The sequence below is a fragment of the Cornus florida genome, unplaced genomic scaffold, assembly GCF_030987335.1.
Source record: "Cornus florida cultivar Cherokee Brave unplaced genomic scaffold, ASM3098733v1 CherokeeBrave_3.0.0_Hap2_Chr02, whole genome shotgun sequence".
In the NCBI taxonomy this organism is placed as follows: Eukaryota; Viridiplantae; Streptophyta; class Magnoliopsida; order Cornales; family Cornaceae; genus Cornus; species Cornus florida.
In genome coordinates, this window is record NW_026775572.1 from 58,455,168 (window position 1) to 58,599,346 (window position 144,179).

At 35.6% G+C, this 144,179-nt stretch overlaps 3 protein-coding genes and 1 pseudogene across 3 annotated transcripts; 2 read left to right on the forward strand and 2 right to left on the reverse strand.

Moving 5' to 3' along the window:
* Positions 1–34,339: 34,339 nt before the first annotated feature.
* LOC132295081 (probable LRR receptor-like serine/threonine-protein kinase At3g47570) lies at positions 34,340–40,111 on the forward strand. Its single transcript, XM_059793157.1, has 4 exons — positions 34,340–35,373; positions 36,326–36,616; positions 37,386–39,368; positions 39,553–40,111. Exons 1-4 carry the CDS (start codon positions 34,572–34,574, stop codon positions 39,909–39,911), a joined length of 3,435 nt encoding a protein of 1,144 aa, XP_059649140.1. The 5' UTR covers positions 34,340–34,571; the 3' UTR covers positions 39,912–40,111.
* A 17,781-nt stretch (positions 40,112–57,892) lies between these two features.
* Positions 57,893–62,710, reverse strand: LOC132296282 (monooxygenase 1-like). The gene is made up of 6 exons (XM_059794492.1): positions 62,631–62,710; positions 62,035–62,181; positions 61,633–61,683; positions 60,847–61,015; positions 59,340–59,568; positions 57,893–58,428 (listed from the first exon to the last, which is right to left on the reverse strand). The coding sequence occupies exons 1-6, from the start codon at positions 62,708–62,710 to the stop codon at positions 57,893–57,895; spliced, it is 1,212 nt and encodes a 403-aa protein (XP_059650475.1).
* Positions 62,711–83,463: 20,753 nt separating this feature from the next.
* On the forward strand, positions 83,464–88,260 carry LOC132287121 (beta-glucosidase 12-like). The gene is made up of 13 exons (XM_059789630.1): positions 83,464–83,535; positions 83,646–83,715; positions 85,055–85,113; positions 85,443–85,518; positions 85,629–85,706; positions 85,813–85,900; positions 86,180–86,435; positions 86,538–86,653; positions 87,121–87,338; positions 87,423–87,454; positions 87,557–87,656; positions 87,792–87,900; positions 88,092–88,260. The coding sequence occupies exons 4-13, from the start codon at positions 85,458–85,460 to the stop codon at positions 88,258–88,260; spliced, it is 1,227 nt and encodes a 408-aa protein (XP_059645613.1). The 5' UTR covers positions 83,464–83,535; positions 83,646–83,715; positions 85,055–85,113; positions 85,443–85,457.
* A 52,633-nt stretch (positions 88,261–140,893) lies between these two features.
* LOC132296283 (cytosolic sulfotransferase 15-like) lies at positions 140,894–141,918 on the reverse strand (annotated as a pseudogene).
* Between the last annotated feature and the right edge of the window lie 2,261 nt (positions 141,919–144,179).

Sequence of the window (144,179 nt, forward strand, 5' to 3'; positions counted from 1 at the left end):
AAATAAATTATATACATTCCATTATTTATTAATGGATTATCCAATAATACTTAAGTTATCATAATATTATAAAGTAACTTAAAACATAACACGTATCAAATCTTTGTATATTTTTATTATTTAAATATAAAACATATACATCAGATTAAATATTACTACCCAAGTTACCATAAAAATAATTAATAAATTACTTTCCTTTTTATATATGTATATAATATATCTATATATATACATACATTATCCATGGGTAATAATCCATACATATCCAACCTCCTATCCAAGTAGTCCATGGGACCCAATTGGTTGGCCCATTACTACTAACCATAACCATAAAAGAAAAATAAAATAAAATAATAAAAGAAAAGAAAACATTTAATTTACAATTAATCAAAACACCATTTAAGCACATAATCTAATTAAACAATTAACACATAGACAAATACAAATAATACATAGACACATAATCAAATAATCAAGTAATACCTAATTCAATTAAACACATAAACAATTAGTCAAATAATTAATTAAATAATTAAAAAATACAATTAAAATAAATAAATAAATACTGAGACTATCCTTTTAAAATTAGGGGTATTACATTGTTCCCCCCTAATAAAAGGAATTCCGTCCTCGGAATTCGCCCTTACTTTCTTCCATTATGCTTGGAAACTGTGAGCGAAAAATATCCTCATATTCCCAAATAGACGCAACCTCACTATAAAGGCTGCACTTAACTCCAATATACCCTGTGGTATACAGAGTTCCTATATTTTAAGAAACACAATAATCATACAATGCGTAGGTTGTATCAAATAACAACGTAATTCTCCTATGTTGACAAGGGAATGATCTACATACCTCCAAGTGCCATAGAATATACGCACAAACTCCTATGCACCCAGCGCTAATAATTTGGTAACGCTAATTCAGAAGTGACTGCCTCAATTGCGAAACACAATCGTCTAAAAGTCAATGTAATAAGTAAAATTGACCTTTCTCCAAAAATCGCCTTTCTTCCTACATAGAAAACAGAACGAGCAAACTACTCCCTGATAGAAAAATTCTAGTATACGAGTTCAACTATTTACAACATCCTACTGTTGCCTCCCAACCGCGCGCAGTTCAATATAAAGGGAAGTATCTATTTTCGACATATTTTTAAATGAAGTCGAGGTCTGATTGTACAACCCTTACTTCCATTTCCAACCAACAAATGAGAGGTATGCATTGTGAAAGATACAAAACCTCCAAAGTTGTCACACTAACCTCCTTGTGCCAACAATATCACAGACAAAATTCCGACAAGTGAAGTAAACACTTCCAACAGTCCATGAAAATCTAGGATATACGCCTCAAACATATCCTTTATGGTCTAATTTAATCTCTCGATTAATTCCTCCGTCTATATATATGAAGTAGAGCTGCTGCTCCAAAATCTTCATAAAGCTCCTTCGAAATAGCACTTTGCATCCACTAATATGGACATCCACATGCTATAACACCACTATCACTGAACTATATAATTACTATGAAGTTCTAAAATAAGCATCACTCAAATTTATGTCCTCAAGCGATCTTTCTCAATCCACCACTCGGATTCCATATGGAAAATTGAAATTCCAAATCAATGTCGATCCTTCCCATCGATCGTCACTCCTATTTAATTCAACTTCCATATTTGTTATAGGAAGTGGCTAAAGATTTCTACGATATCCGATGATCAACTTTCCACCTTTGTAGCAGGTTTTACACTTAAGGCAGTTAAATACACGTCCCTATCCGTACCTATTCACCAAAACTGACATTTGATGTCGTGATGTACCTTCTAACCATCTGGGTGTACCAAGAAAAATTATAAATTTCCATCTTAGTCGCCCGACAGTCATATCACTATTTATAGAAACTACTAACTCCTCCTCCAGTACCTTAAACTCCATCTGAGTAAGGTAACACCTTCTCTAGGGTCAGCTCCGATATTCAAAATTGACCTCCTGAACTACCTTGGTAATAACAAGTGTTATTATTCACACTTTGCATCCATCTAAGCCATCTCGTGATCCGTTATATTTGTATGAACTGATATCTTACCAGCTCGATCAAAATTGATAAAATGAAACTGATTTAATTTTATCAGTCAACCAATATCCCATCTAGAATCCTGACCCTTGCATCAAATTAGCAATCCCTCAACTAAATCCATGAAAATGCTCTGTCATTTCCACTTCAGTATAGAAAATAGTTACAAGAATCCAGTGATCTCTGATGGTCCATCTCTACTATTTAATAAATATTAGACTTAGAGAAAAAACACTATATTCCTCTTCCTGCCTGTCCTCCAAACATCTGCTTCATACTGTGAAGCATCATGTTTCTACTAGGGTGAATAAAGAACTAAGAGTTGTGAAACTCAATCCTTGCATCCTCCATCAAATTTGTCTACAGAAAGTACCGTTAGTCCGGTTCCACCAGCTTTCGTCTGTACCCATTGTTTAAATTGGAGCATCTTCAAAAGCGAATTCTGTAACTAAATCTATCCACCACTGATCCGTGAAAAACTTGCCGATATTAAAAATCAATCGGTAATTCAATTTATCAATAGTTAACTATGACTTTAACTTAACAAAAGTCAACAAACTACGACCTTTCCATACATACCATGCACCTCATCTTTATATAAGTATTTGGTCTCACCATCTTGTCTTTGACACACCCTACTTCTTTAAGACAAGTTAATGACAATCCGACTTCTTTATCTAACTTCAAAAGAATATGAAATCTTCCCATCCTCTACATAAGTTATCAATTTCCTTGCAACAGCTAATTGTTGCAAATTGTGACTAAAAAATAATTCCATATTATTTATGGAAATGAAGAGACTTAGTTTCCTCCTCCATGTGCAACACCGGCAAATTCCTCCCAATGACACACCCTCTTGAATAAATTCTTGATTAAGAATTTACTGATGAATATTTATTCAGTCTCCTATCCTCACTCGGTGTCATTCCAATAAGTACTTAATCCAGTACTAAATCCTCCTTCTGACTTGGTAACAACTTCTGAAATTTTCAAGAAGATATTTAGCAAATCCAGCACCTCTGATATATCATCATGGTGTTTTAGTGATCTTTATTTACCACTACCTCAAGCATGCTGAAACATTAACAATCACCAATATCATGGCGTTGTAATATGATACGAATCCATACCTAACGTAAAGTATATCAAATTAATCGTTCTAGATTGTTTGACTCGTAGTGATGGTTTAATTATCTCATCCCAAAACACACCATAATGACACATGTCCAGGTCCAATAGATTGGTTAGATTTATGTGTATCTACCAAATTCTATGACCGTATGCTCACAAATTTAGCGTAAATAGCACTATGACTCCATGTTATTAAAACAATAATTAGTTGATCACACACTTATGTCCCCAACTAAACCACATATCAAATCCCGAGTAATTAACAAAAAATAAAATAAAACACGTATGATAAACACAATAGAACAAAATATACTCCTACTTAGGACATCGTTCTTTCTAAAAAAGAAAGTCTCCTTTGAAATCAACCTTACTAGATTGTTTCAAAATTTTCTTTTATAGTTTCGTAAATAATCATTCAACCTCGAAACATATCCTTTAAAACATCGCTTAAAAGCACAAATGTTTTCCTAAGCAAATACCAAGGGCTTAACCCTCATCCTCCTTATATGCGGAATGTAAACTGTCTTACTTGACTTTATAAATCGAATTAGAATGTCACAACATAATACCAATGCCTTTTTGTATATGATTTAAAAATTATGTATTTCGTTCTGATAAGAACACATCCGATCCCCAAACTTCTGAACAATACTTCTTATATACCTCTTTTAGAGATGATAAGAAATATTTAATTATTTGTAGATTGATCAACCCCAATTCTACTAATAACAGTCGCTATACTACTAGCAATTTAGATCACCTTGCGCAATCATCCCTCTTCAAGATTTAGTACCCTCTCTATTGGATACACATAAATCTTCTCCATTAGGATCTTCTTCGGCTCATACTCCTTGCTTGTCTCCTTTTTGAGATCAACTGAAGTCGTGTTGGTCCTGATATGCGGTGATCTATCATGTACACCTAAATCTTTCATTGGCTTATACTTTTAAAGTAACGCCAAACGAACCTAAACCGTCAATCCTTAACTCTGCCTTCTGGCAATGAAATCGATAACATACTCCTCTACTCCTTTGGGTGTTTATTGCTTTCGCCTTGAACCCATCCTTTTTCTAGTGCCAACCATTCTATGACTATAGAATATAATTGACATCAGCTCCTCCTAACAAACCGTAAATAAAGTACAACAAATCCTAATATGGGCTCTAAGTTTTAAGAGACGCAACGCGGAAGTCACATAACGAAAGACACTCCTAAGGACACTTGAACCTGGAGTGCACTGATACCAACTGTGATACCCCCGAATTTCCGAATGTGGGTTGGCCAGGCCCACGCCCGAATACCCGAGAATATCAAAACAAATTAATAATAAACGAACACAGAGTACAAAAGAATAAAGAAGAATAAATAAAATGCTGACAAGAAACTAAAATGATAATCTAATAATAAACCTCATAATATATTTCCATTAATTAATAAACTTTTCTGATACAACTGATCCTCAAAAATACGTGTGGACCCCTAGAAAATCCAAACTAAACAAATGACAGTAATCTAAAACAGGAAACTAAATCATAAAGGAACTCCTATGTAGCATCGGAAGAATGAAGTAGACTGATCCCCGCTCAGCACGAACAACCTCTACTCGTGACGAACACCTGAAAAATAATGGTGGTTTAGGCCCACAAACAAGTTCTACTCTACTATAGTCCAAGCAGAGATCCGATACACGTATACATCCTAATCAATTCAACAGTAACTAGTAGTCCGTATATATATATATATATATACACACTAAAAGAACCTCACTAGACTATAGGGTTGTCTCAACCTGAATAGTAGGCAACATGCAAAACGCACATATAGTAGGCATGAGTACCTAGACCTACCAGGGTACACAACTACACTATATCTAGCTACACATCCCTGGCGATATACGCGCCCTAACCATTGATCCTGAGACTCGAGCTCATATCATGGCACCATACTTATATATATATAATCTAGTAACCATCCTATCCAGTATAAATTAATCCTCCATAAGTCATTTAACTTGTTCAGCTGACCTGACTTGAATATAAGTAGGACTTAACATTTTAGTTAATCCATTCCCTTATATAATAAATTAATTCTCCATAAGTCATTCAACTTGTTCAGCTGACCTGACTTAAATATAAGTAGGACTTAACATTTTAGTTAATCCATTCCCTTATATAAAATAGGTAGGACTTAACTGATAAGTTAATCCATCCCTAGAATGCCACCGTCCCATACCGGTGCATTAAACCACACAATCCAACAATTGATGTAACAATTAAGGAAATACATTAAACATTCCATAAATCACTATGATAAATATGATATTAAGTTATCACATAATAGGAATGACTTATTATTTCTTTAAACTTCCTATATCATATGTCCTACACAAACTGAATCTTATACATGATGATATTTTATTATACCGTTAAATAAGGATTCTCTATATCCAATTCATCCTACACATTTAATCTCAATTGCTAAAATATTTTAAAAGATTAAATCCATTCGTTTGTTTAAAACATTCAAATAGCAAGCATCATTATGATTGAGTCTATTTAAATTTATTAAAACACAAACCTAGTCCCTATTTAATGTTCAGGAATCCTAGGCATGTTTCTACGTTCTATCATTCTACAGATATGAAAAATACATAATTTAAACATGTAAAAATTCACATAAGAAATCAAATCAAAATCATGCATTTTATCAATTCATAACACAAGAACAGATATGAACCAATTTCATAAAACCTATGTTCTAACCCAATTAAACATGCATAATTATTTAATTTTATGTGTTTAATAAATTCTGGAATTTCCTAGGCATGTACAGAAACACGAATCAAAGGGAAAGAGATAGAAGAAGAACTTGCCTTAAACTTTCGGATCGAAAGTTAAACTTCTTCTTCCTTGATCTTCTCTCTACAGGATTTTTCTCCTCATTCCTTCATTTTCCTCCTTCCCTCTCTAACACTATCTCTCTAGTATATATCACGTGAATATTTCTAACCCCTTTTTATAACCTATAACTATATATTTATAGGCTAAATAAAATAACCCTAACCCTTTTCCCAATCCAAGTCAACTCAAAAAAAAAAAAAAAACAAAAAAAATATTAAAAAGGTAAGTAAAATATGTTACGTATATAATTTATGTATATGTTTATTAAATAAATAAATTATACACATTCCATTATTTATTAATGGATTATCCAATAATACTTAAGTTACCATAATATTATAAAGTAACTTAAAACATAACACGTATCAAATCTATGTATATTTTTATTATTTAAATATAAAACATATACATTAGATTAAATATTACTACCCAAGTTACCATAAAAATAATTAATAAATTACTTTCCTTTTTATATATGTATATAATATATCTATATATATACATACATTATCCATGGGTAATAATCCATACACATCCAACCTCCTATCCAAGTAGTCCATGGGACCCAATTGGTTGACCCATTACTACTAACCATAACTATAAAAGAAAAATAAAATAAAATAATAAAAGAAAAGAAAACATTTAATTTATAATTAATCAAAACACCATTTAAGCACATAATCTAATTAAACAATTAACACATAGACAAATACAAATAATACATAGACACATAATCAAATAATCAAGTAATATCTAATTCAATTAAACACATAAACAATTAGTCAAATAATTAATTAAATAATTAAAAAATACAATTAAAACAAATAAATAAATACTGAGACTATCCTTTTAAAATTAGGGGTATTACATCTCGAAGCACTTCAACTTTAATTATTCTTCTACTTTGCAAGAATCAGACGGGAATCCAAACCTATGCTGAAGGGCACGAACTATCTTGTCGTCACTTTGAGGATTTTCTTCTTGGTTTGCTTAACTTAATGCCCCTTGTGATTTTGTACTTTCGGTTGAAGTCGTTGTTATAGCATGGCATGTTTCTTGATGCAAGTCTTTCGAGATAATGCTTATAATGAAAGTTGAAGCTACTTCATCATCCAAGTTATGAAGTATATTGTTTTCTTCTTTGGACTCACTTCCCTCATCTTTTTGAGTCATTCTTATCTGATTGTACCCGGAGTAACAATCCATAAATGAGAGAGCTTCATGCCCCGTGGTTGCATCTACAGTGAGCTCGGGGATGGGAAAAGGAAAATCATCTTTTAGGCATGCCTTATTCAAATCCCGAAAGTCTACACAGATTCAAATTTGTCCATTTTTCTTCTTTACTGGAACAATGCTCAAAATCCATGTCGGATATTTGACCTAATGGATGAACCCTACTTCAATTAATTTGTTGAGTTCTTCCTCTATCCTCGGAACTAGCTCTGCACAGAAGAAACGTTGAGATTATTTAATCGAATATGTCCTATGTTTGACAGCAAGATTGTGCACTGCAATTTTAGGGTTAAGACCGGGCATCTCTTTGTATGTCCAAGCAAAGACATCCTTGTACTCAGACAATAATTGAAAGTAATCAATTTTTTTGAGGAGTTTAGGAATGCACTAACGAAAACTGGTTTGGGTTGATCATTAGTCCCTAAGTTAATTTCCTTGAGTTGATCAACAGTAGCCTGCCCCCTGTCTTCTAGTGTTGGTGGAGCTTTCTCAATTTCATCTGGTTATTCAGAGTCAAGTTCTTTTTCAACAGTGATATGGTATGAAGTAACACAAGATAATTCGCCAGTGTCTTCTGTTTTATCTACTTCTTTTGCTTGATTAGTGAATACAACGGTTCGCCTTCGAGTTTTTAGTGTAACATCATTGGTGACATCTACCTCTGTCTTACGTTTCATTTGCGAGGGCACTAGGCTCCGAACATCACTATTGTTCACCACGTCAATGTTAGCTTCCTCTGACTTTCCATTCTTGCTGTTTCTTAGCGGTGCATCATTAATAGTACCAATTCGAAAAAATACTGACATTCGAAATTGAGGTTGTGGAGATTTTCTTCCTTGGTCATGAAAGCTCATTCTGTTAAAAACAGAGGTACGAGGCAAACTGTTGACTTGAGAATTTAAAACATTTGACCTTTGGCTTGACAACCTGTTGAATACAGATATTCGATCACATGGAGGTCCTCTACGGTCGAAGACTGATTTTTGATGCATAGTCTGTTGGTCTTATTTATCCTTAACTTCTTCAAACCCAATGTAAAAAGTGTTTGACTTCTTATCCTTTTTTGTGATTTGAATTTGAAGCGGCTCAAAAGCTACGAAACTGAGACCGGACTTGGGTGGAATGATCTTATGCCCTTATTCTTTCAACTTCTTCTGTATCTCATTGAGGCCATGCACTTTTTCACCGGTGACCTCAGAATTCAGTTTTCCAAGGCTTGCAAGATTTGTAAAATCATACCCCGACTTAGCCATGAGTTGGTATGCTTTAGGATCGAATCCTTCATCAGTCCTTTGTTTTGGAAATGATCCGTGATCGACCAGATATTGAGAAAGCCGCATGAACCCTTTTAACAGAGGCTTGGAAGGTGAAGACTTTTGAATCTTAGTGAGAGGAAGAGTTAACTCTCCTTGCAGCTTTTGCATATCTTTTTTTTCTTTGGTTTATGACATCTTCAATTTAAATTCTTTGATTTCAAGTATCTCGATGACAGGGGACTGCCCTTCTTATCGTTGAGATTTTGGAACGTACTTTAAAATAGGTTTCATCCGATGTGCTTTTAGCGAGACCCCTCGCGTTTTAGCTACCTTTACAATGTCTGTCACTGAAACATCTAATGGGTCACTTAAAACTTCTTTTGCTTTTGTAGATTGAACCTCTTGTGTAGATGGATGGCTTGGGATGAACACTTTCGAAGGTGTATCGGGATCGATATAGAACTTGGCATTGGCAAAATGAGACTCTACTTCTGTAAATAGTTTATGGTCCACCACAATCGTTTGTACGCCATTCTTGTAGAATTTGAAGCACTGATGAAGAGTCAATGGAATGACACCATTACTATGTATCCAAGGACTTCCCAATAACAAATTGTAGAATGTTTTTGCATCAATAACATGGAATAAGGTTTCAGCTTGGAGCTAGCCAATAGTTAGTTTTGCCTGAATCATGCCAATAGCTCTTTGTCCTCCTTGGTTAAAACCTTGAATAATAAGATGGCTACGAGATAACTCGTCGACTGTGATGCCGAGATTTTTCATCATAAATTTTGGCATGAGATTCACCACTGATCCACCATCAATAAGAATCCGAGTAAATTTTTGTTCTTTTATGTAACCAGAAACGAAGAGAGGACAATTATGCGGCTTCGAGCCCAACTGAAGATCCTCGTCAGTGAAAAGAATTGGTGCATAACATGAATCAAGCGTACCTCTAGCTACTTCATCATCATCGGACTTTTCAATGATGGTTGCATCCTTTGCATAGTTCTCTATAGTCTAGGCTTCATCTTGATCCTCGCTATTCTCATCATCAGGGCTCGTTTTCTCAGTTGAAACCATGTAAGCTGTCACAACTTCGTGATCTAGATATCCTTCTGGAAAGAATTCTTGTAAAGTAATGGGCTTCTGGATCCCTTTGCTCATAGAGGCGTGTTTAGATGACTGTGTCTTCTTGACCCATTATCTATTATGGCCATATTGTCTATAGCGGTATTAAGGTTTTTTCTTCCTTTGCCCCTTGTCAGAATAACTAGTCTAAAAAATGTTAGCTAGTTGACTCCGTGGTTTCTTTCTTGTCACCAGAGTCCATCCTTCTTCATCATCCTGAGGAAAAACTCTTCCAAATGTTGAAACGTCAATTACACTTACTTGGCCAAGATAGATGGGGATTGGTTCGAAGGAGCCAAACTGGATGGTTTCGCAATATATCTCAGAATTTGAAGGTTGAGAACGAGCACTCCCCATAATAGAGGTTGTCAAAGTAGCAGTAGTATGATTTGAAGTTACAACTTCGTCTGTGTCCAACAAGATTTTTCCTTGTTTTGCCAGATTCATCACCACCTCCTTGAAGATAAAACACTTCTCAATTAGATGATTGACAATACGATGATATTTGTAGTATTTTGGGTTGTTAACACGTCCCATCTCTTGAAGGCATTTGCACTCAGGGAGTTCTATAACTTTACTTTTAAGTAAGCATTCCAATCTGCCAGGGACATCGGAATTGGGGAAGGGATATTCCTTCTTCTCTAATTCCTTTAGCGTAGGATGTTGTCTTTCCCTCTCTTGAAACTGGCGAGGCTTTTTATCATCCTTCTTCTTATCTTTAACAGATATCTTAATCGGGGTAGTTGAGATAGCCATGGAATCTTTAGCAGCGGTCTTTGACGACTTATCGCCCTTCTTCCAGTCCTTCTTATCTTTGCGTGGTTCTGTGGTCACCAGACCTTTGTCGTCATGGGATTTTTGTAATAACCCTAATATTTAAAAGGATATAGTTGGAATTTAAATTAAATTTTCTTTGAATTTTTTTTTCATTTTTATTTAATTATTTGGATTTTGTGTTTGGTGTGAGTATTTGGCTATATGTTTAATTAGCATTATTTTTGTGTTAAATTAATTGCTTATTTGTTTTAATTTAATTGGATGATTAATTGGTATTTTAAAGTAATTGATTATTTGTTTTAATTTAATTGATTGATTAATTGGTTTGAACTGACGTGTGTTGTATATGGCTTATATGGTTTATAAATTAAGTTTAGGGTTTATGTGGTATAGCCGTCATATAATGAGTCATGGAAATTAGGATTTGGGTTTTAATGGAACCTATATATATATATAAGTTGTAGGTCTGGCAAGGGTAAAAAAAAAAAAACAAACTATGTTCCCGTAACTAGAGAAAAAGAGAAACAGAGAGGCTGAGGGGTAAAACATGAATGGAAAACTAGGGAAAGGCTTTCAGCAATGTAACTGAAGGTCGTATCAAGGAGGAAGGAATGGTTTACTGTGAGATTGAACTGGAGCAGTGATTAGAGGAATGAACAGTCTTGGAGAAGCTCTGAAACTTAAAGACGACGATGAAGATTTCAAACCGGAATCTTAAGGCAAGTTTCAGTCTATTCCTCTCCTGTAAACTTGTGTTCTATGCATCTTATATAGGCTCCAGGAACGTAATTAAACTTTTAAAAACGGACTTTATGCATGCTAGATGTTTTTCTGTAATCTGTTCTGCGTTTTTTTTAAGTTTAAACTTATTGTTGCATAAACTGTTCTGTTGTGAGTTTACTTTCTGTCGATTGATTTACACTGCAGTATGAGGGGTTCTAGGACTGTAAGAAAGTTAAATAGAGTTCTAAAGATGCTACAAAGGTTTGGGGATAGGATGGGAAGCTTTGCCGGAAGCACAGAAAGCAACCGAACAAAGCAGAGGTGAGTTTGGAGCAGAGGAGAAGGCTCAAAGTGAGAGAGAGAGGGCTCCAAATTGTGGGAGCCATCTCCCCCTTCTTAGAGCCGGCTCCAAGGGGTTAGGGAGCTGGCTCTAGGTAGAATAGAGCCTGCTCTTTTATTTTAGAGCAGGCTCCCTTGGTTAAGACACGTTTGGATGCATTTTGGAGCTGTTTGGGCTAAGTTTGAAATTCTAAATGGTTTTAGGGACTGGAATGAGAATTCTAAAAGTATTTTCAAGGGTTTTTAATTCCTCTAATTGCATATTTTGGTTCATAGGGCAAATGGAATAAACAGTGTTAAAATAAGCGACTTTGTACGTTGCTAACGGATAGGAAGGACTAGTGCGCTAAGTTTTGTTTTAAAAATTTAACGGACTATTGCATGGAACCTAAATATGATATTATGCTATATTAGAACTCATCATGAATAATTTATCCTAATATGCTAAGGGTTTTCACAGTGTGGGAGTTTTAAGTAATGACGTACATTGTTGGCGATTGTAAAGTATCTAGTTGTGTAAATTTAATTTAGCAACTTAGATGACTGGAGGATGGTTCTAAAATCTATGTTAGATACAAAATAGGGTCATGTATTTATTAGACCTTATTTGTGCATAGGTTGGATTTTAATTAAGGAACTAATAAATTAGGTTCCATTAATTAAATGGAGATTGTTATTTTAATGGTTAAACTGTTCTTTATGTTTCAGCAACTATTGGTTAGTACTGTGGATTTTTCTGAGTTATAGTTTGGCATTCTCAGCTTTATAATTGACTCTTATTATTGTTAATATTGTCAACTGCTGGACTGTACTATGGGTTAGTTGAAATTTAATTAAATGAATTAAATTGTCAATGACATCGATGGATACTGGATCGTAACTTGATGAATTATTAAACTTTGTCTCGTTAATTACATGGATGGATTCTGGATTGGAAGTTGATGAACTGTTTAAACTCTATATATCAACTATTTGGATTACGTGGGTATGATTTGATGAACTGTTGAAAATGTTGCATCATTCAAGGATCATTTGCATTATATGTACCGGTATGGGACGGTGACATATCAGGGATGGATTAGATCAAAAAGCTAAATCCTACCCCTTCATACATAAGGAATGGATTAACTAAAACAGTTAAATCCTACATGAATGCATGTCCTGTCAACTAAAACAGTTGAACGACATAATGGATATTTGTTTTATCTTTCTGCACTAGGAAGGAATTTATATATATATTTATGGTACCGTGATAGGAGCTTGAGTCTCCTGATCACGGTTAGGGTGCGTATATCGCAAAGGTTGAGTAGCTGGATATAGCTAATGTTCCCTGGTAGGTCTAAGTACTTGGCCGCTGGAAAGCGTGTTTTATATGTCACCTTCTACCTAGGCTGAACTATGTTATAGGCTAGTGAGCATCCTATAGTGTGTATTTATATATCTATGGACTATTGTTGATATTGCCGAGTTATCTAAGATGTATCTGCGTATCGGGTTTATGTACGGATTGTAGTAGATTGGAACTTGCATGTGGGCCTGACCCATTCCTATTTTTCAGATATTCGCCAGTTCCAGCTTAGAGTTTGATTGTGTTGATGCAGATACAGACACTCACTCTACCGGTTACATATGATTTCCTTCCTATTATGGTTTTGGATTTTAATTCTGTAAATTTATCTAAAGATTTGTATTTAGGGGTCCACCAGGTGGATTCCCGAGTTGTACGGATTTAAATTATATTAAATTATTATTTAAGGTTTGAGGGTTTTCATATTAGTTTTCTTTCTGTTTATTATTAATTAAATCTTACTTTAGTTTTATTCCTACTTGTTTACATATTGATTGTTTGGTATCCCTCGAATCTGTGCTCGGACTTGATTATCCGTGGCTCTAGGAACGAGGGGTATCACAGTTGGTATCAGAGCACTCCAGGTTCTAGTGTCCTTAAGAGTGTCTTTCATTAGAAGTCTTCCGCGTTGCGTCTCTTAAAAACTTAGAGCTATATCAGGATTCGTTGTACTCTATTACGGTTCGTTAGGAAGAGCAGCTGATGTCAATTATATTCTATAATTATGGAATGGTTGACACTAGAAGGAGGATGGGGTCGAAGGCGATAGCGAATCAGACCCGACGGAGTAGAGGAGTACATTATCGAGTTCTCTATCAGAAGCAGAACTTGGGATTGAAGGTTTAGTTTTGGTTAGCGCTACTTTTCGAAGTATAAGCCAATGAGGGATATAGAAGTGTGTTTTAGGTCACCGTATAAAGGGACTAACACGATTTCAGTTGTTCTCATAAAGGAGACAACCAAGGAATAGGAGTCCAAAGAGGATTCTAGTGGAGGAGATTTCAACATACCCAAGAAAGAGGGTATTGAATGTTGAAAATCAAGGATCATGTGAAAGTGATCTTGTTCGCTAATAGTATAGTGAACAATACTCATAAAGTTTGGGTGGATAGCTAACCTTGTGTATTACCTTTAAACGATGTAGATAAAGGGAACTCTTTAGGGGTTTAGGAATCGGATGGAGTTTTTCTCAGAATGAAACAAAGATTATATAGCATGTTCCGGGAAGTAGGGGGATTAGGTTTTGACGATCTAAGTTGCTTTATACAGCTACGTTAGACGGTTTGTATTCTGTGTATAAGGAGGATGAAGGTTAAGCCTTTGGCATTTGCTGAAGCAAATGGAGTTTGTTTTGAGCTATGTTTCGAGGTTAGATGATTACCTCCGAAACTGTAGAAAGGAGATTGTGAACCAATTGGGTAAAGTTGATTTCTAAAAGAGATTTTCTTTGCTAGGAGGAACGATGTTTTACGTAGGGGTTTATTGTGTTTTATTGTGTGTGCTTTATGTGTTTCTTTTTCGTCAAGTATTCAGGATTGGGAATACGATTTAGTTGGGGACATAAGTGAGTGATCAGTTAACTACCGTTTTGGAGGAATAGCGTTAATTAAGCTAGGATTTTAGGCATGTGATCATAGGATTTGGTAAGTATATCTAACTTTAGCCAATCTAATGAACCTAGACATGCGTGGTTATAGTATGTGTTCAGGATGGGATAAGAAAACCAGCAATTTGAGTCAAATGATATAGATTCATTTGATAAGCTGTAACGTCATGCTGGTTTATCGGAGGAACTAGCTTAGCTGAATATCTTCTAGGAAAATTTTAAACAGGTGTTCCTAAGTCAGTAGGAGGATTTTGGTACTGGTTTAAGTACTTGTTGGAATGACACCGACTGAGGATAGTAGACGGATTTACTAGTCATCAGTCAATTCTTAAACAAGAATTTTTTTTCATCAGGGAGTGTCATTAGGAGGAGGTGCTGGAGATGCATATCAAAGAGAAGGCAGAGTCACTCATTTACACAAATAATATGGAAATTTTTTTTTTTTTGGTTACCGTTCGCAACAAGTAGTTGTTGCTCGGAAATTGTTAACTATTTGGAGGATGAAAAGATTTCCATATACGGTTGCAGTTAGATGGGATGTCTAATAGACTCTTACTTGTGTTAGAAAGATAAGATGAAAAAGACTTGAAGATCAGACCGAACATCTAATATCTGTCTCAAAGTCTGATGTCTGGTAAATAATCTAGATGGACCGTCAGAGATTATTATATCCTTATGGCCACTTCTCATGCTAGAGCGGGACTGACAGAGTAGTTTCCATGGATCTGGGTGAGAGATTTCTGATTCTACACAAGGGTCAGGATTCAGGTTGGGATATCGGTTGACTGATAAAATTAAATCAGCTTCACTTTGTCTATTTTGGGAACTAGTAAGATATCAGTTCCTACGAATGGCACAAATTACGAAACGGCTTGGATGGATAGATGTGGTGATTCACACTTTGTATTAAGCTTCATCTGGTGAAAGTAATAGGGAGGAGGATGATCTTATTAGCCGCGAAGGTAATTGAGTTTTAGCATATGGAAATATTAACGCTTGTTATTACCAGGGAAAGGGAGGCGGTCAACTTAGAATATTTGAGCTGACCCCACAGGAAGTCGTACTTTACTCAGAGGAGTTTAAGGTACTGAAGGAGGCTTGGTAGATGTCTTACTGATTCCTGGACGGTCGGAGTGACTAAGATGTAAAATTCATAAATTTTACGGTGCAGTTAAATGGATAAGAGTTACAGCACGACTTGGTAGATGTCTTGGTGAGACGGTACGAATAGAGACATGAACATCACTGTCTCAAAGTGTATCACCTGCTAACAAGGTGGAAAATTGAGGCTCGAATATCATTGGAGGTTTTAGCCACTTCCTATATCAACAAGGAAGTAGGACTAATCAGGAGGTAGATGGTTGGTGGAAAGTACCGACATTGTTTGGAATTTTAATTCCATATGGATTAAGAGTTGTGGATAAGCAAGTTCGATGGTGGATATCATTGTGAGTGGTGTTGTTTTGGCGGGTTATGTCAGTTCTACATTGCACTAATAACGGAGTTATAGTAGGTGGTTATCTCTTATAAGATTAAACACTGCTATGGCAATAGAGTCTTTGAACGTGTTGGAGCAACAACTATGCTTCGCACCTCTAAATGGGAGATTTAATTGCACTATAATATTGGATCATGGCAAATATGCTTAGGATATATATCCTAGGTTGGCATGGGTCATTGAAAGCGTTACTTAGCTTTTCAGTTATTATCTGTGATGTTGTTGGTACAAGGGGGTTAGTGCGACAATGTTTGGGATTTTGGGATAGTATGTTGTACAGACCTCTCACTGGTTGGTCTGACGTGAAGCGAGGGTATATAATAAGACCTTGTGATCTTTAAGGATACATCGGAGAGACGTACTCTCTTTTGTAGGGGATTGCGAGTGGTTTGAAGGCGGTAGTCGAATTTAGTAAATGGTTGAACTCGTATCTTTGAGTTCCTATCTGGAAATGGTTGGTTGGGATGTCTTCCATATAGAAAGCAATGTGGTTTGTGGAGGAAAGTCAGTTTTACGTATTAAATTGACTTTTCATCGATTTTGTGTATCTATTTAGGCAATAGCCTATAGTTCAACATAACCAACATGTTCAGCGTTGCATGTGTAGGAATTTTATGTGTACTCTATGGCACTTAAAGGATTATGAACTTAGTATCCTGATGTGAATATTGAGTAAGGATAATTTGTTGCGTAATACAACATAATGATAGTTTTTGGTATTTCTTAAATAACGGTACCATAAAATTTTCTCTAAGGATATGGAATTCAGTGGAGCCCGTACATAGCGGCAGAATCTACAACGGAATGGAACTGAATTTAAAATAAAAGAATTCAGAGATTCGTGAATTCCGAGGACGGAATTCATTTTGTTAGGGGGGAAGAATGTAATACCCCTAATATTTAAAAGGATATAGTTGGAATTTAAATTAAATTTTCTTTGAATTTTGTTTTCATTTTTATTTAATTATTTGGATTTTGTGTTTGGTGTGAGTATTTGGCTATATGTTTAATTAGCATTGTTTTTGTGTTAAATTAATTACTTATTTGTTTTAATTTAATTAGATGATTAATTGGTATTTTAAAGTAATTGATTATTTGTTTTAATTTAATTGATTGATTAATTGGTTTGAACTGACGTGTGTTGTATATGGCTTATATGGTTTATAAATTAAGTTTAGGGTTTATGTGGTATAGCCGTCATATAATGAGTCATGGAAATTAGGATTTGGGTTTTGATGGAGCCTATATATATATATAAGTTGTAGGTCTGGCAAGGGTAAAAAGAAAAACAAACTATGTTCCCGTAACTAGAGAAAAAGAGAAACAGAGAGGCTGAGGGGTAAAACATGAAAGGAAACCTGGGGAAAGGCTTTCAGCAATGTAACTGAAGGTCGTATCAAAGAGGAAGGAATGGCTTTCTGTGAGATTGAACTGGAGCAGTGATTAGAGGAATGAACAGTCTTGGAGAAGCTCTGAAACTTAGAGACGACGATGAAGATTTCAAACCGGAATCTTAAGGCAAGTTTCAGTCTATTCCTCTCCTGTAAACTTGTGTTCTGTGCATCTTATATAGACTCCAGGAAAGTAATTAAACTTTTAAAAACGGACTTTATGCATGCTAGATGTTTTTCTGTAATATGTTTTGCGTTTTTTTAAAGTTTAAACTTATTGTTGCATAAACTGTTCTGTTGTGAGTTTACTTTCTGTCGATTGATTTACACTAGAGTATGAGGGGTTCTAGGACTGTAAGAAAGTTAAATAGAGTTCTAAAGATGCTACAAAGGTTTGGGGATAGGATGGGAAGCTTTGCCGGAAGCACAGAGGGCAACCAAACGAAGCAGAGATGAGTTTGGAGCAGAGGAGAAGGCTCAAAGTGAGAGAGAGAGAGGGCTCCAAATTGTGGGAGCCATCTCCCCCTTCTTAGAGCCGGCTCCAAGGGGTTAGGGAGCCAGCTCTAGGTAGAATAGAGCCTGCTCTTTTATTTTAGAGTAGGCTCCCTTGGTTAAGACACGTTTGGATGCATTTTGGAGCTGTTTGGGCTAAGTTTGAAATTCTAAATGGTTTTAGGGACTGGAATGAGAATTCTAAAAGTATTTTCAAGGATTTTTAATTCCTCTAATTGTTTATTTTGGTTCATAAGGCAAATGGAATAAACAGTGTAAAAATAAGCGACTTTGTACGCTGCTAACGGATAGGAAGGACTAGTGCGCTAAGTTTTGTTTTAAAAATTTAACGGACTATTGCATGGAATCTAAATATGATATTATGCTATATTAGAACTAATCATGAATAATTTATCCTAATATGCTAAGGGTTTTCACAGTGTGGGAGTTTTAAGTAGTGACGTACATTGTTGGCGATTGTAAAGTATCTAGTTGTGTAAATTTAATTTAGCAACTTAGATGACTGGAGGATGGTTCTAAAATCTATGTTAGATACAGAATAGGGTCATGTATTTATTAGACCTTATTTGTGTATAGGTTAGATTTTAATTAAGGAACTAATAAATTAGGTTCCATTAATTAAATGGAGATTGTTATTTTAATGGTTAAACTGTTCTTTATGTTTCAGCAACTATTGGTTAGTACTGTGGATTTTTCTGAGTTATAGTTTGGCATTCTCAGCTTTATAATTGACTCTTGCTATTGTTAATATTGTCAACTGCTGGACTGTACTATGGGTTAGTTGAAATTTAATTAAATGAATTAAATTGTCAATGACATCGATGGATACTGGATCGTAACTTGATGAATTATTAAACTTTGTCTCGTTAATTACATGGATGGATTCTGGATTGGAAGTTGATGAACTGTTTAAACTCTATATATCAACTATTTGGATTACGTGGGTATGATTTGATGAACTGTTGAAAATGTTGCATCATTCAAGGATCATTTGCATTATATGTACCGGTATGGGACGGTGACATATCAGGGATGGATTAGATCAAAAAGCTAAATCCTACCCCTTCATACATAAGGAATGGATTAACTAAAACAGTTAAATCCTACATGGATGCATGTCCTGTCAACTAAAACAGTTGAACGACATAATGGATATTTGTTTTATCTTTCTGCACTAGGAAGGAATTTATATATATATTTATGGTACCGTGATAGGAGCTTGAGTCTCCTGATCACGGTTAGGGTGCGTATATCGCAAAGGTTGAGTAGTTGGATATAGCTAATGTTCCCTGGTAGGTCTAAGTACTTGGCCGCTGGAAAGCGTGTTTTATATGTCACCTTCTACCTAGGCTGAACTATGTTATAGGCTAGTAAGCATCCTATAGTGTGTATTTATATATCTATGGACTATTATTGATATTGCCGAGTTATCTAGGATGTATCTGCGTATCGGGTTTATGTACTGATTGTAGTAGATTGGAACTTGCATGTGGGCCTGACCCATTCCTATTTTTCAGGTATTCGCCAGTTCCAGCTTAGAGTTTGATTGTGTTGATGCAGATACAGACACTCACTCTACCGGTTACATATGATTTCCTTCCTATTATGGTTTTGGATTTTAATTCTGTAAATTTATCTAAAGATTTGTATTTAGGGGTCCACCAGGTGGATTCCCGAGTTGTACGGATTTAAATTAAATTAAATTATTATTTAAGGTTTGAGGGTTTTCATATTAGTTTTCTTTCTATTTATTATTAATTAAATCTTACTTTAGTTTTATTCCTACTTGTTTACATATTGATTGTTTGGTATCCCTCGAATCTGTTCTCGAACTTGATCACCCGTGGCTCTAGGAACGAGGGGTATCATAGTTGGTATCAGAGCACTCCAGGTTCTAGTGTCCTTAAGAGTGTCTTTCATTAGAAGTCTTCCGCGTTGCATCTCTTAAAAACTTACAGCTATATCAGGATTCGTTGTACTCTATTACGGTTCGTTAGGAAGAGCAGCTGATGTCAATTATATTCTATAATTATGGAATGGTTGACACTAGAAGGAGGATGGGGTCGAAGGGGATAGCGAATCAGACCCGACGGAGTAGAGGAGTACATTATCGAGTTCTCTATCAGAAGCAGAACTTGGGATTGAAGGTTTAGTTTCGGTTGGCGCTACTTTTCGAAGTATAAGCCAATGAGGGATATAGAAGTGTGTTTTAGGTCGCCGTATAAAGGGACTAACATGATTTCAGTTGTTCTCATAAAGGAGACAACCAAGGAATAGGAGTCCAAAGAGGATTCTAGTGGATGAGATTTCAACATACCCAAGAAAGAGGGTATTGAATGTTGAAAATCAAGGATCACGTGAAAGTGATCTTGTTCGCTAATAGTATAGTGAACAATTGATCGGTTGGTCAATTAACATCAACCTTCGCAATAGCACGAATCATTGTAAAATAGGGCTATTGGTCGGGTAAGTCGAACCACTGGGACTGCGCTAGTCTTACGGCAACCTTAGTGTCTAGAATCTTTCTAGAATGATGAAGGGTTTATAAAGGTTTTGTTGTTTGTCACTTAAGCTAAGAATATTGAAATTGCATAAATTAGAAACTTGCAAGAATTAAAAAGAAATGAAATACAAGTAGAGAAAAACTAGGGAAATGAATCCGCTCCAACCCTATAAAAATTCTAGATTGAGATTAAATTGGGAAAATCAACATAAATGATGGTCATGACACATAACAACCCTTGGTTGCTATACTATCCTCAAGAGGTTCATTAAATCAAAAACAAGAATAATCCATCAAAGATTCACATGCTTGAACTACCTAAACTAGGGTGTAGTCTTCAACATGCTCCCTAAGCCAAAGATTATCAAGCCCTTAATTAAATGATGAGAGCACACAAAGTTAAGAATCAAGTATAAACCATCAAAGGGCATCCTAAGCAATGATTTATCAAAGTTCTCAAACTCCATGCCATTAAAACCATTCTATGATCTAACTTCCATTGTCACTATGGAAATGCAAGCAATATGATTAGGAAGAGAAACCATCTAAGATAAGATGAATAGCTCAAAATAATCATGTATAGACATTAGAATTCATTACAACACATATGATGCTCTAGATCATAAAATCACCAACAATAATACATTGAAATTCCAAAAGTAAAATCTACACTAGAACATGCTTACAAGGGAGGGGCTTCATCACCTCCCTAGAGAAGATTTAGTTACCCATAGGAGCAATGGAAGAAGGAAGAAGCTTGAAGACCTCCTCCATTTTCGTGCTCCCTTCTTCAAGCTTGAAGAACTCTATCTCCTTGCTCTCTTCTCTCTCTTCTAATCTTGTAGAATATGGGCTAATGATATGTGTGGCCTTCCTTGCCTTATCTACCACCAAAAGGTCACCAACCAACATCTCCAACCACTTCATTAAAGAGGAAAGCAAAGTGAAGAAACCAAGGTGCAAGTGGGCTGCAATGAGCCATTTCCGAAGGGCATTCTGCCCAAAATTCGAGCACTCTAAGCAAGGCCTCGAGCACTCGAATTTAGTGTAAAAATGCCCATGCTTCACTTGCTCCGCCCAGACCTACTTTGGTTAAACAGCCATAACTTTGCACTCCGAACTCCGAATGATGAAATGTTTGAAGATTTAGAAAGCTAATTCAGAGCTCTAAATATTTCATGTTTTGGTGGAGATCCAATTCTCAAGGATGATTGGTCGAAAATGAAGATCAAGGCAGAATTTCATTGCTGCCAGGCAGTTCTGCGCGCCTCTGGTAACAAGGCCATAACTCTCTGCTCCGAGCTCCGAATGACAAACCGTTTGAAGATTTGGAAAGCTGATTCAGAGCTCTAAATCTTTCATGTTATGAGGGAAGTCCAGTTCTCGAGTTTGGAAGGTCAAAATGGCGAGCAAAGCCCAGGTTCTACTGCTGCCAGAATTCAGCATTGGCACCTTTTGTTGCTCAAGATTCCACAAGGCCTTATTCTTGTTCCATTTTGGCCAATGAACCTGAAAATGCATAAAAACATAGAAATGAAGATAATCTACATAAATTAACATACAACGGACTTTACTAATGCAATTTAGGGCGCTTGAATATACAATATTCGGCGCTTATCAACAATACTCATAAAGTTGGGGTGGATAGCTAACCTTGTGTATTACCTTTAAACGAGGTAGATAAAGGGAACTCTTTAGGGGTTTAGGAATCGGATGGAGTTCTTCTCAAAATGAAGCAAAGATTATATAGCACGTTCCGGGAAGTAGGGGGATTAGGTTTTGACGATCTAAGTTGTTTTATACAACTACATTAGACGGTTTGTATTCTGTGTATAAGGAGGATGAAGGTTAAGCCTTTGGCATTTGCTGAGGCAAATGGAGTTTGTTTTGAGCTATGTTTCGAGGTTGGATGATTACCTCCGAAACTGTAGAAAGGAGATTGTGAACCAATTGGGTAAAGTTGATTTCTAAAAGAGATTTTCTTTGCTAGGAGGAACGATGTTTTACGTAGGGATTTATTGTGTTTTATTGTGTGTGCTTTATGTGTTTCTTTTTCGTCAAGTATTCAGGATTGGGAATACGGTTTAGTTGGGGACATAAGTGAGTGATCAGTTAACTACCGTTTTGGAGGAATAGCGTTAATTAAGCTAGGATTTTAGGCATGTGATCATAGGATTTGGTAAGTATATCTAACTTTAGCCAATCTAATGAACCTAGACATGCGTGGTTATAGTATGTGTTTAGGATGGGATAGGAAAACCAGCAATTTGAGTCAAATGATATAGATTCATTTGATAAGCTGTAACGTCATGCTGGTTTATCGGAGGAACTGGCTTAGCTGAATATCTTCTAGGAAAATTTTAAACAGGTGTTCCTAAGTCAGTAGGAGGATTTTGGTACTGGTTTAAGTACTTGTTGGAATGACACCGACTGAGGATAGTAGACGGATTTACTAGTCATCAGTCAATTCCTAAGTCAGTAGGAGGATTTTGGTACTGGTTTAAGGAACTGGCTTAGCTGAATACTTGGCCGCTGGAAAGCGTGTTTTATATGTCACCTTCTACCTAGGCTGAACTATGTTATAGGTTAATGAGCATCCTATAGTGTGTATTTATATATCTATGGACTATTGTAGATATTGCCGAGTTATCTAGGATGTATCTGCGTATCGGGTTTATGTACGGATTGTTGTAGATTGGAACTTGCATGTGGGCCTGACCCACTCCTATTTTTCAGGTATTCGCCAGTTCCAGCTTAGAGTTTGATCGTGTTGATGCAGATACAGACACTCACTCTACCGGTTACATAGGATTTCCTTCCTATTATGGTTTTGGATTTTAATTTTGTAAATTTATCTAAAGATTTGTATTTAGGGGTCCACCAGGTGGATTCCCGAGTTGTACGGATTTAAATTATATTAAATTATTATTCAAGGTTTGAGGGTTTTCATATTAGTTTTTTTCTGTTTATTATTATTTAAATCTTACTTCAGTTTTATTCCTGTTTGTTTACATATTGATTGTTTGGTATCTCTCGGATCTGTGCTCGAACTTGATCACCCGTGGCTCTAGAAACGAGGGGTATCACAATTTTATACTGATCTCCATGTTATGGGCACGCGTAGCCAATTCTTTAAATGTGCGAGGTTTTTTGTCTTGGAAAATGTAAAGAAGACCCCAATGCATTCCCTGCATACACATTTCTACAGCAGAGATTTATGACAATCTGTCCTTGCAGTCAAGACTGAGTGCTCGCCACTGATTAATGTAGTCGATTACAGGCTCATCCTTCCATTGCTTCGTGTTAGTCAATTCTATCATACTAACAGTACGACGAATGTTATATGTGAGACGCCTTCGTATTGGGCTCGGATTATATTCGTTATCATATCTTGTAATTGTTTGACAGATAATGAAGAGACTGAAGAAGCATGATTGGTTTGACCAGTCGCCTATTCTGTCACCGGCATCTGTTTGGGATCTTCTGTACGAGTACCTTGTGCTGTAGAATTAGGATTCCCAGACGGTGGTGGTGTGGAAGTTGCAAGATTCCCAGATGGTGCTGCTGTAGAAGATGTAGGATTCCCAGACTGTATTGGTGATTCACCGAAGGTCTGAACTTCCAATTTGTTCATTAGTGTAGCGATTTGCAAGTCCTTCTCTTCAACAGTCTTTGTGAGGTTCTTTATAGCACGAGACATAGTTGCTAGTTGTTCCTCCACCATGGAAGCTTCAGTCATCATAGCAATGACCACATCTAAGTATGATAGGCCTTGAGAGTCAACGTTCCTTGAAGTGATTGATTGCTTCGAAGTCTGACGTGGTGACTCTGGGGGTGAACTGACACTAGAGTGAGCATCATAAACGGAATGAGGTAAATCTGGTGGCGGAATCTGCTCTGGAACAACGTCAGGGTTCTTAACATGTTGAGTTTTCACATTCACTGGCTTTGCAGGATTGGTTTTCACCAAGTCTTGCTGATGTTTGGATGACGCGATTGCCTGGGACTTGCTACGTGTTACAGGGCCCGCTAAGGTACTTCCATCACTTGATTTGGCCTTTGTGCCACTTTTCATGGTGGCTTTAGAGTCGACTTTTGCAGTAGCGATGTTCTTTTAGGCTTTCTTGTCTGTCTGAGTCTTAGTGGGAGCCATAGAATCTAATAGAGAAGAAACTTGATGGTAGGAGAAAGAGATGAGAGCAAAGGATGTCCCACCAGGCGTGCCAGAAATTTGTACACATAAATTTTGTAATCTGCAATAAAAACAAAATAGGGAGCAAAGTAATATTTTTTACAAAGAATAAGGTCCTCTAATTCGATCTTCTTTTTTTTGGTTGGTTGGATCCAAGGGCTGCACGAGCTTGATCTTGAATCACCGTGGAATTTGGATGAAGACGGCATGATTTGATGTGCTTGTTGTTGATCACCATGGAATTTGGATGAAAAATGGCACGATTTGATGTGCTTGTTGTTAATCACCGTGGAATTTGGATGAAGAACGGCACGATTTGATGTGCTTGGTGTTCTTCGCTTTGGGGCAGAGTCTCTGGATTTCTGTACCTTCTGGATTTCTGAGTCTCTGGATTTCTGGACTTTGAATTTGTGTACCCTTTCTTTCTTCCTTCAAGCCTCTATTTATAGGCTTTTTGGATTAATAGGATGATGACACGTGTTATCTCCTGATAAGGATAAAATAATAACTGGGCCGGGCCGGTTATATTATAATAATTATCTTTAAAAATAATTATTCCAAATATATTTTATTAGGAATAATTATCTTTTTATTTAACCATCTGGGCTGAGCTAATTAAATAATTTAAGTGGACCAAGTTTGGACCAATTAAATAACTTAATTAAACATTAGGCCTATATTTAATGGGACCATTTGTCAAAACCAAAGCTCGCTAAAATTTTAGTGTTTACAAATGTGTCATAAGGTTTTTATTTGCATACTTCTGAAACTTGAGAAGGTTTAGTGAAAATGAGGAGTATATGCTCTCTATATTGATACTAAAGGGGTGTTTTGTGCCCTTTACCCTTTCTAGAATATATCAATACCCCAACGAGGATTTGAAACCGGTATTTATATCTATATCTATTATTAAATGTACAAAGTGTTTCAGTGTTTCGGTATTTCTCAGTATTTCAGTATTTATTTATTAATATAATAAAAGAGTTTTTATAAACAAAAACTTACCTAAAAGTTATTTAAAGAGTTTGATTCAAATTACCTAATAAAATTCATTTTTCTTGTCCCACGTTGGTTTAAGTAAAAAGGATTACATGGAAGCCTCTTATAAAACTATAGGACTACAGAAATAATAATCACATATTTCTCGACATTTTGGCTAAGATTAAGTATAGTACTAAATTTTTTTGGGTCGGCCTTCTAGCTAACCTTTCTTGGTCTTTTGCCTAAGATCAAGTGTAGTACTACTTTTTCGGCCTTTAGGCTTTTAGTATTTATTTATTAATATAAAAAAGAGTTTTTTTAAACAAAAAATTACTTAAAAATTATTTAAAGAGTTTAATTCAAATTACAAATTACCTAATAAAATTTATAAAAATTAATTTAAAGAGTTTAATTCAAATTATAAATTACCTAATAAAATTTTATTTTTCTTATTCCACATTGGCTTTAAGTAAAAAAGATTACATGGAAGGCTCTTATAAAGATATAGACCTAACAAAATAATAATCACACATTTCTCAGCCTTTTGGCTAAGATCAAGTGTAGCACTGAATTTTTTTGTGTCGGCCTTTTGGCTAACATTTCTTGGTTTTTGGATAAGATCAAGTGTAATACTATTTTCTTGGCCTTTAGGCTTTTAGTATTTATTTATTAATATAAAAAAAAGAGTCTTTATAAACAAAAAATTACCTAAAAATTATTTTAAAAGGTTTAATTCAAATTACAAATTACCTAATAAAATTTATAAAAATTAATTTAAAGAGTTTGATTCAAATTATAAATTACCTAATAAAATTCATTTTTCTTGTCCTACATTGGTTTTAAGTAAAAAAGATTACATGGAAGCCTCTTATAAAACTATAGATCTAAAGAATTAATAATCACGCATTTTTCGGTCTTTAGGCTAAGATCAAGTGTAGTACTACTTTCTTAGTCTTTTGGTTTTCAGTATTTATTTATTAATATATAAAAAAAGAGTTTTTATAAACAAAAAATTACCTAAAAATTATTTAAAGAGTTTAATTCAAATTACAAATTACCTAATAAAATTTATAAAAATTAATTTAAAGTGTTTAATTCAAATTACAAATTACATAATAAAATTTCGTTTTTCTTGTCCCACTTTGGTTTTAAGTAAAAATGATTACATGGAAACTTCTTATAAAACTATAGATCTAAAAAAAATAATAATCACACCTTTATCAGTCTTTTGGCTAAGATCAAGTGTAATACTAAATTTTTTTGGGTTGGCCTTTTGGCTAACCATTTTTGGTTTTTGGGCTAAGATCAAGTGTAATATTACTTTCTTGGTCTTTTGGCTTTCATTATTTATTTATTAATATAAAAAAGAGTCTTTATAAACAAAAAATTACCAAAAAATTATTTTAAAAGTTTTAATTCAAATTAAAAATTACCTAATAAAATTTATAAAAATTAATTTAAAGAGTTTAATTCAAATTACAAATTACCTAATAAAATTCATTTTTCTTGTCCCACATTGGTTTTAAGTAAAAAAAGATTACATGAAAGTCTCTTATAAAACTATAGAGTTAAAGAAATAATAATCACGCATTTTTCAACCTTTTGGCTCAGATCAAGTGTAGTACTACTTTCTCGACCTTTTGGCTTTTAGTATTTATTTATTAATATAAAAAAAAAGAGTTTTTATAAATAAAAAATTACCTAAAAATTACTTAAAGGGTTTAATTTAAATTACAAATTATTTAATAAAATTTATAAAAATTAATTTAAAGAGTTTAATTCAAATTACAAATTACATAATAAAATTCATTTTTCTTGTCCCACATTGGTCTTAAGTAAAAAGGATTACATAAATACCTCTTATAAAACTTTAGACCTAAGAAATAATGATCACACATTTCTCGGCCTTTTGCATAAGATCAAGTGTAGTACTACTTTCTCGACCTAAAAAAATATATTAAAAAAAAAAAAAACAGAACACTACTGCATATATATATATATAACTTCTCTGTTACTCTTTTTCTATTAATGAACTCTTTGATTACTACTATTTTAGTATTTTGAGGATTAAACTTTGTTTTTCTGGTAGTGATTTTAGAGAGAGAAAGAGCGAAGACTTGCACTGATATAGAGAGAAAGTAATCTATAAAAGAAGAGGGAGATAGAGAGAGAAAAAGGAAAAGAATTTGCCAGAATATCTCGCGAGTTCATGGTGGTGTCGTTGGCAGGAATATGTCCAAGTTTGTGTCGTTGACCAGGAAAAATAATGGTCGGAAAGAGGGGATTGATAAATAGAGGAGAGACAAAATATTTGCTTATCCATTATTATTTTTTAATTTCTTTTATGTAGTATTTTAGACATTTCAATTGATAAATTGGCAAAATGTCCTTATTTGCACAAATTGAAACATCAGAGTGTTTTTTTGCACATCTTGTATATAGTGAGGGGTTTTTTTGCACTTTACCCTAAAAAAATAGGCAAAAGTGTAAAAAAACAAAAATAAATAAATAATCTGAAATGTCACCAAATGAGTACAATACCACCCCTTTTGGTATAAAGGTTGCTCCACTGTATTTCAGCTACTATGTCATTGCATATTTATCAAACTATTCCTTATAATTAACTTTTAAAAAATATATATAAAGTAAAATATCTTTTTTATTATTATTGTTTTCTTAGAGTATGTGTATCGGCCCCACGACATACGCACCATTTAAGTCAGGAGTGTGATAGTCTTCGTCAGGAGTGTGATAGCCTTCTATAATAAACATGCATTATATGAGTCCTAAATTGACTACTCATATGGTTCTTAAATGAAACTTGACAGAACTTTCAACCAAGTGTCCAATTTTTTTTTTTTTGTTATTTTATTTTATGTCTTATGTTTTTCTGAAGGTCTATTTTCTTGCAATTTTTTTTGTTATACAGATGATGATAGATCAAAGTATCCGTTTGGAATAGATTAGACATATTGTAAACATATGTCATCAAGTACACTAAACAAAAAATCATTCCCTATGAGATTTTGTTTTTTCTATTGTAAAATGACATTTTGGATTTTATTTTATCTTTGTCACTTTAATTTAATAATTTTCCTGTCTTTTCTTATTGTCTGTATCAGGTCTTTTAATTTGCAGGATGGTCCACACTGATTATATATTGAAGTAACAAAAACCAAATTAAATAGGCATTTTTAGATTTCTTGTTATTTTATTGACAAAACGTTTGCCAATTTGAGAATTTCACACGGAGAGTGTCCAATTTGGTCATTTTAAATTTGGATATTTTCTTAAATAATTTAAGAAATTTGTTATAAGGGTGTGTTCGGTTACATGGAATTGGAGAATTCAAATTGAAATTAGAATTGGTGGAATTTGATAAAACCAATTAAGAAAATTGAACTAAAATTTTCTCAAATTTCACCAGTTCCAATTCAAATGCTTCAATTTTATGGAGTCGAACACATGATTGCTTGGAATTGGAGTCTTAGAATTGGTATTGATGGAATTGAGGAAAAACAACTCACAAAATTGAACTATATTTTTTTTCCAATTCTACCAATTCCAATTCCAAAGTTTCAAATTAAACTAAGAGTTTTTAGGTCTTTGCAAGAAGTTAATGTATCATAAGGTTTTTATTTGCATACTTCTTAAACTTGAGAAGGTTCAGTGCCCCAACGAGGATTTCAACATTTGAAACCCACTATATAAGTCTCTCGAGTCGATCTATACATGTTGTAGAACTTAAAATCCAAATCTTTAAATTTAATTTCAAGTTACACTCATCAAATAATTAGACCTAATTACAAGTTTACCCCGTTCCTACCCATAGATACACTTACCTAGTTACTGTGTAGAGATTACTTGATCACCACTTATCTACTCCCAAATATTCTCATATATATAGGATCGTTTTGTACTTTTCATTATGCAATACAATATAATATTTTCATTCTACCAATTCCAATTCCAAAGTTTCAAATTAAACTAAGAGTTTTTAGGTCTTTGCAAGAAGTTAATGTATCATAAGGTTTTTATTTGCATACTTCTTAAACTTGAGAAGGTTCAGTGCCCCAACGAGGATTTCAACATTTGAAACCCACTATATAAGTCTCTCGAGTCGATCTATACATGTTGTAGAACTTAAAATCCAAATCTTTAAATTTAATTTCAAGTTACACTCATCAAATAATTAGACCTAATTACAAGTTTACCCCGTTCCTACCCATAAATACACTTACCTAGTTACTGTGTAGAGATTACTTGATCACCACTTATCTACTCCCAAATATTCTCATATATATAGGATCGTTTTGTACTTTTCATTATGCAATACAATATAATATTTTCATTCATTTATTTTCACCTAGTATCAGAGCAATCCACTCTCCTTTCTTCCTTTCTATTTTTTATTCTTTGAATACTTGGTGGGGTTCCAATAAGCCCATAAGGAACACATATTTTTTCTACTATCCGAAACAGGTCCTTCACAAGTTCTTTCACCATTCTGAACATATGAGACAAAAGTACAGATTTTGACCATTCCGACACCAGCAAAAAACAGGCCAGAAAGAATCCTGCAGGCACCCCCACGCATCGCCCGAAGGTTTTTACCGCCAGCACGCCTCTACGCGCTCACCCCACTGCCACGCACCATTAGTGGTCATCACGCACCTCCACATGTTAAATTTTCACAACTCCATCACTACGACATCAGGCGCCATCAATGATCATCTTACTCGCATCCACTTGCCTCAAGTAGCTAGTCTCCACCTTGTTCATGATCTCGTCTCCCAATTCAATCTGGTTTCATTTAACACACGTTGAGTTTTGAGAAGAGTGTTAGATTACAAATTTACCCCTACATCGACCCGTTACCTTATATACCTACACCTACCTACTTACCATGTATAAATGATTTGATTATCACTCACCTATTCCCCAATCTTTTCTTATATATGTTAGAAGTTTTTTGAATGAAAATTGTTTCAATAGTAATCAATAAATGCCTTTGATTGAATAGGTGTGATCACTAGTTGGTTGTGGAATGAAAAAATGTAACTCACAACCAATAGACATAACCTATTTAATGTGAACCATTGTAACCTATTATAATGGTTGTGTCTAGTGATGAATAAACACATATAAATAGTTGTGTCCAGTATGAAGAGACACATATAAATGGTTGTGTCTAGTGATGAAATGGTTTTGTCCATTGATAAAGAGATATATATGAATGGTTGTGTCTAATGATGAAGAGACGCACCCAATCCGAAAAGGCATTTCTATTTCTATAAATACCCCATTGGGCTGCCATTTGCAAATCATTTAATTCAATTTTTCTTTCTCCCTCTCTAAACTTGAACCCAACCCAAGTGAGTTCAAACCATAGGTCAAGTGGTCTGAACCACTTAGACCCTAATCCAATTTCATCGAACTATATTAAGATTGATCTGAACCATTTGGTTCGGAATGTAATCAATTTATCATTTATATAGTATAGATGCATTTTTAAGTCAGAGAGTGTATTACACAGAGGAAATTTGTCGTATCCACGAGTTTGTAGTGCTGGTGGATGTAAACCGTTGTATCTTGTGAAATAGATGCCACTGAGTCCGTTGGCACCATAGCGGTACGAATTTGTCTTAAGGATATAGTATCTAATACTAGCCTCGTCCAGATTCTTTATTTAGTAATTATTATTTTATTACTTTAATTTGTATTTTAATTAAATATCTAGTTGAATATTTAATTATTTATTTTTTAGCATATTATTAATTACCTCATGACATATTAGTATAAAGCTAGTTATATATTAAATGTCACATGAAGCGTATATTTACAAACAATATATAGGACCTTTTTGAACTCTTCATTATGCAATACAATATAATATTTTCATTCCTTTATTTCAACAAACCAAAATCCATTGATTTCAAATACATTGATCCTGATGGAGCGTAGTTGATCTTGGGTTTGTCCTGTTTAGTCCACCTATCCTTGTACACTTGAACCCTTAACTTTTCACTTTACAATATATGCTAGGAAGCACCGCTATGCTACTGCATTTAGTTAAACTTGACTTGGTTATCAAAATTGGCTTAGAGGCTGGAAAGGAGAGATAATTCCCTTTTCTTTCAGATCTTCAAAGAGTAAATTTTTTTCTTCTTGCTCATATCTTAAATCATCTTGTAAATCCATTGCCTTTCTGATTTGGAATACTTATATTTTTGCTGTAATTGAAAGGAATCTTTCAGAGGGCTAGAAGAGGAGATTGGATAATGGAGCTGACAAATAATTAAACGTTATTTATTTTACATTTGGGATAGTTTAAAATTTAAATTAAATTTATCAGATTATAAATCCAAACTGCATATTCAATTCTTCTGAACATACCTTTAGGGATATTGACTGAAATTTATGAACCCCTTTGAGTTAGGGAAGCGGGTGGAGAAGACTTAATATTACTCTCTAGTAATAATAATATTTATACCTTCCAAAAAAAAAAAAATAATAATAATAATAATAATAATAATAATAATGATATGCGAGCTTATTTCAAGTGGCCTTGGGTCAACTATCCTTGATATCCGGTCTGCGGACACCTTATTTTCTTCCAATGAAACAATAGACTCAAATTGGTCATTTAGCGGGTCATTCACTCTATGGACGTTCACATGGAAAAGCGCGCCACAGAAAAATTACTTGTGGAGACGTGTGTGGCTAAATATGCATTGGTCAGTCCTGTTGATGCTTATAATTAACTATGAACCCCACCTTATTGTTCCACCCTTTTTTTACACTTCCCATCTCTTTCTTTCCATTCAATATTGGAAATTCTTGTAAGATGCTGAAGTCAATCTCGTGTAATAAGCGAAAATATACAATGTGTTTGGTGCACCATATTCTCGTAAGTTAAATGCGTTTGTATGTGGCTCGAGCGTACAATATACTTTGTTTAAGCATGAGGTATATCTAAACAATGTATGCCTGTTTTTCTACAAGTGGGTGATCACTGTACAAAGACTAAAATGTGGACATTTTGTCCACCACTTTTTTTGAAGAAATCAAAAGCTTTAAAGTGGTTTAAAGGTGAAACATCATGGTTATTACACAGAACACCGTGCATTAGATACATATCGAGTTGTACACGTATAAACGTATATAACTTACAAAAAATATGATGCACCAAACACATTGTATATTTTCTCGTGATTGACATCAGCATCTTACAGGAATTTCTAATATTGAATGGAAAAAAAACAAAAGATGGGAAGTGTAAAAAAGGGTGGAACAATAGAATGTGGTGGGGTTCATAGTTAGTTGTAAGCATATATTCTAATTTTGTTGATTATGGTTTTCTAGACTTAGCTAGTCAATATCAATGTGGTCTACCTACACTCATTTTATGTTTGTTACTTTTTTCTTTATTTTTCATTTTTCATTTTTGATATGATAAAAATCACTAATCTCTTCTTACGGTCATGCATCACCCATTAATGAGTAAAGAGCTAGTACTTCATCATCAAGTGTCACAACGCACGAGTTAATTAACTTGTGTACGAGTAGTAATAAAAATAAAAATGAAAATACAACAATAGTTGTATATAAGTATTTTGCATTAACGTGTATATAATTATGTTGACAAGAAATGGTACGTTATTTAAATTTTTATATATGTAGATTGGTGTTTATATATGTACTATGCTTATGGAAAAACAGTATATATGCCTTTTTTGATAATACGAGTTTCAAATTTTAATCGTTCAATTGCACCTATAGATTTCCAATTTATTAAATTATTGTTCTTTTGGTTTTTCCCCTGGGAGGTATATACATAAATCGCTCTTTTCAATTTGTCAATAGTGTTGGTAATTAAACAACTATTTTTAGAAGATAAGAAACTAATAATATTACTAATATATATATATATATATATATATGTGTGTGTATTGTCTCGTGAAGGAAAAAGAACAAACGAGAGAGAAGTCCTCAAAAAGAACTAATTAGTGACGATGATGGAACTTAAATGGCATGAAGAAAAGTTTACAGGGTCAGTCAACGTTGACTCAAGTCAATGTTACGTGTTAAACCATCTTTGGCAATTGGCTTTGGTGTTTTTTTTTTTTTTTTTTCATATGCACTTCAAAAAAAAATTTTGTTCTGAAATTCTATTTAATATATAGCATTAACCTTTTTTTATTTTTATTTTTTTAATGAAATTGTTAATATAGACAAGGTGTTTCGGTTTTTCTCGTTTTATATACAATATATCTAATTATCTATTTATAGATATATATATAGAGTCCGCTTTGATTCCCATCTCACTCATCCGATTTACACAAAAATGAATCTTATATTTCCGAATACAGATCAAGTTAAGAGTACTAATTCTTATTGGAAGAACTTCAATATAGTTATTTTTGCAATTAATTAAGCAAGAAACTTTTGATTGATTTTCCAAATTATTGCCAAAGAGACATTACCATTATAGTGTGAATTCTTGACTTTCATTATAAAGAAAGTGTGAGTGGTGCAAATTGAAAGAAAAAGGTGAAATCATGACATTTTCCAAAATTTCCACAAAATTGACAAAAAGCAAAAGCATCTTTCTTGTTGGAAGACTTTGACTTGACTAAGGTGGATTCGGTAGAGATCGCACTGATGATACTGATAGTCTCGTGAATTGATACAAGGTTTAAGACTCGAGTATTTATCAACTACTCTGGAGTAGAAGTTCTTGTATCTGATTCCGTAAAACATAGTGAAATTTCTTCATCTTAGCCTAAATTTTGGTGAACTAGGTAAATCTTGTGCCTCTAAGTAATAACTTTATTCTATTCAGTCTTTCGTTGGATCTCAATGTTTTGTTATGGCCCCCAACAGGAATAGTAAACTAGACTAAATTCATCCCATATTAATACCACACTAGGCCTTCCTCTTTTAATTCACCAAAACCTGTATTCCCTTTTCATGATGGAGCAAACTTTCTCCCTTGTATCTGTTACATTTATATTGTTGGTGCACTACTACTCCTCCTCTCTAATGGCTAATTGCTTGGCTGTGAGTACTAAGAGTATTGCACCCAACATCACCACTGATCAATCTGCGCTTCTTGCCCTAAAATCCCACATCACCTACGACCCTCACGAGATGTTGGCCAACAATTGGACCATCTCAACCTCCCCTTGCAACTGGATTGGTGTCCGTTGCAGCACTCGCCACCACCGAGTTGCAGCCTTGGACCTTTCTAACATGGGCCTAAGAGGCACCATCCCTCCACACATAGGAAACCTCTCATTTCTAACCTTCCTATACCTCAGACAAAACAGTTTCCATGGTGATATCCCTAAAGAGATAGGTCATTTGCATAGACTAAAAGTCCTCCGATTCTCTTCCAACGACTTTACAGGAAACCTTCCTACAGAAATTGGCAAGCTTGTTAACCTAGTGGATTTGGTCGTGCAGTCCAACCGGCTTTCAGGCTCGATACCTAACTCCATCTTCAACATCTCCTCGCTGGAAAATATTGCTTTCACCAATAATAACCTGTCGGGTAATATTCCGGAGGATATGTGCTACCGTGTTCCAAAACTCTATGGGCTTTATTTGTCCAGTAACCAGTTTGATGGCCAAATTCCTTCCACTTTATATGAATGCTCTGAACTTCAAATCTTGTCATTGTCATCTAACAAATTCAGTGGAGCAATATCAAGCGAGATTGGGAACTTAACCATGTTGAAAGAGTTATATGTTGGCGTAAACAACTTGAAAGGTATGGTGAATTCTACTTTTGTTATCCTTTACTATATCCATGTTAGCTTGCATTGCATATATAAGCAAGGACTTTAATTGTCTTATACAGTGACTATGAACAAAATTTTGCATACCAAAAAAGTTTGGAAATTTGTGATATATTAATGTTGTATATTAATTAATTAGATGAATAGATGTGTATAATATTTAGTTTGCTAATATCCCATTGAAATATTTTAAATAGACTATTTGCCACGTAGTTACAACACTATGTATATTAATTTAGAACTTAATTATATGCCCCCTCACTCTCCCAAAGGCCATTTTGATTTAGTTTTGGTTTGGTATATATGATGTACGGAGTACTATTTTTTAAAGCAATCTAATAGTAATTAAAATTTTCAATTGTCCGTCTCGCTTCACTCAGGCGAGCACCTCGCCTTGCGCTTAGGCTCCAAACGACCTCTAGCGCAACAAAATTATTCATCAAAAGTCGAAAAAAATATACAATTTGAAAGGAAGGAGGAGGCAAGGGAATGGAAAAGATACTACTATTCTTTTGACATTGGGTTAATTAAACAACATTTTTTTGTCTTTTAATAAGGATAAATTTAGAAATTCACTCTCATCAACACAATAAAAAAGAAGAATGATATTTGCACCGATTTGTTGTAATGAATTGCCAGACCTAATTCTTTTAATTGGTCCATCTATGCATCAAATAAAGAAGTGGAGTCCTCCACTTACGTGTATTATGCATAAATAACCAATTAGAAATATTTGGTTAAGTAATTCCCAATAACAAATTGGTGCAAACTATCATTACTCATAAAAAAAAAAAGTATTAAAAACTCACTACCATAAAAAGTTAAATTTCCAAAACACCCCAAGAAATTTGGAACTAAGAGACTATTTATTGCACGCTTGAAAAAGAGGTTTGTTGACAATTTTGTAATACTGTGTCTGTATAGGTAAAATTCCACAACAGCTGGGAAATCTTCGTAATTTGGAGGTACTTGTTATTGTGAGCGCTGGCCTTACTGGTACCATACCATCGGGTATCTTTAACCTTTCATCTTTGAAAGTGCTTGATCTCCAAAGAAATAACTTTATTGGTAGTCTACCAAGGGGGATGAGCTGGCATCTTCCTATGCTTGAGGAAGTTTATCTTCAAGAAAATGAACTGTATGGAAGCATTCCCAGAGAAATTGGAAACTTTACTACATTGGTTATATTATCTCTAAGCCAGAACAGTTTCACAGGTACCCTCTTAATTATCTACTTTATTTGTTGATTTGATTTTTAGTAATGGCATGGAGTATTTTGGAATACCAAGCTTATTCAACTTTCTTTTACGGATTATTACATATACATGGGATTAGGGACCCATATTTATCATTTGATAGAGTTAAAGTTCTAATCTTTCAAAAAAATGAAATTACAGTTACTATATCTAGGTGCCACAATTGTACATGTAAGTACTACTCTTGTGTACATAGAGGTACTACTTTTTATGCACGAATGTACCATTTTTTGTGCAGACCGTGTTTGCATGCACAAAAAAGGTAGTACCTGATGACATGATCTGCACAAAAAAATGGTACTTGCATGCATAAAAGTGGTACGTTAGTGCATAAAAGAAGTACTTACACAAACAAAAGTGGTACATGAAAATAGTAAAGGGTAGTTTGAGAAAATGAACATTGTTTTTCTATATCTACATCAGCATTTTCATTAATTTTAGTTTATCGAAACATCATGATCTTTAACTCCATCAAATGATAATAAGGAGCCATAACACCATGTATTTGTAATAATCCTTTTCTTTTAAATGACTGCACAACTACTTCTTTCTTTCTAATTTCTTTTTTATTTTTTTATTTTTGTTCTCATAAACTTTGCTATGTAAAGAACGCTAACACAAAAAACGATGATGTGCTTTCTAAAATGTAAATAGGATTGGTAATCATAGCAATCTGTAGATGCCAACAGTTAACTTGTTTGTGCGTGCTGCAATACGTTTTTTTGCAGGTGCAATACCACAAGAGATTGGAAACCTTTGGGACCTAGAGTTTTTAGGTTTACATTTGAATAACTTAAAAGGTCCAATTCCAGAAACAATTTTCAATATGTCGAAACTACGAATCATTGGATATGCGAAAAATCAACTTTCAGGCAAACTTCCTTCAAGTATTAGGTTAGCCAATCTTGAAGAATTTTACCTTGGTGGAAATAACCTCAACGGAATTATCCCTCACTCAATTTCAAATCTTTCCAAACTTGTTGTTTTAGAACTTGCCGCCAACAATTTTGGTCATTCAATTCCAAACTCACTTGGTAACTTGAGACAACTCGAAATTCTAAACCTACAAGAAAACAATTTCATCAGTGAATCTTCAAACCAAGAATTGAGCTTTATTACTGCCTTGACAAATTGCAAACACTTGCGAATATTGTGGATAAATAAGAATCCTCTTCATGGCATCCTTCCAATTACCATTGGGAATCTATCCTCGCTTCAAGATTTTTGGGCAAGTGATTGTGAAATTAAGGGCAACATTCCCAACCATATTGGTAACTTGAGCAATTTGGCTGTATTGCGTCTATATGGTAATGGCTTCAATGGGTCTATTCCAACGACAATGAAAGAGTTGCGAAGACTTCAAGTTTTACGTCTTGGAATCAACATGATACACGGGCTAATTCCAAATGATCTCTGCCACTTACATAACTTGGGTTCATTAGCTCTGAATGAAAATGAACTTTTTGGTCCAATTCCAACTTGCTTAGGGAATGTTACATCTCTAAGAGAACTTTTTCTGGGTTCCAACAAATTAACCTCCACAATACCCAAAAATCTGTTCACCCTCAAAGATATTTTGTATTTGAACTTGTCCTCAAATTCTTTAAGTGGCTATCTTCCCTCGGAGATAGAAACTTTAAAGGTCGTAATACAAATAGATCTATCATTGAACGGATTCTCAGGTAATATCCCTAACACAATTGGAAATTTGCAAAGCTTAATCAGTCTTTCTTTGGCACATAATAGACTACAAGGACCTATTTCTGAGTCATTTAGACACTTGATAAGCTTGGAATCTTTAGATCTATCTTACAACAATCTCTCAGGTGTAATTCCAAAGTCAATGGAATCACTCGTGCATCTTCGACATTTCAATGCATCTTTTAATAGATTAAGAGGAGAAATTCCCGGAGGACCATTTTCAAACTTCACAAATCAATCCTTTATGTCAAATGAAGCACTATGTGGTGCTCCGCAATTGCAAATCCCACCATGCCCTTCAAGCTCTCTTCATGGATCAAGGACAAAAAGAGTGCTTCTATTTGTTTACATTTTGTTGCCAATTGCTCTAATTGCCTTGACCTTCACATTTGTTTCAAGAAGATGCCGAACGAGAAATAGAACTTCAATTGAAACGGAGTTGTTACCCACTATAGCACATAGAAGATTTTCATACCAAGAACTTCTACGTGCTACTAATGGTTTTAGTGACAGTAACTTGCTTGGAACAGGATGTTTTGGTTTTGTTTATAAAGGGACAATTACAGATGGGACCATTTTGGCGATCAAGGTATTCAATTTGCAACTAGAAGGTGCATCCACGAGTTTTGATACGGAATGTGAAATGTTGCGCAACATTCGTCATAGAAATCTCATCAAAGTTATCAGTAGTTGCTCCAACCTAGATTTCAGAGCCTTGGTACTCCAATACATGCCTAATGGGAGTCTTGAAAAGTGGTTGTATTCTCATAACTATTTCTTAGATATCTTGCAGAGATTAAACATAATGATAGATATAGCGAGTGCGTTGGACTATCTCCACCATGGTAATTCAATACCATTGGTTCATTGTGATTTGAAGCCAAATAATGTCCTGCTCGATGAAGATATGGTCGCACATGTTAGTGATTTTGGAATTGCAAAGTTCTTGAATGAGAGGGAGAGTATTGAGCACACCAACACCCTAGCTACTTTGGGATATATAGCACCAGGTGAAGCTTTTAACTTCAGCTTTCATTCAAATCTTACTTCAAGTTTTTTTGTTTTTTTTTTATTTTATTTTTTTGGGGCAAGTCCTTTAGGTTTTTTTTTTAGGGTAAGTACAAAACTTTTAATTGGGCTTTTTCTTTCTTTCCATATGTTAATTTTTTTGATTAATTTTGATGTTGGATGTAGAGTATGGATTGGAAGGACTAGTATCCACAAGGTCCGATGTTTACAGTTACGGTATTATGTTAATGGAGATGTTTACAAGGACTAAGCCCACTAATGATGTGTTTGCTGGAGATTTGAGCTTGAAGTTATGGGTAAGTGAATCACTACCTAATGCAATAATTCAAGTTGTAGATGCTAACTTGCTCAAGCCAGAGGAAGGACAAATCAATGCAAAGGTGCATTGTGTATCAGCCATTATGCAATTGGCTCTGAATTGTTGTGCAGAATTACCACGGGAGAGGATCAACATGGAAGAAGCCCTTGCAGCACTAAAGAATATTAGACATAATTTTCTTGCAAGCCGTGAAATGCAAGAATGATGAAGGATATGTTTTATGTTATTTCTAGTGGTGTATATGAAATTGAGACAATTATAAGTTTGTAGCATGATTTTATAGCAACAGATATCATTCCTTTGAAAGATGGAACTAGTTGTAGCTCGTATTGCTCCATGATATTGGAATTATATCTCAAAGGAACATATATGTTGTATATATATATATAAAGGGATATATATTATGTGTGCCAAAACTCTTAATAGTTTTAGGTTACCAATTTGCAATGCAATTCAGTAGAAGTGTGTGTAGGTCTGCAATCTAGCATAGTCGAGTAATGGCCTATTCGAGCTCGGCTCAACTGCATAGTAAGGGCGCTTGAGCTCGAGCTTGACTCGAGCTTTCATTTTAGTGTTCAAACTCAGCTTGAAGCCATTCGCGATAAGCTCGAGCTCTGCTCGAAGCTTGTTACCGAGGAGGGTTAGGGATTGTTTATATATATTCTCATAGGTATTAATTTAATGGGCCTAAGTTGGTCCTGGTCACTTGGATTTGTAATGGGCTTAGTCACTTAAAATAGATAAAAGGCTTGGGCTAAAATCTAAAGAGTATATATATTATATAAGGGAAAAATCACATAACTCCCTTGTACAAACGTTTTCGTCCAAAATGTCCCTACTAAAATTAAACGCTCTCCTGAACTATAAATCGTCATCACATTCTCTCATTTTCCTTCAAATCGGTTAAGTGTATGTGAAATTACAAATATACCCCCTATAATATAATATGAAATATAAATACGAAATAAATTTTATTTATCCAATTACTGTAGTAAAGAAAATGAAAAAAAAAAAAAAGAAAAAGAAAAGAAGGAAATTTAGTACTAAACAGTCCAAAATGTGTGTGACTGCTTGGAAGATGGCCGGTCAACAAAAGACAATACCTGATCACATCCTTCATTCTTTCCTGCATCATGTCATCACCGAGAACCTCGTTGGATTGATCTTCCAACACCTGGAAAGCTTCAGCCGCCTTGGTTGCAGCCTTCTGGATGTCCTTGGCATTAGCCGTTGCTGGAACCGGCTGTCGCCATGCAGAGTCAGCAAAATTGAGGCAAGCTAACTGGCGGCCCCTCAACGCTAGCGCAGCCACATTGTGGGCCTGTGCTATCATCTCCGCTGTGGGAAACGTCCCCAACCATATTCTCGACTTCTTATTCAGCTCCCGGACCTCACACACCCATTTCTTGCCGTTTCTTCACTTTACTCCTCAGTACACCTGGTGCCGAGTCTCCCGAAACTTCTTCCGCCCGACTCTCTTCTTGGGATGACTCGAAGCCAAGTTAGCCAACATAACCTCCTCGTAAGAGTAATTGGCAAGGATGGTGCAGCAGCCATCAAACACCACATATGACCCATATGGAAATGGGTTTGAAAAATTAGAAAGGAATTCCATTAGGGAGCAATAGCAGTAGAAGTGTTAGTTGAAATTTAGTAGTGTGTCTGATTTGAATAGTGTGTCCTCCTCATCAGAACATAGCTACGCTGGTGGTGTTGAAGATGAGTCTTTGTATTTCCTTTTTTTTTTTCCAACAGTATTTACATGACTATAAAAAAAAAACTCAGATTTTATAAGTTTATATATATATATATATATATATATATATATATATATATATAGAACACAGAGGACAGGGGAAGGGGCATTTTAGGATTTATTTAATTTTTTTTTTTATAAGCACGTGTTGGTCATGCGCTACAACCCAAACGACAGGTTAACGGATTTAAACAGAAATGAGGCAATGTGATGACGGTTTATAGCTCAGGAGGGAGTTTTATTTTAGTGGGGGAATTTTGGTCAAAAATGTTTTTGCAAAGGGGTTATGTAACGACCCGAACCCGTGGGTCCGAACTATTAACCGGGTCCTTACCCGAACCCAAGGTTACCTAAGTCAATCCCCATCATGTCTAGTGTCTATACATCATCCTTACGTCCTAAATATGCTTCAAGAAGGTTCTAAACAACATTCCAAGACTCGGGGTTAATCGTATCAAGAGGAGGAACAAAATGCCACAAACAGTAGCTAATTGGTCAAGCGAATTGGAGCTCCAACCGGTTGAAATAACTACTGTACCAGTCGACCGAAATGGCCATTCCGGTCAGCTGGTTGTGGCCCAAACAGTTTCTGGTGCTACTGGAATGATCGGCCAATCGCAGTGCCCATTTCTTCTAGCTGAGAAATCTGCTACTGAGTTTACTGTAATGTAGAAACGAATAACCATATTCCATTCAATTGAAAAACAAGTTTTACATATCCATTACATGATCCCAAAATGATCTACATGAGTTGTATCAACATTGTATCATGTTTACAACGAGTATTATCATGGAGTTATATTTACAACCCACAAGCTACAAAAAAAATATATACATGCTTCACAAGACTTTACAAAATGGGATCCAATTACAACGGTAACCAAAAGTAGTCTTCTAATCCAAGCTAATGTTGTGGTGGATTGTCGTCCGCCACTTCTTTCCCATGTCTTGAAAAATGTTAAGGTGAAGGGGTGAGCATAAGCTCAGTAGGAGGTGCGTAAGGCACACCTTTTGAGACTCCGCGAATCCACATAATGAATAGGAATAAAGTAATTGGGATCATGCTATGCCAGGAAGAAAATAACCACAATATTACATCATTAATCTAATGCCACAAATTAATATGCCGTGAAATGAGATGCGATGTCATGCAATATCACTCCCTATTTCCAAAACCTTTTTCTGTCATCATTTCCAAACCGTTAGTGAAACCCGTCCCATGGCAACTCCATGGCGGCACGAGAGGAGGATTGGCTAACTGTCCCTAACCCATGGCAACTCCATGGCATCATTTGGGGCCAGGTAACTCAACCACGCTAAGGCAATCTCTCTAGTTCCCTCTAGGTCCTACTAATGCCACGAACCCTAGGTAACTCCTAGGCGACCAGGTTTTTCATAAAACCTTTTTAAAACTTTTCTCCAAAAATCCATTTTTATTTCTTTTCAAATATCATTCCCTATTTCCTTCTCAATGAGTGCGTGAGTGTTTCATACATTTCAATGCCATGCTAATGAAGAAATTCATACCTTGCAAGTCAAACGTTTACACTTTACATGCCTTATAGAAAATTCATAGAAATATACATTATGCTTCTAAATCACCAAATTCAACACTTAATACACAATAGACATGGAATATAATCATTTAAACATGCTTTCTCATACAACATTAACTAGCACACATAATCATATACTTTATGTAGAACAATTTAATCAATTTAAAAGGAAATCAACACAAATAAGCATGCTAGACAACAAATTAATCAAGTAGAATAATTCACTAAAGTGCAAGAAATTGTACATTAGAAACCCTACCTCAAGCTAGATGAAAAACCCCAAAATCCCTAGAATTTCGAAAATCCTATGGTTGGCCAAATGGTGAATTGCTTGCATCCATGCGTAAATATCGCTGAGCTCTCCAATTTGTTGCAAACAGCACAACCAAACTCCAAAGGATTGAGGAGTAATCAAAGTTTGAAGCTTTGAAGGAAAAAGAAAAGAAAAATGAAAAGAAATGAGGGAGAGAGAGCTAGTGTTAGGGAGAAAGAAAAAGTAAGGCCAAGGTTGGCCTCTTGGCCACTAAGTGCATTAGTGGTGGGACCACTAAAATCCCACATTTTTTTACTTTTAATATGCACCACAAACATATATATGCACACTAACCATATATAACTACATAAAACGCATTAAATAAAATAAATGAGATGCAATTGGACCCAAACAAAAATCTCCGTACGCAACAATTCCGATAGCGGGTCCCACCCAGGATTTTTCGACCCGAAAAATGGAAAAATGCTGAAATGGCCACCGTTGCATTTCTAAGAGTCCTGAACTCAAATAAATGCCCCAATTAACTCTCGGCCACACCTGGCACACCCCACGATATCCAACACGCAAAATGAGAAAAGATGAAAATATCCTTGAAAAAAGAAAATTCCTAGAAAATAAAAAATGAAAAAATTTAGAAACATTACATTCTCCCCAACTTAAAAAGACTTCGCCTCCGAAATCAATCCGTACCTGAGGAAGGAAATAACGTTGGATACTTGGAGCGAATCTCCTGTTCAAGCTCCCCAAGTAGGCTCCTCAACTTTGTGATATCTCCAAAGAACTTTCACCAGTGGTATCGTCTTGTCCCTCAACACTTTCTGTCGTGTGTCAAGGATCTGAACTGGTCCCTCTTCATAGAAGACATTCTCATCAATATCCACATCAACCTAACTTAAAATGTGAGACGGATCCGGTTCATACTTCCGTAGTATCAACACATGAAAAACATTGTGAACCCTATCCATCTGAGGTGGCAAATCAAGTCTGTAGGCAAACTCTCCTACGCGGTCCTAGATCTCAAAAGGCCTAATGAATCGTGGCGATAACTTGCCACTCTTCCAGAACCTCAACAAACCTTTCTATGGAGAAACCTGTAAAAAGACGTGGTCTCCCACCTCAAAGGATAGTAGTCGTCTCTGCTTATCCGCATAACTTTTCTGTCGGCTCTAAGCTATGAGCAACCTCTGTCTGATCAGCTTAATATTCTCAGTAGTCTAGAGTACAATGTCTAGTCCTAAGGCGGTTGTCTCGCCTACCTCAGTCCAACAAACTGGAGACCTATAAAGTCTACCCTACAACACTTCAAATGGAGCCATCTCAATGCTCGCCTGATAACTGTTATTGTAGGTAAACTGAATAAGTGGAACGTAATCCTCCCAACTACCTCCCAAATCAAGTGCAAATGCCCGAAACATATCCTCCAAGATCTGGATGGTACACTACGACTTGCCTTCCGTCTGTGGATAAAATGTCATACTAAGGTGCAACGATGAACCAAACGCTGCTTGAAGTCCTTCCCAAAACTTCAAAGTGAACTTGGCATCCCTATCTGAAACAACAGCCACTGGAACTCCGTCCAACCTTACAATCTCTTTCACATATAGTACACTAAGTGCCTCTGCGTCATCTGTTGCCTTAATAGGCAAAAAGTGAGCCGTCTTGGTCAATCTATCAATAATGACCCATATGGCTTCATTTCCCCTTCGTGACCTAGGAAGACCTGTCACAAAATCCATAACAATCTACTCCCATTTCCATTGCGCTATAGGTAACGGTTGTAACAAACAGGCTGGTCTTTGGTGCTCGGCCTTTACCTACTGATAGATGAGACATCTAGCCATAAACTGTGTAATGTCTTTCTTAATCCCATTATACCAATACTGACGTCTAAGATTGTGATACATCTTGGTACAACCTTGATGAACTATAAAGCGGAAAGTGTGAAACTCCTGTAAGATGTCCTTACGATAAACTGTTGGAGCAACCAACAAACCCTTGAACCGTAGACCTCCATCTGTATGCAAGGTCTAATCCTTTACTGTCTCACCACTAGAGATCAAAGTATGGATGGCATCTAAATCCGGATCCTGTCTCTTTGACTCAATCACTCTTCCGATAAGAGTAGGTTGAGCCACAAAACTGAACAAAAAAGCTGACTCGCTGCCAACATCATCATCAAAACAAAACAATCCCATTTCTGCTAAATCCTCAAGAATCTTCCATTTCTAAATGGCTAAACCAGCCAAAGTCCCACGAGATTTCCGGTTTAAGGCATCAGCTGCCACATTTGCCTTGCCCGGATGATACTGCAAATCAAAGTTATAGTCCTCTAAGAACTCAACCCATCATCTCTATCTATTGTTCAAATCCTTTTGGGAGAAAAGGTACTTGAGACTCTTGTGATCTGAGAACACCTCGAATCTTTCACCATACAAGTAGTGTCTCCAACACTTCAAAGCAAATACAGCTGCTGCTAACTCCAGATCATGAGTAGGGTAGTTATGCTCATGAGTCTTCAGTTACCAAGACCCATGAGCCACTACTCTACCACCCTACATCAGTACACAACCCAAACCTTAACGGGAAGCGTCACAATAGATTACATAACCCAAGCCATGCTCGGGTATCACCAATATTGGCTGGGGCCGTAGTCAACCTTGTCTTCAACTCTTGAAAGGAAGATTCACGGGCTTCATTCCATGTAAACTTGATCCCCTTCTGGGTCAAACAAGTCATAGGCGCTACCAAACAGGAAAAATCCTCACAAATCTACGGTAATAACCCGCTAGCCCAAGAAAACTTTGGATCTCAAAAACATTCTTAGGAAGCTTCCAATTCAAAACTGCTTCTATCTTTGATGGATCCACCGATACTCCGCCTTCTGAGGTAACGTGTCCCAAAAATTTCACCTCTTGTAGCCAAAACTTACACTTTTCATATTTGGCATACAAATGGTGTTCCAGCAAAATCTGAAATACAATACTCAAATGGATCTCGTACTCCTCTTAAGATTATGAATATACAAGGATGTCATTCACAAAAACTACCACAAACTGGTCCAAGTAATCGTGAAAGATGCGATTCATTAGGTCCATGAATACTGCTGGCGCATTAGTCAAACCAAAGGGCATAACAAGGAACTTATAACGTCCATACCATAAACGAAACGCTATATTTAGGATATCATCATTCCTAACCCGTAACTGATAATAGCTTGACCTTAAGTTAATCTTCGAAAAATAGCAAGCTCCCCTCAACTGGTTAAACAAATCATCTATCCTTGGTAAATGATACTTGTTCTTGATGGTGGCATGATTCAACTTCCGGTAATCGATGCACAACCTCAAAGAACCATCTTTCTTCTTAGCAAACAAAGCCAATGCGCCCCACGGTGACACACTCGGTCAGATGAAACCTTTCATCCTCAAATCATCAAGCTACTTCTTTAATTCTTCTAACTCAATAGATGTCATACGATACGGTGCCATAGAAATTGGCACAGTACCGGGCATCAAATCAATAGCAAATTCCATTTCTCGATGTGGAGGCAACTTTGTCAAGTTCTTCAAAAAAAATCCAAGAAGTCACGAACAACTGCTGGATAAACCCCCTCTGCAACACCATCTTCTTTGGCTAAAAGACTGGCCAAGAAATAGTCACCATGACCTTTTCCACGAATCTTGTAAAATGATGAAGAATGGGAATCACTCTGATCTCCTATGAAAAAGAAACAATCTCCCTCGAGAGTACAAACCGTGACCCTACCTCTGGAACAATTGATCGTAGCACGAAATGAAGCTAACCAATCCATCTCGAGATTAACACCAAAACTAGTCATCTCCAGGAGGATGAAGTCAAACACAAAAGTCCGTCCAGCTAACACAATGAAAAAATCTCTCATAACTCTGCTCAAGGACACTGAAACCCCAACTGGCGTGTCAACACACAACACCCGATCCATAAAAGTGACTTCTAACCCCGATGCAAGTGCAAATGTGTGATAACCCGGATTTTTTTTTTTTTAGATTTTAATTTATAATTTTATTTTTGAGTTTGTTTTATTGGAGGTGTAGTTGTTGTTATTTTATAGTTTTTATATATATATATATATTTATATATATATATATATATATATATATATATATTATTTAATTTTTTTTTAATTTATTTTTGAGGAAGGGGAGCTTCCAGCCGAAGGGAGATTCACTTGGCCGAAGAGAGAAAGGAGAATGGAAATGTGATAGTGATGGTGGTGGTGTGTATTAGCGGGGCCCACAATGATTTATTTTTGGGCATGACTCTTTGACTTTGATTTTTTTCACATGGGTTTGTTGGCATTTGATGGACTTAGAAGATAAGGGGAAGATACGGAAAAGATAATGTAAGGAAAGAAAGTGGTGGGGTCTAGTAATTGATATTGTGATATTTGATTTAGTGTTTGTATTATGAGCAGTTGATAATGTCGGTGGTTTTGCCTATAAATTGGGCTTGTGACTTTGGTGAGTATATTAATGAAACAAAGAAAAGAGAAATAAAGACAGAGAGAGTTTAAGGAGGTGTGCAGAGAGTGAGCCGAGAGTCTGCAGAGAAGGCCGAGGCTTTGATGATCCAGTGAGGAAAATATTTCTTTTTCAGTGTAGGGTTCTCTATACCTTAAATGGCATGGGGTTGTTTTGCTTTAATGATTTTTATTAAATGTTTTAACTAAATGCATATGTATTTTGTTTATATACTCACATGAATATGTATATTTTGTGAAGCTATTTTATTAAACCTCCATGAAATTCTTGTTATGGTTTTTCCTACTGGGACTTTTTGTCTCACTACCCTCCAGTTTTAGGTATCGAAGATGAACGGGGATTGCTAATTTTGGGATTAGGTAGAAGAGTCGGCGTTACAGGATTTATTTTATTTATATGGAGAATTTTGTATATATTTGAGGAAATTGATTTTTCATAAAAGAGGGCCCATTTTTTTTTTTTTTTTTTTTTTTTTTTTTTTTTTTTTTTGTTGTTGTTGTTGTTGTGGTCCTGGGTGTATTTTGTTGTAATTGGATTTAAATGAAATGAGGATTTTATTAGAATTTTTGGGTCGTGACAAAATGGTATCAGAACTTGTACCCAGCCGGAAATGTGAGTGTAGTGATGATGTAGACGGGTGTGAGTGGGCGAGTGTGTAGTACTGGTTAGCTACCACTCGTAACCGGGTGTGTGTGGGCAGATAACGTTCACTGACAGCTATTGGAATGGTTAGTTAGTATGATTGGGCAAGTAGCCCGGGTTTGTTATTATTTTTTTTAGTGGGCGGGTGACGCATCGACTAGCTACCACAATGGTTACGGAGTGTGTGGGCGGGTGACTAGCACTGGCAGATACCACAACGTCATACATATTACGGTATCTCACATTGCCTGGGGTAAGGATTTATGGATTTTATTTTGTGGTTATTGGTGTTTTCGGGTATATAGACGGTTGGATCTGAATTTCGGGGACAAAATTCTTTTTAAGTGGTGGAAATTGTTATAACCCGTGTTTTTTTTTTTTAGATTTTAATTTTTAATTTTATTTTTGAGTTTGTTTTAGTGGAGGTGTAGTTGTTGTTATTTTATAGTTTATATATATATATTATTTGATTTTTTATTTTTATTTTTGAAGAACGGAAGCTTCCCGCCGAGATTAGAGAGAAAGAAAGAAATGGTGAATTGTTTTGGGGGGTCCCACTTGAATTATAAAGATGGGTTTTGATTTAATATTATTTCTTTTGTATATACCTATATATATAAATATATATATTTTTTTTGTATCTTGCCAAAGGGAGATGCACTTGGCCGAAGAGAGAAAGGAGAAAGGAAATGTGATTGTGATGATGGTGGTGTGTATTAGCGGGGCCCACAATGAATTTTTTTTTGGGCATGACTTTTTGACTTTGATTTTTTCACATGGGTTTGTTGGCATTTGATGGACTTAGAAGATAAGGGGAAGATACGGAAAAGATAATGTAAGGAAAGAAAGTGGTGGGGTCCAGTAATTGATATTGTGATATTTGATTTAGTGTTTGTATTGTGAGCAGTTGATAATGTCGGTGGTTTTGCATATAAATTGGGCTTGTGACTTTGGTGAGTATACAAATGAAACAAAGAAGAGAGAAATAAAGACAGAGAGAGTTTGAGGAAGTGTGCAGAGAGTGAGCCGAGAGTCTGCAGAGGAGGCCGAGGCTTTGATAATCCAGTGAGGAAAATATTTCTTTTTCAGTATAGGGTTTTCTATACCTTGAATGGCATGGGTTGGTTTTGCTTCAATGGTTTTATTAAATGTTTTAACTAAATGCATATGTATTTTGTTTATATACTCACATGAATATGTATATTTTTTGAAGCTATTTTATTAAACCTCCATGAAACTCTTGTTATGGTTTTCTTACTTGGACTTTTTGTCTCACCACCCTCCAGTTTCAGGTATCGAAGATGAACGGGAATTGCTAGTTTCGGGCTTAGGTGGAAGAGTCGACGTTGCAGGGTTTATTTTATTTATATGGAGAATTTTGTGTATATTTGAGGAAATTGATTTTGTATAAAAGAGGGCCTTTTTTTTTTTTTTTTTTTTTTTTTTTTTTATTTTGGTTGTGATCCTAGGTGTATTTTGTTGTATTTGGATTTGAATGAAATGAGAATTTTATTAGAATTTTCGTGTCGTGACAAAATGATGATGACATGAAGGAATGAGATGCACAAGAGTCAATCAAAACACATGCCCAAGAACCAAACACTGGGAAAATACCTCGGAGAACTGATGGACCAGAAGACGTATCGGCCTGAACAACTGCAGAGACACGCCCCTGTGGTGCCTGTGCCTGTGAATTGTTAACCTGAACACCTGACTGCTACGCTGATATAGTAGGAGTATCCCTCTTTGCTGGACGTGAACCCTGAGAAGACATGGCAGGCTGTGGTGGCAGCGGTGGTTTAAAACCTGACTGAGCTGTAGCTGACTGTGACGGCCTCTACTGTGACCCTCTGCCACTACCTGTGCCTGTTCCCTGATTCGGACAATTCTTAACATGGCCCTATTGGCCACAACCAAAATATACTCCCGCGCTAATCGATGTCTGGGGACACTCTGCCTTGTAGTGACCCGGCTGATAACAGTGATAGCAAACAACACCACTCTTAGCAGACCCTGATGGCATAAGGGTAGTAGGAGCAGATCGTGCTGACTGCTATCCCTGAAACTAAGACAAACCACCTTTGTTCTTCTTCTATGACGGTCCCTCTAAAGATGATCCTATATTCCTCTTTTATTTCCACTGTTCCCTTCTTGCATTTTTATCATTGGCTTCTACCTCTAACATTAATGCCCTTTCCACTGCCTTCGCATAAACTTTGAAGTACTGTGATGTTATTAATGGCCTCATTTGGTAATGAAGGCCAGAGACAAACTTTTGAGTCTTGTCAGCCTTATTTCTCACTATCTTTAGGGTAAAGCGAGAAAGAGAAGTGAACTTATTCTCGTATTTCGTCACAGACATGTTGCTTTGTATGAGATCATCAAACTATTTCCTTAACTCCCACCTCTTGGTAATCAAAAAATACTTCTCATAGAATAACTCTTTAAACATTTCCCAACTCATGTCCTCAACCTTGTGCTGGTTAGTGACCGACTTCTACCAAAGCTTGGCGTCCTTGGAAAACTTGTAAATAGCCAGGATGATTTTCAAGTGATCATCCGACACATTCATAGAAGTCAAGTGGTTTTCCACTTGGTCAGGTAGTTGTCAGCTACCATTGGATTTGCACCACCCTCAAACATCATTGGCATCAACTTTGAAAACCCAATAACCAACTTGAGACGTTTCTGCGCTGCCGTCTCCTCTACCTGAACTACCGGTTGTGGTACCGATTGCAGAAGAGAAATAATCGTAGCCCTCAAAGCATTCTGTAACAAACGATTTAGTGCCAGCTCAGCCAAACCTGCACCCTCTTCAATGGGTGTCTCAACATCATCCCTCTGTGTGGAAACACCTCTCGGGGGAATCAAGTCCCTAAGAAGTGTATCCTTATCCACTTGCTTTATGGGATTGGAGCTAGAGCTTTCACCAACATCACCCCTTGTCGGCCTAAGGCCAACTCCCCTTGGTTCCTTTTGCGGTGGCATCGTGCTATAAAATGAGAAAACGGTTCAAAAATGATGACACTAAGGTCCAACCGTGAACGACTCAACACAAAATGATACTATACTAACACTTAGCTTGCAAGGCTATGCAATAAACATATTAGTATAAATATATAAACACGTAAGCAAGTAGTTAAGCATGCTTTTCAAATAGCGAAATTCTTTAGCAAATAATCAAATAACAATGCGAATGACTTCCCACATAAACCTTGGTAAACCTCTACCCGTCATCCTAATTGTTTTCGAACCATCGCTCTGATACCAATTTTGTAATGACTCAAACCCGTGGGTTCGAACCGTTAACCGGGTCCTTACCCGAACCCGAGGTTACCTAAGTCAATCCCCATCATGTCTAGTGTCCATACATCATCCTTGCGTCCTAAATATGCTTCAAGAAGGTTATAAATAACATTCCAAGACTCGGGGTTAATCATATCAAAAGGAGGAACAAAGTGCCACAAACAGCAGCAAATCGATCGACCAAATGGAGCTCCAACCTACCGAAATAGCTCGTGTACCAGTCGACCGAAATGGCCATTTTGGTTTACCAGTTGTGGCCCAAATAGTAACTGGTGCTACTGAAAACTATTGGCCGACCGAAGTGCCCATTTTGGTCCGCCGAAATGGCCCTTCGAGCTGAGAAATCTGCTATTGAGTTTGCCGTAATGCAGAAATGAATAACCACATTCCATTTAATTGAAAAACAAGTTTTACATATCCATTACATGAAGCCAAAATGATCTACATGAGTTGTATCAACATTGTATCATGTTTACAATGAGTATTATCATGGAGTTATATTTACAACCCACAAGCTGCAAAAAAAATATATACATGCTTCACAAGACTTTACAAAATGGGATCTAATTACAACGGTAACCAAAAGTAGTCTTCTAATCCAAGCTAAGGCTATGGTGGATTGTTGTCCGCCACTTCTTTCCCATGTCCTGAAAAATGTTAAGGTGAAGGGGTGAACATAAGCTCAATAGGAGGTGTCTAAGGCACACCTCTTGAGACCTCATGAATCCACACAATGAATAGGAACAAAGTAATTAGAATAATGCTATGCCGAGAAGAAAATAACCGCAATATTATATCATTAATCCAATGCCACAAATGAATATGCCGTGAAATGAGATGCAATGTCATGCAATGTCACTCCTCATTTTTAAAACCTTTTCCGTCATCATTTCCAAACCGTTAGTGAAACCCGTCCCATGGCAACTCCATGGCGGCACGAGAGAAGGATTGGCTAACTGTCCTTGACCCATGGCAACTCCATGGCGTCATTTGTACCCAGGTAACTAAACCACGCTAAGGCAATCTCCCTAGTCCCCTCTAGGTCCCACTAACGCCTAGGACCTTAGGCAACTCCTAGGCTACCAGGTTTTTCAAAAAACCTTTTAAAAACTTTTTCCCAAAAACCCATTTTTATTTCTTTTCAAATATCATTCCCCATTTCCTTCCCAATGAGTGCGTGAGTGTTTCATACATTTCAATGCCATTCTAATAGAGAAATTCATTCCTTGCAAGTTAAACTTTTACACTTTACATGCCTTACAGAAAATTCATAGAAATATATACATCATGCTTCTAAATCACCAAATTCAACACTTAATACACAATAGGCATGAAATATAATCATTTAAACATGCTTTTTCATACAACATCAACTAGCACACATAATCATATAGTTCATGTAGAACAATCTAATCATTTTAAAAGGAAATCGACACAAATAAGCATGCTAGACAATAAATTAAGTAGAACAATTCACTAAAGTGCAAGAAATTGTACATTAGAAACCCCTACCTAAGCTAGATGAAAAATTCCCAAAAATCCCTAGAATTTCAAAAATCCTATGGTTGGCCATACGGTGAATTGCTTGCATCCATGCGTAGATCTTGCCGAGCTCTCCGATTTGCTGCAAACAGCACAACCAAACTCCAAAAAATTGAGGAGTAATCAAAGCTTGAAGCTTTGAAGGAAAAAGAAAAGAACAATGAAAAGAAATGAGAGAGAGAGAGAGCTAGTGCCGGGGAGAGAGAAAAAATGAGGCTAAGGTTGGCCTCTTGACCACTAAGTGCATTAGTGGTGGGTCACACCACTAAAATCCCACATTTTTTGCTTTTAATATGCACCACAAACATATATATGCACACTAACCATATATAACTACATAAAACACATTAAATAAAATAAATGAGATGCAGTTGGACCCAAACAAAAATCCCCGTACATAACAATTCCAGTAGTGGGTTCCACCCAGGAATTTTAGGCCCAAAAAACAAAAAAGATGCCGAAATGACAACCGTTACATTTCTAAGAGTCCTGAACTCAAATAAATGCCCCAATCAACTCTCGAACACACCCGGCGCACCCCACAGTGTCCGGCACGTAAAACGAAAAAATACGAAAATACCCTTGAAAAAAGAAAATTCCCAGAAAATGAAAAATGGTAAAATTCAGAAACATTATAGGTTATGTGATTTTTCTCCTATTATATATATAGTCATGAGTTTAAAACGAACACTTAATTGAGCTTATTCACGGACCTATTCACGGATAAACGAGCCAAGCACGGGTATGTTTGAGATTGGCTAATTTAATAAACGAGTCTAAAAATTTTGTTTGGGCTCTGTTTGTTTAATAAATAAACGAACACGAATTGAGCCCAGCTAGAGAAGTTCGTGAATGGCTAGTCTCGTTTGCACCCTAAGTGTGTCGAGTGGACAATTCCTTATACTGCATTTAGATATATCAATGGATTTGAAAGACGGAACTTGAGTTCGAACAAAAACTTTATAATTGACAATGAATACAAAAGAACATGAATTTTATTTTAGAAAAATTACTGCTAAGTCCTACTTTTCATATTAAAATATAAATAAGTCGAAATTTGTCTTTATGACTAATAAATCCTACTTTACACATTGAAAAACAAATGAGTCCTATTTTTTTTTTCTACTTTAGGACCAATAAGTCTACGTTTGATATTTCTTTCCATTTAAGTCTTACATCTTTAAAATTTTCATTTATACCCTGTACCTCTGAATGCTTTAATATTGAAATAGAAATGGGCAAAAGCATCAAATCAACCACTTTAGACAATTGAAATATCATTATAAGCTAATTGTGTACAATAATATCAAATATGGTTTGGATCGTTCCACACATTGCTGTAAAGAAGTTTAGGTTGAGAGATTTGACATTAGTGTTGTATAAACTTAAGTTTCAGCTTTCCTGAACTACTAAATTTCTGTTTTCTATATCTGTTGAAATAGTAGTTCCGGTAAATTTCTGTTTTCCCCTGGATGCTGGATCACATTTAATATAGAACTAGTTTGAGCTGAAGTAGGGATTTTTATTTATTTATTTATTTATATTTATTTTTTTAGGGTTAAGTGCCAAAAAAAACTCTCATAATATGCAAAATGTGCAAAAAAGAAAAACTCCCTCATAATATGCAAAATGTGCAATTACATCCCTATTGTTCGAAAAAAAATCCCTTACTATTTTCAATTTGTGCAAATAAGGACAAATCATAAATTTGGTGGTAAAATTACTAAATTAACCTTACTTTATCATTAGCCCAAAAAAAAGGCAAAAGACAAAATATCAAAATTACCGTTAAAGTCATAACATAACAGTATAAGGATTATAAATCAGTGTCCCAATATTTAAAGCAAGGGTAAATTGTATTAACACCTTTGAAGTTTCGGCCAATGCCACTCAGATATTGGTCAACGGATTTCTGGACAATGATTCAAAAAATTTCATTGACACTCCTTTCACACACAAAATGACCATTTAACCCTTTGACTTCTCGATTACCATTAAATTTACCAGTATAACCATTTCTAACTAATTTATAGGACCAAAATGGCCTTGCCATCTCAAGGTAATACCCATACTTGCCACCACCACACCCACAACCAACACCCCTCTTCTTTCCTCTCTCTATTCCTTCTTACCCAAGAAAAACCCCCACCACCAGTTTGAGCCTCAACCTCAACCTTCACTAAACTCTCACTCAAATTCACCACCAATAGATTAAAAACTTCTTACGAAATCTGGAAACAAGCAAAACAACATGATTAATCTTTCAGCTTTGTGAACAAGATTCTAAATTTTCATTTTAATCTCAACCTTCATCATTTTTTGACTCATTCCACTCACGGTACTCGTCGGGTCTCCTAGCGATGACAATAATTGCTACGCTGTTCGGCCCGCCATCCAACCAACGCTGGCCACCCCATCTTCTACACGATGGCTTCCCCTTCCATAAGCTGACCCACGGCTCCATCCCAACACTGGTCGGGCTACAGCTGTGTCCGCACCGGCTGCACCTACTCTAACGACCGCTTCTACTACAACACTGATGACTGCAATGGCGGCTTCTAGATGGTGGCGATGTTAGTGGTTCCCGCTATTTGCCATCTTTTTCCTTGATCTGATATTTTTTCATCTCCGATTTGAACTTTCAAGAGTTCTAAAACTGAATTTTTTTTTTTTTTTAATATTTAATTTTTAATTTTTAATTTTTACCCATACTACGATGCTGGAGAGGTGGTGGGTGGTGAACAACCAGTTGGAGGTGGACGGTTTGGGTGGACTAGTTGTTGTGGTGGGTTAGATCAGTGAATCAAGCAGAGGAGGGGGTTAGGTAGTGGGTTTAAAGGTAGCATTGGGTGTGGTAACAGTGGGTTGTGGTGGCGATGGTGGGGGGTGGTGGCGTCGGGTTGTGGTGGCAATGGTGGGGGTTGTGATGGCTGGTTGTGGTGGCGGTGGCTTGTGGTGGCAATGGTAGGGGTGGTGGCGATGGTGGGGTTATAGCGGCGATGGGTTGTGGTGGCAACGGTGAGGGTATTGTGGTGGTGATGATGGGGGTTGTGGCTACTGTTTTAATTATGGTTGTCTGTACTTAGGATTAGTTCATGTTAGGTTAAATGTATTATAAATTTTTATGGGATGGCTAGTTTCGTCATTTCATAGGGTTGATGTTTTTTTTATACAAATTTGAATTACAAGTTCAGGGGCATTTATGACATTTCAATTGAGAGGGGGTCAATGAAATTTTTTGAAACATCAAGGGGTGTCATTGCCAAAAACCCGTTGACCAACATCTGAGTGGCATTGACCGAAACCTCAGGAGGTGTTAGTGCAATTTAACCTTAAAAAAAAATAAAAATTGGAATATAGGTGTCTAGTTAGCTTTTACCAAATTCAACCATTAATGTCCTTCCAATACATTCAAGAATATCTATATATAAATCTATAGTTGCTAAAAATAAAAAATTTGTAGACTAGTGTCACTTCAATCTCACTTATCAATAATAATTTTTTTAACTACATTTTATCCCACTTATTAATGATTTTTGAGAAATTGTACTTGAAAATTTAATGGTAAACCGACTAGAAAAAAAAAAACAGAAAAAAAATAATGGTAAACTCAAAAGTTTGGCTCGCGTGATGTTGAAGCCTTGTGCTTGTTTATTATAAAGAACAGAATATGATAAAAATATCGACATTAATAAAATAAAATAAAAATTGTTTGAGTTTGTGTACGTCGAAGAGTAACTAGATCAAAATTTTAATTTTGATAGAAATCTTAAGTTCATCTCATAGCAATTTGTGTCAAAGCAAATTCATTTATTTAATTATTATTATTATATATATAAATAAATAATCGATGGAGGCTCATTCATTTATAAGAAAATATAGTGCATCTATCTTTTAGAGAGGAAATAATATTGGCAAAGACAGAAAAATTTTAAAGAGAAAAAAAAAATAGAAAGAGAGATAATATCAGCAGTCACAACAAATATTTTAGAGAGAAAAAAAATTAGAGAGAGAATATCGACTGTGGCGAGATATTTTAGAGAGAATATATTTTTTTAGAGAGAAAGATAACCATGGCGACACACAGAGAGTTTTACTTGGATATGTCTTGAAGCACATCGAAACAAACTCATTTAGTGTTCAAATATATACAATATTAGTAGGGGCATTCTTGTCACACAAAAATGGCACTTTTGATTTTTTATTTTTTTTAAATGACATCACCAACTACTCTTTTTCAATGAATCCATTCAACTGGGGTAAATTGATCAAAAGATGAATAATACAAGGAGTTATATTCCTTTTTTTTCCTTCTAATAGAGGTGTTTCTTGCAATTTTTTATATAGTAAAAAGTTTTTTTTTTGTACTTAACCCTTTTTTGTATTTATTTTTATATAATAATAATATATGTAATCCAATGTTTGAGATAATGACACATCAGCCATGAGGATGATGTTTCCCTTTATAGGTAAGGAGCTAGGTAAATATCATTCTTTAAATTAACAAAAGTCATTATTGAGTGTGAGAAATTCTCACAACCAGCAGAAACAACAACAAAGTAGCAACTTATACAAATCAAAGTCTCTGAATCAAAGGCGGCCGCAGTCATATTTGGTATGATAAGTCGGGTTACGGAAGAAAATAGCCAGGAAGACGAAACAAGCAAATTTTACTAGCAGTGATGTTGTTGGAGTCTCCCATAGCAAACCACAAAGGTATGTCTGTGTTGACAATTGCACCACCCTCATTCTACGTTCTTTCACATATTGATCCATTGCTTCTCCAATTTCATGCACCATCATCTTCCTCTCTCTTGCACTCGGATTAGTCGGACTCATCTTCTCTGCCAAGCATCTAGCAAGAGCAATCGCGTCTTCTAGACCTGCTGAGCCACCCTGCCCGAGGAATGGTCCCATTACATGCATGGCATCTCCGGCTAGTGTCACCGTTCCTTTTCGAAACTTTGCTAGTAGTAAGTTCCATGGTGAACGATATCGCATGCGTGTGAGAGACAGTGTACTTGGGTCACTGCTTTTTATCATTTCTGTTATTTCTATTGGGAAACTCATGGTTGATTCCAGAGCTGATTGTTGGATGAGCTTCGAATCCTGCGAAACCTTTGCATCTGTTCATTTAAAGTAAGTGCCATTAAATGTATAATTACATCCTCATTGCATATGTGGCAAAATATTTTTATGACGCATTATCATCAATAAAAAATAAAAGGGAATGAAATTAATCAAACATGATGAAATGGGCCCATCCGACTGTCGACATTCCTTTTTTATTTCAATATTTTATATTTAAAATTAAATATGATGTGTCATAATAAGATTGTGTCACATTATGCGTCACCATCAGACTGTCATTCCTTTTTTATTTAAACATTTTACATTTAAAATTAAACATGATGTGTCATAATAAGATTGTGCCACATTATGCGATGGTGTAAGTCCTCAGTTTGTAAAAGAAAGTGGAAATTTAGTCAAAACCCACAAGATAGAAGTAAGTGTTAAAAAAATTTTAGGCGATAACACATATATAGAAGGGTTTTAGGGTTTGTATTGTTCACATTGAGCATAGAAAATTCCTAAATAAAAAGTGATAAACAAAATAAGTGCATTTGGCATTAGGGGTGCTGAGAGACTTAAGTATCTCATTTTTTCTCAACATGATAAAATCTTTTTATCATATCTACTGTGAACATATGCATGGAAGAACTCAGAAAATTATGTGAGGGGGTTAATGGTGAATTTTTTTTTTGTAATTTTAGTCTGGGCAATAGTAGAATTTTATAGGTATATAATTCAAAAAGAGAAAATAAGTGAGGGCAATTGCCTTCACTAAGGTATAGATAGGTATATCCCTGAACATAAGTCGAACCACGTTAAATATCTGTATTATGTTTGATGTGCAGTGATTTGTTATAGTAACACTTTCAAAGATCAAATATATAGAAACATAAAGACATGTCAAAAATCTCTATCTTAGTTGTAAGCGATGATGCAAAATCAAATGCAGTAGACTAGAGTTTACCTTTAGAAGTCCATTGCTGAACTACAAACCAGAAGACCAACTCATCAGTAATTGGAATTCTTCCCACAAAAGTGTCCCCAATCTTCATTTTGACAAACTCATTTGCAAAAGGGTGACCATTTGCGTAAGTTGTTAAACCTCGCGTTGCACATATGGTGTGAAGATTGGAAGGCTTTAGCTCAAGGAAATCCGCAACTACTGACTTGGCTCCATCACATCCGATCAAAACCTGTGACATGAAGAGTCAAGCATAAACTACATTCTTATTCATAATTATCTTATTATCCGATCAAAACCACCTGTGACATTCCTAGCAATATTTTGCAGACATGCATGCAGACTCCAAAGAGAGCTTCCGGTAATGCACAGTTGAATAAAAAGCAAACTCAGGCTCCCCATTTGTTATATGGACTCTTTAAAAGTAGTAAAGTACCCGTGTCGGACGACATTTTTGGTTGGATTTGTACTTAAAAAGCATAGCAATCATTCAATTACATTACATTATTACTTTAAAATGAGTTAAATGCCTATATTGAATATTATATTGGATAAAAATATTACTTTACTCTAAAAAATAAAATAAAATAATTAAAGAAATGAATATTTAGCCGTGCCTTGTGTTCTTCTGTTTGCAGATTTGACATACCTGACTCATAGATACACACCCGTGTCCGACACCCGTACCCGAGTCCATGTAACTTAGGCTCTCACCATTGTAAGTTTTGAGGAGAATTAAATGTATGCAACTTTATCTTCGCTTGCAGAGAAACTGTTTTCTTAATTGTTTCGAACCTATAACCTCCATATTACAATGAAGCAAAACTTTTTTTTTTTTTTTTGAAAAGTAAATTAAAATATTATAAAGAGGGAGCCTAAACTGCCCATAGCAATATTACATAAGTAGCCCAGGCTTGAAGTAATTAAGCCAGGCCATGAGAGAATAAAGTTTGAACAAAGTAGCCAAGCCCAAAGACTCCAGCCCGAGAAGCTAACAGAAAAGGAAACCATCAATGGCTTCGACAAATCCGGCATCAACATGGTGAAAACCGTCAATGGAGCAAACTTAGCCACACTTGCTTAATCTAATTATCAAATGAAGTCTAGCGCAGAAGATAGTTACAAGTAGGTTTTGCTAAAAAGGCCAAAAAGTTGCTATTGACATTAATGCTCCGCTGTAAATTTTTATTTTTTTGTTCTTTTATGTTTGATTGTCTTAAAATATTTAAGAAAGAAAAAATATTTAAAACTAACAAAAATGATTTAACAAACAATTTTGGACAAATTTTTTTACACGTTGTACGTGAGCTGGGTTCAGAACGTCAAGAGACAGTTTGGTGTCCACCTGATGAACTGGACCTTAACCTCTATTTAAACTTTTGCTAAATATCAAAAAATAAAAATATTATACATGAAAAAGAAAAATATTTTCAGAAAAAGATATTTTACGTGTCTTTATTGAAAATCGCTACCTTGAACTAGCACTACCAAAAAAATAAAACATTAATACCTTGGCCATAATAGAACTCCCATCTTGAAGTTGAAGAATGGGATAAGAAGTTGAATGGTCCAATTTTACCGAGACTATTTGGCATCCAAAACGTACTGTACCATGTGGCAAAGACTCGGCTAAGATCTCGATCAAGTCACTCCGTTTCAAGCACCGTGTTTCACCATTCCTATATATCAAAGTTACAATATTTATCTCATTGATTGCAAAAATATAGCTAATTCATTTAAATTTGTTTCAATGATCGTGTTCATGGTGTTACATTTCGTGCTTATTGTGTCAAATCCTATTGCTAAGCAGAAGTTGTGAATGTTCACAATATAATAAAAAATAAATAAAAAATATTGAATTTACAGCTTTGAATTCTGCTCTCAGCAGTACATGCACATGAAAGGAAACACTATAGGAAAACCTAACAACCAAGACTTTTTGCCAAACAAGTCCAAAATTAACCTATATCTTAAAATTACAAAGATATATACAATTAACCTATATATATATATCGAAAATATTCAATAGTTTTCCTACAAGACTGAAAAATGCAATTTCAGGGATCTAAATAATGGAATTTGGCCAAAAAAACGACGTATGTTGTTAGCAAAGCTAGTTAATATTGATGGTTGTTCTAATCGAGAGTGGGTCTTCTTTGGCCAAAATGGGCTCGTTTGAACTCTTGGCAATCCAAACAAGACATATATATAGGTTTCGACAATTTGTTCTACATCAAATTAATATATATTTATTCATGGTATGGAATAAAATAAAAATGTGATGTTCCAAACTTACCCGAACGGTAATTCTTGTTGCTTACCCTCGTCTAGCAACACAAGTCGTGACCTATACATGAAAGAGACAGTTAGAAATAGATTCTAACTTAAATTTTTTAGCTTTATCTAGCAATATATGTACATGTTCACGTACATAGAGGGGGGAAACTAAGAGAACAGGTGAATGAGTTGTAATCCTCTGTTGTACTGCACGTGTAGAACATGCAATAAAACAATGAAGTGCTGTGATTGAAATACACACAAGCACACAAAGTTATATGTTTCAACCACAGTCCTCCATATATTGTCACATTGTGCAATGCACCAGAGGATTTAGTTGTATGTTTCAATTGCAGTACTCCTCCATTGTCTTATTGCAGTTGTGCAATACACAAGAGGATCTTGGTCCATAGATGCATACCCTTCGATAGGAAGAGCGGTTTGTCTGAGCTTAGAGCCCACACCAAGCTGATCGAGAACACGCCAACCATTAGCCATAATGAAAATAGCTGCCCCCGTTGCACGTAAGGTCTCGGATCTTTCCAAAACCACGCTTCTAATGCCCTTCCTGCACAATCAATGGAGTGTTCATGGGGTTGGCAAGGGTGGAGGGTCTTCCAATTAGAAGACCTTTTTAAAAAAATAAAAAACAATCGAGATATTGCATATCAGGAGCTAGAAAATTATTTGAGATGGGGCACTCTTCAAAAATAAATAAATAATAATAATAATAAATAAATAAACCTTAGCCCGGCATTCGGTCCTTATAGCTTGGTCTTGAATATCACAAATTCACAATAGTCAATTGTAAAATATGATCACACTGTAGTATAGTGGTATTTTTTTACCTTTTAAAATAAAAACCGAGAATTTAAGTCACCTCTAAACGAGTTGGTGGATGCTAGTTTTTAGACTAAGTTTTAAAAAATGAGACATTTATTTTGAAACATCAAGAAAAAAAGGAACAGTTATTTTGAGATGGAAGGAGTAATTGGAATGCTGAGAAAATGGAGTGACCTGTGAAGGGCAAGGGCGGTGGCCAGACCACAAATTCCAGCCCCAGCTATGACAATATCAATCTGCTCATAAACATCCATCTCTCTCTCTCTCTCTCTCTCTCTCTCTAGGATGGACACGGGTTAATTTGGCTGCATCAAGATATACATTATATTTATAGAGATCCTTAACAATGAAATATTAGAAAGAGTAAGATAAATTAAATAGTAATAATTGAAAAGCCCTACATTCCATCTGAAGTGAACTGCATTTAACCTGGCGGTTATCTCTATCTTTTAGTTGACCTTGAGCTAAAAAATAGCTTTGAACTTTAAATAATTAAAGAATGCAATAAACACGCATGCAAAAACATGCCATGTTAAACACACCTTAGAAATTTAATTTCTTGAGTCCTCAGAGGCAAGTGGTATATAGATCTTAGTATTTTGCAATAAAAGAATATTGGTAGTACTTATATATATATATATATATCTATCTCAACATGCTTGTTTGACTTGAAGATTCGCTTACATTTTTAAAGTTTAATTTTCTAAGAATGTGAATGGCCCACGCTTGCAGTGACGTCTCTAGTGTGAGGTACACACCATATCATTAACAAAAAACACGCATGCATTGTGTTGTTGCATAAGCATGCCAAACAAGGATTCCCCTAGTGAAACCCCAAAGGAGAAAAGAAAATGGAAAACAAAACAGAATAGGTTGTGAAAACTAAAGAAATAATTTTTCTTATGAAGATTCGTTGCAGAACAATGAATTTGAATCATGTATCACGTTAATTAAAATGTATCTCAGGAATTCTCATGAGATAGGGTTGAACCGCAAAATTGGGTCTCATTTTAGGCCATCAATGGTCTTAATTATTTATATTTACACCCACAATATCAACCACTGGAAAGGCAACATGTGGCGAGTTCCATGGGACTTGCCACACTAGATTAATATTCGAGCATTTGGAAAGGAAGCTACAATCAAGGATGAAAGAGGCAGTTACACCTAGCCACCCAAGTTTGGAGCATGGAACTGCTCGGACCTGCCATGTGGAACTGAAGACCAGACAAGAATATGAATGATCCTATGAGGTGAAGCGTACCAAAAGGAGAAAGCATGTGGCAATCAATTGCCACGTGTAAGGTTTGGATTGCCAAAGATTGGGTAAGTAATTTAAGATGATACTTGAACTCTTTTTATTTTATTTTTTATTTTTTGAAAGTTCAAGATAAATATATTAAAATAAATAAGGTACATAACAACCCAAGAGGTTAGCCCATTGCTAACATCAAGAAGGACTAAACCCAAGGTAAGCAGTACAGCACAAGAAGGCTCAAGATAATACAAAATGTGTATGATGAAACATCAACACAGCAGACCGGTGATCATGGAACATATCCCCAACATAGCTAATTTTAGCTAGGGATGCAATGTCTGGAGGCTTCTTTGGTGGTCGAATCACTGATTGTGGAAGCTCCCATTCCACAACAACCCTCCTAGCATTGAGCGAATCTGAAATTGTGGAAGTGAGTAGCTTGGATCGAATGATTTCCACAGTCCTATGGAGTACTGAATTGGCATGAGATGCTTTCTTCTTGAAAATTCTGCTATTCCTTTCTGTCCATATGTGATATACCAGTGAAGCTAAACCCAATTTGGATATAGTAATGTTATGAAACTGAGAGTTGTCTCACCAGTGATATGATGCCCATGCAATGAGCTGTGTCCAAGATGATGGTTGAATGTAAAACCCACAACGTGCTTGTAGAAAGTGCCACAAGGGTTTAACAAATAAACAATCAAAGAACAGGTGGTCATGAAACTCGAGTTCACTATTACACATAATGCACATTGAAGAGTTTATATGCGCTGTACATCTTCTGTTTGGAGTTGGAAGCTTATGTTGAATTGCAACCCACAGTGTAAACGAGTGCTTGGGGATGGAAGGCTTGAACCAAACCAGATGAGTCCATGGTAGGGTTGGATACTACTGATTATAGTGCTTTATTGTTTTTGCTATGGAGAATTGGGTGGAGTTAGATGGGATCCAGATAAACTTATCACTACAGGCAGGGTTGGGTTTTGGAAGTGAGGATACTGGTTGAAGCTGAGGCAATAAGTTCAAGATGGCATCTAGAAAGGTCCATGTGTTATTGAGGATGAATGTGTTTCCTTTGGTCCTACTATCAAATCCAGTTGCAGCAATTTGTTGAGGAGACACATGTTAATGCAATGGACCAAGATGGCACCAAGTGTCAAACCAGAAATTAAATGAAGTACCATCTCCAATTTCTAGCTTGACAAGTGGTTTGATTGAGTCTCTAAGACCAAGCAATCTCCTCCAAGTCCAGGAATACTACCGAGGCACTTTAACATCCCAAATACTTCTGCCCATAAGGAGATAGGTATTTATGTATCCATTTAACCCAAAACATGTTTTTTGAGCTAAGAATATTCCAGAAATGCTTCATAACTGCACTTTCATTCCATAAATGCAAGTTAGGTAGACTAAGACCCCCTGCTCTCTTTGGGAGACAACATTTATCCCATGCTACCTTAGCACTTGTCTTTTTAAGAACTGGCCTAGACCACAAGAATGCACCAAAAATGATATTCTGTCAATCCTGGATGATATTTGACTTTATCAACTAAAGGAATGTGTAATATTGTTAACATTATTCTAACTTACCATGTAAGTTAGGATAACGCCTAAAATTAAGGAGTCCCATTAAGTGAGGGATTGTAGCGGAAGAAGATTTCTTAAAGACTAAGATTCAGTCTAGATACATTACAAAGATGAGAGATTTTAGTAGCATGATGTGGAGGTTGCCATATGAAAAGCATAATGTCTAAAGTGGGTCAAAACCACTTAAGGAAGTTGCTAAATTATTGGTGTCGTGCATAAAATCAGAACATGGGATTCAAATTTTCAAATTAAAAGGAGTTATATGTGGCATAATCCTAGCAAAATCATTGCACTTGGCTGCCATACAAGGAAGTTTTGTGTCAAAGTTGACTATATCAACTCTACCAAGTGATATGTCAACTATAGAAGGCAGCCACTCTCCCTATTTAGATGAGGAGGTTGCTAGTAAGTGGGCTGAGAACATGAAACATGTACCAAAGAAAGTTGAGAAATAGATGGAAGGTCGGGATCCTTTCAAATGACGATTTTAAAACGTAGGTAAAAGTTATAACATACTTTGCACTACTAAATCCACTCTATTAGAGTTGTAAATTAATGGGAAACATGTTAATTTTTACACGTGTTAGCACTATAAGAAAGCTAAAGAAAACGTGGGACATCTGACACAAACCAGACTTTCCATGTTGAAGTTTTCAATTACTGCCGGAACTGTTCTTTCCACCTGGTAGTTCCAGAATGTGAATAAAGGCTAGCAACATGCAAATACAGTTTTACACATGTCAACACTATGAGAAATCTGGGGAAGACATAGGACACGTTGCACAATCCAAACGTTCCACTTGGAAGCATATCCAATTGTTGCTGGAATTGCCATTTCCAACTGCTGCAAGGAAATTTTATAAATAGGACACTTATGTGCAACAGGCAAACCTTGCTCAACACACATAACAAACCAATACAACATTTTTCTTTTCATGTATTTTTACATTCCCGGCAATGTATTTACATAATATTCAATTTTAGTCCAGCACTTTCTTTTCCTACTTTCCAGCAAGTAGTTAATTCCTAATTCTTTCAATTACAAGTCTTGCACTTTCGATTTTGTTTTTCTTTCCATTAGCACTAGAACTATCCCAAAGTCCTTTTTCAAGGCAAAAAGAACGCTAGAGATTTGGTTATTCCAAGCTTCCGCTTAATCACTTAATCCCGATAACTTTTTATTGGAATATTGTTTGGAGCTCCACTTTAGAACGACAACAGTTCCTGGTACGCCCGCAACCTTTCCACATGCTTAGAAATAACAATTTTTTGTGAGCCAAACATATTGCCATGCCCGCCCGGACATTCTAGATAGATTGTTTCATGGCATGTGGAAAAAACTAAGGCAAGTCTGTCCAAGACCTTATTGAAGTAGAAGAAATGCAAGCCAGTGTCCAGTGAAAAGTTCACGAGTTGTACTCAATGAAAAAGATATGGTTGAAAAGTTTGCTCAAGTAATGGCAAACAAACCTATCATAGATAACATTTGTGTGATGGCTTTCCAGCAAGATGGGTACGCTCAAGATAAGCAAAAGCCGCTTATTCTCAAGAGTGAAAGTTAGAAAATTTGGTAAACCGAATCTCTTATAGGTTTGAATCTATGTTAGAACAGTCTTTTAGAAGTTTGAATCAAAACTTGGCTTCTAGGCTAAATAATTCTAAAGGGAATCAACAATTAGTCTTTCAAGTCAATAGGCTAACCACATATGTTGAACGCAGTACCTCTTAACGACATGCATATATGTTCCTTCAAAACCAGTAGTAGGTGCAGTCTGTTTCAATGACACATATCCATATTCCAGTATCACATGTGGTTCATTCAATAGCACAGATATCTGTTCCATAATCAGTGCCCATGCCAGTTACCCAGCAAGTCTAGAACCTTCTACTTGTGGTGTTTCTACAACAAACTTGGTATGATCAGGTTGGCCAACCATTTTCATACCACATTCCTCAAGGATAATAAAATGTTAATTTGTGAACACTTAACTAGTAGTGGCTACGCTACCAAGGCTACACATGGCTATTCCTATGGCGGTTGGGGGGGAACCTTTTCCAAGGGAGCCACTTCCAAACCAAGGAAGAAGAAACTATTGGAGGAAAAACCTGTTAGTAGACCCTAACCCACTGCCAATGGCAGGTGGGGGGCATCAAGGAATCAATCAACGTTAAGGTTGGCCAGATAATAACCATCTACAACTTATGATGTTTGATAGTCTTATCATACGCACATTTAAGAGCTCAAATATGAAATATTCAATGCTCATCAGTTGGCTTCAGAGGTATGGACTAGAAAAAGAAATGAACAGATTTGTCAAAAATGGTCAAGCCACCCATCACTCAACCAGAGAGGTGGAAGAGAGTAGACCATCCAAATTAAGTTTTCTATACGTGATGATTTAGCCTTGATCCACACTCAAAATCGTAGGCTTCAAAGAAAAATGGTTGAAAGGAAGAAACTATGGGAGAAGGATTATGGGTGGACTAAGGAGTCATTGGAAGTTCAAAAATCTTTGGACCTAATTGAACATCCATTAAGAGGAAGGGAAAAAGATTCGGATGATTTGCTAGATCTGGTTTCAGAAGTTGGAGACACCCTAATGGAAGAGGATGTTCCAACAAAATAAGGTACAGAGATGGAAATATTTCAGAGTTCCACCAGTAACAAGAAAATTCACTTTGGAAGCCTACCATATGCGTTCACTTACAACATGATGGTGGTCTTTCCATTGGTGTTTGGACCTAAGCTTGATCAGCCTATTTCAATGGAAGGGGACGTAGTGAATACAAGTTATTATATAGAAAGTTTGAGAACGACAGAATTTGAACCTTTTCCAACTGGAATAAGCAATGGCATTCAAGTGAAAAATATCTCAGAAAATGAGACTAAAAACGCTCAAGAGGAAAAGAACAATCTAAGTTTAACATAATACAACCAGGCCACACTAGTGGACTTGGAAGACCTTGACAAAATATGTCTTAATGCCTTAGATCATGTTATTATTCAAAAGGAGAATGTCATGAAGGCATATAATAAAAATGTCAGAGTTAAGTATTAACCTAAAGGAGACTTAGTGTGGAATGTTCAATTCCCAATTGGAATAAAAAGGCAAAAATGTGGAAAATGGATCCCAAATTGAGATTCCTTATGGAATAAATCCTTTGAAGGGATGCATCTTGATTAATGGCTTTAGATGGTATTCTCCATCTAATTCCCATTAGTGGAGCATACCTTAAAAAGTACTCCCCTTCCATCTATGAAGTACGTGAGAAAGATATGCAAGAATCGGCCGAATAGACGGTTGGTCTGAACCTTCTAACCTAGATAGAAGTTAAAGTTGGAAGGTTAAATAAGGTACTGTGGAAGATACTTATTTTCCAATGGCTGATTCACTGACCATGTCTTTTGAAATTTCTCTAGGTACCTAGAATGGTCATATTGAATAAAACAAACACTACAAGAAATTAGGGTTTTCGGGACAGTCCAAACTGTCCCTAAAAGCCCGGAATCAGTCCCTAAAAGTCAAATTGGTCCGTAACTAAAAGTAGCGTACCAAAAGAGCTTTAGGGACGATTAAAGTTGACTGTGACAAATACTTTTGACCTTTAGGGATAGTCCAAACTGTCCCAAATAACACCATCCCTAAACCTTTTTAGGGACGGTCTAGACTGTCACTAATCAAGTACGAATTAGGGACAGTTTGAAGGACTGTCCCCAATACCTACAGTATTAAGGACAGTCTATCTACAGTATTAGGGACAGTCAGACCGTCCCTAATACATTATTTTTAAATTATTGTATTAAATTATAATTATTGTATTTTTAAATTATAATTATTGTATTAGGGACGGTCAGACCGTCCCTAATATATTATTTTTAAATTATACTTCTTGTATACATGTATAAATTAAAGTGATATATAATTAATATATAAATATATAAATTTTATAATTTAGTTTGATATGTTTGATCTTTCTAAATTCGCAGATTGTGGCCAATGAAATAAATACTACACTTGCATTTGCTTCAAAACAACAATAACTGTAATTTATTGCAAAATCAAACAACAGGAGCTATTATTCATTGATTATTCCACTTTGAGAACAGGAAAAATCCCATTTGCCACCACCCAGAAGAAATGAAGCCTAATTAACTAAAACATAGACAAACCTATACATATATATGACCATTTATATCTGTTGTAGCCCACTATGGCCACTTTTCACACAACCTTCAATGGTACCAACTCACTCTGTGTACCATCCATCTCAAGCTTTGAAGGTATGAAACTCTTTATAAATAAAGCAACATACAGCATAATGATGAATGGGCAGGAAAGGCCGATCCAAAATGAAGGAATAACAAATGCATTCAATCTGTAGAACATCGATCCTCACTTGATAGTACCCTGCCCAAAGCCTGCATTAACATAGCTCAAAGTTATATATATACATATATTTGTGTAGATATAGCATTTGAAATGAATCAAAGGATTATTAACTTACTTATCAGACTCTAAGGATTCCTTCAGTTGATGATCTAACTCCAGAGTGTAAGTCATTTGCATCATCTGGAAAATATATATATATATATTCACGATCAATTAAAGTAAGAATTTTAGTTAATAATGGTTGACCGGAGTTAGATTTAGATTTTAAACTTACTCAGTGGTGTTTTGGAAATGAAAAAGCAAGCTCCGATTACAATGTAGCACAGCAGAAGAATTAACCATTTTATGTAGTGGGATGTCCCGTGCTATAAGACGATAGAAAGAAAATACACAAAATAATTCAACTTCTATGGAGCGTCTAAAAGGACTTTAACCATGTAATAATACACAAAATACAGTATAAATTTGATCCATCCTAAACCCAAAGTTCTAAACTGGCCAAAATAGTAAAAGTTATAGCCAGTTTTCACTAAATCTGCTTCAATTATACTTTTTCAAGATTCCATATCATTTTGCTAGAATTGTTCATTTGACTAGAATACCTAACAACTTTTTCTTTTTTTTTTACCTAGTCAAAATACATAACAACTAATTACACTAAACTAATAAATAGTATATGGTTAGTAACAGCAACAACAACAGAAGCACAAAATCCATAAGAAAGATTTTATTTATATGTAAAGATCATGCAGAAAAAAATAAATATGCTGATAGATTCTTATGTAAATGCACGCAGAAGAGAGGCATGACAACAACTTTTCAATGTGGTATTTTCTGGGGAGAATGAATTAGAGGGCACACGGCATGGCATGGTCCATAACCTAGGCCAGATGCCATCCCATTTTTGGTTGAACATATGAAGGATAGTTGGACAGCAGCAAAGTTAGGTTTCCTACCTGTAACCACACCAGAATTAAAGACTCTTCCCTGCATGCCAGGCAATCAAAGGAAGATAACATATTTCAATGAATGAACAACTCCTCAACTATACCCAAGCCAAGTTAGTCATATTGTTTAAAATGACTGCTCTTCACACTTTTAAATCAAAACACAAGTAAGATTGCATCAAACAATGATACCCTTGATATTATATATATATGTGTGTGTGTGTGTGTGTGTGTGTGTGTGTGTGTGTGTGTAATACAAATATAAGTTCTATGTTTATATCTTAAAAATAATCTGCAGGAAAGCGTATTTTCTGAAAGCTATTTTATGTCAAAAAGAACAAAAATATGAAATTTAGCGATTAGTTCATAACAACCCAATCTGTGAGATAAGTCCACAGCCAGATCAAGCAAATCTGTTTTTAGTCTAATGCCATAAACTTTTTATGTAATTCAACTACATTATCAAAAAGGAAAATTATGAACACATCTGTTGCTAAAGTATTGGTAATAGAAAAGCATATTCTTAACACGTTTTTTTTTTTTTCATTTTTTTTTTCATTTTTTTTCCCTACACAAAAGATTAACCTAAGTCTGTTCAAGGCAGCTGTATAGTGTATACATCACAAATTGGGTGTCTTAGGTGGATTCAGACTTAACCCAAGTTCTTGGACGGGGTTTAGATTTAACCCAGGCTCTTCCCTTTCAACCCAAGCCCAACCCAGTCCAACCTTCAACCAGAATGTCTGAGCTCAATCTCAACTTCAAACAGATTTGAACCTAGCCCAACCTCAAGCAGAATGTAATGACCCACTAGCAAGCAAAAAAAAATAAAATCAGCAAGCAACTATCAGATCTAAGAAAGAAGAACAACTATCAAATCCACAATTCTGCATCTACAACCTTCTTCCATCTCTCTATGAAAAAGTTCCAACCTTAGGGAAGCCGGAAAAATGATAGCTAATGAAAAATATTTATTTATATATTAATTATTAATCTGGGATTTAAACTTTCTTTACTCGCCTCTAACCTATTAGGATGATTCCAAACTCTTTCTATTAAATTGACAACCCTAGTAAGTTTAATGCCTATATATACTTCAGCATCAAGTTCATTACTCTCAGCTTTCTCCATCTCTTTGTACAATAAATATACCTAAATGTATATATGTCCTCCTACAACCCAGGTGAGAACCTTCCCTTTGGAAGCTTGCCGCCTTGTGAGTATACAAGTGTACATATAATGCTTCCTTACATAAAACTTCTCACTATACAAGTATACATACAGATGACTTCTCTTGGAAACTGTCCACATGTTTCCCACTTTCGCAAGAACAAGGAAAATTTGAATTCAAAATTGCACCTTTTATGGGGTATTTTTAAAACCGTAAATCAATTGTTCTACAATAAAAACATCAGATTTCTAGTTCTGTCTGCACTCTACTTCCTCAATGATTCAACAAATGTATGTAAGTCAATAATCATCAAAGCCACGTAAAAGCAATCCAAATCAAACTTTGAAAGAAATTTGTATGAACATAATTAAATTAATGAAACTTCTCTAAATAATCTACTCCATCTTGCTACTTTGACACTATTAGACAGCCATTTATTTTCTAACACATCTTTTTTTTTTTTTTTTTCTTTTTCAATTTTTTTTTTTTTTTTTTTTTTTTTTTGTAAGACTCATTTATCTGTTTAATAGTGCAAAGAAGAAGATTGTTTTTGCTTCCCATAAGTTTAGAAAACTTCTAATGAGCCTTATCAGGAGCACTACTGCTCTTTTTTTTTTTTCTTTTCATTTTTTTCCTTCTCTTACATTTGTGAAAAATTACATTGCAATTTTCTTGACAAAAATGATGATTTACACTCAATTATGTAATATACTTTTCCCTAAAACTGACTTAATATAGGGAGATGGAGATCAGGGGACTAGGTTGGTTTCCACATCATCATTGTCTTCGACAGCCAGAGTCAGTTCCTCTGCCCTCTTTGATGGAACTACTACGTTTAATTTCTCTCTATATTTTTCTTCATTATTATTAATTTGGGTATTTTTATTTTTGTTTACTCACAATTTTGGTATGCTTCAAGAATTTGCATACTTTATCTCACAAATCAAAATGGGTTTGATCTTCTTTTGAAGGTTGTATACCTCTTAGTTCGGCCCAAAGAGTTCTCCAAAATTTCCTGAGTGCTTTCAAGGGGATTCAAACTCACAATCTCCAAAAAGTGAGGTAAGAGTGTTACCATTAAGCCATTCCCTTGGGGTTCAGTAAAATACTTCATTAAAAATTGATTACACTCCAACAAAGTTGGGGCAATTATGCTTGAACTCTTACCATTACATGAGTATACAGTGGCACGTTGCATTTAAAAACTTGGTTCATGGGTGTTTGTTAAGTTCGTTCCAGACTTTTAGCTAGTGATTTCAATTGAGCTAAAGACAAAAATTGTGACCTCAATGATTCTATAAGAACTTTTTTACCTTTGACTTAAAGCCAAAGGGAAGAGGTATTTTATTTACTACTTAGCCAATCATGTTGTTTTAACATAGTTTTGTTGTTTGAGAAATTTATGTTTTATTGAGTTTTCTTTTCTTTTTTAATTAATAACTATACTACCCTTTTTTTTTTTCTTCTTTTTTTTTTATTTTTTATTTTTTATTTTTTTTATTTTTACAATAAGAGCCCAAGTAGTAATTTTTGGAGAAATTTATTGAAGTACACTTCCCTTTCCCCCTCCTCCTCCTCCCAAGGGATGATTAGCACCATTTGCGAACACTTGGAATTGATTTAGGCATGCCACAGTTAGCAATTAGAAACAAATTGCACTCATAACAGGTCAACTTTGATGATTAAGGGCACCCACAACTGATCTTGCGAAACAATAATAAGGGAATATGCTCTCTGTCACTGTTTCATTGACAAGATCAAAATATGCATCAAATAATTCACATGAATATAATCTAAAAACTAAATATACTAAACCATCAAACAACATCACAGTAGTTTATCATGTAAATTGAACTTTCTTGCGGAATATGAATATATAGAGAGAGGGGAAAAAAAAGTAATTAACAAAGACGTTGAATAATTAACCTAATTAAACAAGTGTGTATATGAATTCATACACTTCTGACCTATTAAAAAGATTTCAAAAATGAATGGAAGAAAAACTAGATTAAAACAAAATATATCCTTGTAAGAAGTGGTTTGTAGTCAGTCGTGATCTCAAAGAGAAAGATAACAGATGTTCAATAGATGGAACAAAAATGAATCAAAGAGGTAGAGAGAAGAATCTTCTGACCAATACCGTACCAAACGGTAGCCGCCATTGAACGTTGTCAGCCTTGGCTTATTCGTTCGTCCGCCCTTCGTCGGTTGGCCGGCGTGACAAGTCGGAGTGTTTTAGAAAGGCAAAGAGGTGGTGCGAAACTGGTTAGTTCTTAGGAAACTCAAGATTCTCTTCGAAGAATGTGTAATCCCAAACTACATGGACCATCAGATCAAGCAAAAACACAAAGATTTACAGAAATCAAAAACCCTAAAAATCAAGATCAATTACGATATCAAAACCACAAACATAGATACATTATCATACATAACATTAGAGACTGAAGGAACACATAAAAGAATATATAAGGGTTTATAAAGTTCCATCACAATAGTACCTCCTGATTCTGATAGCCTCCTCCAAGCCCGAGATTCTCTTCGAAACAACAAAGAATCGCTTCTGCAAACCTGTATTTCCCACAGCGATTCAGACTCAGACCACAAGCCGACTCCAGATTTGGTGAAGATTGAATCTTGTGATTTGGTGAAGATTGAAGCCAAAAGAATGTTTGATTAAGAACCTCTGTCTTCTGCGACAGTGGAAGAGGGTGGAAGAGCCTCCGTCTTCTGCAACGATGGAAAAGGATGGAAGACGGTGGAAGAAGCGTGAGGGCTTAAGCGTTCAGAACTGAAAACTAGGTATACGGATGTAATGATATATATGATTAAACGACGTAGTTTATGCCCCTCTTTAGTATTTTGTAAAATAAAATTATTTTATATATTATATTTTTGTAGCGCCAAACAAAAAATGAAGCGCCAAATGTTGCCGCCGCACTATTTTTTTGTGGAATTGGGGACGAGCTAGTTAAGGTTTTAGGACAATCATTAGACTCTGCCAAAAAATAAGATTTTAGGGATGGACTAGCTAAAATTTTAGGGACAGTTTATGAGATTGTGCCAAAAAATAAGGTTTTAGGGACGGGCCAGTTAGGTTTTAGGGACAGTTCTTGAAACTGTGCCAAAAAATAAGTTTTTAGGGACAGTCACTGTCCCTGAAACCTTATGTTTTAGGGACAGTTTTTAAGACTGTCCCCAAAGGACTGTTACTGAAACCCATATTTCTTGTAGTGAAAGTATGCAAAGGCTAAATATTATTGCAAGAGGTACTTTGGCTAGTACAGTTGGAATCCATACTTAGACTTCAACCCACTTTAAATAATTAAAAGGCCAAAGTTTTCTTTGGCTAGTTTACTGAAAATTTCTAAATATAAAGTCTAGCATAAAAATATAGAAAATAAGCCAATTGGCCCAAGATTATGTTAACTTAGACTTTTTCTTAAAATCTTGCTTATTTTACATGCATTTCATATTAGTAGTTAGTTTTATTTTCCAAAGTACAATTTGAGTTGTGAAGAACAATGGAAGCTACAATGGCAACCATTATGGAAAGTTTTTGTTACATGCCAAAGCCTCACTCAAAATATAAAATTCCACATGCACCTTGTGATCAAGTACTCCACAAGGCACGAAATTTGATGGGCAAATGTTTATACCATATATTTGGACAAGTGGAAAGTTGACATATGGCGAGTTCCAAGGGAATTTGCCACACCAGATTAGTTCTAGCATCTGGAAAAGGAATGCTACCTTGTAGGGAGTTCCACCTAGCCACTCAAGTCTTAAGTATGGAACCGTTTAGATGTTGACATGTGACACTAAAGAATGAATCAAAGGTGGAAGGAATTTGGTAAGATAAAAGCCCATCATAAGAACACATGTGTCTTGTAGCTGCCACATGGCAAGCATCGGATCATCCATATTTATCTTTGACTTGGTCACCAAGGAACATAACTCTCCACTCTTACAATATCTCCTAGTTTATAGGAGTTATTCCAAATATCATGCAATATGGCATGTAAAGAATGCCAAAAGTGGACTTATGTCCAGATTTATTGCGGAACTTTAAGAAGTTTTACTAGATTATAGTAAAACTACCTAAAACTAAAACGTGGGTGGTTATTCAAATTAGTGGGGAATGTGGTTCTACAATTCCTCCTACTTTGTAGGGATGTGCCAACAACCATGCAAACCCTTATGTCCAGGTACATCAAATCTTTATGCCAAGTCAAAGCAAGTCTCTAAAATAGAAACATGGATGGCCAGATAGAGAAAAATAGGGAAATATATCTTTACATATATATGTGTATATTGTTCATGCATATAAGAGGAAGTTGCTTGATTGTGGGGACTTCATGCTTTAGAAACGTGCTAAGAAGAAAATTCAGCTAAGGAAGGAGTTACCAAAAATTGAGAAGAACATGCATATACATATACATACGTATATAATTTGTATATAGTTTAGGATTTTATGAACAAAAGGACTTTGCGCATAACAAGAAACCACCAAGGGACAAGTGGTACGATCCGAACCTTCCAGGTCGAAGTTTTCAACTGTTGCTTGAACTACCGCCTTTCCATTTGGGCAGTTCCAGAACATGGGTAAAAGCTTGTAATAAGCATTCCACCAATAAAACCACTCCTTCATAACTGCAATTTATAGGATATTATATTCTTACACTTGTCAACACTGTGAGAAGACTAAGGAAGATCATGAGACATTTGGTAGTCCAAGGACAGGCCAAGTGAAAGCTGTTGAAACTGCCACCTTCAACTGCTACATAGAAGAGTTTTAGAAACAGAGTACTTAGGCCTAGAATGCAAATCATGTTCAACACACATAACAATACATCATCTTTGCTTATCAATTTCATTTCATGTATCTTTACAAGCCAGTAATGTATTTCAATTATGTCTAATACAAATTCAGTACTTTTTTTTTCCTACTTTCCAACAACTAATTCATAGTTCTTTCAATTACAAGTCCTAAACTTTCAATTCCGTCATTCTTTCCACTAGCACTAGAACAGTCCCGAAATCCTTTTTCAAGGCAAAAAGAACCCCTAGAAGTGGTCTTTCCAAGCTTCCTTTCAATCGTCTGATCCTGATAACTTTCCATTAGAATATTGTTTGGAGTTCCTCCTTGAAATGATAGCAGTTCCTAGCACGCCTGCAACACCCTTTCCATTCACTCAGAAAGGACCCTGATTTTTTGTGAGCCAAGTATATATATATATATATATATATATATATATATATATATATATACAATTCAGAATTTAAAGAGGGAGATAGATTCATGCACACAAAGAAGAATTGCCAGATCATAGGACACTTTGCACTGCGTAAATGTGCTAGGTGGAAGTTTTCAACTACTGATGGAACCACCATCTCCAACTGCTGAGAAGTTACCAAAAATTGGTGGGCAACATGTATAGAGTGAAATTCAAATACATGATGAAAGAAATAACTCCCTACAAATTAGCAAGTGGTCAATAACTGCCTAAATCATGCAACTCCCATTTTAGGTAGTTACTGAAATTATGGAAGTTCGTTTTTCACTGATGGTTTCTAAAATTGGGTAAAAGTTGTAATATAAGTTGCACCACTAAATCTACTTTTTTGGGCTGCAAATTAAGGGGATGCATGTTTTTACATGTGTGAGCACCATAAGAAAGTTAAGAAAAACATAGGACACGTGGCACGATCCAGACCTTCTAGGTTAAAGTTTTCAATTCCTGTCGGAACCATCCTTTCCACCTGGCAGTTCTACATTGTGAGTAAAGGCTTGCAACATGCATTCAACCACCAAAACTCCTCTTTATAAGTTGTAGATCATGGGAGAATATGATTTTACACATGTCAACACTTTAAAAAAGCTAGAAAAGACATGGGACACATGGCATAATACGGACGTTCCACTTAGAAGCATCCCAAACTATTGCTGTAATTGCCATTTTCAACTGCTACAATGAAATTTTATAAATATGATATTTATGTGCAGTAAGCAAACCATGTTCAACACACACAATAATACAACATCTTGCGATTCAATTTCAATTCATGTATCTCTTCATTCCAGTAATGAATTTACATTATGTTTAATTTAAGTCTAGCACTTTCTTTCATTCTTTCCAGCAAATAGTTCCTAGCTTTTTCAATTACAAGTCCAACACTTTCAAATTTGCCTCCTTTCCACTAGCTATAAAATTTTCCCAAAGTTCTTTTTCATGGAAAAAAGAACCCCTAGAAGTGATCATTCCAAGCTTCCATTCAATCGCTTAATCTCAACAACTTCACATTGGAATATTGTTTGGAAACTCTTTCTTTGGAATGATAGTAGTTCCTGGCAAGCCCACAACCATTCCATTTGCCTAAAAGGGACCTATTTTTTTTTTAGCCAAACACGATGTTTTGAGATTGATTCCAAAGCTTGCAAAGTGAACTTGGGGTTCTTTAGTATTGAATGAGTGTGGTGGAGTGGTAAAACAACATAAAGAAAAAGGGAGGATTGAGTTGGTGATCTTCAGTCAAGGTCGAGAATTTTCACCTAGGTTGAGAGTTTTTATGTGTCTCAAATTCTTATAAGGTTGAATTTTAATTTTTATTTGTTTTGGAATGTTCAAGTTTATCCCCTTGTAGTTACATTCCTTTCCAACAATGATTTGTATTATTGCTTACCAAGATATGGGTTAGGCTCTCTACAAATAGAGACCTATGCCTTGAGTTGACGAGTGAATGAACGATGTTGTAAGTAGTGAGAGTGAGTTTGTTTTTAATTTATTGTTTATTTAGCATGGTAGTTTAGTTAAGTGATTACTTTTGTTAGCACAAATATTTGCGACCAAACAGAGCAACCCGAGCAACTTGATGCTTGTGTCTTCAAATATATATATAACTAATAACTTTATAGACATTTTAAGAGATATATGTGTGTGTGTGTGTGTGTGTGTGTGTGTGAATAATAGATTTAAGGATCCAATTCAATTTATGTGAGTGGGATGGTGGGTCCCAAACCCCATACCCATTATATGATGTCATCATGTGATAGAATCCACCACTCCACTTAGATAAATTGAATTCAGTAACTGTCGAATTTGGTCTCTAAATCACTTATATATATATATATATATATATATATATATATATGTATATACAGGTTCCAACATTTTATACATTCTCTTTCTACTAAATATTAGTTACCAATTGTTGACAAGTGACTAGCTCCATAATATTTTAGAAAGAAAGGCATTACTTGGTAATGAAAATGCCATCTGAAGCTCAAAAACACATATGGTGGTAGATGTTGGGTTTTGTGGCTCGAATTAATTAGGTATGTATATAGTATTCTGAACAAGATGGACCAAGCTAAGTTATTTGGACAGTATAATTGGGGGAAAATTAAAGATAATGAGTTGTTTAATTTAGATCTGTAACGAACCACTCCACCACATGGTATGATATTGTCATCTTTAGGCCTCAGCCCGCACTGTTTTACTCTTGGGCTTCACCCCAAAAGACCTCATACCAATTAGAGCTGACATACTTACATATAAGCACTTCACCTTTTCTCTACCTAGGCGATGTGGTACTGTGCACCCGTAGCTCACCAGTGTGGTAGCTTGACAGTGTCTCTCGCACCTGCCTATGGCACAGCCGCCCATAAAGTCATCACAAGATTAATCCAAGTTATTTGGGCAGCCATATGGAGTGAAGAGGGAATTAGTGGATTGATTAGATATCTATTTTAGGGTTGTGATTGACTTGGTAAATTAGCAAGTCGTGAAATTCTTGTCCAATAAGAAATTGGGTTTGAAAACTCAATAAATAGAGATGGGTGTAAGAGATAGAGGTAGAGAAATGAAAGATGTAAAAGATTTAACGGTAACTATTGTGAGGAGAGGGGATAACGTATGTAATTCTCGAGTGTAATGATGTGTATGATTTTATCGTCATTATGAGATATAAATTTTGTAATTGGCAAATTTTAGTGTTAAAACGTGTCGGATCGAGTTGTAATTTTTGTTTTACTTTTGTGTCTCAATGTCGGAAATGGATCAATAAGCGCAACCAATATGCATTCAACTTTTATTCATATGAGGATATTATGTTAGAAAAGGTAAGTTGGTGAGGACACTTTATTTTTCATCTCTGGTGAGTTTTGGTGTTAGGCACTTCGGAAACTTTCAAAGCTTTTTTTTTTTTTTTTTTTTTTTTTTTCAAAAGTGCAATGCCATACCGAAATCGGTGGCAATTTACACAACCAGTTGTGGTCCTTGTTTTTCAAATATATATTTTTGAAATATTTGAATCTTCTATAGTAGAACTGGTAATGTTAAAACAAAACTGGTTGCGCTAAATGATTTTTGAAATTTATTTCTTATGAACGACACACTGGTTCAGCAGAACAGGTTGCATTTCCTTGGAACGAATATGGAAATTGCAATTAATTATAGTCTAATTGGATTTTTTTTTTTTTTTAATCAGATGTTAGGGAGATATTTTTGCACAAATTTGAATTGGTTTCCAAGTATTTTTTAGGACTTCCTAATATTTATATAATATCTCATTTATGTCTAAATTTTCACGTCTTTTTAAGGAAAAAATTCTCATAATTTAGAGAGTTTTTGAGAGATATTTTTATTCAGAAAATCAAAATAATTTTTTTGACTTTATTTTAGAGAGCACACACATAAACAAATGAGTGATTTAGGGTGATATTCTCTATCTGATCGGAATTGGAGCATATTGAAGATTCGAAGATTTTGAGAAATGAGATTTTATTTGCCTTCACATAATTCAAAATTTGAAGGAAATGAGGAAGTGATTACACTTTGAATGAGTCAAAGCATTCGTAAAGTGCTATTGATCTACCAATAATTCTTCTACAGTGATCAAGGGAGTTAGCCTGAAGTCAAGGGCATTTGGATTGGGAGTCGTGAAGGCAAAGGCGTTCAACAAATTGGTTCTTGGTAGAGCGAAGGAGTGTGACCCTGAGTCAGGGTCCATTGTACTTTGCTTTGATTATAGTTGATCATTTTACTCAGGATTGCGAAAGTTCTCAAGGTTTTTTCCAAACGATTAGGTGATTTTACCAATCAGGTTTTCCTCGCTAAAAAAAAGGAATTATCTCTCAAACTCTACTTTACTTAACTTTACTGTTTTATATTTTTGTGATCATGGATGTTTAATTGAGCATCATAGTGGGTAAATTAATCATAAAAATTAGGCAAGTTGACCTATTCAAACCCCCTCCCTCCTAAGTCATTTAGAGAGTATTTCACAAGTTAATCAACTAACAGTTTTCGCACTGCACTACTCACAATCATATATATATATAGATGTATATACATGTATTGATGTGATGTGATCGAAGATGTTTCCGCTAAGTAAATGTAGATCCATATGAAGAGGATTGTGGGTCTGGATTACTCTTGGAAACAACCATATGGAACAAATAATGTTGGTATGTAAGAGTAATTAATGCATCGTATTTAAGTAACTTAATTTAATACTCCATCCGTCTCAAATTAAATGCTCCTTTTCAAAAATCTAATTTTTTAAAATGATGGATTTTAATATTTATTTCTTATATTGGTAGTGAATGAATTACTAAATACGTCCATAGTGGATCGACATGATGTGATTGTTTACTTTTTTATAAGTTCAAGATAAGAGGACTAAATTGATAGTGCTATAAAAAAAGGGAAAACTACATAGGTAGAGTTATGAGTCTTAAATAACCAAATATTCTATTTTAAAAGTTTACTTTTCAATTTGATTGAATTTTAAAAATTAATTACAAATGTTTCAAGAATTATTTTTCAGGTCCAAAATACCCTCATTCCAAAATACCAAAATATCCTTCATAGTATCATATAATTCCAAAACACCAAAAAAATTAGGAACCCTGCTTTGTTTTAGCCGATCTCAGTATTGGTGCTTTCTTTTTTTTTTTTATTTTTTTTATTTTTTTTATTTTATGGATTGCCATTTCATGCTAAGCTTTCTAGTGGGAACAAATCACTTTGAACAAATAATTTGGGATCAGTAAATTAGAGTATCTTTTCTTTATTACCCCAACTTCACCTAAGGGAAAGGTAGCATAATAGTCGATGGTTTCGGTGTTCGAAAAAAACGTTGTGCATGAGAGAAAAAAATCTGAAAAAAAACAAAAAAACAAAATGGAATCCATTGCAACAATTACTTTGGTCAATTCATACTGACCAAACGAGTGATTAAGGAGTATCTTATAAGATTAGATTGTTAAGATCAAATGAGTATTCGATTAAGAAATTGTTAAAAAAATATCCATTGCTCTCTTCTTTCCTAGTAACTGGAATATTTTTCTCCAACATGAGAAGAGTTGCATGGGAATGATTTTAGGTTTCTTTTGGCAAGTATATATATATATATGTATATTCTCTATAATCTTGTGAATTTGGTCTTAGAATAGATTATACATAAAATCACTTTGAATAGATAATTTGGGATAACTTTCTTTGATAATATATATATATATATATTGTCGATAAGTAAACAATTTTATTGCAGAAGGAAATAACAACTAAAGAGGCATTATTTTCAAATTATATTATCTTAAGAAGGTTATTTACGTAATTTGAAATAAGAGCTTGAGAGTATTTTGGCCCTTAACACAAATTCTGGATGCTTTTGCAATTATTTTATTTAACTCAATCAAATTGAAGTATGAATTTTAAAAATAAACTATTTTATTATTTAGGATTCTGAAGTTTTTCCTTAAAAAAAAAAAATAGTACTTTGAAAATGGAACATTTATTTATTCGAGATCGCCAAAAATGAGATGGACATTTAATTTAACATAAAGGGTGTAAGTCATAAAAATATGTGCACAATCAGTACTACTTTGTAATTTGACTCAAATTTTCAAAATCTAGAAACCAATAATAAATACGTTTCAACAGTAATTGCTTTTGTTGACCAAACGTTACAGACGAATTCCCATTCTTCTTCCTTTTCAACAGACACTTTAACCCCATAATATAACTTGCTCATGTTTTTACCAGGAATTACACTAATGTAATCTCTATATTTTAAAGAACCAATTGTTATAGAGTTTTAGAACTAGATCATTACAATTTTACTGGTGTATTATTTTTGCGTTAAGTTGTCCCAAATACAATATGTAAAATAATAAAATACATATTTTTAGTACACAAATATAAAAAAACTAATTTCTCAAAGGTGGAAATAGAAAGAGATTGAGAGATGCACATTAGTTGACCGCCTTTTTATTTTTGACAATCTTAAAATAATTATTCCAAATAAGAATCCAATACACTATGTATTTACCATTACAAATTTACTCTTACTATCTTAAAGTTTTAAAAACAAATTAAGTTATGTGGATCCATTAAGAAACGTATATTTGAAATTTAAGTTACTAGCATTTTTTAAAATATTAATTACAATAATCTTTCCCATCCTAGCCCTATATAAAGCCCAGCTTGTGCTTCCCTTTAATGACCAAAAGTAAGGTTTAATTGTAATGGCGATTCAAAGTTATCTCCTCATGGCCCTACTCGTCACTGCAAGTGCAATGACAAGTAATGCAACATTTCCATGGAGATCGATTGAGCGCCAAAACGAACATGTATCACCTACTTACAAAATAGATTCGTTCAACCGTAGTAGTTTTCCGGATGGTTTTGTGTTTGGAGCAGGATCAGCTGCTTATCAGGTCATTGAAATTTATGGAGCTACACAAACCTTTCAAGATATATAGCACAAGAATAATAATACATGGTTAATATATGTAGCTGCTTATATATATTGTTTGTTTATTTTCAGGTTGAAGGTGCTGCAAATGAAGATGGTAGAGGCCCATGTCTGTGGGATACTTACATTCATAATTATCCAGGTCTCCTCTCTCTCTCTCACTCTAGAAAAATTTCGTGATAAGTAAGCAAAAATGATATAAAATCAAATATTATACAAGGGGTAATATTGACATTTCCTTATTCGATTAATACGCTACTATTGTTGAAGTGAATGGTATGAATGTTACCAATTGGAGAGATTATATATCAGTAGACTACCCTTTGGTAAATAAAATTAAATGGTGTTAGTGTTGTAACTCATGAATAATTTTGTTATGAAAGATTGAGAATATCACTCCATTTCTATGTTTTGACTAATTTGCTTTATTAGAGTCAGTTTAGCATGTGTTTTGTTTTTGGTTAAAATAGAAATAGTGTTTTTGTTGTGGGAATGTTTCTGAAAAAATTGGAATCACGTTTAAGAACGATATTTTGCTGTGAAAATGTCGGAAACAGAAACATGCACAATTATAGTTTTGGGCTACGAACAATTGTCAAAACAAGAAAAAACATCTTTTTGGAGTTTTGGTTTTGAGCCACTGTTCATTAAATATTTTAGCACTGTGTAAAATAAAACAAAACCGCACCAAACATGCTTTTGTTATCAAAATCTACATTGTAGTAGCCCAAAAACAAAAAAGTAAAAACAAAATGCAGGCCAAACGGGGCCTTCGCTTTCAGACGCCTTATATTTTTTGAAAAGTGTAGCAAATGCATAAAATTTTAAAAAAGGTACATTGGACCCAAGGCCCTTTAACTTTAAACTTATTCTTTTTTAAACAATGTATTAAACAAAACATGGGCCCAAGACCCTTCAACTTTTCTGTCCACTTTAGAGAGATCTCCCCCAATTCTTCTTCTTCTTCTTCTTCTTCTTCTTCTTTTTTCAAAACCAGTCTCTATCTCACATACAAGAGCCACAACAATTAACTCCTATTTGTTAGCTTTGCTTTGTATATTGTTTTAAATTTGGTGAAGTTTGTAGCCTCGCGCTGCTATGGCTTCTTGTCTGTCCTTTATGGGATTAATTAAGGCTCTAGCTCTTTCTTATTGTACATTTTTTGTATTCTATTAGTATGAATACCATACAGTGCTATAAATCATTGGATTAATTAAGACAATAGTTAGGAAATTTCGGTAATTGTTCGATACATGTGGGTCAGGGAAACTGCACGGATTTGGTGATGAATTATGGGATGTTTTAAGAGGTGTGACACTATCATCGGCTACAACAAAAATAATAAAAAAAAAATTGGACAAAAATGACGAATGTTAAATTCTTATCTATACATCCGTAGCGATTGTAAAATTGAAGTTATTTGTATAGGATAAACTATTTTTATGTATTCGAATTCTTGACAAGTTCATTGTAAATTGCAGAGAGGATAGTGGACCGTACTAATGGAGATGTTGCCATTGATTTTTACCACCGGTACAAGGTATGCTACTAGAAGGACTACATTTTTAGAGCAATCTTGTAAATATGAAAGAGTAGTGCTATTAAGAGAGTTCTGGTGACATAATTCTTAAGTTCTCCTTACTTAACCATTGAATTGTGACTTTTTTTTTTTTTTTTTTATTTTTTTATTTTTTTTTTTTTTTTGAATTCATATGAAAAGTTCAATGCAAACCAACTCGTCATAAAAAAATTTCTTGATAACATTACTTTTAAATTAAAAATAGTACTATTGATATCACTTTATTGTTAAATATATTATGGTCAAACATTATATTTAATTTTCGTAATAATTTTTCAATCATCTCGCAGGAAGATGTAGGGATCATGAAGGGAATGGGTCTTGATGGCTACCGGTTCTCAATCTCATGGTCCAGAATTCTACCACGTAAGATAATAATTTTTATTGTCTTGATAGCATTACTCTTAAATTAAATTAGATTTTCTATGAACTTGTTTTACAAATTATTTTGATTATCTAATATTTGAAACTTGCAGATGGGAATCTAAATGGAGGTGTGAACTGGGAAGGAATAAAGTTCTACAGCAACCTCATAGATGAGCTAAAAAACAATAGTACTAAAGATTAACTCTCTCTCTCTCATTATTGATTAATTAACATTTTTATGTGTATTTATATATGTCATCATCTAAAAATGTGTATTTTATCATATACGTATAGGTATTGAGCCTTACGTGACTCTCTTGCATTGGGATCTTCCCCAAGGCTTAGAAGACCTGTACGGTGGTTTCTTGAGTCCTCTAATTGTGTAAGCCCTTGACATTACTTGTGTACACAAACAAAATAACGTTATATATAAAAGAAAAAATAATCATAATTTTTAAGTTTTCCATAAAACTGTCAACCAAATCAATTTTCGTATATTTTTTTTTTCTGTTCCTAGTCATTTGAAAGTAGAAAGCCGTTCTAATAAAACTAAACCAATCAGACACTTGAGAGTAGACATACGGCTCCCAAACGGTTACACTTTTAATGTTTTTTTTAGCACCAATTTATCAAATAAGACATATAGTTATGATATTGACAGGGACGATTTTCTTGACTATGCGGATCTTTGCTTCAAATCTTTTGGTAATCGAGTGAAGTACTGGATCACGATGAATGAGGCACTGGCCTTGAGCACTGCTGGATATGATAACGGTAATTTCCCTCCTGGTCGATGCTCTTCTTGGCAGCAAAATAATTGCACAGGAGGTGATTCGGGCACCGAACCATATATTGTGACACACAACCAGATTCTTGCTCATGCTGCTGCTGTAAAATTATACAGAGAGAAGTATCAGGTGACACTTTAGAACCTAACACCATGAATTTAACTCTGTTCAACCTGGTTTTTGGACCGCAGTTGTAATTAACTAATATTTTAAAGTGAAATTTTCATGCAGTCGGAACAAAAGGGAAAGATAGGGATTTCCCATCTTACAATCTGGCCGATACCTTACTCTAATTCGAGTCTCGATCATCGTGCTTCGATTCGATTTTTGGATTTCACACTTGGATGGTGAGCAATTTTGCTTGTTGCATGCTCTCAGGAAAATACTTGGTACTTTTTGCATGTCCGCAAAGGAGGTGACTGGTTCGAGTCCCACATGAAATAGCATAGAGTGCATTAGTATTTGCGTAAATGATCGTAGAGTAACAACCAGATATTTGTAATGCTTACTGAGCATGATTCTAAAAAATTTAGGTATGATCAACCAAATCTGTAAGACTGAAATCTCATTAAAATTTGTTCTTTATCATTCTGTAGACAATGGTCATTTATTACAACCTCCTACTTTAATCTTAAGTAAATATTTTTTCACTACTTTTAAGTAATGGTTAGGTCTGAATTCTACAATGGAGCTCTGAATGAAAGCTCGAATATCCTTTATTGCTAGTGTTTTTAATTTTGAACTGTACTATTTGGGCCAAAGTGCTCAACCGAAGACTTCGATCCAGAAATCATTACTTCCACATGTATTTCAGGTTTATGGGTCCACTTGTAGATGGTGAATATCCTCTCACCATGCGAGCTCTGGTTAGAGAACGACTTCCTAAGTTCTCTGCAAACGAATCCGAGATGATAAAGGGGTCATTTGATTTCATTACCATAAACTACTACATTGCATTTTATGCAAAACATAATACCAACTATAGTGCTGTAAACTTAAGTTACACGACAGATGATCGGGTCACTCTTACAGGTAAGTTCCTCAAACTCAATACTTTTGTTATTAGTTGGATTCAAAATTATGGTACTAAAAGAATATGGTATTTCCTTATGCTAGCTGCGAGAGATGGGGTCCCTCTGGGTGAACAGGTATATATAGTGTGTAAATTTATTAAAAAATGTAATACATTAAGATTATTAGCGTACCTGAAATAGTGACGGATGATCGATTCTTAAATTTTGTTGGTTCAGTTGGGCTCCATGATGCAGGTTTATCCGAAAGGGCTTTGGCATCTTCTACTCTACATAAAGAGAAGATATAATAATCCAGTTATTTACATTACAGAAAGTGGTAACTAATTAATTTTTTCAGGCTTTTTTCCACCCAAAATCGAGCAATGCCTCTACGAATATATATATATATATATATATATGAAAAAGGTGATCGATACCATTTTGACATTGCATATCCCTTATTCTTTTCTAGGTATTTTTGATGCTGATAATGGCACATTGTCGCTTCAGGATGCCCTCAATGACGAAGCAAGGATCAAGTACTACTATCAACATCTGGCTTTTATTCTAAAAGCATTCAAGTAAGTCATTTGGACCTTATCCATTTATTATTATTTATTTATTTCTTTTAAGTAAGTTTTTGGAGCTTTGATAAAGATTTAAATTTGTAGTCGAAGTTTTTGGAGCTTTGATAAAGATTTAAATTTGTAGTCGAATTTATCAGCATGACTAGATGTGATATTTCTTCTACTATTTTCCTATTGATATATAGGGACGGCGTCAATTTGAAAGGATACTTTGCATGGGCATTAATGGACACTTTTGAATGGAAGTTCGGTCACACTATTCGTTTCGGCATCAACTACGTAGATTTTAATGATGGGTTGAAAAGATATGCAAAACTCTCGTCCCAATGGTTCAAGAACTTCCTACAAAAATAAAGACATAATTGATATATATATATATATATATATATATATATATATGTAATAATATATATATGTAATAATGTTGATCTGTGTTGTGTCACTTAGCAGAAGATAATTTATACTTCGTAGTTCTTAATGATGTTGATGCTATTTGTGTTGTAATTCTATGTTCAAATTAGTATTTGATCTTTATTAATTCAGTTAATGAAAATCGTACTCATTAGATTCATATTCCTGGCTGGATTCACATGGAGTGTACATAGACTTGTGCACGGATCCTATGTTCAAACTACTGAACTGACGTGAACTTTGTTCAAACGATGTGATTCGGTTTGATTATGGAGATTTATGGTCTGATTCTGTTCAAACGATGTTCGGTTTGATTATGGAGATTTATGGTCTGATTTTGTTCAAACGATGTAATTCTCTCGTTTGGTAGGAAGAAAGAAAATTGGATGGAAGAGAGAGAAGAATAGATGAATGAAACATCTCTATAGAAGAGATTGTGACATTCCCTCTTTTTGTTTAGTTCTATGGAAGGGGAGAAGAGAATGAGACAATTGTTGGGTTTGAATCAAATTAATCCATGTAGAAATCAAGAATATTTTAATTAATTAAAGAATAATTTAGACTCGTACCTGATTGATGATTAACGTACATATACCTTTAAAATATCCAAGTAATCCTCGTGAGTTCCTGCAAAATATTATAGCGCTTTAGCCTCTTCTGAGAGTTGTCGATACGATAGATAACAACAACAGGGAGGACGACTTCTCTACAAACAAGTATATCTAAGTCTCTCTTCCTATCATGGAAACTTAGATATTAATGGTTAGAATTAAATCACACCAAATAAGTTGGAAAACCACAATCCAACGATATAAAAATCATACTCCCAATTAGACCACCAAATTAGAAAGTACAAACTCAATCCATCAAGTATCAATAATTACATTACAATCTTACTTTAGAAAACATAGTGCATAGGACCATAAAATAATTTTTATTATTTAAATATATATATAAAAATTCCAACAATTTCCCACTTGGTCCATGCACTTTAAGTTTTATAAAACGACACTATGGACTGCAACACACTTTATAAGAGTCGAGTGGCCACTCATTTTATTTAGAAAACACAATTATTGAAATTGATGGATTGAAACTTTAGAACACTCTCCTCCATAAATTTCCTCAATAGTGGATCATGAATGCGTAGACAAGTAATATATTAGTCTAAACAGTTCTATGGTCTCAAAAACCGATTCTATCTAGGATTCAAGCAAATATAGTGGTTTTTACTGAATTTCATGAGATGTGCAAACTGTATGTGGTCTAAACGCACACCTCGCTATCTGTCCTACTTCATACCATCGCGGTATGTTACCTGAACATATTACAGCAAATCGCTAACCTTCTGTTCAATGTGAGGGTTTACCGATATGGAGTCAATCCTATATCTAGCCTAACCTATCCTCATGGAGTGTGAAATACTCCCACAGGCAAACTTTAATATTTATATTTGGATTTACTAATACGGTGTCAATCTCACATCTAGTCCAAACAACCTCGTGAGTGAAATACCACTCCTAGACAAATCTTATATTTGGATTTACCGATATGGTGTCAATCTCATATCTAGCCCAAACAACTTCATAAATGAAATACCACTCCTAGACAAATATAATAGCACATGCATAAACCATATATATCAAGATAATAATAATTATACATCATAACTTTATTTTGGATACAAATAACTGTCATCATAAGGTGTGAACTGGAGGAAAATAATTGTCACCGCAAGGCGTAAAGAAACTAACTGTAATGTAGCATATACAAAAGAAATACCAGACATCATACCATAATGACTCTTGAACACCTATCCAAATCACATGCTCTTTAAATACTTTATTATCTTCGGTTGAGGACTTTAGTACGATGATTTGCAACAATCTTTCTGTAACTATATAGGGAAATCTTAATGACACTTAAACCTTAACCTTTTCATACTTGAAAATGTACTTTATGTCAATAGGCTTACTATGCTTGGTCACCCTTAAATTGTTTCCATATACTTACTTAATATAAGCCTTTAGAGAAAGTCCAAGTATTCCAATAGCATGATCTCTATGTAGTCTAATACCAAGGACATACTTTGCATACCCATATCCTTCATGTCAAAAACTGTACATAAAATTCTTAATATCATGTATCACATGAATGTCATTGTTATCTTGCAAAATATCATCAACATATAGGACAAGAAAACAAATTTACTCCCACTGAACTTGAGGTATATGCATTTATCCATAATATTCTCTTTGAACCTACAATTAGTAACCACTGTATCAAAATTTGGATACCATTGCTGTAAAACTTGCTTAAGCCATAAATGAGTGATAACGAAAGAATGACTCTTAAAGATTCCTTTAATGAAACTGGAGAAAAATTCAAAGAAATCAACACTTCACTTTTGCTGAAGCAGTTGGCCATCAATTTTGTCTTATATCCATCAAACACCTTAAAAACACCAACTATAGCATACTTCCAAGCTCTAGAAGATCTTCTAAGCTAAACAGGCTTAGGAACTAGATTGGAAACTGAAAGAAAGGTCTGCAAAGGAGAAATAACTGAAAGAGTGAGAATATGAGCTTTAACTGAAACCACTAAAGAAAGTGGAATAAAGTCTGGAATAAATAGAATATATACTGAAAATGCTTTTCTGCAAAAAGAAACTTAAATATCTTAAACTCCCAATAGATTCACCACTCTCATTAAATTTGTATGATATATATCAATAATCTCTATAGGTATACTGGACATTAGAAATCTTCAATCCTTTAATATTTCAGGATGCCCAATAAATTAACATTGATAATGTGAGTATCAAGCTCCTTGATATCTGTATTATGTAACTCTATCTCTATAAGTCATCCAAATACTTTCTATTTTCTGTAACTTTATTCTGTTCAGGAAAACTAAGAGTGGTGTACTGTGGCACAATGCACTGCTCTTTAAGTATGTACTGAAAGTACTATGATTTACACCCTCCTTACCATTCTCCCATTAAAATTCACCACCTTAGTCCGATCTTAAAACCATAATCTTTATACCAACTACTTTCAACTTTAGTCTAGTAGATTTTACACACATCAAGTGCTTCGGACTTCTGGTGGATTAAGTACACAATCATACCTTGAGAACCCATCAATGAAAATAATTAAATACCTTTGCCGCAAACAAGCTACAATCAGAAATGTACCACAAATGTAGGTATAAATATAGTTCAAACAACCTAATGACCGAGTAGCCTAAAAATTGCGTTTCTTAGCATCTGTCCATAGACACAACCAACGCATAAAATTTGTGGCCCAATATCTCATCATTGACCAAGCGTTCAAGTCTCTTTTGAATCACGATTTTATTCGGAAGGTATCAAATCTATAGAAAAACAAGAAACAAGTAGTATTACACCCGAATCCATCCACCATGTCTATACCTATACTTTTACCAAGTTTGGCTCAGATATTAACATGACAATTTGCTTTCCTACTTTGTTTTTCTTTTCACCACAATGACCTTTTTTCTTTTGATGTCCTTTTATTTCTACAGAACCAACATTTTATCATTATATGATAATGTATTTTCATGTATTGTTCTGTCTTTCTTATTCTGTTTAGTCTTATACACTTTCTTGCCGCCTAGTTTCTTCTTGAAACTATTCTTGCTGTCATGACAAGATGAGCTAACTCGATTTTAACACCCTTAAGTCGTTCCCCTTCAATCACACAAAGTGCTAACAGCTGGTTAATGCCACATTTAACTTCTTGTGAATTATAATTCACCTTGAAAAGCTGAAAACCTAAGCAGAGAATAGATCACCATGCGAACTAATTAACTTATTAGCAAATATGATTATCTACTACCTCATATCATTAACCAGCTTGCACATCTTATAGATGTATTCCCTCACTGAACCATTGCCATCATATCTCACTAACATAATCCATGTCAGATAATAGTATTGTAGTTGTTTCTTAATACCCATTAACTCTTTCTTGATCAAATCAAGAAGCTCCCTGGAAGTATCAAAACTAGAATACCACCCTAAATAGTATCACCGATAGAAGTATAAATTAACCTAATGGCATCGTAATACTTTTAGTCCACTTAAAAATGCAACAACTTTTTTTTTTACCTAAGAAGACTTTGCATTAGGCATATGGGTTTCTTCCTCAAAAAGCACAGACTCGTAGTTCAAGAAACCCAATATAATATCAAAACCTGTCTTCTAGGCAATATAATTTTAACTATTCAATGGTTTAATCCCTATGAACTGTCTTTAAATTGCAGAAGCGTCTGTAACCAGAGTAAATGTTATATTGAATAACACCACATAAACAACATATAAAATAATATGTCACGACTTTAGGGATTATTACTTTAATTCGTGCTTGGGGTTTTAAGCTGAATTTCTCAGGGTGTTTTACTATGTGCAAAAACCATCCACCCTGCGGGAACAAATAAAATGCCATCTAAAAATCACCTTTTACCAGAATTTTAGATTTTTACTTTACCCCAAACCTACGATAAAATCGCACATAGACCTATTTGATTATACTTGAATTATTGCTAAACACTTCCACTACCTTTTGGCAAGAGGGTTATTTAGTTATAATTTAAGCACTCTCAAATATTTTACCACTTATCCCACACTAAGACATTGATCACCTTTGGCAAAACAAATGCCCTCAAGTAAGTAAGTGCATTGTAAGACCACAATAAGATCAATGCCTTAAAATTTTAATAAAATAATAACCTCTACGAGCGTGTCACCTTTTGGCAGGCTACACCCATTTTAGCTATTACCTTTGAAACGGTCACTTTACCGGTCTTCCTAAACCCCAAGGAAGAACCTATACTGCAGAAATTCCATTTATTTAAGTTCAACAACTTCTTTATAATGCACATAAACTAAACCCAAATATTATGTAATACTTGATTTCACTGTAATATAAATGACTTTAATACAAATAAAATAAAGCTTCCTCATACATCTTAAGAAATTACAGTGAACAATATAATATCATGCACATTAATCAAGATTTAAAATCTCAATTCTTTATATACTTTAATTAAAAGAAAAATAACAAAACTTTATGCGTGTATATTATATATCGGATAAACAATTTAAAGTACTTCAATCTTTAAATTAATTAGGTTAATACTGCTTGATTATCGCAAGCAAGTCCCGTGGGTTTTTCAACTTAAAATTAACCAAGTATCATGAATTATTTAATAAAAACCACTAGGTAGGGTGTGACTAAATAGCCACACAACCTCATGTCCCACTCAAAGGTCATTGATACATGTAATATAACATGAATTAAAATTCTCAACCTGACATCAACTAGGCAAAAAACAAATCACATTTTAATACTTCACTGACCATTTATGCATTTGATGCGTGTATGTATAAACACATTCAAATAAACAAGTTCACTTTAAATTCATGAAAGTAGAAACTTTATATATATATATATATATATATATATATATATATATATATATATTCCTGTTAATCGCACTATTGTACATGCAATCTTGCATATATATATCAAAACATATATATTCATTATACAAATGCTTGCTCACAAAACCAATCAGTCAAGTACGTGAGCAAGAAAAGATTTACATCACTTGCACATGTACATCTCTAACCCATGAATATATATATACATGAATTAATTATGTGTGCATACCAATATCTATATCCTAGGACTAACGTTTCCTAGTAAACTTTCATCATAATATAATATTATAATATTTAAATAAATAATTTGCGTATTAAAACCAATGCATTTGTTTTATATATAATTATAAATGAATCAGCTTTATATGTATATAAAGCACCACTATCATCAATTGATCCAACCAACAAGATAGTAGAGAGTGACAAACTTCAAAACTTCACTGTAGTTTTATTATTCATATCTGTAATATTTGTTTCTTTCCTTTCCCACTTTTGTGCATCCTTGACTAAAATAATAGTCAATAATAAACATAAAAAGAGTATTTGTTTTTTCACTTGAATTGTCTTTCTAATTCCCGAGTACTTTGAAAAAGAAAACAAATTCTTTCCTTTTTTTTTTTTTTTTAGCGTGCATACATTATGAAGCAAATGATTGGCGAAATTGAGCCTTTCGAATCCACTGATCCATGTTTGGTTTAAGCATTAGTGGTTTAAGTACACAATTTCTAATTACAATTATATAACAAACTGCCTCTTTCTTGTCTTTGTTTTTCTCGATCGGCGTGCATACAATTCAAGTTACCTCAGACCACCTTGTTTGGTTGAAGAATACAGATGACAACTCTACCTACGAAGCTATCCTTGACCCAATTTTCTTTTCATCAAAACCGAGATTAACAAACCCAAATAGCTTTTCATATCAAGAATAGTTTTTTTTTTTTTTTTTTTTTTTTTTTTTTTCAACAGGTAACAAAAATTCTTTAAATTGATCAGCACGTTTAATGAAGTCGCCCGTATGCAATTTTGAATAACGTCAGTGTAATGGGTACAATGAATTTCCACGACAAGAAAGAACAGTACTGAACCGAAAACAATATCGGATAATATAAATTACAAGCACATAAGTTTAATTACCTCAATTTTGGTTTCTACAAAATTAAAACCCTAGTATAACCTTAGCTTTGATACCAATTGTTGGGTTTTAATCAAATTAATCCATGTAGAAATCAAGAATATTTTATGTCACGCCCCAAATTTATAAGACGTGATAAATTATGATGTAAAAAGAAATTGGAATAGTAATCCTTGTTGGACCAAAATTATGTGCAGTGCCCAATCAAAAATTCGTATAAAATTCGATTTTAATCGAAACAGGGAAAACGAAAATGATTTGAAAACTAGACTCAAAGGGTAATATGACACTACAATTCTCAGCAACTTAAGCTTTGCCGATAAAATCAGTTTTTGGAAGGAAAATGGCTGTCTAAGAATTCTGAAAATAAAGTGTTTCGGAAAACTTCATTCGTTTGAAAAATTTCCGAAGCTAAGAAAATTCCAATAAATCTGTTTTTATAAAATAGACTTAGGGAAGTATAAAACTAGAAATTTTTACATAGATTCGGTCTTGAAAAGTTGGTCAAATAATTCAAGTAAAATCCGATTTCCAGCAGATGTAAAATTCAGATAGCTGGTACTCTCGAATTTTTAGAAAAATATCTGTTAATCCAAAAATTACAAAATTTTATGGCGAAATACTAGATACATAAAGAAAGTTGTGGTAAAAATTTGAAATCATTTGAATCAGTACAGCTCCTTGGAGAAATTTTTGAATTTTAGCAAAATTGAAAGAAAAGTGAATTTCCTACAACAAAACAATTTCCGATTCCCTATCATCAATTCCATCATTCAAACCCACAAGGAACATAAGCAAGAAGTCTCTAGATATCCATTTACATAGAAACAGATACATTTACACACCAAGGTCTTTATACAGATGGGTAGAAACTTAGTCAATTCACAAAAACTACATTGGTATACAAATAAAAAAGGGTACAACTAATACCCTGAAATAGGCTAAACCCATACATTAACACCATAGCATGCTTTACACCTTAAGCCAACTATATACAACATCAAAACCAAATATATACAATAGAAGAGCATGCTAACATTTTCGAACCAGCACAAAGGGTGACAATTCTACAACCTGCTACAGGAGTCATACTATAACTACTATAATAAAAGCCAAAATAAAACTGATCATGCTATCAGCTTAATTTCTTCAAGCAACATAGGCTTCAATCCAAAAATATATCCCAGTGCAAAAGCAAGTCATGGACCACAATTAGCATCCCCACGTCCACCATCTCGGTTGACGGTACCTGAAAATTGTTAGGAGTGAGACAATGCCCAGTAGGAAAATTCTAATGATGCCTCAACGAGGTTTTGTTCTTTTAATTATAGAATATGTTATATATATTAGAATTTTATATTTTCATACAAAAGAACAGAAAAAACTCATAGTGAGCTAACAAAATATTCAAGAAATTTGTTTTAAAAAAAAACATTTTCTTTTCTTTGGTACAATTCATCGAACACCTTCAACTCATCCCAGAGTGTCCCACACTATCACTCCCACACCGATCAGTGTGTAAACAACTCCCAAATACCCAAACAAGGGTCTACCGCTCCGGGTTTCGGGACTTTCACCCTAGGGTAGCTCGTACCCTCTTTTCCCTTCCGAGACTTCACGCACCCAGTCTCAATTCATGCAAGAAAATCTGTTTTCATGATGTCTATTGTACCAACTTAGAAGTTCAAACTCGAAGGAAGTCTACTAAATTTGTTTCTTGTGCACAAACCAGTAAACATCTCACTTTAACACAATATGCATAAAGGGATTTCATAAAACCTTAACTGGAAGTGCCCTTATTTTAAAATAATTAAAGGAAAAATCAGTTTTTAACATGATATAGACAATGCTTGTCTCAATCTTTCAAAGAGGAAAAATCAAAACCTACACAAATTAGAAAACATGACATTTAAAAATTCTAAGTATCACAACTAGAGAGAAATATTTCTTGAGCTTACAGAGAAAGAAATTTCAATATAACATATAGGACTATCAAAGAAATTTTAGAGAATGAAAATCTCCCAAATCAGCAAAATTAGAGAATCCCTACCAATTACATAGATGAATAAACAACTCCCTAGCCTTCCTCAGCCTCCCTTTTTCTTCCTCTTTTCCTTTCTCGATCTTCCTCTTTCCCTTTTCTGTTAGTTACTTTTAGATACTCTTCCATGCAGAGAAAATATGTGGAAGGGCCTAAGCTTGGTGTCTTGGTGTCAATCTTAGAACACAAACGTGTCCTTAGGATGCTAGGAATAATGACAGGTGTTTCCCACTAATATATAAATCTTATGTAAATTGCAAGTTTTCCCCACTATCTAATTTAAATACAGAGGAATAGCAATACTTCCCCACAATTTCCTCTAATAGTGAACTAGCATAACTTAGCTAACTAATTGCGTCTTTGGCCCACCCTTCTACCTAAAACAAGGAAAATAATACAACACCACTATGGAATATATATATATATATATATATATATATATATATAGTTTTAGCATAATAGAGATAAAACAACTTAACTCACAAAGAATAGGAAAATAAATCTTAATGCATTTTAAATATTAAGGATAAGAAAAAAATAAATTCATGTGGCAACAAGAGAAAAAAAAATAATTGCAAAGAAAAAAATAATTTACTTAAGAATATAAAGAACCTAATAAAAACCCAAGATGTCACATTTTAATTAATTAAAGAATAATTTAGACTCGTACCTGATTGATGATTAATGCACATATACCTTTAAAATATTCATGTAATCCTCGTGAGTTCCTGCAAAACATTAGAGTGCTTTACCCCTTTCTGAGAGTTGTCGATACGATAAGTCTGAATAAGGGTTTTAAAATCCTTATAGATAACAACAACAGGGGAGGACGGCTTCTCTACAAACAAGTATATCTAAGTCTCCCTTCCTATCATGGAAACTTAGATATCAATGGTTAGAATTAAATCACACCAAATAAGTTGGAAAACCACAATCCAACAGTATAAAAACTCTACTCCCAATTAGACCACCAAATTGGAAAGTACAAACCCAATCCATCAAGTATCAATAATTACATTACAATCCTACTTTAGTAAACATAATGCATAGGACCAAAAACTAATTTTTATTATTTAAATATATATATAAAAATTCCAACAACAATGTCTTATTTTGTTTGTTACGAGAGAATGGAAGAGTAACTGTTAATTATAAGGAAAGTTTTGTAATTTTAAAACCTTTTCCTTCGTCTTCTGTCCAATTTTGGAGGGAAGAAAATTGTAAAGGAAGAAGGACGACTCATCCATCCTCTTTTCTTTTCTCTCTTAGCCACCTCTCTACCCAACGAAGGAAGTTCATTTATTCCTTTCTATCTTCTCTCCACCCCTCTTCCTTCAGCATAATGCTACTATGAGGTCTCCCTCATGACACTTCTCATGAGCTTTCCTTTAAATTAGTGTACTTTGGGCAAAGAAAATAAAACATGAGTTAAATTCAAAATACCATAAAATGAAATTATATGAGACGGTCAAAGTTAATAGTATAATTTGATTAAAAGAAATAGTATAAAATTTCTACTGATTCGTGTAATCTATTACAAATGAATTTTAGCACGAAATTTGGACTATATTATCCTTATAAAATCCTCTTTCAAACAATTAGATTCGCACCTCAATATTTTTATATGATGATGACAAAGAGATAGTTAGACTTGCACTTTAACAAACAAAGATACATATAACAAGGATCTTCTTTGCTAACCTAACCGTCATTCACATGTACAAAACATATTAAAATACGATCGTAGTGACTTATATATATATATATAATGCTATGGTAGTTTTTATTACTTACATCATCTTATTACATTTTTTACTTAGTGAACTAAACAAAAAAATTTTTAGATGGGCCATAAAATAAAGAAAAGATAGTCAGCGATTTTAAAACTTGAATGCTAATAACTTAATAAGTCAACATTTGAGATTTATTCGATTAAATACCGTTTAAAAAATGACATATAAATTCATCTTGTCTCTTTCTCACATTAAAGAGTAAAATCATCGCTTTTTACTCTATTTCATTCCGAGATTTTGGTTTACCCGAGGATCGTTTTTCAGTCCACACTCTGATTTGAGGTATGATTTACCCAAGGATGATTTTTCACTTTACACCCCGTTTCAAGGGTACTTTTTACTCGAGGATTGTTTTTCACTCTACACTTCATTAAAAGAGAATGGTTTACCCGAGGATCACTCTTCACTCTGCACACCATTTCACGGGTACGGTTTCCTCTAGGATCGATTGGTCTTCACTCTACACTCCGTTCTGAGGGTACGGTTTACCTGACGATCATTTTTCACTCTAAATTCATGCTGAAGGAATGGTTTACCCGAGGATTGTTTTTCACTCTGTGTTCCAGCGTGATCCCTTTTTTTTTTTTTTTTTTTTTTTTTTTTTTTTTTTCTGTGCCCTGTTCCAAGGGTAAGGTTTACTCAAGAAAGCCCCTGGGGGCCTAGCAGTGATGGTAAGGTGTTGGCCTTGGGTAATCACTCGCCCGGGTTCGAGCCTTACCCCCTGCTAGAACTTTGACTCATCCGGTATTGTAGCTGTGGGGCTGGACTGCAGTATGCCCAGTTTGGTGCCTTAGGGTAGGGTCCGAAGGGTCTTGTCTTGGGGAGTTCTAGGTTATCAAAAAAAAAAAAAAAAAAGGTTTACTCAAGGATCGATCGATCATCACTCTACACTTGGTTCCGATGGCACGATTTACTCGAGGATCATTTTTCACTCTACATTCCCCGCTAAAAGTACGGTTTATTCGAGGATCGTTTTGCACTCTATGTTTCGTATCGACCATTTTTCATTCTATGTTTCATTATGAGGGTATGGTTTACCTGGGGATCATTTTTCACTCTACACTCCATTCTAAGGGTATAGTTTACCCGAGGATCATTTTTTACTCTACAATATGTTTCGAGGGTACGGTTTACCTAAGATCCTTCTTCACTTTACACTCTGTTCTGAAGATATGGTTTACCTGAGGTTCACTCTTCTCTCAACACTCCATTCCAAGAGTACAGTTTAGCTGAGGATCGTTTTTCACTTTACATTTCATTCCGAGGGTATTGTTTACCTGAGGAGCGTCTAAAGGGGAAGAATCATCCTTCTATCTCTTTTTCATACTAAATGGTAAAATTGGCTCCTTATTTTATTTTGTCACAAAAGGATAAAATTGTCTATTCACTTTACCCTTCAGTTGGAATTTTTATTCCCCACTTCAATTTCCACTTCAAATATGGTAAAAAAACTAGTTTGGACCGATTTCCACTCATTTTCCATTGTCTCGAATCATTTTATCACACCTTTCATGCCCAACCAAACGAGCACCAATGACTAGTTTAGACCAAACGTTCTCAAGGCTATGTTTAGCCTACCATGCACACTCCAAGGACTTGCCACAACTTGCCCATGGCACTCACTAAACCATGCTTGACAAGCTCAAGGCAAGCCCAATGGCATGCTTTTGAGCTCACTTAACGCACACATGAAACGTACCCAACATGCACTATTGACTTTCCCTCTTTGCAAACAATCATCCCCACATTTAGTACGTCCCATAAACTACCAAACCTCACCACCAAATCGTCCCACTACATGTTTGGTCCACCACACAACTTGCCACACACACACATAGACTTCACACAATAAACTTCACACAATAACTCTCCAAAACCTAGGCTCCGTTTGGTTACTATTTATGTTTATATAAATAGATTTTGAAGAAAAACATGCACGTTTGTTAAAATTGTTTATATTTATCGATTATATAAAATTACTTATATAATTACTATTCACACGGCCAATTTTATAAATGTCGAAACGATGTTTATGTGTTTAGGTATATGGGTTATTTATTTATTTATTTTTTTTTATGCAAAAAAAACATAGAGCTAATAAGGAAAACAAACATTATTCTTTTGGTTGGTCTTCATAATGGATCTCTTGAAATATTACTTAAGCAATGAGTACCTTCAAAAAATTTTTTTGATTAGAGTAGCAATTTGTTACCTAAAGCCCTTATAAGTGTTAAATATAAAAGAGTGAAACTCTATATTGTATTGATGTGTAAGATATGAAGATACTTAGAGGTATATATAGGTGACGAGATGTGTGGAGAGTAAGAAACCTAAACCATATATGATAAACCTATACATGGTTAGAATATATTCTACAATATAGCAATAATATATTCTACAATATATTCTAACAACCCCCCTCAAAATCAAGATGGATTGAATAAAACCATCTTGAGTTTGGAAATAATTAAGATCTTGAAAGCAGCATGACGGAAGTGATTTGTTGAAGATTAATTTTTACCCATGATAAAGATGGAGACATGATTAACAGCTGATGTGGCACTATTGCAGGCACCTCTGCTGGCTGTGTCTGACATGGCAACTGTCGTGGCACGTGACACATTACTGCTGGCACCGCTGTTAATGTCTCTTGGAGGCTAATTGGTCGGCCAAATAAGGTTTTTGTTGATTATGAACTTGAGACTAAAGGTTAGGATGTGGAAGCATAAGTTTGAAGGTTGATCGCCGAAGGTTAACCGCCAGGGATGGGGTTAACGGTGCCATCCCCGGCGGTGACTACGATAAACTGATAAGATTGTTACCAATAATTGAGAGGCTCTAATACCATGTTAGATATAAAGAGAGAGTATAAAACTCTATATTGTATTGATGTGTAAGATATGAAGATACATAAGGGTTTATATAGGTGACGAGATATGTGGAACCTAAACCCTATATAGTAAACCTATACGTGGTTAGAATATATTCTACAATATAGCAATAATATATTCTACAATATATTCTAACAATAAGTAAGAAATAATTGGACACTTCATAGATACTTTTATTATTTATTTAAAACTAGTGTTAAATTTTTTAAAAACAGTTTAAGTTTAACAAAAATATTTTTCTGTTTATTTTTTTTTAAAATAAGATAAATATATTTAGTTATCAAAAATGTATTCGTTTATCGATAAACAAAAGCTACATGTAAACACTTATTACGTTTAAGCTTAAATGATAAACAATAAACAAAAACGGTTACCAAACAGGGCCCTAGTTTTTCACACTATTAACACCAATGTTTCTCACACCTGTTGGCATGATTTTTGCACACTTTTTTCACCAACATAAAGACCACTGTGCATACTCCCCTTACCATCAAATATTGTACCAAAAGAATCATTACAATGGCTCACACAAAATCCTCAACACACCCACCTCACCATGTTGGCACAACACTCTTCCATGCAAAAACTTACATTTACATAGACCACTAACCTTTCAAAACTATTGCAAACACTTTAATAAGATGCGCATAGACATTTCATATTGCAATCAAAGCACCCAATTCTAGCCTCACATACCCTCTTTGACATTTCATCAAACACCTTGTGTTCTCGATGGCACACCAAGTATTTAACAATTACAACCTCACATGTTCACACACACCTCAAATCAACAAGCTCTCCTTGGTTGTGGGGTAGTGGTGGTGGGGGGTGGGCGAAGTTGGCCCGGGATGTGTTGCGGCAAATAATAATAATAATAATAAACTATTTCTATCTTTCTCACATTCACATATTTTTACACCCAATTGGTGTAAAATGACACAATCACCATTAGGGTGTTTTTCAATCACAGTTTTCACACGAGATGTGAAAAGACAAAAATAATAATAATAATAATAATAATAATAATAATAATAATAATAATAATAATAATAATAATAATAATAATAATAAATAAATAAATAAATAAATAAACTTGTGCCAATTCAATTCCCATGTAACAAATAAGGCACCTATCATGTAGGTGCAGATTTTTACACCGAAACACTTAAGAAAAATGCAGAAATTATGAACAAGAATTATAAATGAATTGAAACAAGTTTTGACAACAGAAAAAGAATAATTGGAATTCGATGCCCTTCTTTTCTCATTCATCCTCTATTTATATATTTTCTATAAAGCTTTTCATGGAGCTATTAGTGACTATTTTTTGACGTGGGCATTCATGACAGTCGTTATAGGTTTTATGATTGTGCTTGGTCTAGGCCGTATCTTAGGCTGTGTTCTTCTGCTTGATTTTGACCCAAATGCTTTGAGGCCTTTCTTTTCGGGCTTCTGATTATGTTGTGCTTCTGGGCTAGTTATTCTAGTAATGGGTCCTTCTTATTATGTGGACGCGTGGTGTATTATGATTGGTAGGGAAATTTCTCTCCACATTTTGCCCCCAATTCCTTTTACGAATCAAATTTATGTATTGAATTATAACTGTTTTAGGAAGTGGAGAAGTTTATGCCGCTGTTACTGCTCGTCATTGTCACTTAGGTTTCCGATTTTTAGGGTCCCGTGCTTGCCTATTTGTTATTCACCTTATATCTTCTATATATTGTATTCTTGCTATTTGGTTATCTACATTTGCAATCATACCTTGGATTTGAGCAAAAATTTGTCTGCTACTATTCAGTTTTCACCTCGTTTGTCAAGGTCAATCACTCTTTTACAATCTCACTCTTCTATTTCGTTCTTTCATTATGAGTTAAGAGTGTAATGATCAGACTTATAGCGCTCGGGCTTCCGATTTTGAATCAGGGACACCGGCGGTTAGTGTGAATACCCCTAGTCATGTTGAAGGTCCAATAGTTCTCCCCTCAGATATTGTAAAGAGGAAATCTATCTTTGTTACGCAGTTGATAAAGAAAAACCGTGTTAATTCCCTCTAATGTTACTTTAGAAGAGTATCTTCACAACTTAAATTTTAGCATTGGTGAGGGTTTGAGAGAGTGTGAGAACTAAAAAGCTTCTCTCGGCTCTACACTTGCCCACTTTCAGATTTCCCTTAAATCCTTTCTACCATTGGGTTCTGTCGGTGTTGAATTTAGCCCCTCTTCAAGTCAACCCTAATTTTTTTCGCATTCTTTCTTGCCTTCTTACTTTAAATAGGGTTCGTGGGCTGACCCTGAACCTTGCTGATATCCTATTCTATTATTCGTTAAATAGAATAAAAGGTGAGGAGGATAGGTACCACTTCCACTTTAGGACGGGTAAATCCCTCTTTTCTGGTCTTTGCACCTCTAATAAGGAATGGAATTAAAGATAAGATTGTCAGGGTAGGAGAGGAGTGGCGCTCATCTTCTGCTCAGGAGTTCCCTATTCGGACGAGCTTTCATACTCCTTCAGTTTTTACGTTTGATGATTTAGGCGAGTCTTCTTGCTTTATCTGTATAGTTAAGTATTTCTGTCATATTTTTGACTTCTTGGGTCATAAGACTAACTTTTTCCTTTCAAAATTTGCAAATAACAGACTTGAGTACTTGCAATCGAGCGTCTGGAGTAATGTTCCTTCCGTTCGGTTCTTGCTCTTGTGATCATTCAAAATCTCGAGGAACCTATTAACCTTAAGGCTTCTGATACTGAAGCTGATTTTGCTTCGTCTACCCTTCTTCTCTTCTCTCACTTTACAATGGAACTTCCTCCTCGTAAGACCCGTATGACCAAAAAGGAGAGGGAGGCGGCTATTAAGCTACTGAAAGAAAGGAAAAACATCCTTGTTAAGGTGAATAAGTCCCCTCTCCCTCAAAAACAAAAGGGGGTTTCTTCTGGGAGGGCATCCAAACGCTCTCTAGCAAAGGATGATCCTCCTTCAAAGCGTCCTAAGCTTATTGCTGGGGCTTTCAAGGGTAAAGGCGCCCTAGTTCCTACTGCTACTGATATATATAACTATGATCTTCTTTGCTTACCTAACCCTCATTCACATGTACAAAACATATTAAAATACGACCGTAGTGACTTATATATATATATATATATATATATATATATATATGCTATGGTAGTTTTTAGGGTAAAGTACAGAGACACCCCTGAGGTTTGGGGTAAGAACATGCAGATGAAATTTTGCCTATTTTTGGACAACCACACCCCCTTGTGAAATTTGCCAACCAAATAGAGCCTTAAAAAATATGAAAATTCCATTTTACCCATCACTGCTTTATTAATTTTAATGATAAAATATCAAAATAATTAGAGGACTAAACTACCCTCGTCTATCTCTCTTGATATAGACTTCCACTCCTTCATCTTCGTCCCTCACACCCATTTCCATAGTCAACTACTATCACCACCCTCTAGTTCTCCAACTTCATGGCCTTTCCACAAACACTCATCTCTCTCTAAAGTTTATCTTTTATCTAGAGGGCAAAGAAAAAAAGGTTAAATAATTTATAAATCTGCCATACTCACTCACCATCATCTATATATATATATTTTTTCTTTTTCTTTTTACGATTTCTTTCTGTATGTTGATCTATAAATTTTTGTGTGGACTATAATGATTTTTCTTCCATTGGCAACCACCAATATATAGAGGGAGAGAGGATACAGATATATATATATATACCCACATACACAGAGAGAGGTGATAGACACATAGAGATACTATATATGGGTGTATGTGTGGTTTAGGGATTTTTGGGTAATTATGTAATGACCCAAATCCACTAGATCCGGATCATTAATAGGGTCCTCACCCGACCCAAAATCATCCAAGGGTAACACGGTCCTTTCACGTTAAATTCAAATATTAAAGTCCAAAAAAGGACAAGATGGTAATTTGCCACAATTCAACTAGTTTGAGACTCAAAGGGCATAATAGTCATTTACTCGTATCACATAATAAATAAAATAAGGTTCGGGGCAATAAAGTCGTTTCTATAGTTAAATTATAGTTATTTTATTTTAATTAGGTTATAAAGTAAATACTCACAACATTAATTATGTGCTAAAAAGTAATTAAGGGAAACTAAATTACAAATACATGGAAAAGGAACCGGTTGACGTGTATTCATTACACGTCAACTGGTTTGGGTCATGCACAGTAAAATCACTCACTGCCTGGATACCGGTCGACGTGTGGGGATGTTCACGTCGACTGGTTGGAGACATGTATAGTGAAAATGTTCACTGCCAAGATATCGGTCGACGGGTGGGAAACTACACGTCGACTGGTTCAAGTTATTCGGTCGACGTATGGGGCTTTACGTCGACTGGTTCTGGGTTATCCATACTCAATTACCCACTATCCAAAGAAAACCAGAATACACCACATTTCGTAACCAACCACCCACGCCATTACACTCACGTATATAATTAAATACATTTCAACAACAACAACAACCATTGTTAATATAAATTATAACACGTTACTTAAAATACACTGAAGGGTTTAGTGAGATTAAAACTTAATTACATTCCCCCAATGGCCATATACAAAATGAACTTACGTATATCACTTGTTGCTAAATAATACAAGTTTTAGTCAACACTTTATAAAATTAGGCCCAAAAACAAAAGAAACCAAAAGAGACATTTTCCTACCCCAAGCTAAGTCTAGGGTGGATTATCGCCCGCTACTTCTTTTCCGTGTCCTGAAAAAAATTGTTAAATAAAAGGGTAAGCGTATTGCTCAGTAGGTGGTGCCTAAGACACACCTCTTGTGACCCCGTGAATCCAAATAATGAATAAGACAATAAGGAGAGGGGTTATGCTAAGCCGGGGAAAATACCACATTAATTCCAAGTTTAAAATAAGTAAATCTCGTGCCATGAATGCAATGCCATATATGTCACTCCCCATTTTCAGAAAGCATCCATCACTTCACAAACTGTTACTATAAACCATCCTTTGGTGACTCCGCAGCGACACGAGAGAAGGGTTGGCTACTGTCCCTTACCCTTGGTACCCCTGCGGCGTCATTTGGGGCCCAGATAGTTCAACCACGCTAGGGCAATCTCCCTAGTTCCCTCTAGGCTATATTAACACACCGGCCCTTTGGTGACTCCGCAGCGACCGGGTTTTCACAAAATCACTTTAATCAAAACATTTCCCCAAAATTCTTTTTTTTTTCATTTGTTTCAAATCATTTCAAACAATTCGCCCATTTCTTTCATGCCCCATGCTATGAATGCATGCCACATATTTTTCTAACAGTATGAAAATAGAGGAAATTTACACATTACAATTTAACATGTTGCTTCATAGCAATTTCTAGGAAAATGATAAACACTTAGGCATGTAAATCAACATTTAGGCATGCTCCTCATAATATCATCAACACATATAGGCATAGATTTTCTAATACAACCATCATGTAATTTTCAAAGCAATCAATTGAAATAAAGCATGCTTTTCATACAAATTTAATTATTTCACATGATCACATATTTCATCTACATAAATCAAATTACTTTAAAATACAATTAACACAATTTAGCATGTTAGGACATAAATCAAGTAAAATTAACTCACTAAGGTGCAAGATTGTATGGATTAGAGACCCCTACCTCTTAGGATGCAAAACCCTCAAAATGGGTCTCAATTTTCAGACTTCCTAGAGTGGCCAAAAGCTAAAATTGCTGGTATGGATTTGAAGATCTCGTCGTGGGCTTCAATTTGCCGCAAACGGCACTTAAAAATACTAAGTATTGAAGGAGTAATCAAGATTCAAAACTTTGATTGAAAAAGAAAAAGAAAAAGCAAAGAAAAAGGTGAGAGAGAGAGTTTAGCGGTGAGAGAGAAAAGGGGAAAGAAATGAGGCTAAAAAAAAGCCTCTTTGTCTATATTAAACATTAATGTGGGCCCCACCGATTTTCTTTTTATTTTTTTCTTTTCTTTTCACTTTCATTTTACACCACACATATACATATATACACATATTAAATCACAATAATATACCACACATTAAATAAAATAAACATGATGCAATTGAACCTAATTAAAATTCCTGTATGCAACAATTCCGGTAGCGGGTCCCACACGAGAAAAATGAAAAATGCCAAAAATTGGAAACATCACAATCTACCCTCCTTAAAGAGATTTCGTCCTTGAAATCTACCCTCCTTATAAAGAGAGCCCACAGCCACACACTTTCCGAGAATGCCTCACAAAACCCTGAGACTATGAACTCCCCAGATACCACCAGGCAATGACACACCACTGCCACCAAAACCCAATGCGGCTGCCCATCACTTCCTATCACTCCCTTCATCACAACATAAAACCAACTAGACCTTGCGCCTGGCTCAAAATGGACATCAGTCTACTCTACACAGTCATGAAAGGTTCCCAAACCCGAGAAATGAATGGTCACCAGACCATTGAATATAACAACATCTAACCAACTCATCCTCTAAGGGACACACTAAACCTCAAATATGGAATCCTGTCCATCTCACAATCAAGCTCAAACTCAAATCTACATCTCTCAGTTAGATCAACACTTGCTATCCAACACACGGCTATACCACTACATAATCATACAATGACCACCAACCACTCCAACAGGCAATTATTATATTGATCAATCTCAAGATAACTAAATGATGAATCTCCCAATAATTATACAATCATGAGCCACCAAACCGATAGAGCATACCCTCCTTTGCCCAGGACTCAAATCCTTAAAACCAAATCTTTAATAATCAAGCAGATTGGACACTTGGTTCCACCTAACACACCTCGTCATCCGAGACAAATTCCTAAATCCACTCCCTTACACTGACGCAACATCCAATACCATACTTTCACTATTTATGACAACTTGAAACAATCATTGACCTTTGACTCGACACCATGTTATAGATGGATTGATTTAGGAGAAATGGTTGGCCAGGCCACTCTCATCATTGATCCGATCTCAACACAGACGTCGTTTATGTCCTCAGGTCCAAACCTCAAACACAGTCTCACACAATCCACAAAATAATTATAAGATCCGCTCACTATCCATCCATTGTTATACACAACCTCAATAACTATACAATCATATACCATCCTCAGAATCCCAATCATATCTCAATAACATAATCATAATAAACAAAAACAACACAACACCAAATGTCTCAATCATCGACCAACATCAAAGCTCTCTAATCTTCTCATAATACCCATACCTGGTAAACAACTTCAAAACATCATTCGATTTAATTCTGACCTTGTCAAAACACACAATACAACTATCTCATGCCTGAGATCTCAAAACCAGAATCAATTATTCCTACTATTCCTCAATAGAATCACACATTCACTTTCTCCAATCACAAAATTCTAAAACAACATCGACACTTATCCTCAAGATACTGCTCAAATTAGATGCCTATAAAAACATCCGAGTACATGACTCACATCCATCACTTAATCATCATTAAACTACGATTCACGACACATTCCCTAGCCATCACCGCTAGTACCAGACACCGAAAACATACAATCCCTATTCGGCAACCCACGTCTCACATAACACTTGTCAAAAACACTCTCAGAACAAGCACCACCAAAACCAAAGACTCCACCTCCCTCTGTGGAAGTGAGTCGACCTATTTAACCAAACCTTACAGGTGAACTTTAACAGCGCAACAAACCATAGATGGAAGACAAGACATACGACAAACGACATCCTTGTCAGGATTAGAACAAACAGAAAGGGTAACAAACCCCACACTCACAAGAGACTAATGACTCGCACCTGAGTGCACCGATCCCCTGCCATACACTACTTACCAATTGTCCAACAATGGACTCTCAATTTCATTTAAGACAAAATGAACTCCTTACACACAAGAAGGAGAACTAACTGGGAAGACATACAGGACTACGACCTCAATTCTAGGCGACCTCGCCACTAACGGTAGTCACACATTATCAACACAAAACCTCATATATGGTACTAGGCAACACCCATGCTAACCCAAACCAATCAAGTCCACACCACCCATTCGTTGATTACAAAGATACAACACTAGAAACAATCACAGCCCTTCGGACACCGCGTCCCATCCTACTTAAAATCAGTCGCTCCCAACCAACCACCTCTACGTCATAAAACAACTCTTTACCATCCACTTCACCTCTACCAACCCAAGCAACACTGCCTCGATCACTGTGTACATAAAACCCGTGACCTCAATCACAATGACCCAATGACTTGTCATAAGAAAAGGGTGCCTATCTGGCAAAGTCGTCCTCACTAACTTTAATGACCATACCATCCACAATCGCCTCAACTGGCGTACAATTCTTCACCTACCTAACAACACACAACAAACAACTCGTAATTTCCAAACCGCATTTAGATCATATCTTACACCACTTTGCCATCAGCACTAAGTGACGAGGTCGCTCGTAAACGCCAAACTAAATGTAGTGAATGTGTGGTTCAAGAAAAGCCTTTTATGTCAAATTTAAATTTATAAAAACCACTACCAACACCACTACTAACGTAGCAAGAGTGAGTAGGGATCATCCCAAGGGATTATACGTGTTGGAATTTTAACTTTGACTCTAGCATACCAAATGATTGCAAAAGAGAGTTGGGTTGGTTGATTACTTCTAGAAAAGAATTAATTAAAATGCAATAAAAATAAAACTAAGTAGAGATAGGGATTTAAGAGATGAAAAGAGAGGACTTAGGGTGTTGGAATCACCACTAAGCTTATGTAATTAACCACTTGCTTTCCATTAATGGGGAATACATTGTTGTGAACAAAATTGGTTCGACTAGCAAAGGTGACTTAACAAGTGTATAATGTCTAAACAACATGTGAAAGGCTACAATATATCTATTGGAAGAGGAATATATTGTCTAGACAACATGTGAAGAGAACAAAATATCAAATCAAGTCATTAAACCTTTCATTAAGCTCACAGTCCAAATAATTCACAATGATGACTTAGTTAAACATGTATTGTCTAAACATCATGTGAAAGACCACAATATATCTATTAGGAGAGGAATATATTGTCTAAACACATGTGAAAGATACAATATATCATAACAAGTCATTAATCCTTCATTAAGCTCAAAATTCCATTACACCATAATATTAGAGCATCTGCTTCTTGCATTCAAAAACATGGAACATCAAAGAACAAACATGAATTGTCTCCCCATCTAACACTACACTACAACTACAATACTAGCATGAAAATAAACTAAAAGAGAGGCACAATCCATCAAGGAATAAGTATGAACCATTAAGAGACATAACAAGAGCATTCCATTAAGCACTAATGTCTAGCCATCACTAGATTCTCAATTAACCACACATAGACATGCAATTAATATAGAAAAACTAGTGTAGAGATCAATTCCCCAAATAATCACACATAAGACAACATGTAATTAAAATAGAGAATCAATGGAAGAATTAACCCATATGAATCATGTGAGACATAATTCCTAATTTAATCACACATAGACATGTAAATAAACTAGAGAATTAATAAGAAGAATTAGACCATGGAAATCATAGAAATATACCAAGATTCATGAAATTCACAAGGCTAGAACACTAATCACAACAATATATATATAAATCCCCAAAAATTGAAATACAAGGGTTTAGATTACACAAGACTTAGGGCTCATCCAAGCCCTAAGTGTAGATCTAGTCAATCATGGAGGAGGTGGATGTGGTCATGGAATCAAGCTCCAAACATAGCTCCATCTTTTTCTTCTTCTTCTTTTAAGCTCTAGAGATTGAGAGATAGTAGATTTAGAGATGTGTTCTTGAGATGTGCCTCCACTTCTCTCTTTTCTTCTAACCCTAATCTCTAACTTTTCTAGAAAAAGAAAATAAAAATTACAATCTAGAAAATAAAATGATAAAAGCTAAAAAATCCTTTTACAAATGGGTTGCTTCCCTTTATATAGAAGGTCCTTTTCTTAGTCACTAAGTCTAGAATATATACCCAAAAATATCTAATCCCGTAACTTTTTGATAGGTGAACTTTTGGGCGCGCACGGAAAAAGTGACAGCTTGCTGCCAGCATGTCCAGTTCGATCGATCCAACTTATCTTCGATCGATCCAACTTATTTTTTGATCGATCCAACTTTTCTGATCGATCCAACTAAAAGTTCGATCGATCCAACTTTTTCTGCGATCCATCCAACTTTTCAGCTTTTCAGTATCAGCTTCTTTTTGCTGCAAATCAGCCTCTTTTTGCTCCGGATCATCGCTAAGACTTAGTTTGCCTCCAAAAAGGCCTTAAGAACTCATTTTTAGCCCATTTTAACATTATTGACCTGAAATAGACAAAAACACAAATAAGTACTAAAACGGGTAAATAAGATAGATAAAGGTCCTAGAATACTCAAGCTTAAGGGGTTTAAATGTGTACTTTTCAGCGTTCATCACACCCCCAAACTTAAATATTGCTAGTCCCTAGCAATGAACTACGAAGTAAGGAATGAAATGAACAACTAAACAACTATGAACTAGAAAGCAATAAAATGATAGCGCTACTTTCGTAGGGAACACGATTGCATTTAGCATATGCAACAAGCCTTTTAAACCCCTAGGTTACCCCTAGTGGACGAGTGAAGTCTCGTGAGGGTTTCCAGAAATGGTACCCACAAACATTAAGCTCATTATTTCAAAAGAGGCACCAATATTGCAAACAAGCATTGAGAGAAAACTACCTCAAGTATGCAATTTTTCAACCATTTACAAGCAATCTCCCAAAATCTCAACATCAAACAAGCAAGGATGGTCCTCCACACATCAAGAAAATGATCATGAAAATCGAAACAAGTCTAGAATCCATGTGAGAGGTCCGGCATCAAGTGTGTTGCTATCTTAGCCAACTAGAGAAGTAATCACATCCTTACCCTCAAACTAGCACACAAATCTAGTACCGATCATCAAGATAAGAGAGTGGACCTTTTATTAAAGTTTTATTCTTCTAGGTGTGCTTATTCTTTTCACTCTATTTTTTTTATTTTTTATTTATTATTGAGGATCAAAGATGGAAATATTGTGCAATGTGTTGATCTCTTAAGCTTTCTAGAAGATTCATGTAGCGAGCGTTAGGTCAATGACTCCTAAACCAGATGGCTTTAGGGCATTAGGTGTTAAGACACCCCAATGGACTTACAAACTCAAATCAATTAGGCTACAAATCAAGACAACAACCATCTAATCATTTCCCACTTCTCGCCTTTTGGGAGAAGTCCTCACTTTTATTGCTTTTTGCAACTTTTTTTTTTTTTTTAATCAATTATTAACCTAGAGTTTGGGCCCTCCACCTTTCGGCGCGAGAAGTTCATTGCTTAATGAGGCAAGAATCCTGGTTACTCAATGAAAAGGGGTTGTTATCCACCTTTATCAAGAATGAAAACTTTCAATGCACTACTAGCTCAATTGGGATATAACCAATTCAATAATCAACAAAGCATGTACCCCACAAATGAATGCTAGTGTGCACCGGTGCTAGTATAGAATCCTAGAATGAATCTCAAAACAATCACAAATTCAGGATGATGTGGACCACAAATGCAAGCAAGATATCAATCTTTTGAAAAATTTACTCCTAAATGGCATCCTTAAGGCATACAAGGAGTATTGGACTCTCAAGTCAAGCAATTTTTAAATTTTAAGCAATATTGTCATCAAAAGATCAAAATCATAGCTAACATCAATCTCAAATCTCAATCATGCATTTAAAGCTCAAATCTTAAGTAGAATGCAACAAGACACCTTACCCCCAAACTTAAACCGCACATTGTCCTCAATGTGCAATGAGAATAATGGAAAAAAAAATGGAAAGAGTATACCGTGGTGGTGTAGACATGAAGCCCGGTCATGATCCAATTCGAAAGACGTCTCCCCCAAACTTGGAATCAACAACCTACTTGAATAACCACGCTAGCAAACTCACATCAAATATCAAATGGGATAAGAATAATCAAATCAAGCATTCTAAGGCAATGTAACACATGATGTAAGAGAGATATAAGATCAAGCCCTAACTAAAGCATAAAGTATGCATGACTACACATAAGGGCACAATGATGAATCTTTTTATATTTTTCATTTAATGAAGCAAGTATATACAAAATGTAAGAAAAACAAAGAATAAAATACATGAACAAAATACAAAAAGAAAAATAAATCAGGAAAAATGCAATGAAAGAATATGTACAATGCAAGTATATACAAAATATTCTTACTTTTTGTTTTTTATTTTTTTATTTTTTTTTATTTTTTTTTTTATGTGTGAAAACATGCAAAGAAAAATGAAAAATGTAAGAAATATGCAAAATGGGTACTAAGTTTAACGTCTTTAGGAAGACGGAATGCTTCTTTGAAAAACCGTCTTTTTTTATTATTTTTTTAGACAAAACAAATATGTACACAAATAAAAATAAAAAGGCAAGTAAATAAAAAATAAAAATAAAAATGCAAGAAGTAAAAATGGCAGGAAATAAAGAATGCAAAAATTTTTTTTTTTGAAATTAAAAATTAAAGTTAAACAAAATATTTTTTGAATTTTTGGAAATAAGATAAAAGGAAATAAAATAAAAGAAAAGAAATATTATTATTATTATTTTTATTTATTATATATATATATTTATTTATTTATTTATTTATTTTTAATACTAAGATAGAAGTAACTAAATAAAATAAAATAAAATAAAATAAAAAATAAAATAAAATAAAATAAAAATAGAAATAGGAAAAAGTCAAAAAGTCAAAGGGTCAAAAGGGCAAAGCTGTGATCGATCGAACATAGCTGTGATCGATCCGAGATGAAATTCGATCGATCGAACATGTAAAATTTTGGAGATCCCGAGAGCATGCATTTTGGAATTTGGATGCAGGTCCAAAAATTTTCTAAGTGTTGGGACTCATGATTGATCGAACCACATGTTGGATCGATCGAAAGGTAGTTCGATCGATCGAAATGGTTTACGATCGATCGAACTTTTAAAAATTTGGAGATCCTGAGAGCATGCACTTTCAAAATTGATGAAAGCTCAAAATTTTTTCTAAGTGTTGGGACTCAAGTGGAGTTTGATCGATCGAATCCATAGTTGGATCGATCGAAGAACAATTCGATCGATCGAAGGTGATCTTGTGATCGATCGAACTAGCACCAAATGCCTAATTTTGAACTGAAAGTGCAAAAAATCCTATGCTAAGCCCCAATGATGGCAACAAGAATGGAAATTTGAAAAATAGATGGAAGAATGTACACAAGAATGAAAAAAAAAACATAAAAAGAAATGAGGGAGGAATAGAGTTGTGAAACTCTATGAATTCTAGTGTTTAACGTCTCTAGCAAGACGTTAGGTCAACTCACTAATCAAACGAATCAAAAACTGGATATAAAACATCCTTATTGACCCTCTTTTCACTTTTCTCATTTAATGTCCCACTTATGACAATGAAATCATCCTCCAAAAGAATGACTTGAAAAGAAATAAAAGAGATGATATTGTTCCTTTCATCCACGGTCTTGAAAACAAAATCAATCATGGTTAGGCTTGCCTCTTTGTTGTGTTCTTGAAACACATTCAAATGATCATCCACATTGATAATTGGTGAGGCATTATCTTTCAAAGACTCATTTGGATTAATAAGAAACACCCTCTCTTCATCCCTCTTCTCCTCCTAAAAAATCACCATCTCTTCACCTTCCAAGTTAGCTAAGGAGTCCATTAGAGAGTTCACTTCATTTTTGGAGCTTTGAAAGTCAAAACCACAATTTTTATACATTTCCAAAAGACACTCCTCAAGAAAGTCATTAGAGATAATAGAAGGAACGCCCTCTTCAACAAGTTCCTCCTCCTTCTCTCTTACCTCAAGTGTGGTCAACATCTCCTCATTCTCTAGAGTAACCATGTCCGAGATAAAATCATAATCAAAACAAGGAAAGTCCTCATTAATCATGTTATGTTCTATTGGATTAGCCACTAACTCACTTGCCACTTCCTCCTCTATACAAGATAGAGTGCTAGGCATTAGCTCACTTATTTCATTCTCCTTACTCTCATCATCCTCATCTATATTCATTGAAGTTCTTGCCATTTTTTCATTTGCCTCTTCCTCCTCCTCTTGATGAGAAAGAGTACTTGCAATTTACTCAACTTGAGCTTCTAAGTTGGCTAAAGTTTGAGAATGAGAATTAATAAGTGAAGTGTGTGAAATATGCATATCAAGTAAAGCTAACACTTTTTCTTCAAATCTGGGTGAGTACTTAGAAGGTGGTGGAATTGATTCATCATAAAATGGTGGTGGAGGGCAATAGTCATAAGAAGGATTAAATGAGTGATCAAGTCCATAATAAGATGATGCATGAAATGAATTGGACTCAATCTCATAAGGATTAAAATGTGATGGAGGAGCATAAGGTGAAGGGATGTAATTCCCCCCCAAACTTGGATCAAACAATTCCTCCATTCACAATTAAAACCCAAATGCAAGAAAAAATTGGCCTCAACAAGGGCCTATGCTTGGACAAAAATTTAGCAATAAAATGAGCATCAACAAGGGCTATCACAAGCATACAAAGAAGTTAAACAATTAAAATACAAGAGTGCCAAGAATTGCTCACAATGGTTCTTTAGCACTTCAACTCCAAATTTAGCTTTTAAGCTCCAATGATTGCTTTAAGTTCCAAAGTTCGCCTTCCTTGTAGTCAAGTACCTAATTGAACAAATAATAATGAGAATCAAGAGAAAAGAATATACAATGGAAAATAAAATAAAAATAGAAGCAATATAATGAACACTATTGTCTAGTTTAATTCCAACAAAACTGTTAATCCCCGGCAACGGCGCCAAAATCTGACGAGGTCGCTTGTAAACGCCAAACTAAATGTAGTGAATGTGTGGTTCAAGAAAAGCCTTTTATGTCAAATTTAAATTTATAAAAACCACTACCAACACCACTACTAACGTAGCAAGAGTGAGTAGGGATCATCCCAAGGGATTATACGTATTGGAATTTCAACTTCGACTTTAGCGTACCAAATGATTGCAAAAGAGAGTTGGGTTGGTTGATTACTTCTAGAAAAGAATTAATTAAAATGCAATAAAAATAAAACTAAGTAGAGATAGGGATTTAAGAGATGAGAAGAGAGGACTTAGGGTGTTGGAATCACCACTAAGCTCATGTAATTAACCACTTGCTTTCTATTAATGGGGAATATATTGTTGTGAACAAAATTGGTTCGACTAGCAAAGGTGACTCAACAAGTGTATAATGTCTAAACAACATGTGAAAGGCTACAATATATCTATTGGAAGAGGAATATATTGTCTAGACAACATGTGAAGAGAACAAAATATCAAATCAAGTCATTAAACCTTTCATTAAGCTCATAGTCCAAATAATTCACAAGGATGACTTAGTTAAACATGTATTGTCTAAACATCATGTGAGAGGCCACAATATATCTATTGGGAGAGGAATATATTGTCTAAACACATGTGAAAGATACAATATATCATAACAAGTTATTAATCCTTCATTAAGCTCAAAATTCCATTACACCACAATATTAGAGCATATGCTTCTTGCATTCAAAAACATGGAACATCAAAGAACAAGCATGAATTGTCTCCCCATCTAACACTACACTACAACTACAATACTAGCATGAAAATAAACTAAAAGAGAGGCACAATCCATCAAGGAATAAGTATGAACCATTAAGAGACATAACAAGAGCATTCTATTAAGCACTAATGTCTAGCCATCACTAGATTCTCAATTAACCACACATAGACATGCAACTAATATAGAAAAACTAGTGTAGAGATCAATTCCCCAAATAATCACACATAAGACAACATGTAATTAAAATAGAGAATCAATGGAAGAATTAACCCATATAAATCATGTGAGACATAATTCCTAATTTAATCACACATAGACATGTAAATAAACTAGAGAATTAATAAGAAGAATTAGACCATGGAAATCATAGAAATATACCAAGATTCATGAAATTCACAAGGCTAGAACACTAATCACAACAATATATATATATAAATCCCCAAAAATTGAAATACAAGGGTTTAGATTACACAAGACTTAGGGCTCATCCAAGCCCTAAGTGTAAATCTAGTCAATCATGGAGGAAGTGGATGTAGTCATGGAATCAAGCTCCAAACATGGCTCCATCTTCTTCTTCTTCTTCTTTTAAGCTCTAGAGATGGAGAGATAGTAGATTTAGAGATGTGTTCTTGAGATGTGCCTCCACTTCTCTCTTTTCTTCTAACCCTAATCTCTAACTTTTCTAGAAAGAGAAAATAAAAATTACAATATAGAAAATAAAATGATAAAAGCTAAAAAATCCTTTTACAAATGGGTTGCTTCCCTTTATATAGAAGGTCTTTTTCTTAGTCACTAAGTCTAGAATATATGCCCAAAAATATCTAATCCCGCAACTTTTTGATATGTGAACTTTTGGGCGCGCACGGAAAAAGTGACAGCTTGCTGCCAGCATGTCCAGTTCGATCGATCCAACTTATTTTCGATCGATCCAACTTTTTCGATCGATCTAACTTATTTTTCGATCTATCCAACTTTTCTGATCGATCCAACTAAAAGTTCAATCGATCCAACTTTTTCTGCGATCCATCCAACTTTTCAGCTTTTCAGTATCAGCTTCTTTTTGCTCCAAATCAGCCTCTTTTTGCTCCGGATCATCGCTAAGACTTAGTTTGACTCCAAAAAGGCCTTAAGAACTCATTTTTAGCCCATTTTAACATTATTGACCTGAAATAGACAAAAACACAAATAAGTACTAAAACGGGTAAATAAGATAGATAAAGGTCCTAGAATACTCAAGCTTAAGGGGTTTAAATGTGTACTTTTCAGCGCTCATCACTAAGCATCACCTTATAACACCATAGCACTTCTACTGCCACTCATTCTAACCACAGTTCTATCCTATAATCCCATCGGACCATCAAGCCACTACTAAAGGATTTTTCCTCAAATATCCTTGTGATAACATCATCGTAGCAAAAGAACAAGCATTGCTCTCGATATTCCCCACAACAATCACTGCATACCACTAGAAAAGAACCTCAATACGACAATACCATACCGATAAATCCTCAAAACAAAAATGAGCATAAAGCCCAGAATGCTCAACACCCAACTATCACCTTAATACCATCATTGATGCCATTAATCATTAACGCTTAACCGACAACTTAATCTACTCGTCCTAAGGCGGTTTACGTGTCCAAATGAGAAAACCTCATACTCCAGGTTCAATGTGTGATACCCCTCGAATCCGAGACACGGGTTAATCAGGCCCATGCCCAAACCCAAGGGAATATCAAACAATTAATATATAAAACGAACACGGAATACAAAATGAAATAATAAATAAATAAAAGCTGAATTAATTCTAAAAAATAAAATCCTTTAATCATTAAATACTTAAAATATGAAACTTCCAACAGTTTAACAACTCGGGAATCCATCAATTGGACCCCTAATACTAAAATCTAATTTGAAAAATAAATAGCTAAAAGACATCCAAAGTTAAACCATGGAGAGAAAGTCCTACGTCGTCGGAAGAATGAGTAGTAATCTCTACTCAGCACGATCAGGTCTAAGTCTGGAACTGACGAGTACCTAAAAAATAGAAATGGGTCAGGCCCACGAACAAGTTCTATCCTACTACAATTCAAGCAGAGACTCGATACGCATATACATTCTAACCAACTTAACAATATCTATATAGTCTGTATATATTTATATATCCACACTACATGACTCTCACTGGACTATGCAAGGGATCTTAACTTGAATAGAAGGCAACATGCAAAGAGCACCTGAGTGGGAATGAGTACCTAAGCCTAACAGGGTACACCTCAACCAAGCATATCTAGCTACGCATCCTACTGTATATACGCACCCTAACCGTCGACTCTAAGACTCAAGCTCATATCGTGGTACCATAAAAATATATTTAAAGTCTTATTCCATCCATCCATAAGAAATCTAGTTGGTCATTCAGCTTGTGCAGCTTCTTTGACTTAACATAGATAACTAGCAATCTAGTTAGTCATTCAGCTTGTGCAGCTTCTTTGACTTAAGTATAAGTAAGATTTATTTTATAATCCATTCCCTTATTCCATGTAGGTAGGATTTAGTACTTTGAAACTAATCCAAACCTAGGCATGCCACCGTCCCATACCGGTGCATGTAATCCAACATCCAGTAGTTGATAAAACAAGTAATAATTATAGTTATCAACTATTTCATATATCCAGCAATTGATCATTCATATCATACATATAGCTATCAATTTAACTCCAAGATAGCATAATAGAATATACAAATTCACATGCTTACGTTTATACCAAACCAACACTAACTGAAATAAGTTAAATTCTATACGTCAGTTAATCCGTAGCTAGCAGTAGTTAAAGTTTAAGCATACTTGTTCCTACCACTGTTCCATGATTAACATGGTGTAACCATCCATAGTAATCTGCTAAATTAATTTTAAGCAATTAAACTCTTCATCTCCAATGACAGTATCCAGATTTTCATATACTGACTTATGTTCTGTTTCACCCTAAACAATGGTGTTTTAATACACATTAATCAACTCTTAGAAGTTATAATAAGGAGTTAGATCATCTCAAAACACCTTAATACAGCTCCTACCAGAACTTACAAATCCTAAAATCCGAGCACTACAGCCCAAACAGTTGCCCAAAAACCCAAAAAACTGAAGAATTGAAGAAAGCCTGCTCCAAACATGTTGGAGCCGCCTCCAACCAAGATCGAGCTGGCTCCAAACCACTTGGAGCTGCCTCCAAGTCACTTTGATCCGGCTTCATGATTCCATGGAGCCGCCTCTCTCCTCCTCTATTCCTATCTGCTTGTTTTTTTCAACTACGTCCTCTCCGGTGACGTCCAGTTCTGTCAGTCCCCACCTTTAATGGTTTTTATTGATTAAAATTAAGTTCCAATGTTCTAGAGACTTTAAAAACCATTAATCTTAAATCCACTCTAATTAGAACCAAAAAATTCAAGGAAGAAGTAAAACAACCAAATATAAATCATGCAAACATATACAGTTGCAAAAGAACCTAAACATGCAAACCAGATTAACATTAATACTTTCCAGTGTGTTATAGACTAACTCACTCTTTATTTAGCAATTTACATGAATTATACATCCAGTTACGTGAATTATTTTATGAGCTACATAACGAAAGATTATAAGTCAAGCAGTACAACTCATGGCTACGGTCAGTTTAAATAATAGAGACATGAAAACCAGTTTACTTTTAATCCTTATACATTCCTGGAGTTGCATTAGACATGCAAAGAAAATGAGTTAACGAAATAGAGTTAGGATTAGAACTTGCCTTTGAGATTTCGGTTCAAAAATCCCAACGTCGTCTTCTAAGTTCTACTGTGAACTACTGAAATTCTCCTATGTTCCTTCTCTACCTCCAATATCGTGAATAGGGTTCTAAAACCCTAGGCAGAACGTATTACATGTATTTATAGGCCACCCTTAAACCTAAGTCCAACTAAACCCTAAACTGAAACTCAGCCCATAAAACACAACCTAGTTTATAAACCTTGTCGGCTAAAAACGTGACTTCTAAAAAAAACACAAGAAAACCTAATTTAATAAATAACACATTTAACCTAATCTAATTGCGATAACTATGCAATTAAAATAATTAATCAAATAACATTTAGCTAAAGCAAATAACCAATTAAAATAAAATAAAATCCAATGAAATACATAAATAAATAAAACAACAAAATAACACAATTAATCAAATAATCAATTAAAGCAAACAAAAGTTAATTAAAACAACAATTAAATTAACACATAAACACTTCAGCAATTTAAAATGTAATTAAACAATAAAGTAAATACCAGGACTATCCTTTTGAAATTAGGGGTATTACATTCGTCCTCGGAATTCGCTCTGACCTTCTTCCAAAATGTCAGGAAATTGCAAGTGAATAGCGTTCTCCTGTTCCCAAGTAGACTCAACCTCATTGTGATGACTCCACTGGACACGAACTAAAGGGATAACTTTGTTACGAAGAATCTGATCCCGTCGGTCTACAATATGACACGGCGGCTCTAAATAAGTCACATCCGGCTGCAACTCAATCTCCCCAATATCGATATGCTGATACCGATCCTCATCTCGCAGGAATTTCCGCAACATGGAAACATAGAACACATTGCGGATGCGATCTAAATTGTCCAGAAGTGCCAACCAATAAGTGACAGCTCCAACTCGATCCATAATCATAAATGGACCGACAAATCGTGGAGACAACTTCCCTTTCTTCTCAAAGCACATTACACCCTTCATAGGCAACACTTTGAGTAGTACCTGATCCCCAACCTGAAACTCCAGCGCACGTGTGTAACGATCAGCATAGCTCTTCTGCCGACTTTGAGTAGTGCGCATGCGATCTTTAATAAGAACGATCTTCTCAGAAGTATCCTTGATGAACTCAGGACCCAAGAATCTACTCTCACCAACCTCCATCCAACAAACAGGCGATCAACACGGGCAGCTGTATAACGCCTCAAAGGGTGCCATCCCAATAGTCTTTTGAAAACTGTTGTTATAAGCAAACTCCACAAGCGGTACGTAATCCTCCCAGTGGCCCTTGAAATCAAGAACACACGACCTAAGCATATCCTCCATGATCCGATTCACCCTCTCGGTCTGTCCATCAGTCTGAGGATGATAAGCAGTACTAAGGTGTAATTCTATACCCAAAGCCTGCTAAAAACTTTTCCAAGATCCTGACACAAAGCTTGAATCCCTGTCCAATATAATAGACAATAGAATGCCATGCAACTTTACAATATCTGAAATGTAAAGTCTCGCCAACTGCTCCGAAGTGAAGTCAGTGCGAATAGGCAAGAAGTAAGCTGATTTCATCAATCTGTCCATGATAACCCAAATAGAATTGTGATCCCTGGAGGAATTTGGCAACCCTTTCACAAAATCCATAGAAATGCTCTCCCATTTCCACTCCGGTATCGGCAGTGGCTGTAGAGCTCCTGGCGGCCTCTGATGATCTAACTTGACCATCTGACAAGTATTACACGGAGAAATAAAAAGAGCAATGTCCCTCTTCGTACCTGCCCACCAAAACTTCCGTTTCATATCCTGATACATCTTGTCCCCTCTTGGATGAACTGAAAACTCAGAGTGATGAGTCTTAGTCATCACATCCTTCTTCAATCCGTCAGCAGAAGGTACCACTAACCGTCCTTTCTACCACAAACCTCCATCAGCCCAAACATAGTAAAATGGGACCTCCCCTAAAGCTATCTCTGTAACTTTGTCAATGCACTGCTGATCCGTTAGTTGTGCCTTTAAAACCTTGTGAATGATAGAATGTGTAACTTCTATACAAGCCATGAAATCATCCGACAAATCATCAACCTTCTTCAATGCATTCCACTCAGTATTGAATAGAGCAGAAAGACTACCAATAGGTCGGCGACTGAGTGCATCCGCCACCACATTCACTTTCTCTAGATGGTACTGTATAAAAAAGTGATAGTCCTTCACAAACTCTAACCACCTGCGCTGTCTCATATTCAACTCTCGCTGAGTGAACAAATTCTACAGACTCTTGTGATCACTGAATAATCTGAAGGACTCACCCAATAGATAATACCTCCAAATACGTAAGGCAAAGACTATAGCTGCCAACTCCAAATCATGTATTGGATAATTAAGCTCGTGAGGCTTAAGCTTCTGAGATCTATATGAAATCGGTCACTCCTCATGCATCAAAACACATCCAAGACCCTGCAAAGAAGCATCTGTGTAGACAAGATACTCTATTCTGCTCTGTGGGGTAGACAAAACCGCTGCAAAAGTTAACTTAGTCTTCAGCTCATCAAAAGCTTTCTAACAATGTTTATCCCACACGAACCGTACACCCTTCTTAGTCAGATGAGTGAGTGGTCCCACTATCTTTGAGAACCCCTGGATGAATCTCCTGTAATATCTTACCAAACTTAGAAAACTCCGAATCTCGGTAGGTGATGTAGGCTGTCCCCACTCAACCACCGTTAAAACCTTGGCCGGATCCACCGCTATTCTCTCTCTGACACCACGTGACCCAGAAATTTCACCTCCCGTTGCCAAAATTCACACTTCTCAAACTTGGCATATAACTGGTGTTCACGAAGCGTCTGCAAAACTATCCGTAGATGTCTAGCATGATCATCCTCAAACCTAGAATAGATCAAGATATCATCAATGAAAACAATGACAAACTAATCCAAATAGGCTTTGAAGACCCTGTTCATCAAATCTATGAAAACTGCTAGTGCATTAGTCAACCTAAACGGCATTACCCAAAACTCATAAGATCCATATCTAGTGAGAAACACTATCCTCGGAACATCCTGCTCCCGAACCCGAAGTTGATGATATCTAGACCGTAGATTAATCTTAGAGAAATAAGTAGCCCCCTTCAACTAATCAAACAAGTCATCAATCCTGGGCAAAGGATACTTGTTATGAATCTTAACCTTGTTCAACTCCTTGTAATCTATACACAAGCGGAGCAAACTATCCTTCTTCTTTACAAATAAAACTGGTGCTCCCTGGGGTGACGTACTCCTACGAATAAAACCCTGGCTGAGTAATTGCTGAATCTGATCCCTCAGCTCTCGCATCTCCACTGGTGCCATCCTGTACGGTGCCCTAGCAATAGGCATAGTGCCTGAGGCTAAGTCTATAACAAAGTTGATCTCACGACTAGGTGGCAACCCTGGAATCTCCTGAAAAACATCCGTGAAGCCCTGTACAACTGGTTTGCTATCCAATGATATAGTAGTCCCCTCCTCCGTTTCCTCCTCCACATGGAACAAACAAGTGTTAGTGACCTCGTTAGAACATGGTATAGCGACGAGGTACATATCTTGACCAGGTTTGGTAAAAACAACAAACCTATCGTAATAATCAACTTGGGCATGGTATTGAAATAACCAACCCACCCCAAGTAACACAGCATAAGTGTGTATGTCCAGGACCACTAGATTGGCTAGAAATTTGAGCCTACAACATCTAGTGTCACCAACTAAACTATCTAACCCAGAATGCTGAATACTCCGTAGAGCAAAACACGTAAGGTAACTAAATACTCCGAAGCTACTCCTTTTTAGATTATCGTGCTATCCTGGAAATTCATCCTTCAGAAATAAACCTACCATATCGACTTACACAAGTTCGTTTATAAATTTCTTGGTAATCATCTTATCTCAACACAATATACCACAAGCAAATATCTGTTTGCCTGTCCAAAAACCAATCACTCCACTGCAGTCTAATAAAACCGTATGTATTTATCACATAACAAAATATGTAACCACAAACAAAATAAAGATAGCCAAAATCGTTAGTTCACTTTATTAAGAACTCCAAACCATAAACTATCAAACGAATAAAAGTAAGATATTCCTTAACAAAATACTAGTATACGTGATTAAATCCGTACTACACCCCTACTATAGTACTCTTAAAAGAGCAGTCATCCTTGAACTTCGGTGCCCTTCATCTTGGATGCTCTGGTATCTCCTCCATCCTGATCTTCTTCAGGGTCTTCCTCTCCGCTTGGCTCAGCTTCAAGCACCACCGAAGTTGTGTTGGGTCCATAGTATGGTGGCCAATCTCGCACACCCGAAACTTTCCTAGACTTATACTCCGAAGCAACACCTATTGGAACTAGTTCCTTGGACTCCAATTCTGCCATCTCGGTTGGCCTTCGCAAAAGAATCGTTGGAGTAACCTTCTTCTTCCTTGGGTCCTTCTTTGCTTTCATCATGGACCACAACCTTTTTTTAGGGCCAACCATTCTGAAATTACTGAATAAACTTGACATCATTACTTTCTAAATGAACCATAAAGGAATTCAATGAATCCTAAACTTAAACTCTAATCAAGAGAAAATGCTACGCGAAAGTCTTCCTATGAAAAATCCTAGAGACACTGGAACCTGGAGTGCTCTGATACCAACTGTGATACCCCTCGAATCCAAGACACGGGTTGATCAGGCCCAGGCCAAAACCGGAGGGAATATCAAACAATTAATATATAAAATGAACACAGAATACAAAATTAAATAAGAAATAAATAAAAGCTGAATGAATCTAAAAAATAAAATCTTTTAATCATTAAATACTTAAAATTTGAAACCTCCAACAGTTTAACAACTCAGGAATCCATCCATTGGACCCCTAATACTAAAATCTAATTCGAAAAATAAATAGCGACATCCAAAGTTAAACCATGGAGAAAAAGTCCTACGTTGTCGGAAGAGTGAGTAGTAATCTCTCCTCAGCATGATTAGGTCTAAGTCTAGAACTAACGAATACCTAAAAAATAGAAGTGGATCAGGGCCACGAACAAATTCTAGCCTACTACAACTCAAGCAGAGATTCGATATGCATATACATTCTAACCAACTCAACAATATCTATATAGTCCGTATATATTTATATATCCACACTACAGGACTCTCACTGGACTATGCAAGGGACCTCAACCTAAATAGAAGGCAACATGCAAAGCGCACCTGAGGGGGCATGAGTACCTAAGCCTAACAGGGTACACCTCAACCTAGCATATCCAGCTACGTATCCTACTGCATATACGCACACTAACCGTCGACTTGGAGACTCAATCTCATATCGCGGTACCATAAAAATATATTTAAAGTCCTATTCCATCCATCCATAAGAAATCTAGTTGGTCATTCAGCTTGTGCAGCTTCTTTGACTTAACATAAATAACTAGCAATCCAGTTAGTCATTCAGCTTGTGCAGCTTCTTTGACTTACGTATAAGTAGGATTTATTTTATAATCCATTCCCTTATTCCTTGTAAGTAGGATTTAGTATTTTGAAACTAATCCAAACCTAGGCATGCCACCGTCCCATACCGGTGCATGTAATCCAACATCCAGCAGTTGATAAAACAAGTAATAACTGTAGTTATCAACTATTTCATATATCCAGTAATTGATCATTCATATGATACATATAATCATCAATTTAACTCCAAGATACATAACAGAATATACAAATTCACATGCTTACGTTTATACCAAACCAACACTAACTGAAACAAGTTAAATTCTATACGTCAGTTAATCCGTAGCTAGTAGTAGTTAAAGTTTAAGCATACTTGTTCCTAACACTATTCCATGATTAACATGGTGTAACCATCTATAGTAATCTACTAAATTAATTTTAAACAATTAAACTCTTCATCTCCAATGACAGTATCCAGATTTTCATATACCGACTTATGTTCTGTTTCACCCTGAACAATGGTGTTTTAATACACATTAATCAACTCTTAGAAGTTATACTAAGGAGTTATATCATCTCAAAACACCTCAATACAGCTCTTACCAGAACTTACAAATCCTAAAATCCGAGCACCACAACCCAAACAGTCGCCCAAAAACCCAGAAAACTGAAGAATTGAATAGAGCCTGCTCCAAACATGTTGGAGCCGCCTCCAACCAAGATGGAGCTGGCTCCAAACCACTTGGAGCCACCTCCAAGTCACTTTGAGCAAGCTCCATGATTCCATGGAGCCGCCTCCCTCATTCTCTCTTCCTATCTGCTTGTTTTCTTCAATTGTGTCCTCTCCGGTGACGTCCAGTTCTGTCAGTCCCCAACTTTAATGGTTTCTACTGATTAAAATTAAGTTCCAATGTTCCAGAGACTTTAAAAACCATTAATCTTAAATCCACTCTAATTAGAACAGAAAAATTCAAGGAAGAAGTAAAACATGCAAATATAAATCATGCAAACATATATACAGTTGCAAACGAACCTAAACATGCAAACCAGAAACCTTAATACTTTCCAGTGTGTTACAGACTAACTCACTCTTTATTTAGCAATTTACAAGAATTATACATCCACTTACGTGAATTATTTTTTGAGTTACATAACGAAAGATTATAAATCAAGCAGTACAACTCATGGCTACGATCAGTTTACACAACAGAGACATGAAAACCAGTTTACTTTTAATCCTTATACATTCCTGGAGTTGCATTTGGCATGCAAAGAACACGACTCAATGGAATAGAGTTAGGATTAGAACTTGCCTTTGAGATTTCGGTTCAAAAATCGGAATGTCGTCTTCTAAGTTCTCCGGCGAACTACTGAAATTCTCCTCTATTCCTTCTCTGCCTCCAATATCGTGAATAGGGTTCTAAAACCCTAGGCAGAACGTATTACATGTATTTATAGGCCACCCTTAAACCTAAGTTCAACTAAACCCTAAACTGAAACTTGGCCCATAAAACACAACCTAGTTTATAAACCTTGTCGGCTTAAAACGTAACTTCTAAAAAAAACAAAAGAAAACCTAATTTAATAAATAACACATTTAACCTAATCCAATTACGATAACCATGCAATTAAAATAATTAATCAAATAACATTTAGCTAAAGCAGAAAATCAGTTAAAATAAAATAAAATCCAATGAAATACACAAATAAATAAAACAACTAAATAAAATAACTAACTAACACAATTAATCAAATAATCAATTAAAGTAAACAAAAGTCAATTAAAACAATAATTAAATCAATTAAATTAACACATAAACACTTCAGCAATTAAAAATGCAATTAAACAATAAAGTAAATACCAAGACTATCCTTTTAAAATTAGGGATATTACACAATGTCACTACCTCCCTTCATCACTATTCCTTAGAATACTATTGACCCCGACAAAATCAAATGGCCTACCAACTAAGCCTACAACTTCAACCTCGTTCCACTCATTCTTATTATCAGTCTACCGTTCTAGATCCTCAAACACCGAGTACTATCTCCTGATACATTAGACACATTGAAATACAACCCGAATCCACAACTTTCAAATTCTAAAACATAATTCATTTGATAACACCATACTCACCAGCTATCACTTCATCCATAAACAACCAAGCACTCCAATGACCCCATACTACCTGCCCTATAGTACAATCCTACTATACACAACTAAAACTAACCATTATACACCACCTCGAGACTCTCTAGACAGCTGTACCAACCCAGAACTCTGTTTATCGACCGAGCCATGCAATCGACTCACTGAGAGTCAATTACCCATAGCACACTCCTGTAGTTCCCTAATACGAGGATCACCCCTCAATAAACCAGCCTCCATGACAGCCCAAACTAACATGCCTCCTAGACCGTACCAAAGGATTAATATCTATAACTTGCAGATTACATTTGTGACTTAAACAATCTCTAACACACCTACCACGTCCGGTTCGTTAAGAACCTCCACACTAAACCATGACCCAAGCCATTATCACTAACCTTCTATGGTTATACCGAAACCCTCACTTGCACATCTGACCTCCACGGTCACCAGAACCTATACACCAATGCATGGAACTCACACACAACACAGTTATGATGCCTTGAAATGCAACCCATTCGAAGTCGTGCTCTAAGCATTACACAAAATGAAATAAGAAGATAAAAATAGCTACATACCAAATAGCTCAATCCACGAGCTAAACGACCAAGAAATTCGTTCGATAAAAACTGGCACCCAAACAACCATGAAGCAACCAAACTCCTCATATACTTAGGTCAAAACTCACACAATCATCCTATGCTCGACTGTATATACACATAAGAATATAGGTATACACACAAGACATACTTATATATATATATATATATACACACACAATAACCGAGGCATAACCCTTGACACTACCGTGTCCTATCACATAAGTTTAGATGATAAATCCATTAAATTAATATATGAAATTAAACATCACTTCCATCCTTATCATCATTTTAAATAATCCACACTTGCACAATCCATACTCACAGCTTGCCATCTTATCAAGTATAACATGCTTTCAAATACATTTACATTTCATTTTCATAGTTAGATTTATATGACTACTTCACATGCATGGCCATGTAACACAACTTTTAACATTTAATTACGTAAGCACTTAGCAAATAGGCATGTCTTCAAAATTATAAACATGTAAACAAGTAGCAAGTAAGTATGTTTCTCAAAACATTAAATGCTTTAACAGTCAATACTCCCAAATCAGCTCAAGTCCCTCTTAGGTCAACCCTACCCGTCGTCCTTAGGTTTTCGAACCTAAAGCTCTGATACCACTTCTATAAGAACCCAAATCCACTGGATCCGGATCATTAATAGGGTCCTCACCCGACCCAAAATCATCCAAGGGTAACACGGTCCTTTCACGTTAAATTCAAATATTAAACTCCAAAAAAGGACAAGATGGTAATTTGCCATAATTCAAATAGTTTGAGACTCAAGGGGCATAATAGTCATTTACTCGTATCACATAATAAATAAAATAAGGTCCGGGGCAATAAAGTCTTTTCTATAGTTAAAATATAATGATTTTATTTTAATTGGGTTATAAAGTAAATACTCACAACATTAATTAGGTGCTAAAAAGTAATTAAGGGAAACTAAATTACAAATACATGGAAAAGGTTTGGGTCATGCACAGTAAAATCACTCACTGCCAGGATACCGGTCGACGTGTGGGGATGTTCATGTCGACTGGTTGGAGACGTGTATAGTGAAAATGTTCACTGCCAAGATACCGGTCGACGGTTGGGAAACTACACATCGATTGGTTCAAGTTATTCGGTCGACGTATGGGGCTTTACGTTGACTGGTTCTGGGTTATCCATACTCAATTACCCACTGTCCAAAGAAAACCAGAATACACCACATTTTGTAACCAACCACCCACGCCATTACAGTCACGTATATAATTAAATACATTTCAACAACAACAACAACCATTGTTAATATAAATTATAACACGTTACTTAAAATACACTGAAGGGTTTAGTGAGATTAAAACTTAATTACATTCCCCCAATGGCCATATACAAAATGAATTTACGTACATCACTTGTTGCTAAATAATATAAGATTTAGTCAACAATTTATAAAATTAGGCCCAAAAACAAAAGAAAGCAAAAGAGACATTTTCCTACTCCAAGCTAAGTCTGGGGTGGATTATCGCCCGCTACTTCTTTTCCGTGTCCTGAAAAAAATTGTTAAATAAAGGGGTGAGCGTATTGCTCAGTAGGTGGTGCCTAAGACACACCTCTTGTGACTCCATGAATCCAAATAATGAATAGGAGAATAGGGAGAGGGGTCATGCTAAGTCGGGGAAAATACCACATTAATTCCAAGTTCAAAATAAGTAAATGTCGTGCCATGAATGCAATGCCATGTATGTCACTCCCCATTTTCAGAAAACATCCATCACTTCACAAACTATTAATATAACCCGTCCTTTGGTGACTCAGCAGCGACACGAGAGAAGGGTTGGTTACTGTCCCTGACCCTTGGTACCCCCACGGCGTCATAACCAAGTCATGCATCAAATGTACCCAATTTGTCAAATAATAACCACAATGAATCATAAACCGAAATAAAGCACATTATTACATAATGGCTACCACGAAACTATAATCGCAACAAGATCCACATAATCCTATGAATTATGAACTCAACACAATCCCTGAAATCCACCATGACACAACACATACACGTGAATGCCATGATGCAAAATGATAATGCATACCCTATGCCAAAAATCATATCCCGTGTATGAAAATAAATGAGTGCCCTTCTGCACCCTATGAATAACATCTATCTATCAAATATCTCATGTATGCCATGCATACACAACCTATGAACTCAATAATAATCACAATGCACTAATGGCCAAAGTGGCACCCACACCATGACCCACGGATGATGAAAATAATGTAACACATCCCATTGCTCGGAAATAGTCCAATAACCTCATATAAGTCAACCTAAGTACCCATGCTACACAACAATACATATATGAATCAAATGCCCCCAAAATGAATACAAAGCATCAAATAACCACAAAGGAAATGTCATATGTCAGAACTATAACCTAATCCTTTCATCTTCTATCATGCTCAACAATTCCAAAACCCAATATAGCCCAAGGCACAATTGATAACAAACTTATACCTTAAATATTGCATATATATCAAATATATATCAAGTAAATCAAGGCTCACATATACACATTGCAAATAAGCATGATTTACACCTCCTGCACCCATAAGACCCAAAGAAAGTGCAATTTAAAGGCATAAGACATCCTTACCTCAACTTGAGGTGAAAACCTCAAATGACACCAAAACAAAACTGTACCGACCCTAGCTGATGCCAAAATTTAAAAAAAAAAAATTTGCATAACCTCCCCTAAAAATGGGCCTACCACAACCTATTTAAATTAATTTTTTTAACCTGTCCCAACACAATAGACATATAATACATTCTAACAGCCCTTTTATCCATTCACCATGCCTTAACTTAGTTCCTCTCACGGTAGAACATCCACACACTAATTAATCTAAATTATCATAATTACAGTCCCAAAATACATGGTTGAGATTTAACGAAATCTACCCTCCTTAAAGAAAAGGCTCCCAACCACAGTCTTTCCGAGAACTCCTCACAAAATCCCAAGACTAATAACTCAACAACCATATTGCCTTTGACACTAGCGTCAATAGGCAATCACACATTGCCGCCAGAAAACTCAATGATCACCACTCCCATAAGGGAACTCATCACTCACAACGTCATGCACAAAACCCACTGAATCCTATACTCGACTTAAGACCAACACCGGTCTCCTCTACACTGTTACATAATACTTCGGAGCTCGAAGAAGAATGGTCACAAGACCCTGGAACATAGCAACATCCTATCACACTCATCCTTCTAAAGGGCAACTCAAACCCCAAATGAGAAACCTCATCCAGCACACAATCAGACTCAAACCCAATCTACACGTCATTGTCCAATCCAATACTCGTCATCCAACATACGGCTATACTACTACAAAATCATACAATGACCACCAACGACACTAACCGATAATTATAATACTGGTCAACTTCAAGATACTAAATGATGAATTCCCCAACAATCATACAATCATGAGTCACCAAAACAATAAGATGTACTACTCTGAATTTTGAACACAAATCCTCAAAACGAGATTCTCTATAATCAATGATTGTACCACTAACCCGTTATCAAACACCCAATACCACCTAACACCTTCCGTCACCCAAAATAAATCAGGTAAGTCCACATTGCCACACCAACACAACATTTAGTACCATACTCTCACTATCACTAACAAGTTGGAACGATCATTGACCTTGACCCGATATCATGCCAACGAAGGATTGATTCAGGAGAAATGGTTAGCCAGGCCACTCTCATCCTCAATTTGATCTCGACATAGACATCGTTCCTGTCCTCAGGTCTAAACCTCAAACACAACCCTAAACAGTCCACAAAACAACTATAAGATCCACTCCCTAACCAATCCATCACTCTACGTAACCTCGACCGCCATACAACCACATACCAGCTTTAAAGATCCTAATCGCACTTTAATCACATAACCCTTAACAAGCGGGAAACAAAACGACCCCAAACATCACAATTACCAATCAGCACAAAAGATCACAGTCTCCTCATAGCACCTATATCAGGTAAACAACTCAATATCACCATTTGGTTTAATTCTTACCTCTTCAAAACACTCGATGCGACCTCTCATGCTTGAAACCTCAAAACCAACGTCAATTATCCCTACTATTCTCCAATGGATTCCCATAATCATTTTCTAGTTATATAACACCCAAGCAATACGAACATTTATCCTTAAGTCACTACTAAAATCAATCACCTCTAAAATCATCCGAATACATGAGTTATATTACATCACTTAATTATTCTCAAATTGCAATTCATGACACATTCCCTAGCCGCCACCGCGAATAACAAACATTAGAAATACAAACCTCATTTGGCAACTCGTGCCTCAAATTCTACCAGTCAAAACCATCCTCAAAACAAGGACTACAAAACTAAGGCTATACCTCCCTCCGTGGAAGTAAGTCAACCCCTTCAATCAAAACCTCAATCGACGAACTCTAACAAAGTAACACTCACTCGCAATTCCGTTCTTCCACGGATGCACACAACTCCTAGACAGAGACAGGACTTACAACAAACGACGTCCTTGCCAGGACTAGAACAACGGAAGAGTAACAAGTGCCGCTCTCACAAGAGACCAACAACTCGCACCTGTATGCACCCGACACCCTATTACACGTTACTCATCAACTGTCTAACCATGGACCCCCACTTGCTCCTAAGATGAAATGAACTTCCTATGCACTAGGAAAATAACCGACTAGTAACACACAGAGAACTACGAACACCAATCTAGGCAACCTCGCCACAAACAAACCGTCACGCTCTATTAACACAAATACCTCGCACACACTATGCTAACCAAAACTAACCAGATAAAAGCACCAACGCCCTTAACATACTAACACTAGGAAACATTGCTGGAAGTTGGACACCGCGTCCCCTCCTACCCGATAATCTCCAAATAAGAAACTCTGTGAAATATAACGACACCTAATCACCTGTTCCACCTCTACCCTTTTGAAGTTGACACTGCCTTAATCACCATGTACACAAACCCGTGACCTCAATCACAACGACATTATGACTTGTCAAAGAAAAGGATGCCTATCTAGCAACACCGTCCTCACTGACCCCAACGTTCACACCATCCATAATTGCCTCAACTGGCACACAATCCATTACCTACCTGACAACACACAACAAACGACTCGTAATTTCCAAACTACATTTGGATTATATCTTAAACCACCCTGCTCATTAGCACCAAGCATCACACTAAAACACCATAATGCCTCTACTGCCACTTATTCCAACCACAGTTCTATCATATCCTCCCACTGGACCATCAAACCATAATTATAACACTATTCCTTAAATATCCTTAAGACAATATCATCATAACAAAAGAACAAACATTACTCTCAATACTCCTCATAATGATCACTATATATATATCCCTAAAAAAAAAACCTCAATATGGCAATGCCATGCCAACAAATCCTCAAACAAAATGAGCACAAGATCCAGAATGCTCAACACCCACTTGTCTCCTTAGAATCATCTATAATACCATCATTCACGAACGCTTAATCGACCACCTAACCTATTGCTTCTAAGGTGATTGACATGACTAAGCAAGAAAATTTCGTGTCCTAAGTTCAACATCATTACCACTACCATCACCATCTCCATTACTCATTAATCCGAACAATCACCAAGGAAAACACTAATGAAATACTATAAACAATTGTCATTACATACCTTCGTCCACAGGAGGTCTCTCTGGTGACTCAATAGGAGAAACAACTGGACTGGCTACACGACCCTGAGTCTCCCATTCCTGTGACTCCCCAAGCTGAACACCGATCTGTGATACTGAAGGTCGAGTCGGTCCTTGCTCTGAACCTACCTCGCTAACTGGAATTCCACCTCTTTTGGGACAATCCTTCTTCCTATGGTCTAGCTGACCACACACAAAACAGACTCCAGAACTAGGCCGATCCCAAGGGCACTCAGCTTTCAAATGACCAATTTGCTTACACTTATAACAAGCCTTCTCGACTTTAGAGGATATCCCCGGCGGTGAAGCAAAAACAGCAGGAGAATAAGAAGAATCACTCTTTAACATTTTTCGTACATGACTCTCACACGACATCTCCCTTTCCTTAACCTGTTTCCAAAAATCTCCACCTCTTGATCCGTCCATAACCCCTGTTCTCACTAACTGTGCCATCGACCTCTGGGTCTCTATGACTACTGCACGTATAAAGTTTGTCATAGCCTCAACCAAATTCTTAACCAAAAGATCCCAATCAAGGAACTCATCCTGCTCCCCATCAACATCTGCTTCTCTACATCTCTTCAGAGGCATGATTCTAAGAATAGAAAGAAGGAGGTCAAATACAACACAATCATACAACCTTGACTCAAAGCTTTGAACATTCACACACAATAAGGGAACCTAGCCATAAAATATAAACCCGTTCTACAGTCGTGCTTTAGATGACTACACGCCAAATAGCTCAATCCACGAGCTAGAAGCCCACGCCATCCGTTCGATAAGAACTGGCTCCCAACAACCCTGGAGCTACCGAGCTCCTCGCCATCTCAGGTTAAACTCACACAACCGTCAAAGCCGTGACAATTACCCCAACGTACTAGCGATCATTCCAATGCTTAACCTTATTACTACTACATAAGGATATGGACACATACACATATGCGAGGTGGATGAAACTTACAATACCATCGTTATAAACAATACTGCATGAACCGTGCCTACTACTTGCCATTGCCATAACTCTCATACTTATCATCATAACAAGATCAACAAGTCTTTAATCCTCATCATGGTGACAATATACATTACTTTAAACATATAAACATGTGATCACATAGCAATTAAGCAGGTAAACAAGTAAGCAAGGAAGCATGCTTCTTAAATAGTTAAACACTTTATCATGTAACACATAGGCATGTAAACAATTTAGCATGCTCTTTCAAATATCAAAACACATAACAATTAATCTCATATGCAATGCAAACAACTTCCCATGCAATCCTACATAGGCCTCTACCCGTCGTCCTAAGGTTATCGAACCATCGCTCTGATACCATCTTTGTAACGACCCTAGCTGATGCCAAAATTTAAAAAAAAAAAAAAAAAATTTGGCATAACCTCCCCTAAAAATGGGCCTACCACATCCTGTTTAAATGAATTTTTTTAACCTATCCTAGCACAATACACATATAATACATTCTAACATCCCTTTCATCCATTCACCATGCCTTAACTTAGTTCCTCTCATGGTGGAACATCCACACACCAATTAATCTAAATTATCATAATTACAGTCCCAAAATACATGGTTGAGATTTAAAGTCCCTGTCTTACAACGTTACATGATACAATTGCATGGAAATATATATACCATAATTCCATTAGTTTCATTTACATCAAACAAAAGATAAGTTCGTTCTTAAGTTACAAGGCCATGAATACTAACTTAATTACATTTCCACAACTATGAATATACATAGAAAGGTCAAAATACAAAATAGCAAACAACCTTCTAACAACTTTCAAGCTTGAGGTGGATTGTCGTCCACCGGTTCATTTCCAAGACATGAAAAAATATATATATAAATATATGGGGTGAGCAAATTGCTCAGTAGGTGGCACCTAAGACACGCATCTTGTGTCCCCGTGAACCCAAACAAGGAATAGGACAATAGGAATCGGGGTCATACTGTGTAGGGAAAATACAACATAACATACAGTCTCAACACAATCAATATGGAGCAATGAAATGCAGTGCATGTTCATGTCGCTCCCCATTTTCAACAATTCAAATCCACCAATTTTAAACTGTTAATGTAACCCCCTTTGGTGACTCCGCAGCGCCGAGAGAATGATTGGTTACTGTCCCTGACCTTTGGTGACTCCGCAGCGTCATTATGGGGCCCAGATAGCTCAACCACGCTAGGGCAATCTCCCTAGTTTCCTCTAGGTTACATTAACCTACCGGCCCGTTGGTGACTCCGCAGCGACTGGGTTTTCTCAAAACTCTTTTTCATCAAAACTTGTTTCCCCCAAAAGTTCCCCTTTTTGTATCAAACAATTTCTTTCCCATTTTGATACCCAATGACATGCATGATCATCATATGCTTTCATGATGCCATGATACATGAAAGATTCATACAATACACAATTTAACATGCTCCCATTCAACAATTTATAAAGAAATTACTAGCACCATAAGCATAATGGAAGCTACACATAGACATGCTTTCCATATAACAAATTCTACCAAGATATAAACACTGAAGCATGTAATATCAACATCTAAGCATGTTTGTCTCACAAAACCACATATACACATAAACATGAATCTCATTTACAAAACCAAATCATTATTAGAGGTAATCAACTCAATTAAGCATGTTAAGCATCAATTAACAAGGATTAATTCACTAGGGGGCAAGAACTCATGGATTAGAAACCCCTACCTCTTAGAATTGCAAAAACCCTCAAAATGGGTCCAAATTTCGAAGTCTCTAGGGAGCACCAAAACTGAAATTACTTGTACCCACGTGTAGAGTTCGTCATGCTCTCCGTTTTGCCTCAAACGGCACTTAAATCTACCATGTAATGAGAGAGAAATCAAGATCTAAAGTTTGGCTTCCAAAAGAAAAGAAAAATGAAGGGAAATGAGGGAGAGAGAGGAAGAAACGGGGAGAGAGAAAATGAGAGAGAAGGAGTGGTCTCTAAACCACTAATGCATTAGTGGTGGGTCCCTCCACTTCAAATTTTGATTTTCCATTATTCTTTTGTCACAAAATTCTACACCACATAACATGTACAATGCACCACATGCACATACCACTTAGTCCACATGAATTTAAATGTACCAATTGCAATTGGACCCAACCACAATCCCGTACGCAAAACGTGAAATGACAGAAATACCTTTGCGGCAACAAAATTTTCAGAAAATTAAAAAATGGCAAAAAAAATCAGAAAAGTCACAAAAACCGCTTCAAAGATGATACAACTTCGGGGTTACGTTGGGGACAACAAAGGCAACAACTAATCCTCTTGTGGCACCTCCAAAATCCAAAACTGAGCTCAAACCAACTAAAAAATGATCCAAATGGAAAACTGATCGGATAGAAAGTAAGGCCTTACCAAGACCGACATATCTCTTTTCTACAGCAAGAGGTGAATCACAATGGAAGGCTCTCATATGGAGGAGAGCCTTCATATAAGAAAGAAATGGCTGATTTCTCTCTCTCATCCCTCACTTTTATACTAGGTCAAGAAAAGTCAACAAATGGGCCCCACATGACCCAAAAAATAAAAAGTCGTCAAAACGCGCTAAAACAGACAAAGCCTATGAAAGTAAAAATACAGGAATCGAAAATAATGAATAACAAAATTAACGGTGTCAAAAAATAATCCCAAGCTGAAAAATCCGTCCCGGACCAAACGGTGACCTCTCGGGTCAAAAATCCAAAAATGAAGGAAATGGTCTGAAATGCATTTCGAAGAGTCCAAAACTCGAAGAAATTAAGGCTAAAAAGAATCCTGAGAACCCCGTACATGTATCCCAATGTCATAAAATTAAAATAAAAAGAAAATCTAAAATTTTGAAAAAGGACCGGTCTCTACATGATCGGAGGCTGAATCATTGAAGGCCCATTGATACCGTTTAGAGAAAAAATAGAAGTTCATTATATCTTCAACAATTTTTTATTTGAAGAAAAGAGGTGGAGCGGAGCGATCACACTTTGAAGGGGTCAAAGTATTCGCTGAGTGTTATTTGATCTATCAGCAATCATTCTACAGAGATTAACAGTAAGTCTGAAGTTGAGAGCTATTGGACGGGGGAGTCACAAAGCTAGGGATTGGAGTCGTAAAGTTAGGGATTGGAGTCACAATTGGTTTTTGGTAGAGCGAGAGAGTGTGAGTCTGAGTCGAAGTCCATTGTATTTTACTTCAAACATAGTGGATTGTTTCGCTTGAGATAGCGTGAAAGTCCTCAAGATTTTTTCGATTGATATTCGTCACTAAAAATCCCAGCGCCTCTCAGACTCTACTCTACTTGAATTTAATTTTAACTTTATGGGTTGTTTAATTTAAGAAAAAATTGGATAAAAATAGCAAGTTGTACCTGGGTATTCAATCCTCTAAGCTACTTATTCATATTATATTTCACATTGCGCAACTCACGAAAAAGTAATATAAATTAAGGAAGCACCTGCTGGTTATATCATAATAACCCTATCATTATGCATTTGCTGTTCAGAAATAAATGAGAAGAAAATAAACTGATACATGCGTTGTCCAAAAAGAAATAAGAGAAGAGTTACATATGCACCATTGAAGGTGACTTGCTTCCCAAATCAAACAACATGAAATAAATAAACAGTTATGGCACAGTTACAACACCTAAGTTGAGAAACTGCAACCCATAATTATTCAAAAAAGCTGATACATTATTTGCAGATGCTTTTCACGTACGTCTTGCCATGTTGTTGGATTCACCTATGTCCATTATTACCTGGTAAACAAGAAATGATTTAAAATTCACTTTCAAACCAGATCAAGAGTAGCTTCATCTTGGATTTTAGCAAATTCAGATATAGTGGTCTTGAAAATTATCTTTCATTGTTCCCTTTTTTTTAGGATGTAAATTTGATTTAGCATAAAATTTTAATTATCGAAAAAAAAAAAAAAAAGAAAGTATTAAGGATACTTACACGTACAAACACAACTCAAACATGAGGTAAAAGGTAAACCTAATCTACAATAAAGTACGTAGTAACTCTAACGATCCAAGAAACTCGGTTAGGCTAAATAAGACAAACAAAAAATGTATTAATATATTATATTTTGAACTTTGAAGAACAGATTTTGTTCCAAAAATACCCAAAAGAATAAATGGAACTCGAATAGGAAGGATATATACCTTGGAACTTGAACAAAAACAACTGTAGAATAGAGCAAAAATCTGGCTCTGCCAGTGCATAGACACAACCATCACTTGCTGTCGAAGAAGCCCCTTGAGTATTTGCCAGCAAGCCATGCAACGTTTCAGCAAAGAGCATGTGCTGCTTTAGTTGAGGATTTGCAACGAAATCCTTGGCTTCAGATTTCATTGCAAATCCCATTTCGAAGAGGATTTGAATTAAGCAGTTTTTGAAGTTTCTTGAGAAATGTTTAGGAACTAAACTATTAATGTTGCATTTGGAAGCACTAAATCAATACATATAAGGCCAATCCAACAAAAATAACAAATAAATTAACTAGGAAAAAGTCTACAATAACTCAGGTACTCTCAATTTGCCTTGATAAACTAGAAATTGAGAGTTTTCATATCTGCCTATTAGATTGGGTATCCGTAACCCCGGCCGTGTAAATACCAAGGGTATTGTAGGCTTTCTCATAAAGTAGATAACCCAAACGTTCAAGTCTTCAATTTATTTTATATTACAAGAGTACCTGAGTTAAGTAGTTCTCACTTGACATGGGGATCCATTTGCACCTTGGAAGACACTTGGAAGTTAAAGCCAGAGCCACTGAACTTTTCCTCCATGAGCTTCTCCATCCGCTCCACCATCGCAGGCGTCGGATAGTTGGTTCAATCTCCCACCTCACCTTTCCTGAAATATGCACTATTCTGCACTTTCCAAGCTTGTTTACCAGTTTTATTCACCTCCAGATTTTTCAAATTGTCAAAGCTGCATAGCTTTGATATTTCTTCTATCACACCTTCTCTCACTTCCTCTTCAGAAAATGGGAAGCCCAAGAAATCTGCCAACTTCTTGGTTTCATGTACTGTATCCTCCTTCAAATCTTCATACTTCATAAACAATACCTTAAATGGTCTCTCCAAGTTCTCCTTCCAATACCCCAACACATTGTCCCAAAAGGGACCAAACCCATCAAGCCCTTGACAAAACATGTCCAAAGCTTAATCTAAATTCACTTTCTTCTCAATTTCAGGAAGCTGGTTGACAAGGAAATGCCAATGTGAGATAAACTGGTCAAAAGGGTTTCGACACAAATACACAACTGGACAACCAGAATCAACAACAGAACGAGGCAACAATTTATAGGGCGTGTGGGCTGCAAAAATCCTCGGTTTTGGGAGATTTTCAAGCTTGGGACACTCATTTTTCGCGTAAGGTCAAACTCAAAGAAGCAAACGAGCTCATAAGGGTTGGTGGTGAGCAAGGGGTGGTTGTATGGCTGCTTGTACCGGGCATGGTTCACGGTGGCGAAGGTGAGGGCTTTCAACCAGGTGGTGCCTGATTTTGGGGCAGTGATGAGTATTATATCAGTGTCGCGTGCTTTGAAGTGTTGCTGAAAGTTAAGCATGCCCTTGATTGCTCTGGATGGAAACCAATAGCCTTGGTATTGGTAAAGATAGAGGCCATCCCAGTTTCTTATTTTGGGTAGGGTTTGTAGAAGCTGATCATACCCATTGCTTAGGGCTTCTTCTCCAACTGTAATGCTCTTCGAGACATGTGTTTCCTCCATGGTATTGGTATTTTGGATGTAAAGAACTCAAAGTTTGAATAAAGTTTGGAGCATATGGTATCTCATGTCCAAGTAAACGAGATCTGTTGAGATTTGTGCACGTGATTCTCATTTATAGTTCCTTAAAAAAAAATTTAAATTTTTTAATTATATTGTGAAAAGTTAGCTCTGTATATTTTATTATATGCAGTATATTGGTACAAACACATCCCATAAATCGCGTAATCGAATTACATAAAGGGAATCATATCACTAATCAAAGGGATGACAACCACTATCATATCCCAATATTAAAGGAATATTGACTACAGCTATGACAATAACATTACCTAATTGAGTGCCTTTATACTCCCCCACAAACAAATGCAGAGGATGAACAAGCAGGAGAAGGACAAAGCATCGGTTTGTCAAAAAGATGTAGGAACCAAGACGTGGGGAGACTCTTTGTGAAGTTTGATGGTCTAATCGAATGAAGTGCACCTGAAGAGTTCCATTTGTAATTAATTCCCGGATGAAATGATAGTCAATCTCAATATGCTTGGTGCGGGCAAGAAAGACGGGATTGGCAGCAATAGATGTGGCACTTATATTATCACAGTAGAGAGAACTGGGTGCAGGGAGACAAATATAAAGGTCTCGAAGAAGTTAACACAGCCAAATAAGTTCAGCAGTGACACAGGCAAGAGCTCGGTATTCAGCTTCAGCACTAGACCGGCCAACAATGGGTTGCTTTTTGCAAGACCAGGAAATAAAATTAGAACCTAGAAATATGCAAAATCTAGTTGTAGAACAACGAAAATCAGGGGAGGCAGCCCAGTCAGCATCAAAAAAGCAGTAAGTGCAAGAGAGGAATTTGACTTGAGATCAATTTCCATATGAATGGTGCCTTTGATATAGCAAAGAATGCGTTTAACAGCTGTAAAATGTACCGTTGTCAGAGAATGCATAAATTGGCAGGCTTGATTAATAACATAGGTTATATCGGATCTTACCAAGGTAAGATACTGATGAGTTCCCACAATTTGCCGGTAAAATGAATGATCGGCTAAGGGAGGGGAGCTTTGATCCAGAAGTAATGGGCGTAGGAAATGGTAACTTTGCCGCCAACATATTGGTACGAGATAACAGAGTGAAAGCATACTTGGACTGAGATAGATGCAAGCCTGTAGGAGTACGTTTGGCTTCAACACTCAATCATGAAGCTCACCTAAGTCTTTCATTGAAAAATGAGAACTAATGCTGCGTTTGGTGTGCTGGAATGGAATGCCCATTCCAACCATTCATTTATTTGGTATGCAATTTAAAGTGGGAATAGCCATTCCATTGGAATGAAAATCCATTCCATAACTAAACTTATGGAATGGCAATTCCATTCCCAAGTAAATTTTTTTAAACAATCAACTTTCCAAAAAACCCTCATATTTCAAGTCCAAAAATAACCACCATCTTCCACCACAACCACCTCTACTTTTCACCACCACCACCACCACCACCAATGCCTTTCACCACCGGCACCGCTTTTCACCACCAACACCACCTTCCTTTGGCCTACTATTGCAGTCGCCACCGCTACCGCCACTACCTCCAACACCACCACTACAGCCTTTATGATACCCCTCGATTCTAGAGCCATGGATGATCAAGTCCGATGAAAAGCGCCGAATATTGCATATTCAAGCACCTTTATTTGCATTAGTTAAGTCTAGTAGTTGGTTCTATTGTATAGGGTATCTTCATTTGCGTGTTTTTATTTATTTTCAGGTTTGTTTCCCAAAAAGGAATAAAAATGATGTTTTAGTGAGTTCTTGAAGATCAAAACATGCCGGGTCGGGGATCTTCAGTTTTTCCAAGCTAATATATGCCATTGAACTCATAGTGCTCTCTGCAAAGCCTAAAAAGGATGATTTCATTGTCAAGCCAAGCCAAGGCCAATTCAGGATATAAGTGAGCATGGCAGTGCCATGGCGGGCGCCGGCCATCCATGAGCAAATCCCGCGAGCGCCAGCGAGCAGTAGCCTCCAGATATCACGGGCCCTCGCCAGCTTCGCAGGTGCCAGAGGGCAGTGAGTTTGAAATTTGGCAAGGCCCTACCATGCACTGCGGGTCCCCCGCCATTTGCCATTATGTGAGCCAAGGCAGCCCCCTTGAAACCTCGCAGGTGCCCACCCTGCGCTGAGGGTGCCTGCCAAGCTGCAAATAGCAAGTTACCAACTCCATTGTTTTGCTCAATGTTGTCCCCTTGACTAAATGAATGGCTCTGC

Bases quoted from the DNA above. Each gene is read 5' to 3' on its own strand.
- LOC132295081 (XM_059793157.1), top strand. From the start codon at position 34,572: ATGATGGAGCAAACTTTCTCCCTTGTATCTGTTACATTTATATTGTTG. The intron at 36,617-37,385 runs GTACCCTCTTAA...GTTTTTTTGCAG, and splicing joins AAGCCAGAACAGTTTCACAG to GTGCAATACCACAAGAGATT. The intron at 39,369-39,552 runs GTGAAGCTTTTA...TGTTGGATGTAG, and splicing joins TTTGGGATATATAGCACCAG to AGTATGGATTGGAAGGACTA.
- LOC132296282 (XM_059794492.1), bottom strand. From the start codon at position 62,710: ATGGATGTTTATGAGCAGATTGATATTGTCATAGCTGGGGCTGGAATT. The intron at 61,016-61,632 runs GTAAGTTTGGAA...TTTGATATATAG, and splicing joins CAACAAGAATTACCGTTCGG to GAATGGTGAAACACGGTGCT. The intron at 58,429-59,339 runs GTAAACTCTAGT...TTAAATGAACAG, and splicing joins TCAGCAATGGACTTCTAAAG to ATGCAAAGGTTTCGCAGGAT.
- LOC132287121 (XM_059789630.1), top strand. From the start codon at position 85,458: ATGAAGGGAATGGGTCTTGATGGCTACCGGTTCTCAATCTCATGGTCC. The intron at 85,901-86,179 runs GTAAGCCCTTGA...TGATATTGACAG, and splicing joins TTCTTGAGTCCTCTAATTGT to GGACGATTTTCTTGACTATG. The intron at 86,654-87,120 runs GTGAGCAATTTT...CATGTATTTCAG, and splicing joins TTGGATTTCACACTTGGATG to GTTTATGGGTCCACTTGTAG.